This window comes from Melanotaenia boesemani, chromosome 8 (genome assembly GCF_017639745.1).
Source record: "Melanotaenia boesemani isolate fMelBoe1 chromosome 8, fMelBoe1.pri, whole genome shotgun sequence".
NCBI lineage: Eukaryota > Metazoa > Chordata > Actinopteri > Atheriniformes > Melanotaeniidae > Melanotaenia > Melanotaenia boesemani.
In genome coordinates, this window is record NC_055689.1 from 27,119,154 (window position 1) to 27,257,396 (window position 138,243).

At 37.6% G+C, this 138,243-nt stretch overlaps 10 protein-coding genes across 14 annotated transcripts; 7 read left to right on the forward strand and 3 right to left on the reverse strand.

Moving 5' to 3' along the window:
- Positions 1-1,346: 1,346 nt before the first annotated feature.
- On the reverse strand, positions 1,347-4,666 carry LOC121644923 (zinc finger protein 202). Its single transcript, XM_041993181.1, has 2 exons — positions 4,221-4,666; positions 1,347-2,913 (listed from the first exon to the last, which is right to left on the reverse strand). The coding sequence occupies exons 1-2, from the start codon at positions 4,531-4,533 to the stop codon at positions 2,021-2,023; spliced, it is 1,206 nt and encodes a 401-aa protein (XP_041849115.1). The 5' UTR covers positions 4,534-4,666; the 3' UTR covers positions 1,347-2,020.
- Positions 4,667-6,319: 1,653 nt separating this feature from the next.
- Positions 6,320-36,142, forward strand: tesk2 (testis associated actin remodelling kinase 2). The gene is given in 25 exon segments (XM_041993205.1): positions 6,320-6,700; positions 10,338-10,776; positions 11,386-11,505; positions 17,046-17,167; positions 20,224-20,272; positions 24,735-24,781; positions 24,783-24,858; positions 24,860-24,880; positions 26,156-26,238; positions 28,154-28,238; positions 28,508-28,591; positions 29,321-29,407; positions 31,130-31,171; positions 31,173-31,268; position 31,616; positions 32,640-32,672; positions 32,675-32,742; positions 32,744-32,809; positions 32,811-32,957; positions 32,959-33,012; positions 33,014-33,046; positions 33,048-33,077; positions 33,079-33,178; positions 34,185-34,276; positions 34,278-36,142. Coding segments are annotated over 24 exon segments (1,851 nt in total). The 5' UTR covers positions 6,320-6,700; positions 10,338-10,659; the 3' UTR covers positions 34,476-36,142.
- A 956-nt stretch (positions 36,143-37,098) lies between these two features.
- si:ch211-155e24.3 (uncharacterized protein LOC100150696 homolog) lies at positions 37,099-43,074 on the reverse strand. Its single transcript, XM_041993174.1, has 4 exons — positions 42,696-43,074; positions 42,474-42,598; positions 38,741-38,840; positions 37,099-38,344 (listed from the first exon to the last, which is right to left on the reverse strand). Exons 1-4 carry the CDS (start codon positions 42,907-42,909, stop codon positions 37,398-37,400), a joined length of 1,386 nt encoding a protein of 461 aa, XP_041849108.1. The 5' UTR covers positions 42,910-43,074; the 3' UTR covers positions 37,099-37,397.
- Positions 43,075-46,030: 2,956 nt separating this feature from the next.
- On the forward strand, positions 46,031-62,347 carry si:dkeyp-68b7.12 (rho GTPase-activating protein 30). The gene is given in 15 exon segments (XM_041993156.1): positions 46,031-46,058; positions 46,620-46,988; positions 48,422-48,524; positions 48,612-48,756; positions 48,844-48,926; positions 50,291-50,398; positions 51,661-51,779; positions 54,423-54,585; positions 54,818-54,915; positions 55,139-55,210; positions 55,567-56,334; positions 58,068-58,258; positions 58,372-58,979; positions 60,721-61,989; positions 61,991-62,347. Coding segments are annotated over 14 exon segments (3,882 nt in total). The 5' UTR covers positions 46,031-46,058; positions 46,620-46,900; the 3' UTR covers positions 62,058-62,347.
- Positions 62,348-62,733: 386 nt separating this feature from the next.
- On the forward strand, positions 62,734-66,059 carry LOC121644921 (zinc finger protein 189-like). The gene is made up of 2 exons (XM_041993179.1): positions 62,734-63,158; positions 63,757-66,059. The coding sequence occupies exons 1-2, from the start codon at positions 62,894-62,896 to the stop codon at positions 64,734-64,736; spliced, it is 1,245 nt and encodes a 414-aa protein (XP_041849113.1). The 5' UTR covers positions 62,734-62,893; the 3' UTR covers positions 64,737-66,059.
- Positions 66,060-66,717: 658 nt separating this feature from the next.
- On the forward strand, positions 66,718-72,505 carry LOC121644907 (zinc finger protein 492-like). Of its 3 annotated transcripts, none has more exons than XM_041993162.1 (5): positions 66,718-67,113; positions 67,199-67,406; positions 68,419-68,991; positions 69,960-70,685; positions 71,306-72,505. In XM_041993162.1, exons 2-5 carry the CDS (start codon positions 67,289-67,291, stop codon positions 72,022-72,024), a joined length of 2,136 nt encoding a protein of 711 aa, XP_041849096.1. In that variant the 5' UTR covers positions 66,718-67,113; positions 67,199-67,288; the 3' UTR covers positions 72,025-72,505. The 3 variants fall into 3 exon arrangements, with proteins under 3 accessions (XP_041849096.1, XP_041849095.1, XP_041849094.1); XM_041993161.1 differs by having other exon boundaries at positions 67,233-67,406; XM_041993160.1 differs by having other exon boundaries at positions 66,718-67,406.
- Positions 72,506-75,610: 3,105 nt separating this feature from the next.
- LOC121644915 (zinc finger protein 510-like) lies at positions 75,611-79,185 on the forward strand. 2 transcript variants are annotated; one of them, XM_041993173.1, is made up of 5 exons: positions 75,611-75,703; positions 75,994-76,171; positions 76,411-76,475; positions 76,681-76,774; positions 77,513-79,185. In XM_041993173.1, exons 2-5 carry the CDS (start codon positions 76,006-76,008, stop codon positions 78,547-78,549), a joined length of 1,362 nt encoding a protein of 453 aa, XP_041849107.1. In that variant the 5' UTR covers positions 75,611-75,703; positions 75,994-76,005; the 3' UTR covers positions 78,550-79,185. The 2 variants fall into 2 exon arrangements, with proteins under 2 accessions (XP_041849107.1, XP_041849106.1); XM_041993172.1 differs by lacking the exon at positions 75,611-75,703 and having other exon boundaries at positions 75,775-76,171.
- A 4,139-nt stretch (positions 79,186-83,324) lies between these two features.
- Positions 83,325-92,073, reverse strand: LOC121645242 (purine nucleoside phosphorylase-like). The gene is made up of 6 exons (XM_041993632.1): positions 91,930-92,073; positions 90,069-90,238; positions 89,877-89,980; positions 87,493-87,668; positions 86,535-86,725; positions 83,325-84,530 (listed from the first exon to the last, which is right to left on the reverse strand). Exons 1-6 carry the CDS (start codon positions 91,956-91,958, stop codon positions 84,310-84,312), a joined length of 891 nt encoding a protein of 296 aa, XP_041849566.1. The 5' UTR covers positions 91,959-92,073; the 3' UTR covers positions 83,325-84,309.
- Positions 92,074-105,328: 13,255 nt separating this feature from the next.
- On the forward strand, positions 105,329-134,664 carry LOC121644473 (ATP-sensitive inward rectifier potassium channel 10-like). The gene is made up of 7 exons (XM_041992423.1): positions 105,329-105,634; positions 112,323-112,662; positions 116,523-116,734; positions 118,004-118,135; positions 118,560-118,737; positions 120,329-122,156; positions 134,475-134,664. The coding sequence occupies exons 2-6, from the start codon at positions 112,323-112,325 to the stop codon at positions 120,724-120,726; spliced, it is 1,260 nt and encodes a 419-aa protein (XP_041848357.1). The 5' UTR covers positions 105,329-105,634; the 3' UTR covers positions 120,727-122,156; positions 134,475-134,664.
- On the forward strand, positions 123,824-136,745 carry LOC121644474 (SLAM family member 6-like). 2 transcript variants are annotated; one of them, XM_041992426.1, is made up of 7 exons: positions 123,824-123,970; positions 125,908-126,201; positions 126,317-126,604; positions 127,281-127,370; positions 128,586-128,629; positions 129,178-129,302; positions 136,451-136,745. In XM_041992426.1, the coding sequence occupies exons 1-7, from the start codon at positions 123,907-123,909 to the stop codon at positions 136,503-136,505; spliced, it is 960 nt and encodes a 319-aa protein (XP_041848360.1). In that variant the 5' UTR covers positions 123,824-123,906; the 3' UTR covers positions 136,506-136,745. The 2 variants fall into 2 exon arrangements, with proteins under 2 accessions (XP_041848360.1, XP_041848359.1); XM_041992425.1 differs by lacking the exon at positions 136,451-136,745 and having other exon boundaries at positions 129,178-129,942.
- Positions 136,746-138,243: the final 1,498 nt, after the last annotated feature.

Genomic DNA, 138,243 nt, shown 5'->3' on the forward strand with positions numbered 1-138,243 from the left:
CTGATTTACCTTTTGAGGATATTCTGAAGTGGAAGTGATCCTGGTATCAACAGCAAACAAAGATCTTGGCTTGGCCTACATGTCAACAGACATAGAGACAGGTGACTAAAGGGAAACTCTGTACCCTTTACCTGTCTATTTGTCCCCCTTGAGAGTGAATATCCAATAGAAGGTTGGGTACCCCTTTTCTTTTTGTGATCAATGTGTATTGGTCATCTAACCTGCCTTTTATGGCTGTTTGGATGGCTTAATGACCACTACTTCTTGATCCTATAAGAAAAGAAAAAAAAAAAAAAAAGGAGCACCAACGGGGGAACTATGGTTGGCTCTTGCAAAATTATTGTCTAAACATTTTAAAGCTGTTTTGCAAAAGGTGGCAGGGGACCTTACAAAGACAATTTTCCTTTGTCATCCATTTTTTGCCACTGGGAATCCTTGGGAAAGCTGTAGAGATTACAAAAAAGGTCTCAACTTAAAAATATGTTTTCTGATAAGGAAGGCTCCCAACTTTAGGACCTGTCTGTATCTAAGCTGCAGTTAATATGTAGTGATGCAAGACTGAGTTAACAATGCAAAGAAAAACTGCACAATAATAGAAGTGTCACGGTTTAGTGAACAAGGTATATCCAAAAGAAAAAGTTTCAGTGAAAAGGCTACTAAGTCTAGTGTGGTTCAGGTTTATTCTCTGTACACCTGTTAGACCAAGTTAGTTTTTAACTAAACTTAAATTTCTCTGATAGATTTTCATCTGGTTAAGTAAAACTTGCTATCGAGATATGTGTCTGAGCAGCTATTCCGCTTAGATTTTTGCTGATTTCTCTACCTGAAAATGGGAAGATGAGATGTATTAATGCTACAGGCAGCTTTTAGACTTTACATTAATCATACATGTAGTTTCCTTTCCAGCTTTCTCTGTTCCATGCAAGCTGCTTTCACATGCACAGCAATACGACAGTAATCTGACTGAGGCCTCTGATTTGCACATTTTCCCATTTACATGGAACGAAGCATTGTCCAAATGAGTCACCTACGTTGCATCCTCTTTTCCTTTGTGGTGACTCTGCACTTATCCAAAACCTTCATAATATGAATAATCCTCATTTTGCACAGACTAAAATGGTGCTGTGTTTGATGTAACTCAGAAGTATTATGTTGGAACTCAGAATTACATAATTTCTGACAGGCAGCAATGTTTAGAATAGAAACGTGCCTGTTTTTTTTTTGTTTTTTTTTTAGATTTTGAGAGCGAAATGAGCTAAAAATCTCTTTAAAAGTACAGTGTCCGATATTTTATATGGGATAATACATGAAAGATTTGGTGTTTACTTGGTAATCTGCCTTTTTTGAAAATTATCCAAAACATAGAAGCTGGGTTTGATAACTCTTCCCCAAATTGGAAATCTTTTGTTGGTATATTCTTTTTTTCCAGCTCTTACTGCATTAAAAAGCAGTTGGCAGCATCTCTGTCTTGAAGAAAGCTTTAAAAATTCCAGCAGATTGCAGCAGAACATTTCAGATGTATGCATGTTTATAAAAGATCATTTTTACTCTGGATATAACCTTTTTTGGGTAAAGGTGATTAAAGGATGCTGTTTACATGGCCGTATCTTACTTAGAGTAAGGTCTAAAGATTTGTTAGAGTATTGCTTTCCATCAAACATACCCAGAGACTGGCAGAGAAAATGTGCCAAAAGTTTAAAACCAAGGTCTTTTCTTATTTACAATATGTTGAAATCAGTCTTAGTCTGAATAAGTCTTTTGGGTCAATGTTTTAAAACGTTTTTTGTAAATGCCTTGACTTGCTGGATATAGAGATGCAGATGAGATGAAGTACCAATTTTAGTTCCCACAACCCAACCTACTTCAAAATTAAACTTTCTAAAAACAAAAAGGTCAGTGAAATCAGTGTGCTACAGTATTTTTCTGTAATATTGAAATACAACAAGAATTTGTTAGTTAATCTAAACATAAATGATGCTGTGATATTTGTAACATGTTTCAATCTTTAAAGTCTGTTAAATCAAACTGCATTCTGGGTAAGAACCTCTTTATGAGTCCGTTGATGAGTGCGCAGGTTACTTCTCTGAGAAAAGCTCTTGCCGCATGTGTCGCAGGTGTACGGTTTCTCTCCTGTGTGAATTCGCTGGTGAATCTCCAGGTGGCTGATGCGATCGAAGCTTTTGCCGCAGAACGGGCAGATGTACCACTTCTCCTTAATGCGGCGACTCACCATTGTTTTGTGCAGCTCTGGATCATTTAAAAGAAAGAATCTGCTGTCCGGGTTAAAAGCTGAAATGTTTTTAGTTTGTCGTTTTTCTGAAAGGAATCTAACGGACATCTCTCTGTCTGGGTGGTTTATTGCTTCTGTAGGTATACTTGGCGGAGACTGGCTAAATGTCACGGGGGCCCTGGATTTACTTGAGGTGCTTTGCACTGTTCCATCATCCCTCACAAACCTGTCAGAATATGCCGCCTCTGCTGAATTATCCAAAATGTCCAAAGCGTTTTGAATGAGCAAGATTTCTGAGTCCAGATTTTGTGACGACTGCTTTGGTTCAAAGACGCAGTCCGAGTTGTCGGCACTGTCACTGCTTCCCGCTGAAATGGACAACCACTGCTGGCTCTCCTGCTCTTGCACAACTTCATCGGGCTGTTGAATCTGTTCCATTTCGTGATGACCTGCTGCGGTGTTACAGCCATGATCAGAGTCCATTTCCTGCTCCACAATCTGGACGTCATCCTCATCTTCCAGCTTGACTATTAAATCCTCATCATCCTTTTCCTCAGCTTCACAACGGTTAGATTTGACTTGCTCGCTTTGTTTTTCTTCTGTCTGAGCAGGTGGTGGTGTGCCATTATTGGCTGAAGTCTCTGTCTTATCTCTGATGCTCTGGTCTGAATTTGAAGAAGACCCTGGAAGGACAAAGCATGCTTATTTTTTTCCAACCAAATTGCAAACCAAACCCAGATATTTCAATGATTTTTTTAATGACATACAGAAGCTGTTACATAATAGTTAATTAAGTTGAACAACTAATAATGCACATCTACTTTGATAAAGGTCTGCCTGAATGTTACCTTGTGTTTTCTTTTTTGACAACACATAATTTATTAAAAATGTCATGAGCCAATGAATTAGTAATTGTAATAATTGCTAGCTGCAGCACTAGTTTTGTTGACTTAAATAATACTATATAGATAAACTATATATTTACTACTAGACAGATAAACTCAGTAAATCTTCACAATGCACAAGCTGAAACAAGAATATCTTTTTCTTTATAAACATTTATAATTAAGGTAGAAACATTAATTAAATCCACACAGTAACTACACATTATTATTTTCAGTGTTTTTGGACAGTATTTTTCAGCTTTTTTTAATTGTCAGCATTATTTAGCATCTGTTTATAGAACAGTCCCTTATTTATGAGCACCCCAATGTAATAAAGCTAGATAAAGCTGCCAACTTTGACGAACACTTGTCTTACACTTATGACAGCATTATAAATGCATCATTGATTGTTAAAAAATAGTACAGTATTAAATATTTTTACACTGATGTTGCCACCTTGATGCCTCCAACTATTCTGACATATACAACAGGAAATAAACGCAAATGCTGACAGGAGACAAGCCAGAAAAATCTTGTTTCGTCTGGTCACGTCTTGTTTCTTTCAGGAAGAGCTGGAGGACTATGAGGGGGAGACTGTACAGTTCTGCTTAGAGCTGTTGCAACCTGGGATTGGATAAGCTAAATGGAAGGCTGTTAAAAACTTCTAACATTTTAAAGACCCTGTGATTCCTCTAGAAAACTGCAAATTAATCACTTAAGTGGGGGTAATGGCCTACAGCTTTAACTGTTAGCTCTAGCATGCCTCCCCAAAGTTTCATCACCTTAATGTCTCATCTGACAAAAGGTAACACTTTCTGAAAGAGCCTTTAGGATGATAGTTGCAGTGTTCTTGCATGAATTTGTTGACAAGTTAACTCTTCCCGTGGACACCCAGAAATGGAAACTGTTTGAAAAAAAGGGTCAATTTTGATCTAGTTGAGCACAGTTGAAAAAAGTAAAAATGTATTGTCATTAGGAAACTTACTATTACTGACAAGTAATATTAAGTTACCGTGCACTGAAACAGTTAAAATGCTGTAATTTATACTGGTAACTACGGTGTATAATATAGCAGCTATTTTGTATTTTGGATAATCTTATCTTACCATCACCGGCGGGCGACAGCAGCTTATTCTGATGCTCTCTCTTGGAAAAAGATGAGGACTTGTTTGTAGCCTGAGAAAGAGCCGTTAACCGGTCGTTTTCCATCGACATCAACTTTCTGTTCAGTGTTTCAATTTCGCTTTCTCTCCTGCGAAGCTCGACCTGGACTACAGCGAAGCCGTCCTCCCATAGTTTGCTGATTTCCACCACGGCTGCTTTGGCTAGCATCTCCATGATGGAGGTTAACTTGCTCTGGAAAGCCACACAGCTGGCCATGTTGCCCCGAAGCAGAGTTTCTGCTGGCTGTAGCGACATGGCAAACGTTAAACGGACTATTGAATGTGAGGACAAATGACACAACAGCAGCCGTTGTACTTTACATTACAGCTGTTGATTTGGGTGGAAAAACAATACAATAGTAACAGGAAACGGTCATGATCACGTGACAGGGAATACGGAGCCACTGATAGACCAAAATGTCTGAAGTGGAAAATGTGACGTTTTAAGCTTAGAGGTTCGCGTAGGTTAAATTCTTCTAGGTTATCTTGTGGCGTTTGCTTTTAGGTTTGTAAAATTTTTAGGTCCCCGATTAAAAATAATAATAATAATAAGAAATGAACAAAATAACCAAAATTCCTGTTCCAATATATATATATATGTGTATATATGTATATATATATATATTACAGGTTGACGATCTATCCTTATAGCCATATAATAATAATAACAATAATAATAATAAAGAAAATGCAAAGCAAAGCTAGAATTTACACATTTAAACTTTAAACATTTGAACATTACTACAAACTATTTTCTTTTCACATGACTTCTGTTCTACATTCTGTTCTATTTCGCAGATGCTTTGTTTTTTCAAAGCAACTTACATCTAGGAGTAAGAACAACACAAGCAAGAATTCAAGCAGGAGGGGACATCATAAGTTAATTAAGTTAATTAAGTGGAAGTCAGACTGCTGTGAGTCCAGTTGGACTTACCTAAATTAAGCGATAACCTTGGCCCTAGCCAGGTTTACTTTGGCTCTACATATTTTAAGTGACTCAGGATGCACTCTTTGGTTAAGTAGAAAAATAAATGGGTAAAGGCATACCAAAAACAGTATGGCACCCCTCTTTGAAATGGCACATTAAATTATTTGAACATTCATCAATTAAAATTGCCTATAGGGTAAATTAAGTTTGAATTAAGTGGTAAGGACTGCAGTATATAGTTTAAACATCATGCTTTTTAATGTTGACAAATGTCATGTGATGTTACAGTCAGGTCCTGCACTCTTATGGACACACAAAAGGAGTGGTTAAGAGTTCAGTCCATAAACCTGCACAAACACCCAATCAAACCTGTCATTTCTTTACATAAATATAAAATTCTTATGACAAAACCTGTCACTAGAAGTCACTTAAACCAAACCAAACCAGGTATGACTCGTAAAACCCACACAACATATGGATGGCTATTTGATATACAGTAGTAGTGCTACCTTTGTTTGCCCACCAGGTGAGGCTATTTTCATGAGAGTGAAGGGATGCTAGGCATATTGCCTGCCTTTATAGATAATTAATGGAGACCCATATAATTTACTATGTCATTTTGGGCAGTTTGCTTTGTGTGTGTGTGTGTGTGTGTGTGTGTGTGTGTTTCGTATTAGCTAAATATTTTGTATTTCGTTTTAAATATATCTACCCAATATAGATGTAAATATTTAATATTAATGGCCAGTAAGTTTCAAAGCAGTGACGTCTGCAGTTGCATTAGCTTGGGAAACTTGACTATAATAGATATAAGGTCATTTTGAGGAACGTGAAAAAATGTTAACAGAAATTAAATGGAACTTGAAAATTAATGTACAATAAATGTTGAAAATGTTGAAAGTTTAAATTATATTAGGAAGAAAACTTTTAAGGACGGAAATTTTCCCTTGACTGTCATCTAAATAGTTACTTGTAATAGTATTTTTAGTTAATTTAATCAAAACTATTTTCATTCGCACGAGCACGACTGCGCCACGCCCATTGGCTCACAGAAGTGTCAATCAAATGTAGGAGGGGGGGGGGCAATGGGAGTTGCCGTATGAGAGAGCGGAGGGACGACGGAGCTGTCAAACACTAACAATCGTTTGAAATATCATCACGGGCGGTACAGAAAAGAAACACCGCACTTTGTTTATTCGTGGACACAACGAAAAGAGAAGATGTTATTTTCTATTTAAGAATTCATCCAGTAGCGATTTGGACTTTATAGCTGTCTCAGTGACAAACTTGTTGTTTGTGCGTGTTTGTAGTATCTCTGGCTAATGCGTGTTAGCTCTTCGCTTCGCTCGAGTTTTGTTGACAAACTAGCCGTCAGCTAGTCACTTAGCTAGCTGCGCTGTTTTGGCGTTAGCTGTGGATTTCTGGAGATGCCTCTCGGTAGAGACAGAGCCCAGCTTGGACTGTTCTTGTTAAGTCCTCAGTGAAATTAAAGCAGGTGAGTCAGTTAAACTTTTAACTGGAGTGCAGTCTGATACTGACTGTTGCTTCTCTGGTTTGTTTACATTTTTTGCTTTGAAGTGTGTGACACATTCCTGACAAATTACACATAGTTTCTCAGCTATGGGTTCTTTATAAATGTATCTCAAGTTAATATTTATTGTTTTTGTTTTGTTATATTAAGCTGTTTTACAATTGAACATCAATTTGCTGTTTAGAACATCCAGGTAGTGGAATACTTCTAATGTTATTGTTCTTGTTCTTTATTAAATGCTCCATGGATTTGTCACTTAAAAACGTTTCCCTTTTTTTATATGATTGGTTTCCCCAATAGATCGTGGTCACATATGAGGGTGATGTTCACTGTTAATGAACATGACCTTAAATTCTTGGTGTTACCAATTTTGTAGCTTGGAGCTGTGATCTTTAAATGGTCATTGAATGACCTGCCAGATTAGCAAAGCACTGAACTTCATATAAACAGAAATGACCACCGCTATGTGCTTTCAAACAGAATAGGCTTGCTCTTACATATTTATTTACGATGTATGTGTACAGAATACAACATGCCTTTTTAATGTCTTTTGCTTTGCAGTGACATTAAAATCCTTAGCTGCACCCTATTATTATTACATCACTTTTGATCTATTGCTGACATGTTCTATTAGTCTGTAATCCACTGGGACACAGCTGGATGGTGTGCAGGCTACCAAACCACTGTTAAAACACTTCCTTAAGGCTACTTTTAGTGGTACCCCATCTGTTTTGGAGTTGCAGAGGGCTATATTTTACAGTACCCCACCCCTCAAAAAGAAAGAAAAAGAAAGCAACACCCTTTCCCATAGAGTCCGTTTAGTGTGGTGTTTTAAATTGATACCCTCTAAATGAAAAGGCAACAGCGAAACAAACATTGTAATAGACTTTCCTCTAAATTTCTTGTAGATTTTTGTCATATTTATTAAAGTTATATGTCTGTAGCGTTTGATATTATTTTTTCTATAAAATGAAGTATGGATGCCTGAAAGCGGACATTTGCCAATGTTAGGTATATGTGCCAATATTTTTCAACTAGTTTAGGCTTTATTAAATATGCAGTTTTTAACTTTTCCACCCATAACTTTTCATGAACGAATCTATTTGGTGATAAAGATTAAATTAAGATAAAACAATGCTTTATTAAATATAATTAATTTATAAAACAATGCTTTATTATATATATATATATATATATATATATATATACAGAATAGGATAAATTAGTGAAAATGCTAAATGCTAGTTTAGCATTTTCACCGCCTAATTTATCCTATTCTGACAGTAATAGATACTTTTTAAACATTAACCAGTGCATATTTGGTCTCATGTCCTTGTCAATGTCGATTTTTGGTCAGTGTGGACATACAGATGTATAAACTAATTACAGTGATTTGAAGATATTGTTGACCATCCCTAGAGTGATTATTGTATTCTCTTTTTTTCAAGCAGTAGTTCAGTAATTATGGAAATTAAAATTATTAGTGTTATTCTTTAAACTGTAAAGCATCCTGAACTGAGATATGTTTTTAACCTCATACATGATCAATTTTTTAGAAGTATTCTATACCTAAAGAAATGCATATAAATGTGGTGATAACATGTATGGGAAATTTGTGCTTTCTCAACAAGGGCTGACTTTACCACTAATGTGGGTGTGTGAACTCACAACCTCTTTCTAGCTGTTGTTAGTTATTATGAATCAACACTGAGTTTATATTCTTCTGGATGATCTATTCTCGTCTACTCAGATACTACATAGATGTGTCTCTGCTCTTGTTCTTGGATGGAAACCCTTCTGAAAATAGATAGGAAAGCTTAGGCCTGGTACTTGTGGCTTGTGTTTTTCTTGGCACAGGGACTTTTATATCTGCTGTACCATTTCATCAAGGCATAAAATGAGGTGTCATTAGTTAAAGAAAATAAATAATAGTAGAAAAAAAGAAATAGGTGGGTGAAATTCCTTTTAAAGATGTGATTAGATTAGGTTAGGTTAGGCTAGGTTAGAGATGATCTCAGAAGCTATCACTTTGGTCTACAGTAACTCTTACAGTGTTGTGTCATTGCTGTTTGTAGGATCCCATTCTTTTAAAAATTTGCTCCCAAGACTGATATTTAATTTTCTGCTTTCAAAGTTACCTAAAGGGGGAATTCAAAAGTATAGAAACTGTTAAATAAGCTATTTAAAATGACCTTTCCTTGCAGTTTCCAAAACCTCAAGACAACTTCTTTACATCTCTCCTTTTATTCATTCATAGATATAAACTTTAAATGTATAAATAATCAAAGTCTGGAAAAAAATCCTATAGGATTTGTGATTAGCAAAATAGCTCTCATTTCATTTTCAGTGATTTTGCAGTCATTTTACTTTCCCAATTGTTTTGGCTCAGTGTTCCAGCAAATAGTCCTTAAAAGATTATTGACCATAAATAATTCCTGCATCTTCCACAGTATGAACCAAGGTGTGTAATTTTTCTGTGTGAGACATACCTGAGAGGGGCTGCTGTGGGATTTATATAAATGTTACTAAACTTGTGAATCAAGTTAAAATGGTTTGAGGTTAAACATGAGCAATCAGCATCACAGAATTTGCTGCAAATAGGGCTCATTAGTTATAGTCACCTAGTTACCCCCAGACAACCAAAATGAACCAGTGTAAATCCTTTTGTTGGGTTGTTTGTTGACGACCACTGTCCCAGTGTTTGTTGGGTCATTTGTTTGGGTCGAGTGGGAGCTTTTATTTCTCTCTTGCAAAAATTTATTACAGAGAAGAGGAGCACAATTTTGATGAATGTCTTATAATTATGTTATTTTTACATGGTTATGTGTTGTGATGCACCCTAATCCCTAACAAATGATTTGTTCATTCAGTTTAAAAAAGTAAATAAATTATTAATGCTGCTGTTGAACGTGTTGTTTAACTGGCCTTGGGGATTTTAAGAGCTGTACACTTCTAAAGATAATTACTCCTCACTCAGCTTTGTTTTTACTCATGGATTAATCTATTATCTATATGTAAGACCCTCAATTGTTAAATTATAATTAAGATACTAGAATTTACAGATGTCTTAAATACATGATGGCAGATTTTCTGCTCAGTATTATGGGAGAAGGATGTTTTTCAGTCTATTTTGAGTGTTTGTTTAAAAATGGAAAAACTTTCCCTTTGACATGAAGTATTCTTAAAATACCTGTATATGAAAGCCACATTGTTTACAAGATTGAAAAACACTTTTAAGCCACAGACATCCTTTCCTGTTCCCCTTTGTACCCTGCTGACATTGTTTTGGATGGCAGAAAGGTCCAGGACCTGAGCTATTCCTTGGCTAATCTCCCATAATTGGACAATCGGCCCCTATTACAGCCATTTCATTTGAGCCTTTTGAGGAAAAAGTGGCTCGTCTAGTCAATCCTGAGGCCAGACCCAGTTTACAGCTCCAGTTGCTGCTGAATACATATTTTTTTACAGCATAACATGCCTCCTATTTATTGTTGCTGTGTATGGAAAAGTTTATAAACAGTGGCTCCCACCCATACTTTGAACATCAAAATGGAAAACTAACAAAAGGCCCATTCATTCCTTTTCTCCTTATTTTTTCCAGGTCTCCAAGGTCTCATCTTACCTCTGTCAGGCATGTGAAGCTCTTATCATTCTGGGCTCCTCAGTAATATGCAGTGAGGAACTGGAATAGCAAGAAACCACTCGGATATATCCAGGGTTTATCAGCAGGGATGCCCTAAATAATATTCAAAACTAAAGTCTATGTGTGTGATACATTTTCTCCCAGGAGACAAACTTAATACATACTGTTTTGCCGTGAAACTCACGGCATTGTTAAAACAGTCTAGTCCTCTTGTCATGTGGGTACGTCACAGAAAAAGGCCCATACTACCCTCACTGGTATCACCTTTTTTCACATCACCATGGACCGGAATAAACGCAACTCTATTGCTGGGTTCCCTACACGGCCTCAACGTTTCAGTGAGGACAAAGATGGTAGTGGAGGGTTAGGAAACTGTGAGATGGGTCCACCTACGCAGGTCAGTATTAGTTTTTTTTCACTGTCAAATACTGTCAATGTGTTGGTTGCGAAAAAGCTTCTCTTTAAACTTTTTTAGGGTACGGTATGAATAGACTGAATGACTGTAACCATTTGTGTAATGAAAGAAAGGGATCATACCATCACTTCAAAAGTTAGGGAGGGGAGTAAAACACAGACAAGAACATTTCAGTACAAGTGAATTAGTGTCTTTACACCAAACATCATGTTAGTTTGATTACATTTATTATCTGGACACCGAAACCAGACTTAAGGATTTATTTGTTATCATATGAGGGGAAAAAAAAGATAATTTTATTGAAACTGGAGCCAGTCATTAAACATGTTGATTGACCTGGAGAGTTTGTGCTATATGAGTAAATAAGATGTTGAGTAAAGGCCCCTGTGTGTGTCTGTTAGCACTGACAAGATCTGTGTATGCTACTCTTAATTAAACTTCATATCAACTATCTAGTCTTTTAGTCTTTACACCACTTAAAGGTAGCATGATTTATGTGTCTTATCTTATTTTACTACCTAAACAAGTGTTTTTATTAGATTAAGACTGAATTATGTCCTGTTGTTACCAGTTGGTTCTTGTCTTTTCCAGATTGGTAGGGTGTATCCATCCTCCTACAAAGCCCTCATCAGTGCCTTCTCATGTCTCACACGCCTTGATGATTTTACCTGTGAGTGGATTGGCTCTGGTTTCTTCTCTGATGTCTTCAAGGTGGGTGGAGATGAAATGTTACCTTCTTTTTGTTCACAATCTTTTTTCTTCTGTTTCCATAGCTTCTTATTACCTCTGCCTAGTGGAGGTTGTGTTTTTGGCAGGTATGTTTGTCTGTCTGTTTGTTAGCAGCAAACCTCAAAAAATAATGGTTGGATTTTGATGAACCATCTCGACTTTGGGGGTGATCCGGATCACTGCCTGGATCCAGTAATTTTTTTTACAGTAGAATCGCCAGTGTTCCAATACCCCCTAGAACTGCCAGAGGGGGTCATTTTGACACCCTGTCGATGTAGCATAAAAATGACTTCAAGCCCTGTTTGGCTGTGTGCTAATGGATGCAGCAACATGTCAGGCCTGAGGAGTAGAAATAAAGAGAAGACATGGAGAAACTATGTGATTAAAAAGATAAAAGCTGCACTGCCTCCACTCTACTGATGTTCCGAGTAAAGAGACCCAGTAAATCTGATCCATACAAGCAAATCAGCAGTGAACATACTTTCAGTTAGTGGTGAATATGCTAGCTGTTTACAAAGTTATGATGAAGTGATGAAAACACGGCAGTTAAACAGCTGTTTTATTACCTGTTTAACTGGTTGTGTCCACTTGTGGAAACAGCAGATACCTCTTTAATGTCTTTATGAACTAAATCGTCTTAATGAAAGTGAAAACATTTTCTAACCATCATCCATCAACATTAATAGTGAGTCAGCAAATTTCAGATTTTCTTTATCAGCCTATTTGTTATGGGTTGTGGGCTGATAGTCGAATCCTTTTGGGTCAAAATGTGTTACAGGCAGCTTCTGTGTAGGTGTTTATGGACAATACAGAAATAAACACTTTTTTTTAAGATTGTTTATCTATTCAGTCGACACTTAAGTCCAGATGTTAATACTGATGCAGCTGTTTGTCTCTTTACCAGAGAATCCAACAATTCTGGACCTGACTGCTTCATTGGGATAAAAAAAAAACCTCCATTCAATCTTTAGTTAAACCTGGTTGAGATAAGAGAAGAGAAAAGGCAGCAGCAGCCACAGAGACACTGTTTCTAGACTTTAATTAGGAACGGTTTTTATCTGATCCATCATTTCTCATGTCTATTTTTGTTCTCCATCAAACACAAAGTAGGATGAATGCTGCTCTAACATCTATCAATGTGCTGGAGTATAGATTTTTTTTTTAATTAACAAATGACACTTTTTGGGAGTATTTAAAATGTCTACTCACTCATTCCTGCTAACTTGCCGCATATTTTTAATGACTTTAAGGAGTTGCATGGTTTATATTTACATCTAAAGGAGCTCAAAGATTAGTGGTGTTACCATGCATCAACATATATGGGTCAGTCTAGGCCGTTCATTTATTTATTTTTTTTTCTTTTTGTCCCAGTCCACCCCTGCATTCAGTGCAGCGATGTCCAAAATGTTATAAAACACCACAGCAGGCCATCTTCTAGTTGCTGCTCAAAACAAATACTGCCTCAGTAACTTGTCAAGAATGTCTAAACCTGTTCCGATTCTAATAAGAGAAGCTGATCATTTTTCCCCTATCTGAGTCTTCCTCATTCATTTGTTGGAGCATAGCCACAGCTTATTCTACATTCATTCTGCTGCTTCTGTTCATTTTTTTCATTATGTTCTCGGCGGTGTTTGTCTGACTTTCTGTTAGTAACACAACTCCAAAAGTTATGGATAGATTTTGGTTAAATTTTAAGGAAATGTCAGAAGTGGAATAAAGGAACAAGTGATTACATTTGGGGTGTGACCTAAAATAATTTTCCATTTGATTGGATCTTGTCAAGTTGATATGCTTGGGTCAAAGACTTATTATAGTTATCCACTAACTAGTCTTGCTTTGACATTTTTAGGTCGTGTTAAACATCACTTAAGCACCCCCACCCCTCCAGGCATGTGACCAAAGGTCACACAAGCGCATTTGGTATCATTAGTTTAGCTTTAACTTTATTGAAAGACGCTTTTAAAGGAAAGAAATTAAATGATTTTTGCCTGACAGAGCTGGATTTTTTTGTGTGACTTTTGTGTTGGTACACATACATTTTTGGTGTTCATTGAGAAATTTGTGTGTGTATATTTACTGTAAACCATAGTATGCTTGCAAGACTTACCTTTTGTTCTGTGAAGGGTTAACATGCAAACCAAAGTTGACAATAGTCTAAAAGAGTTTAATCTCTTACAGATATGGGGAACTAGTCTGATAAAGTTAGATAAGGGCTTAGATTTGTTTTAGTTTAGCTTTATTTACATATTAATTACAACAGTTTCCATTTTTCTTGTTGGTCTTTGTATTTTTGAATTCCTGGAAGTCCATATGACATGAGCTTTCCAGTAGTTTAATGGATTGGTTTGACTTTCATTTTCTGTTGTGTCTTGATGATGGGCTGATATGATGATGTCCTCTAAAACCTATTGTGTTGCAGTGATGTGCTTATTAGTAGGGAAGGCAAATCAATTGATTGTCTTCATTCTTCTGAATATATTTTCATGTAGTACACCAGCTATCAAAAACACCTTGTTAATAGACCTATGTAAAAACACTGTATGAAAAAGAGAGCACGTCTTGTGAGCCATAGAGTGGCACAATTTAACTCTAACTTATGGTTTTAATGGGTGTTTTTAAATATTCTACATTGATGGCAATTGTGAGTGAGTGAAACAAACGAAGCCTTACTCTGTGCGGGGGTGTAAAATGAAATCTTAATAGGACCATTTACTGTAACCAATGATAAGCACATCTTTAATTGTCTATAATGGAAACGTATTGATGTAAGTTAAGTTATTACGATACTAAAATGGCCATGTATTTTTACAGCAGCGTATTATACCCTGCTTTCTTTCTTGGTCTAAATATTTGATTACATAAATTGGGCTTAGTCCGATTTTAAATTCACAATCTCTAGTTTAAATGATACAATTCTACCTTTAAATGTAGGTGCTTCCTCTTCCTCGTGGGAAATTCCTGTAAGTAATGCATTTATTCCTTGGAGGATGAATCAGCATGTTGACATTGTAGAATATGAAAATAGGGGGAGGACAGTTTACTGTTGAAAAGCTTGAAGTCATTATAGGAATGAAAACTGGTGAAAATAATGGCGATAGAAGCTGAGGCTACAAGGAGGAGGAAATGGGGGGAAACCTCAAAAGGTGGAGTGTTTGGGTGGGAAGACTGTTGAAGGAAATGAAAATGAGGGTTGAGGGGAGGTTTTAGGTGTCCACTGAGTACAAAAGATGGCAAAAACAAGGACTTCAGAGGAGATGAAGAGGAGGTTGTGGAAAAGAGGGTGATTTAGAAATTGGTTCACTTTGGTTTTGGGGTTGGGGAAAAATGGGCTCCATCTGAGAGGGAATTATGCAAAGGTGGGTGAAACATCAGAGAAAGATGCTACTACTATTGCAGGGAATAATTCGTACTGGGCATGACACTTTGAGTCCGCAGCATGGAGGAGAAAGAGGGGGATCAGGAACACATGCAGATGGGGGATGTGAAGAGTGAGGAATTGGGGGTTGAAGGAGGATAGACGGATGTGGGGGAGGAGGCCCTCAGAGGAGTGGCCATCTGTTGTTTCTGCTGTCCTGTGGTGGAGACTGTCGCCTCTTATAGCCAGGCCCCTCCTTTGAACTCAAACAGAGAGATTTTTGTGTCTTTGCATATGAGATGAACAGAGAAGTAGAGACAAAAATCTGATTATCTGAATGTAAATCCATGATCCTTGTGATCATATAGACAATAGTGATGATCCTGCGCCTCATCTCCAAATGCTAAAACTGAATTATAATGGCAGTACTGTCCATTTATAAATTTAAGTGACTCATTTTCAGTGATGCTTCTGCATTCTATTTTGACTTTTTCCCAGCTGTCAATTCAGCTGTAAACGATGCCACCTATCCATTGTTTCTCCGTGGCTGTGTTAAAGGAAGATAATAAGAGCCATTGTTACATGCATGAACCTGGACATTGTTGTCAATATGACAGTCTGTTTAACTCTGTATGTCAGTGCCGTAATTACTATCCACTTAAAGATGCATTTACCTAAGAAAGGAATCCTATTAGTAGCAATAAATCCTCTCATCTTTTCTTATGAGGTATGATACACCCTGTTGTGTTGATTTGCATGTTGAATTTTCATTTGCATAAACAAGAGCTTAGCTGTCAAGCTAATGTGACACTGTGGAGCTTTGTTTTGCATGTATATATGAGACTTTTAATGATTTAACTTCTTATCTGAAGCCTTTTTAATACAAAGGGATCAATTCTGCCCTGCTCAATAAAAATTTGCATTTGGATCTTAATATGTTTCAGCTGGCAGGAAATGAGTTACCACATATTGGTAGAAAGAAGTGTGTCTCTGCAGCAGCTCAGTCATTTGGTGTGCTCCCTTCAGTGGTTTTCAGGTTGATATTTCCTATTTGCTTGCATGCATGGATGTATTTAAAAGAACTAAGATTCTTGGTAATTAACCCCTTCAGACCAAAGGCTTTATTTGAAACAGCTTTCTATGACTTGAGAGGTTTTTCTGGGGAATTTAAAACAAAACAACAAAAAGTTTTTAATTTTTCAGCCACTGAAGAAGCCAGAAACATTCAATTAAACCATTTGAAAGGGTGGACCTTCAGCTGTCATATTGTAAACTACTGACTTGTCCCTCATGTTTATTTTCTGTAAAAATTAAAATCCGGTTTTAAAGTGCAACTTGTTCCTTTATAGGGTAAAAAATGCAGCTCTTGCACCAGGTCATTGTGGGTTAATGTACTGTGTTATGGTTTCTCTGAAACTTGTGGTGAGTTTCCTTACTATTTCAGAGACTTGTGATATGTGTGATAGAGTTTATTAAGTGGCCAAGCAATGTGGCCTCTAACAGTAAGGAAATGAGGAAGATATTTTTATTCACTTTAAAAGTTAGATTAAATGTCCCAAAATGTTTATTATTTATCATCACAGTCTTGTATAAGTTATGACCCATTTGTTTTTCTTTCTTTTTTCGTTGTGCAGATTCATTTGTATGGGAAACCACATACATGTCTACTGTTCTAAGTGTCAGCCAGACTGAGTTGTACAATGCCATGATCTCTCTAAAGCATGTTCGGATAGGATCCAGTCAACCGTAGAGGGATGGGTGGCGATGCCATAGCGATCTAACACTGAGATGGGGCTAAAATCCAAATGCACAATAATACAAAATTGATTTTGAATTCTGAATTGGCTCATGCACTTTGTCATGGCTGGTCAGCAGTGACTGACCTCATTTCACTTCTCTTTATGTGCTACCTTCCTTTTCTGCTTCCTGTGTGTTCTCGCTACATGCGTTGGTTATTTTAATAAGTTCTAATTACAGAAAAGTTTTGCTGTGTTCTTATCAAGACTTCATCCACATACAAAGCAGAAAACAATTCATATGTTTTCATCTGAAGCTTTTTTGCAGCTTTAATTGTGCAGGCCATCAGAATGTAAATATATCCCAGATATTAGTATATTTTTGATTGTGTTTTGCACATTAAATAATCTTATTTTATTTGTTACTACAGGTACGTCATCGAGCTTCAGACCAGGTTATGGCTTTGAAGATGAACAAACTCAGCAGCAACAGAGCTAACATGTTGAGAGAGGTCCAGCTAATGAACAGGCTTTGCCATCCGAACATACTGAGGTTGGTAGCTAAATAACTGACTCGTTTACCGTATCCAAAGTGGTTGGTAAAAAACTTTTCTGCCAATTAATGCAGTTAATTAATGCAGTTTTAAAATGAAAATGGCTCTTAAGGAGATGTACAACAGTGGGCCAACTTGAAAATTGTTAATGCTGCTTATAAAGCAAAATAATGTGATGATTTTTCACGTTGTTGATTTAGCTGATTACTGTATTATGATGTAACATCAGCTGATTTAAAAGTGTAATTATCCACATTGTAAGGAGCTGACTTTTTGTAATGATTTAACAAGTTATATCAAATCTAGAGAATTTTTTCATTGCTTCCACACATGACATTGCACATTGCAACAATGATTTCCCCTACATCTGCCAGTTTGGTCATACATGTGTTTTCTTGTCCTGTCTGCTGCCCCCTTTACTTCTACCTCGAGTTCTTGCAGTTGCTCAGTCTGTGCTTGTGACCTGCTTCCTTTGGAGTCGACTAGAAACTGTGTCAAACACAGAGCCTATTAACAATGGATTTTCTAAACTGCCAGCTCCTGTTAGAGTAATGCCAGATGCCTGGAGGCGAAAAGTAAGGAGGACCTTTTCTGTCATGAGGGAAAAGGCAGAGGCTATGAACAATTATGTCAGCATTTTAGATAATCTGGTCACCAATTGATCTGACAAAACCCTAACCCTAAACCTGGCAAAGTATTGTACCATGAAAGCCCCTTAAAACTTATCAGACATGTTGGTGTGTGTGTGTGGGTGTGTTTCTTCTGTATCACATTTTATAGACTCTGACTTTGGGCTCACATAGTTGACTACCACAACATACTTGATACCTCTGCTTGTCGTCTTGACCAGCTTAAACTTGCTTATATAAGTGCTTAAGCACAGAGCTTGCACAGTTAGTCTCATTAAAGTGCTTCATTTTTACCTGCGCAACTGACCAACTGCCCCATCCAACACAAAAGGCTAATCATATATGCAAGTACCAGACCTGGTTCTGGACTTAACAAAAATGTCTTATATTTCTTCTCTGGTGAGAGGCACCGCAGTTGAGTGGAGGGTCCTAGACTGTATCTCAAGATGTATAATATTTGGCACAACTTTTGGATTAATCATGGATCCGTCCATCCTTTAGTAACCCCTTAAAACGACCAGGTTAGGACAGGATTAGTGTTGTCCAGAATACATGGTAGTATGTACAAGTGTACTGACAACAGTATGGTCACACTGTTGATTAAAAGAACCTTTTTGGATAATTTCTGAACTCTTTTCTTAAAGCCCATGACTGAACTTTGCAGATTTAGTCATTGAGGTGCCCCCTACAATGGCAAATTCAGCATCCGTCTCTTCTCTGAGCTCTCTTCAGCTAGTCCAAAGGTGACTAGTTTTATCTCTTCCTCTATACTTCTTTTTTTATCTTTTTTTTTCTCTCCCTCTAATAATGTTTGGGTTTCTTTGCTGAATCAGCCACAATGCACGTTCAAAGCGATCAGTGGTGTTGACGTACAGTTGCAAGCGTGGTGATGCGTTGCTGTAAAGCAAAAATGCTGCTGGTAGTGATGCACTCAGATGAAAAAAATAGTTGTGAAATGTGGTTTCTCATCCTCAGAGCGTTGCTGGGTAACAAAGGCTCCACAAATGTACATGAGTGTGCTTTCAAAACGCACAAGTCAGAAACAGAATTTTAAAGTCGGAAACATAATGCTACTTTAAGCAACTGTCTGGTTCTAGATGGTTGACTAACATAAACCTGGTAGGTGGCTGAGAAAGCAGCTGGCTATGATTCTGCAAATTTATTGATCTTGAAGGCATCTGCATTCAGCTAAGTTTTGAATCTAAATGAGTAATCCACTTCCTAACTCTGTTCTTTGCTTAATTCATGTTATGCTCGTTTTTAATTCCTTACAGCTTACTTCACTTTTAGTGCACTTTCTGCAATTTTTTTTAAGTTCTGCTCTAGATTTTCTTGTCTTTCATTTTGTCTTATGTTGCTCTAAGGACTTGCTCACTTTATGTAAAGCCGTATGCAAATGAACTTGACCTCAGTTTGATTAAACTTTAAAGCTACGAAAACTAAGATCTGTGCTATTTCAGTTTTACTGACCATGGAGGCCCAGAGTAGGGTTGTTGTTTTGTAGCTAACACTAACCATTGTGCTTAGAGCTTCTGGGTATGTGCATGCTCAGTGTGTACTGAACAGCCACATACATGCATAAATGTCTTTGTGTGTGCCTACACACACATGTGCAAATCTTTTACAATGCTATCTTTGTTGAGCATGCCTTGTGGACTGTGTGTGTCTTTGTGTTAACAAACACCACTGTGGGGTCATTGTTTGCCAAATCCAGCAAGAACCTACAAAGTTGACCTTTCCATTGCCTCAGAATTATGAGGTCAGTTATGAGCCCATGAACAAAGTTTGTCAATATGATGCTTGTGCAGACACACCCTGTCTCACTTGGCTGAAGGATTTTGTTTGCTCTGTGTTAAAGCTGTTTCACATTGTCATAGTCTTAATGTTTTATAAAGATTTATCTCAAAAGTTCAAAGGAAAGATAAATAAAGCATTTTCCCACAACAAAATAGTTTGCTAACTGTGGTTAGGGGATTTACATATTTATTTTAATTTCTTTTTATTTATTTTTAAGCATTATTGTTAGTTGCAGTGTGCTAGAGGACTGAAGAGATAAGTTTTTAATTATGTTTGATTACCAAGATGGAGACGAGGGAGAAGGAGAAATGAAAGGAATGCAGGTGAAACATCCGAGCTGTTATTATCCTCTCGTCAACAGAAAGTCCCCTCAGTAGTGTCCCTCACACTGATACTTGTCTGGTCTGCCCTCTTGAGTGTTAATTCTTTTCCATTTATTCTTCCTGCTTCCTCTGTTTACACACAGCCAGATGTGTGTAAATATATGACCTGAGCACTGCAGAACTGAAAAGCTGTGAGCTTTTCTAGTTGATTAAATTCCAGCCAAATTCTGACAAATTGGCTTTTTACATCTGCTGGTTTAAATTCTGGTTTTCAGTTGCTTAATAATAACTTTTGTCTTTCCTTAGGTTTAAGGGAGTGTGTGTCCATGAGGGGCAACTTCATGCTTTGACAGAGGTATGAGACAATACACACAAACACAAGCTATCACACATTAAAGCTTCAGAACAAGCTAATGGTACCTCAGATCGTCATGTCTCTGCTCATGAAAGCAGAATAGAGGTGTAATAATGTTCTGGCTCTTATGGGTCCTTTACACATCAGTTCTTTATGTTCCTGCTAATTTAAGGAGAACATCATGCAATTTGTGAACACAACACAGTGCATACAAGCCTGTAATTTGTGAAAAACAAAAGAACTGAATGTCCTCAAGTGTGCAAAACACTTAACTGTGTACTTGAGTGTTAGAGAGCAAGCCAGGGAGAATTTGATACATGAGATTTACCAGGGTGCTTAATATCAGGACATTCACCATTAGAGTTACAGGTGGTGATGTTTGAAGCAGCACATTTGCTCCATGTTTTTAAACTGTGTTTTATCATTTCTATATAAGTCATTAATTCATCAAAGGTAAGCAGCTGATATAATAGCTCCTACATAAACGATTAGTTTATACAGAAGATTGCGACTAATTCTTTTGATTTTTAAAGAAAAATTAAAGATTAAAAGTGTAAATGTGACCTTCATCAGAGTAAATTAAACCTGCATGTTAAAGCCAAAATTGTTGCTCCTCTGTCACTTGCCAAGTTTGTATTTTCTTTCTTTTTTTTTTTTTTTCTTGCTTTTTGTTTTTCTTCTTATCTCACACTGGACAGGATTTCCAAACATTTTTAAGCACATTAAAAACAACAAGTTTTATCAAATGTTAGAAACGGCTTCTAATTTATTGTGTATTTCTGGCTGCTTGGACAAAATAAAAACCCAAACAAACAAACAGATAAATAAATATATACACAAAAAATAAAAATAACAAACTTTATGCAGTTTTGACTCTGTCAAGATAACACTTATCATTGGTTCTCTATTCACTTAGTTTCAAAATGACTAAAAATAAATCCACGGATGGTAAAAAACAAAATGGTTGGTTTGCAGCTGTAGTGGGTTTTTTATGTTGCTCTCACCTGCTTGATGGAAATGTTTTTTTTTCTTTTCCTTTGGGCAATAATAAGAATCAATGTTTTAAATAATTATTGAAACAACAGCTAATAATATAGTAAAAATAGGGAAATGGTCAAAGCAGTAAAGGGATAGCAAATACTTACTTTTGCAATTACATATCCAACCAAGTAGTAGAGGTGATTCAGCATTATTTCCACAAATTTTTAATAAGATTCATTTTGGTGACTGAACAGTAGACAGGCGGTTTAAGGGTTGATCCACCAGTTTTGTTTAATGCAAGAATGATAACACTGCAGTAGTTAATGATGATGACCTACAGAAATTGTGTTATTGAAAGGTATAATGCAAGTAACTATAGCAAGATATCTTCATCTCAATCTCAAGGAGGCAAACAATGTTTAAGATTCTCCTAAGATTACACATATGTTCTTAGCTAAGCTGCTGTGCCTCATTTAACTATACAATACTTGGAGCCTCTGCAAAGACGACAGCAGTTTTCTGCCATTTCATACTAGAAAAGACCTTAAGTTTACACTCTATAAAAGTAATATTCTAAAACAACATGAATCTACATACACTGACACTGTGTTAGGTTTTGTTTCCCAGCAGCAGCGTAAACGGATCCTGTTGTGTCAGTATCAAAACTGTACTGAGTGTACTGTGCTGGTAGCAGGCTCAGGGTGTTTTGTTACCTGACCCCTACTATGACACCGCACACATAGGAAACTTGGAATAAAGCTACTGCATGGCCCCAAGTTACCTCCAGAAACTCACTGACGCTCAAAACACACACACACACACTGCAAATTCAGATACTGTAAGACATACAAGTGAAGAATCATGTTTAAATAAAATGTTTTGAATGCTAAGAAAAACCGAGTTAGCATAAGATGTAAAAGATGACAGACTTCATGTCAGACTGCATTGTCCCTGTATCATTAAGTCTTAACAGTTTAGTGCTGCTTGACAAAGCCTCAAACAGGCATATTTCCACACCCCAACACCAGGTTTTTTAGTTAGATGATAGAGTATGTACATGACATGCTGATTAACATTTATACATGAGAAGTATCTTTGGAAGACTCTTGAAAAAGTAGAATTATCTTGAACATCATGCCTTGTTCTGCACCCTATAGCATACACTACTGTAGTAAAAATCAGGACTAATGGTCATGACCCATGCAGGATTATTCTGCTGTTTGAAGCAGCTCTCAGCAGCAAACAAGGAGTCTTTGTTTGATTCCTTTCAGGATTTAAACCTGAAACACAGACAGGGAAGCGACGCAACATCCAGAACATTTATGACCTGGCATTTGTTTCGTATTTTCTCTACCCTCTGGATTGTGCGCAGTCATGATGAGGCTCTTACACAGCTCCAACATGTGCTGAGCCGAAGATTACGGTGGTATATCAGTAACTCCATAAAACAGGATAAAGCCAATTCCAGGAAAAAAAATGCCGTGCCTGACTAAGAGGCTCTTTTGAACATGATTTTATTTCCACTTTTACTAAATACAGGATGTTCAGTCCCCTGCTAAACCTTGTGAATTACAATTTGAATCAGGCACAGTTTTTCTGTCAGCTGTGTATTCTATCAGTGTGACAGTAAAATGTGTTTTATCTGAGTTTTAAATATCTCCGTGTAGTTTTTCTCTGTTGTCTTTCTTTCTCCGTAAACCCCAACCAGGCAGATGCAGATGTTTGAACTCTGTGGCTTCTGAAGAATTTGCAGGACAAATACCGTAATCCTCTGATGTCTTGAATCACATAAACTCACTCTTCTGGGTTAAGGGATCGGAGATTCTAAGATATTTTTTTCTCTTCGCTGTCTAAGACCCCTCTACTTCACAGGTCCTTGGACTGTTCTGAGTCAAGTCAGAACAATAACATGAACTCACACTATGTTTTGACAGATAATGAACTTTTAATTACTCAGCAAAATGTATAATGACTTTTCATGACGGTGCAAACCTTTTAGGAATGAAGTTTACATGAATCAGTTCAATTTGTGACTGGTATAATATTTGTTCTGTGCACCTAATGATATGCAATTTACAGGTCTGGGACATAAGTTGTCCTCCTGCAGAGATGCATAGAAATATTTAGTTGCACTTAAGTAGTCAAGGGTATTGTGATCCACTGTAAGTCACAGAGCTGTGACATGACCCGATTTGCACACCTTGCTAATCTTAAATCTAAGCAGTGGCTGTTGGTTAAACAAAGAGATTGATTAAAATAACTCTTACTCGGGGGGAAGAGCGACGGTTCCTGCATGTTGTACAAACACGTACAAAAGAGAAAGAAGAATGCAAATACTTCTCGGTGACCCTCATATGCATGCTTACCAACTTGTAGTTACATTCTTTGCATTCTGCATGTGACCCTTCCACACTGACTTCCTGATCTTGCTGCATCACTTTGACTTAAACTTGGGTAGCAGTGTGGGTTTTTAAATAACCCAGCTACTTTAAATCTGTTTAGAGTATTTTAGCATCAGTGAGAGACACTTGACATTCAGATGTTCTAGAAAGACTATGATTTGTTTGCTTTCAGCTAGAATAAGAATTATTCAAACATTTGGGGAAAATTATTGAATTTGTTGTTGCTAAGCAGGAATCAGATTGCTTAAAAATGGGCAGTAATCTGACCCCAAGCCCAATTTATTCAAAAACATGAGGAAGTGGAAACCCCTTCCTATCATCAACCCACTCTTTGGTCTAATGCTGTGCTCATCAGTCATACCAGTAACCAGAGCTAAGCCACACTACCTCTTTACCCTGTGTCACCTCTCGGTAGTTAACTACTCTTCTTCATGATATGTGACACGAGATTAGTGTGTCAGTGTGTTTGCATGCCAGTAAGATGTATAGGCAAGGTCTTCAGGATCAGAGGTGCCAGATTAATCGACCGTTGATGCTTTAAAACCCACTGAGTTACCCGGCTGCTTTGTCTTTCCTGCACATATGGTTGCCAGACAATCCTAAATTAATGCATGAGAAAAGTAGCTGCTTCATCATCCTGATGATCATACTGCATCCTGGATTCTTTTTTCCTTTGGTTTGTCAGTACATCAACCCACCAAGCCGACAGGTCAGTCAAAACAGCCAGCCAATCAGTAATCCACTCTGAGTTCATCAGTTGTTACCGTCCTTAGTTTGATCAGGTCTTTGTATTTGCTATTTTTCATAGACCAGTTTACTGAAACCAGCTATTCAATGGTTTTATTAAAATGGAGGTTCTGGCTCAAGCACATAACATAGTCAATGATCAGTTTTTGTTTAACAGATTGTCTTTGAATTTGAGGAATCTGAATCTGAAGCCAGTAAAATTATACGAACTCTCAACTGTTAACTCTTCTATGTTAAGCCTTCTTTGAATATGAACATATCTGCTGCCGTGCTTGTCTGCCAAACTTGTGTAAAATGTTTTGTTTATATTTCTCTCTCTCTCTTTTTTTTAGTACATTAATGGTGGAAACTTGGAGCAGCTTTTAGATGTGACAAACACCTGAGTGGCCCGCCAGAGTAAAATTAGCCTGTGATATCGCCAGCGGCGTGGCCTACTTGCACTCCAAAGGCATATTCCCACCGGGACCTCACCTCCAAGGTTAGCTAAGGCTAATTGGTCATGACGAAGAGCAACTCTCACTAAAAGTAGCTTCACCTGTCTTACACTTTCCTCAGATAGAAGAATGTAGGACTCCTCTTGTAAATTTAATTGAAAAGAAGAAGAAAACCATTTTTGACCTAAGAGGAAATATGTCACCTCTTTGTTTGAATGCATTATGGGTTTCCTCTGTTCTGTCGCAAAGATTTAAAATTTTGACTGATTTAAGTAGCTTATAGTTTATTATTTTGCCGCTTTTTCTATTTATTGGATACTTAAATAATCTTTTCACAAGACTTTACTAGATGTTAACTGTAAGTGTTAGATGAGATAACAAAGTACTGTTAAAATGCTAAGTCTATTTCGGATAATTAACTCAATTACCAAACCTGCTAATCTCCCCTGTAAAGAAACTCTGTCACTTGTTATGTAATAACCTGCACCAAGCAGCATTTAATTCTTCTAAATTGACCCAGCGCTCGTTGTTGGCACTGTGAGGATACAGGGACACTGCTGTGAAATCATTATTCTTTCCTGTAAGCTGAATAAATAAACAAATTCTCTATTTTTTTCTTTTACTGTAAGAGACAGAAAGACAAACAGACCCAAAGACTCTTCTTTTGTAGTTGTCTCTGAGGATTTAGTAATGTATTCTCAGCTCTCGCAGTTCATCACAGATATTTCAGTTCCTAAAATCAATAAAATGTTTATTTTCTTGAACTTCCTGTACGATGAGAATAGGTATGGTGCAGGTGTTAGAGAAATTATACTGCAGTACACAGCTCTTTTTTTTTTTTTTTTGGGCATACACTCATAACTAAGAACTCAAAACTTGGAAAGAAGTAATGATAAGATTCTAGTTATGTGCTGGATTCATGTATCATGAAGCTATATCAGCTGGACTGGCTGTATAATGTATAAATAAACTGTGACTACATGGAACATGAACGTTTAGTTCAGATGAGTGACTATCACCATGGTATGCTGCCGTTAGTTTACAGAGGAATGTGCAGAATATTTCACAGCTGCTTATTCTGCTTTATGGATTACAGTTTCCAGTAAATGGTAAATGAACATCTACAAGCCCTTCTGTTTAGGCTGAAGAGGAAGAGTCTCAACTTGTAATATAATGTACTGTTTTGTAATAGTGAATTTAATAGGAAGTACAGGTTTAGCTGATGATGCAAAGCCACAAAATGCTTTGTAATTTTTAATCCCTCTGTGTTGCAACTTCCTCAAGTAACCACCTGCGTTTATGGTTTTCTGTTTTCACAGAACTGCTTGATCAAATGTGAAGACAACGGCTACACAGCAGTGGTGGGAGACTTCGGCCTGGCAGAAAAGATCCCCACCAATCTGTGAGGAGATTACATTGAACACTGTTTTACATAAAATACCCTGACCTTTCTCTTCATTGGTAATGGAATAACACCCATTGTTTAAAAAGAAACCTTTTGGAGGCTCACTTTTTTGCTCCTGCGGTGTTATTTGAGTCATACTGACTCATATTACCTATGAGGTGTGATATAAGGAGACCAGCTGTACTTTTTAGAATTTGATGAAATTGCCATCCAAAGCTATTCAACTCAGTTCTTTTTGTTATTAATCATGCATTTATTATGTTTGAGTCACGTCTTTTCCTCATCCTCACACTGTGGGCTTTACAGAGAAAAAGCTTTGAAACCCATCAGCCTACATGTATGTAGGCTGAAGAAAAAGAAAGAGTACAAGTCATAAAACCAGTCAGAACAGTTGGCTGAATATCAAACAGGTGACTCTTAACAGAAGGTCAGGGTTCTTATGTTGTCAGTGGCGAGAGAGACAAGAGGGGAGTGGTAGCCTAGTGGTTAAAGAGGAGGGCGTAGATCTGGAGGACCAGGGTTTAAGTCTCTAGGCTGGCAACAGAGATCGACCACTGTGGGTCCCTGAGCAAGGCCCTTAACCTCCCAACTTCTCCCCGGGTGCTGAAATATAAAGCCTAAAATATAGAAATACAGCCTAATAGAGCCTAATTTCCTCTTATTATTATTATTATTAATATAACATTTATATATATATGTTTGTTTTTTTTTTCAATAAAACTATTGATGCTTGTTTAGATGTTTATTCTTCCCCCTTTTTCATACTTTTCCAAAGCAAATTTTCAGACTTCATCAGTAAGACACTGGTGATTTTTGGTGCAGTGAATACAAGTATTTGCCTCTACTTGAGTAATATGCATGACTGTGCCATGTGCTTTGTTTGCAGTGAAACAGATATATTATGATTACCCTCAGAATATGTCAGACAACACAGTTCTTATTTCTCTCTGTGTCTATATCATCTTTCATTATTATTTTTTTTTAAATTTGACTTTTACAGCAAACTCATTTAAGCATATTTTTCTTTTTTCCTTCTCACACCAGGCATGGGGTTATTTATTAACACACAGGTCAAACAAAACATTAACAGCCAACTCTACAGCTCAAAGTCTCTGCTTCAGTGTTGATAACAGCAGGATCTTATCAGCACAGGGTTTAACTTTTTAATTCTGCAGTAGCACAAAGAAGAGAGAGATGTTTTCTGTCTTCTGCAATTTCTACAGAAGTAGAGTTTACAAAATTACATAATAAGCTTCATAATCACGTTGACTTGTGCTTGGCTGTGTGTAAACATTTTGCATATGATTGCAAGACTGCAGCCACTCGGAAATGATAACTGATCAAACTTAACCTACTACACAATCTGAATGGATCAAAAGCTGAAAGCTACTTTTGTTAAGATTCATGATTATTTCAAAGCTTTCGAAAGATTAACATGCTTGGTTAATATTAAAACTGCTGTCTAGTTTTATACAAACGTCCCTACAAAGCAAAAAAAAGGAAAGACAGTTTTCATTCTTACTTGTTGACAACGATGCAAGAGATTCGTTTATTCTGCAGCTTAAAAGCAGACTGAAGATTTTACTTCACACCAATGATCTCAAACTGGGTTTTTCTTTAAATACATACATTATGTGAACCCTGTCAGGAAGCAGATAAAGTTGAATTTTAGATTTATGAATCAGATCTAGTTGGGTTCTTCATCTTTGTACACTAGTGGTTATTTAACACTTTTCAGTTTGAGCCCTTTTTAAAAATATCTATTACATCATTGAAGCTGGAGCACAGAGTTCAGGACTCGACTTGTGGCTGCAAAAAAATGCTGCATTTTCTTGCATGTAATTTCTTCGTTTTGATGACATGTTGGACATAGTCAGGAAATCAGACACTGTGTATTTTTTGTTCTGTTTAGTGCTGAAGGAGACAAGCTTTCAGTGGTGGGTTCTCCTTTCTGGATGGCCCCAGAGGTCCTGAGAGATGAACCCTACAACGAGAAGGTAAAGTCACCAACTGTAACCTCAAGCAAGCAGTGCTGTTAGAGCAGATGGTGCCAGAAATTATACAATAAGTTTGTTTAACATTTTTGTTGTTGCATCTAATGATAATGCAAGCAAACTGCAGAATTACACTGATCATGAATTATTAGAGTATTTTAGGATGCTATAGAAAGTAACAGCATATGAGGTACTTCTTTGGTTTTAGAAACAAAGCAAAACAATCTTTTGCTGTTTGTGTGCATTTTCATGCTAATTCTGCCTATTTTCAGGCTGACGTCTTCTCCTACGGAATAATCCTGTGTGAAATCATTGCAAGGATCCAGGCTGACCCTGACTTCCTTCCACGCACAGAGGTAACCATTTGCCTCCTTCTCGCCTCTTTTCCACCTCGTGGCCTTTTAATTCTCAGCCTCTGTGTTTGCAGTGCTCGCAGGCTGATCCTGCTGGTATCCCTCGTTCTGTTTACATTGTGAAATAGTCTCACACAGAACAGAGAAGGAATGTCAACATATGTTTTCAACCCATTCTCATTTGTTTTAATTTCTAAACTCTCTTGGAAGGCAAATACTTTTCACTCTGTATCTGCAGTTGTGAACTAAAAGTATTCATTTATTCTTCACATATGTGTCAAAGTAAACGTAATACATGTAGATGGTTTCAGTTGTAGTTTGACATTATTGTAAGTGCCAATTAGAGACTGAAATGTAATGCTGTTAAAAGACAGCAAGCTAGTGCAAATTCACTATCAATGACATCTGTTAGAAAGGATCATCTTCTGCCATCCCAGAGGAGATTTTTTGCCTTTAGCCCGGCTTAGAAGTGAGTCCAAGTTCAGAAATAAGTTTGGTGGTTATTGGTCTTTGATACTCTGTGAGCATATTGGAACTGGTGTTCAACAGTACAATGTCAGAGGATTAGTTTAACATGAAACCGGCTTTGGCAGCAGAGTTACACAATGCCAGACATCTGATGAAGCATGTCTGTCTCCTTCTTTATCCCCATGTTAAAATATTAATTTCCTGTTTGTCTTTTAATGTATCATATATCAAACCTTTATCACCCCACCTCACCCTCCTGAGCAGAACTTCGGCCTGGACTATCATACCTTCCAGCACATGGTTGGAGACTGTCCGCCTGACTTCCTCCAGCTAGCCTTCAACTGCTGCAATGTGAGTCCACTGTCTCATTGTACAGTCACTCTATTTGTGTGTTAATTCAGAAATTATATGTATCAGTTAATAATCAGCCGTGAGAGATCTGAGCAGCATGTAAGAATACAGTTTATGCACAATGTTATAGGGCTCACGTTTCATCCTCTATACTGCAGTAGTAATGCATTTATAACAGACATTTGTGTTTTCAGTGTCTTAATGAACGTCTTGTTGGAGTTTCTTTGGATTTATCTTTTAATTTCTTTAATGCAACTTGTATTCCCTTGTTAAGAAATAAAGGAGCAATCTGATTATCTATTTAATCGGATTTATCTTAGTATCCATGGGGTGTCCTGTTCTCTGCAATCTGGATCTAATACATGTCAGATTAGGTTTTTTTCTATTTTGATGCATTGATTTGTTGCGAATTTAACTCATTTTTCTAATTAAGAAGTAAATGCATAAAAAGTCATCAATCATTTTAGTTTGTTTTACTTCACCTAATACTTACTGGAGCTGTGGGTCATCTATTGTTTTATTTTTTATGACGTTAATGAAACCGACAGAAGATCAGGGCATGCAAGATTTAGGAGCATCCTGCTGATTGATCCAGTATAGGCTCCTTCATCCTTTCTCATCCTTGTCTGTTGTCTCGCTTTTATCATCCTTGTCTTCCGTATCTTCTACTTTTAAGTCTTTGTCTTTCTACCAAATTAATTATGCGCCACTTTGCCCTTTTCAGTCTGCTGTATATCTACATCTTATAATCAGATGTTTTTTTTTTCCAAGCAACAATGTCTGACAGGGAAGTGTAAAGCTAGTACACAAGTATGAGCTCTTAAGAGGAGGTATTTGAAGCTGGTTGTTAAACTTTAATGATCTTTTAGGCCCCCAAACCTTATAGAAGGAATTAATAATCTTTAAAAGCCTCATATTAAGAAGTTTTAGTTGTTATTCTTAGTTGTTCTGGTATGAAAACTTTTGCAGGGGAGCATTTTTATACAACATTAATTTCACACTACTTGACAGACTGGCAGATGAGTTATCCAGTGGAGATGCGTGGTGGTCCTCAGTTCTCGCTCCATCATTTCATGTCATTTGCAAAAAACACAAGATGGTGACACGTAAATGCTAGACGTATAGCTTCTAAACAGCAGTCCACAAAACTACTCAGCATCATGGACATATTGTGCATATTTTATGCAGTCTGCCATTTGTGTTCAGTAATAAACACAAACTTAACTCCATCTATCTACCACTGCTTTTCCGTCCAGCTATTGCTTTGTCACTTCATCACTTCATCTACAAATATGAAAACAAAAGTGGTAATTCCCTTCTTTAAAATAAGTTAAAATTAAATTCTTGTTGAAGTAACTCAGCAATACAAAACGTTTAAACTAGTATTTTAATGTTTAATGTCACATGTAGCTTCTATTATACCCATAAACACTATAAGGCTGGTCTTCAAAAAACTGAATTGTCATTTAACCATGAAAACCTTGCTTTCCTAACCCGTGAAAAACTAATAACATAAAATAAAAAAAACATTTAGGGGGTTTCAACTTTGTCTTCTTATAAATGACTCCTTTGCCACATTTTAAAAGGATTAAAACTTGCAATTGTTGCATCCTGTTAAAACAGGAAAGGTTTTCTTGTTCCCTGACAATAATCTGATGATGTAGCCTTTCTCTGGAAGTGTTCTCATGGTCATCCTCCATATTTGTGTTTTCTTCTCCTCAGATGGATCCTAAACTCCGTCCATCCTTCCCAGACATTGTCAGGACACCTGGAGGAGATTTTTGCACACTTAAAGTTGAAGCAATGGAGAACGATGTGTGTTTCGCTCAGCGGGGACAACGACAAGAAACCATACCCAAAGGTAACAACACTGCAGGCTCACATAACGCTTCAGCCTCAGCTTGTGTTTAAAACAAGATGCTTGTAAATTCTTAAAAGGAAAATGGAGGCGAAAATATTTTATGTCCTTCTCATGGCCCACTCTAGCTCTATTTTCTATCACTACATACTAACTCCTCTCCTCTCTCCTGACAACATAACACTTGTTGTTCTGAGGAACACTGTTTACTCTGTCCTCATCCAAACATACAACATACTGTTCAAGCCAGAGTTTCGTTGACTCCAAACAGCTTTTTAGGTGAGCAACATCTGTTCCTCCACTTCTATAAAAGTTCTCTCTGTTAGTGCACCTTAGTGGTCTGTCCAAAGGGTATTTTTTCAGAAGCAAAGTTCAATATGCTCTACCTTCATCTTGACTTGAAGAGGAAATTTGGTCTGGGATCAGCATTCCTATTTTGAGACACTTGATCCGTGCAGGTCAAGGTTTCACTTCTAATTTGGTCCAGTGTACAGCCGCCTGTGTGTCTGACCATGCCTGGGGTCAGCAGGCAGTAATGTTTTTGTTTGGACAAGCCAAGCCTTTTACTTACACAATATGTCAGAGGATGCACTTATGATTGATACATGTGATAAATTTGGCACATCTATTCTACGTGGTGTTTGATTGTAAATCTCAGTGATGCTGACTTGATATATAAAACCAAATCTTAACCTGTTGAAAGAAGAGTTAATGTGAAAGTATTTTTTTTGGAAAACGTGGCTTGGATCTGACATCTCTCAGTTCTTATCAGCTGTTCATTATGTCAGAAACTTCTCATCTTTCCCGCCATGTTCCACCCGCCTTCTGTTTCTCTCTCGCTACTGATACATCAGCATTTCCTGAGACCAAGGATCAACAACGTAGTAGGAAATGTTTCTGTGGCGTAACTAAAACAAGAAAAAAATGTAAATATTACCATTTCCAGGAAAAGTGAAAGGCACAATCGGTCAGAAATGCATCAATGCGATGAGTTTTGGAAGAGGATAAAATATGATTTTAGTCTCTGCTTATTTACTAACAGTCAAAGAGATAGTCTCAGTAATTGCTATTCAGAATTATTGCAGTTTTATTCCTGCCATGAATCAGTCTTTATGAGAGAATAATATTTTTCCTATGCTATCAAAATTCCTTTGTCTTGGAAAACAGTTAAAGCAGGTACTGAAGGAACTTGCAGTTGTCTTTATGGAGTTTAGTTTGTGCTGCCACCTGGTGGTCATAAGTGCACATTTTACCTTCAGTAAGACTGCATGAGGAAAAAATCTGAGAAAACACTTTACAACCTATATCTGTGTATTTCTAACAAGTTATTTCTATGTTAAGCAGTTACTGAAACTCTTGTTTCCTCATGTTAAGGGGAGAAGATCCCGGGCTTCAAGAGGCTGAACCCTCTGGTTTTCAAAATGATAAAATCCCTCCCAAATCCCCACGGCCCAGACGAAACATCTGGCTCAGCCGCAAGCCAATCGGACATCTTCTCCTGCAAGCCAGGAAGAAAAATCAATGTGCAGGACCCTTATTACAACCCCCCCCATCCACCAGAGATCCCCCAAAGTTCGCAAGATCAACCCTTTTACCGCTCGGGAGGACCTGTGCGGGGGAAAGATTAAGTTTTATGATGTACCCAGCAAGTCTGTCTTCTCCCTGGTGTTTGACCTCCACTCGCCTCCAGGAAAGTGTGTTCAGTAACCAGCCGTCTGCTCATCAGCCTGTTGGACCCCAGCAGGAGGGCGTCTTATTACTGGCAGCAGCTGCCATGAAGGACAGTGCCACTCTGTACCAGTGTCCCCACAAACTGCCCCGCTCGGAGATCTTCCACCTCGCCGGCAGCTGTTGGCTCAATAATAATGGTTCTGTTACCTGTAACTCCAGTCAGCTGTCAACGACTCTCCCAGGTGAGCTTAGTGGCCATTTCACGTGTTCAATTGATGCTTTTATGACCGTATGAAACAAACCAGACTGTAAATATGTGATGCTATTTTCTCCGTTCAGCAAAAAGTTTTTTTAGATTTCATTCTCATCATGTTAAGCTTGTGGATTAAATTAATGGGAAGAATAATGTCATTTCCAGTTAGTAGCAGTTAGTACATGAAGCAAAACTCAAGCTTTTTTTTTGTTCACATCATCATTTAAATACAAACCTCCATCACACTTCAGTGTGAACTGAACACAGCCCTGAAATGGCCCACATGCACAGAAGGAAACTAGACCTCACACATGGCACGCTGTGTTAGTGGAGGCAATATGGATTGCTACACTTTTTACCGTGTGTGGGTCAGTTTTACAGCTGTTGTGCAGTCAGATCAGAGGAGTCAAGGACAGACACAATATGAGAGGCAATTAACGAAATGAGACATCCTCGCTTCAGTGTCATTTTACATCCATGTCAACTAAACATGGTGCACCGGCCTCACTTATACCATGGATAGTTACAAATCAGTACTTTACTTAATGCCAGGATGACCATTAAATCTGTTTGTGATAATGTAGAAATTTACTTTTAATTCATTGTCAAATCTAGTATTATATACCGCATCCCCTCTGCTACAAGTACCAAAAAAAAAAAAGCCTCGAAACATCATTCAAAATATTTTGACTGAATAATTTCCAGATCACAATCAGGAAGACGAAGGAGCAAAGAAATCAGACAGCGGAAAGTAGAGAAATGAGATGAGACTTTTGACTTTGCTTCATTACATTTTAAGCTAATATAACTGTTTCCCGATCTTTGTAAACCTTTGTGTCTCTGTTAGTAATTTACAAGAGAAATAAAAATATGTAGCATAAGGAAATAGAATGAAATTGTTCATTTTGACCATCAGTAATACAATAAATTAAAACCTAAACACAAATCAGTATGTATTGTAAAGATTTTTGTTTATTCTCTCTGATTTATTTTAGCTGCTAACTCCAGGTCAGACATGGGTCTGATGTCCAGTGATGTTCGACAGAAGGCCGTGCTGAGCGGCTGGGCGAAGAAGTACGTCGTGGTTTGAGATCCCACCTTACTGCAGGCAGAGGGGAGGGGTCGACGACAGAGAGGTAGGAGGGAGAAAGGAGAAAAACAAGGAGGATACGAGCGCAGAGAGATGGTCTCCGATGCTCGCCAGCAATGAGACAGATGGTGGCGAGGCGATGGACTGCTCCAGCAGCAGAGGGGAAGAGGGGGAAGGAGAAAGTGGGACGATGTAAAGCTCACAGAGGTGGTGGATGAAAGGATGTGGTTGTTTTTTACTTGAGAGGAGGATTCGGAGAAAGATGTGGAGGCAGGGAAGACTAAAAAGCTACAACATAAAAATAAAAAGCACTTGATTTATTTTATTTTTTACTTACAAGCGAATGTATCACATTTTGAATAAACCACTTTAGATAAACAACTATTTTTCAAAGCTGTCACCCCAGTGTGAGTTTCCAATTAGCACAAAAAGCTTTGATCCACACACTCTGCATAAAGTTTATTTTTCTGAAAAGGATGTTCATATTTAATATTGTGAGGTGTAGATTTTCTTTCTTTAAAGTCGTCCTGTTCTTGTTGGTGACGGGGGATATTGAAGATCCCTTGTGCTGTGTGTGAATTTAAACATTTTTGACATTTTGTGTTCATTCATAGATAAATGCTCATATGTAATCAAAATACAAATCCCACATCTTTCTGATGTAACTGCACCGATATTCCTATGAAATATGTAATAACTGTACCTGAAACAACACTTTATAAAGCCAAGCCAAGATGTACTGGTTAAATATCTTTCATTTAGTTTAAAATTTATCTTGTTTAGTGGCATCTGTCCAGTTGTTTGGGCTCTTTGGGTGCGTTTGGTTCACCAGTAAAAACAGGGAGGTCAAACTAAGGCCAAATGGAGTTCTCACTTCAAGCTGCTTCTTAAAAGCAAACTGAGAAATTTAATGTCTCAGAATGAAAAGTATCCACATCCACAACGCTGACAAAATAACCAACACTCCAGTTTACTGTCTCATATTAGCAAATGATAAACTTCAAATTTCTAGATTAACAAACCATTAGTGTTGATACAAAGAAAAAGGTGTAAACTAAACTGTTTTATGAACAAAACATAAACTGATGATGAAACTTCCCACAGACGGTTTCCTCAGACGTGTAAATATGCTGGTGCTAACATGATTCCAGGGTTTTCTGGTCTGATTTTGGCGTGTTATGCATTTAATGTATCAAAATAAGCGATTAGCACCATTTGATTTAATTAAAGCTTAAAAAAGGTTCTAAAATTTAAAGTGAAAATAAAAATACTCGGAGATTGAGCTCCTGGAATCCTTATTACACATGAGAACATGCTTTAGATCATTTATTTTAATCAGAGGGAAGCAGCACAACCTGGCGGTTCAACACTGTGCTCTGTAAGAAATATTGTCACAAATACTCAGTGTTTAAGTAATCCAGTTCTTTTAGGACATGTATAAATTTATGGCATGTTTTCGTTAAGAAATGCTTCCACATTTGATTCCTGTGACATTGTAATTTTTGTGGTTCTAAGTATTAAGTTTATCAGAATAGTTTTCACTGTATAAACATTTTTATGAGTGAGTGGTGTTTGCCTCAGCTCCTACACTTCTTTTATGCAGCTTCTGCAGATCTCAGTCAGATCATGCCAGTAGGAACTCAAATGCACTTGTACAGTGATATATATGGAGCTCTTATCACTACTTTTCTATGCAACTTTTTTCTCATGCTTTGACAGGATAAAGGATCTAATTTGATATTTATGAAAAACATTTAATGTCTTACCCTTTGTGTATATTTATGTAAAAAGTTTGTGTTACCTGCCTTGTTGAATACAGACGGTCTTTTTTCTGATCAAATAACAAAGATTTAATTTCTTTTCTTGTTTCTTGTTTTTCTTCCTTTACAGCAGGAAGGCTTGAACTGTCACATCATTAATATCTCCTCATTTCTACCACGTGAAAGCATGGGTCCAGTCTTACTGAGTAAAATGACCCAGAGCTCTTGAAGTACTGGTCATAATAAAAACTGGTCAAATTCTGCATTTACTTCAGTGCACCTTTATCCATATCATACTATATTTCCTGAACCTCATGATATTTTCCAAAGAGGTCAAAGGAAAGTACAAAAGAAAATTTTTGACCATTAGATAAATTTGTTTGGCTTCAAATGTTTAGGCCAAGACTACCATGATGAATGTACAGTCCTGACACTGAAGCATAGAAGAGAGTGTGATGATATGGGGTTGCATTGATGTTGGGGTAATGTAATTTATAGCACTTTGAATGCTTGTGAATATAAAACATAAAACCAAAAAGCATGCTCCCAAAATCCAAAAGTTTCTAAAGCAAAAAAAAAAAAAAAAAAAAAAAGTGAAAACTTTGTGTATATTAAGATAGAATCAAACCAAAAGTTTTTTTTCTTGTTAATTTGATTTTTTTTAAAAGAAAAGTGGAACAACAGAACCCTGATAGTAAAGAGCAGCTGACGAAAAGGTTTGGGGGTAAAAAGGGACAATTGTCTGATCTCAACTACACAATATTAATTCTCAGCCTTGTCTCTTGCATACAGAGATTTCTTCATTTTTTTTTTAACAAAACACTTAAGTCATGGTACAAGATGATAACACCTTAAAGCATACTCCCAAAATCATACATGAATTTCTAAAGCAATAAAAATGGAAAACTGACTTCTGTGGCCATGGGTAGAATCCAACAAAACAGATAAAGATGTTTTTTTTTTGTTTGTTTTATTTATTTATTTTTATTATTTAAAAAAGTGGAGCAACACAGTCCTTCCAGTAAGGATTGGCTAAACAAATGGATTATTTGGGGGGGGGGGGGGGTATAAAGGGCCTGCCATGTAATGATCCTGACCATACAGTATTCTTTTTCAGCGTTGTCTGGTGCGTACAGAGATTTCTCCAGGTTCTCTGAATTTTTAAGGATATAAAGAATGACGAAACCCCCTACATCACAATATATTCTCTTAGCTCCATATTAGCCCATCTAATCACACTGATACAACAATAATAAATAGGCCTATGGAAACTAAATGCTTACAGGATTTTACAAAAATAGCTGCAGCTGAAGACTATAACAAAGGTAAACCTAGTGCTACCTAGGAGCTTCAACATCTTAGTGTAATGTTTTCTGATGGGACTTGAGGCTGGATCGTTGGGTGAAGCACTTCCCACACAGTGAGCACTCGTAGGGCTTCTCCCCGCTATGGACCACTGCGTGTCTGATGAGATTACACTGTTTGGTGAAGCTGCGGCCGCACTGCATGCAGCTGAACGGCTTCTCGCCTGTGTGACTCCTCAGGTGCTCTTTGAGCTGACTGAACCTCATGAAGCTTTTGTTGCAGTACACGCAGCTGAATCTCTTCTCACCGAGACCGGATCTCCAGGGTGTCCTCATCCTCCTCGCCAGGACAAAACTGCTGCTGAGATAGACACTTGAGTTTGACTGTGTCAGATCTTCATCTGGGTTCCTTAAATGAGGGACAGCGTCACTGTACTGATGCTGCGGTTGTTGAGGAGCAAAGCTTGAATCTATGGGGTTAATCTGGGAAGGAGGATTGTGCTCTTCATCTGTTTGCTGTCTTTTAAATGCAAAGGTTCTGGCTCGTCTTTTCACCCTAGCTGCGCTCAGCAGTGCAGAATTACATTTTCCCGCTGTGTGCATTCTAGGCGCCATGTCCTCCAATCGCAAGCTGGTTTGAGAGCTATACACTGCTGGAATCTGCTCAACTTGTGTCTCAGCATATGAAACATTTAGATCACCGGCATCTCTGCACAGATTGGTCGACCACAGCTGCGCCTCAGCTTCCTCCGTCACAAGTGTGTGGACTGAAACAAGTGGTGATGCTTTCTCGTCAGGCTCTTCCTCCTTCTCGTTTTTCACTACAAGTTTGGCCTCATTTTGGTTTCTGTGTAGCTGCTCTGGGAAAACGTGGCCGTCTGCTGGGGAAACCAGAGATTCAGGGATGGCTGGGTTTTCAGCTGAGCTGTAGCTCTCCAGAAAGCCGTCAGTCTGGGCGGTTTGTGTGGCACTGAAACATGCTGGCTCCTCAGCTCCAGACACTAAAGAGAGAACAGCCTCTTGTCATTTTAAAGTAGAGGTTAATCTCTGTTTGTAATGATTTGCTGAACAAATTCCATTGTAGTTCTTAAATATTAGCTGAAACTTTTAAAAATACACCTAATGTGTTTACTATGCAGGTAGCACATCAAGCTTGTAGTTGGTTGTATAGATAAAAATACAGCAGGAACTATCATGCATGTAACTTGCAGAAAACAATGGGCATTGGCAATGATAATGCCAATTTTTAAAAGAAAATTAACCTTTTTTTTGTAGCTTTTGGAAGTGGAAACAGAGTCTGAAAATCTGGATAATCTAAAACTAATCAGCAAATGGAGGAAACTGAGTTTGGTACAGATTTTTTTTTTTTTTTTAAGAATGTGAGTGTTTGAACTCACTGTCCTTGTCCTCTGGGGCATCCCTCCACATATCCTCCTCTGAACACTCCTCTTTGATGTGTATGTGTTCAGCTTCATTAGCAGGCTCCATGTCTGCACCCTGTAACAATAGGTACAAACTCTACAGTCAAATAAATACATAAATATGTGCACACAAGTTGGGGAATTTACACCCAATTTACATTAAAGGACCACAGTTATAGAGATGATAATTAAACAGATATAAACCTCATGAGGTCAAAATAAGGTTAGCATACAGATTTAAATATGTCATACTCAAACTTGCTGGTTTGAGCTTTTTACTGGGGCTGAGAGAATTGAAAAGTGGAAGTTAGTGTGAGGTTACTGGGAGCATCTGTAGTAACTGAACCGTAAAGTAACCACAACCTAGGTGGAGAAGGCAGTCTTTAATGTAGGTTAATGCACATCAGTACAAGAAACCATGATGTAAACATGGCAGATCCCAGCAAAGAGATTTCTTTTCCATTTGTAGAAGTAAAAAAAGGCCGAACAAGAAGCCACATCTGATCCAAAGGCTGCAGCATCTGGGCCTCAACTGAACTGGAAGAGCCAGGAACCCAAGACAGTGGGTATTTAATATTGTACAAGTAAATACATCACAATTCTAAATGCCCTTGTATGCAATTTTAAGTTTACTGTCCTTAAGAATCAATGGCATCTGAATTAGCCTCTAGTGTTATAAAGTATTTTCATTTAATTTTATTTTATTAGGACTTTAAAATGTACAATTTTGAGTAACAGTTAAGTTTCAGGGGGTTAATAACTTCTAGATTGGGATTTTAACTCATCTAAACAACTAATGGCTCAGTATCAGTATAATCTCATGATATAAATAGTGTTGGACAGTACAGGCACTCTGTAGACGTAAAGTTGAGCATGGTGAATCTACGACAGGCATTGTCCATGTAGAAAAACATCAAAGCATGCATCAGAAAAGACTTCATATGCTTTAGTCCAGTTTATGTTTAGTCTCTTTGCAGAAAGATGGAAGCACTGAGGGACAGCCCATGGGTCAAAATGACTTTAGATAGTTAACTGTGTCAGAAATGCCAGCTGCCTTGTCTTTCTCACATACTGTCTGAAACTATGGTAACCAAGGTTTTGCTTCAGCATAAAACTAAGTGCCCTTATCATTTGCAGCCTTCCCTCCTTGCCGAGCCTTGATGAGGTTGTAGATGCTCTCCTACAAGGTCTAGCCTGAATAAAGGCACAAAATGACAAGTGTTTGGTTTTTAGTCTCACAATTCATCTCCTTTGAAGAGTGTGCTTCAATTCCCACAATGGTCCTCTAATCACTTCTATTTCTGTTTCTATTTCACATTCATCTCTCTGTCAAGGCAGACTTGACTTAATTATTTAACTAAATCTTTTGGGGGTTTGAATATATCAGTTGTTTGCACATTGTTCAAATCTTATACTATTTTAAAACAATCCTGCATCTAAACTGCAAGTGACAGGGTTTTTTTTACGAGTGATGAATCACTTAAAAATAATTACTGTATATTATACACAAGATCCATGTTTAGCCTTTTATTTGATCAGTTGAAAAACTATGTGGATGCTGCTTTTTAACACACGACGTGCAAATAGCAAGTAAATAATGAGACACTTCTCTAATTGTTTCTTGGGCTATGTGCAAGTTTAGCCCCCAGGATGGCGAGGACAGGCTCTACAGGGAGGAGGTGAGAATGGACTGGTGCGGTAACAACAACCTGATATCCTGAATGTGGAAATAAATAAATAAATAAAGAACTAGTGATTGACTTCAGGAGAAAATGGCCAGTGCACACCCCAGTTTACATTAGGGGTGCTGCCGTGGAAATCGTCCCACACGTTAAGTTCCAGGGAGCTCACCTAGCCGACAACCTCACCTGGTCCCTGCACACCTCCTCCACTGCGCTTGCACTTCCTGCGGAGGTTAAATAGAGTAACCTTGGGGTCACACTGCCCCCCCTACTTGAGGACCTGGCAAAACAGCACTGCCTGTCCAGGGCAGTGCAAATCATCAAGGACGACATTTACTCGTGGTACAGAGCGTTTTCTCTTCTGCCATCGTACAGAAGATACCGCAGTCTGACATCCAGAACACGCATGTAATGTTTTATCAAATGGTCATCAGACTGCTCAACAGTTTAAGAACAGCAGTACATGCAATACTGGCACTATAAACTATTATTATTTTTATTTTTTAAACAATGATTTTATCTACGGTGGCTTGATGCAACATAATTTCATTGTGCAGTGCATCTCTGGTGTAATGATCTTGAATGACAAAGTAATTTGTCTATCTGTTAAGTTTAAGATTTTCACTTTGCTTTTCCCCTCATATAAACATGTATGTTTATTACTTCTATGTGACCATATAACAGATGAAACACATGTTTAGTGGCAGATTTGGCAAACCTAAAACAAAGAATTAGAAGCTGCTTTGCATAAAGAAACCAATAGCAACACAAATATGTCACAAATATCAACATGTCAATCTGATAGAAATGAAAGAAGAGACAAACTAGGAAGCGTTTAACAGCCAAAGCTGCACATACGGATTTAAATGATGAATTTGATGCAGGTAGAAGCAGCAGGATCAATGTTAACATACAGGAGCAGAGTCTCAGCCAAATGCACCAGATATAACCAGAGGACATTTGATTGAATGCAAGATTTTTCAGGGCTGAAAGGCAGAATAAACTCAAACTGGTTCTATTACCCAGATTCAGCCTGACTGATCAACACTGCATTTGCAGGAGAGCAGATATAAAGGGGGAGAAGCTTGTTTCAAAGAAAGCTATAAGCATCTCCTTATATCGTTATCTATCATGATCTATTACAGGGGTGCCAACGTCGGTCCTCGAGAGCCACAATCCTGCAGGTTTTCCAAATTTCTCTGCTCCAGCACACCTGACTCAAATTAAATGGATCCAACAGCCTATAAGGATCTCCACAATGACTCATTAGTTTAAGTCAGGTGTGTTGAAGTAGGGAAATTTGGAAAACCTGCAGGATTGTGGCTCTCGAGGACCAACGTTTTGGCACAGTGTTGCAGGCTATAGGGTGAATAAGGTTAATCTCATTTGTCTAATTTGAGCCTCTTGTCTCCTCTGTCTTCCTTTCTCCTGTCAGTTACCTAAAAAATCAATCTCAACTAATATTTAGCCGAGTGTGTCAATTCCCAAAATGCACTTGGAGAAAAGGAGAGGCTCTGGAAGAGCTATGAATGAGGATTCACTCTTTTTAGAAGTCTTGTTTCAGCTTTCATGAAATCTGAGGAAAGTGTAACACATTAGTCTCACTTTGCAAATTGAGTTAAAGTAAACACATAGGCCTACAATGCTTTACTTTTAATGCTTGGCAGCCATGTGCAACAACAAAACCAAATGAGCTGCATCACTCATCACTGATGTGGTTCAAAATTATGTGTCTAACTCAGACATGTCATTTTTTAGGTGCCTGTCGACTTGCATCCTCATAGCTTGTGTCTATTCTCCCCTCCTTTGCTCCATTCTGTGATGGAAGAAGCTAAGACACAAGACAAGGACTTAAGGATGTAAATAAAGATGTAAAAATTAGGAAATGGGATAAAGGGCAAGTGATAGCCTGGGCGCAAGGTCTTTTCCCCTGATGCATAGTTATTTTTTGTGCACATGTAGTGTCTGCTAAAATATACGTTAAATAAAAGCAGTGAACAGCACTAAATGTGGATTGGCATTCTTACCTCGTGGGGTTGGTTTAGAGACTGATGTCCATTCGGTCTGCCCCAGTCTGTCCTCTGGCTGTCTTTATAAATAATTCTTTTGACTAAAGTAGAAAATGGCTCGTTTGCTGGAGTGTTAATGCACACTAAGGAAGAAGATCACACAACACAAAATCAGCCTCTTACAGACACGAGTTGTTAGCTTCCATTCATGGTCTGAAATTCTTCCATCATGGTTCCCACCTTTACTCCTGGCTCTCATCCTGCTCCTCCTCAGTTCTGCTTCCAGGACCTCACACTTGCTCTTCAGCAGGTCGATGTCCCGTCGGCTCTGGCTCACCTCCATCCGGAGCACCGCGCAGCTGTCATCCACACGCCGGTTTATCTCCGCCACAGCTGCCTTGGCCAGGACCTCCATGACGGACAGCAGCTGGTTCTGGAAGCTGCAGCTCTCCATGATGCTCCTGTCCGTTTTGTTACAACACAAATAAATAAATTTATTCAGCTGCACGCGCCTGTGTGAGCTCTATGTCTCGCACTCTTCGGAGGGATGTTTTCAATTTACTGCTGGGAGAGACGTGTTCATGTTGGAGAGAAGTGTATGTGAGCTAACGTGTGTGCTGGTGACTATTTCCTCCGCGGACGGCAGGGAGGAAACGCTTGATTTTAGTACTTCTGCAGTTCCTACAGGCGGGTCGATATATTTTACTTTGCTCGCTTTAAGAGATTATTGACCTTTTTATAATATTTTTAGCTAACTTTCCATACAAATTAAATTTGATTGGGAGATTTTATATCTGCATTTTATTAAGTGTTACTTTAGATTATCCCCGCCACTACATAAAGTCCTGGAACATGAAACGAGGTTTCCACCACTGATGACGTTTCACCATTACCGTAAATATGTGCTTACATGCGCACCGTGACACAAAGTTGCTGATTCAAGGTAATTCTTCTGATAACTAATTTTGCATCTCGAAGCGTTGTAAATATAATATAATATAATATAATATATATATATATATATATATATATATATATATATATATATATATATATATATATATATATATATATATATATATATATTTAAGGTTTTAATCCGACAGAGATTTGCAATAATCAGACGTTTTATTAAATTGATCAACTCAAAGTTATTTGCATTCACAACTGCAAAAGTTTCAAATGTCAGTACAGCTACATTTATGTTTGATAGAAAGATTAGCAGTAAACATGAAAACAGTTTTAATTATTTTTGCTCTTATAATAAACCCGTTTTTGTCATACTAAAATATGAGATATTTTCAGAGAAAATTCTGAATATATTAACACATCCTACATCTTGAAATACAGCCTTAATTAAAAAAAATCGGGCAGCTCAAATGCAAATATAACCAAAATGCAATCATTTGCAAATCTAATAAGCCCATATTTAATTCCCAGTAGAATGTCAAAAACATATCAGATGTAAAAAATAAGACATTTTACCATTTCATGGAAATATCAGTTCGTTTTTAATTACAAGCAAGAGCAGCTTGTTTCAAGCTAATTAGCACAAATCAAAAACAACAGAAGGAGCATATGACAACTCATTAGGTTAATTGGCAGAATGACTGTGAATAAAATGAGTATTTTAGATGAAAAGATGAACAGAAGTTCTACAATCTGTGACAAAATTTGTCTAAAAATTGTTGAACAATTTCTGAAAAAATATTCTACAACATAAAACTGTGGAAACTTTGGAAAGCTCTGTATTTACAGTGTATAATATCATCACACGTTTCAGAGAATCCAGAGAAATCTCTGTTTGCATGGATCAAGGCTGAAGGTCCCAAACTGGATGCTCATAATTTTCAAGCCTTCAGCAGCATTAAAAAGATGAAATACTCAAAATTACTGCACAGGCTCAGGAACACTTTTCTTTTTGTCACAATCTCCAATAGCACTACAGGGATACCTCCACTCTAGAAACCCCTGGTGGGACATCATCAGAATTGATATAAAGTGTCAGGGAATGCAGCGGTTCTACTTTGAGACCCTTCTCATGACAGAAAGTTGACCCAGACATCTTTTGGATGCCACTTTGACTGCTCAGTCACTACGTTTATAGCTCAGTGGTTCCTGAACTCTTTCTGCAAAGCTCCCTTTTCATCAACAATAACAACCGTCCCCCCATCACACTACCATGTGCACCTCACCACTTGCAATGAAGCGTATGAAGAAATGTGCTGTGAAATACTCTTTAGTTGACTGGCTGCTACTTCATTAATTAAAGTCAAAACCATGTCCACAGTGGAAGGAAATATCAGTTCCTCCACTGTAGCGTGTTGCTTTTTATACTGGAAAGCTGCATGCTTTTTTTATATGAGGTGAGTTGAGCAAGACAAGACAGATGATGGTTAAGTTTAACAACTTTGCTAATAAATTAATTAATGGGTTTTTTCTTTGTGTTTAGGATGAGAAGTCCCCAACTGACCTGACTTATTTGACTTCATCATGTCAGACGCTAATATTTTGAAACATACAGCCCACTGGTCTCTCTTCATTACCCATCATTCACCATTACCATTACTTGATCATTACCTGATCAAGATCAGGGCAAGGTATGTCTCGTTATATGTTCTTGTCTCTTTCTTCAAATATTGGCGTTTACCAAATAAAATGATTCTAAGATACTTTGATTGCTAGAACAAAGCAAATGTAAACAATTTAGCATCTTTCTTAAGCATGTCTATTGGCTTGTTGATCAGTGAATCACTGCATCAGTGTAGATCAATGTGTTGTTTAACCACTGAAAAATAGTCTAGAGGTTATATTTTCAAAGTACAAAATGTTGCAAAAGCATGTTAAACAGGTCATCAGGACTCTTATTACATTAGTGCACCTATCTTCCGTGTACATAAATGCCTCAGTAATATCAAGATATTGTTAGCTTATTGATTAATGCAAAATAATACTAAACTGTTGGTGTTTGTTATATGAAAATCTTTGTTGTGCCATTGAATAGAAGTCCATAATGGCACCTCGTGATACACTCATGTGGTTGACATATTTGTAGCCTTTCCCAGTGATCGTGAAATGTTTAGTAAAATGTTATTTCTGAATTTATGGTTTGTGATAACATTAACTCCTGGTATTATTTCAGCCATTTATAGGTCTTCTGGATGTTTTGTGGTCAGATTTATCTTCACATGGGAATTATGCTGCCTTTTTCTGAACATTTTTAGAAACTGTTTGGCTTATTGTGGTATTTTTGGGATATACTGTGGCTCTGTGTACTATTAATGACTGACACTGATACAGCATTTAACACTGCAAAGACTAAAATATAAAAGAGTAATATTATTGTGTCTACTTCTGCCTATTAAGGTAAGTAAATCACATAGAGCTTGGATTACAGAGACAAACATAAAGGGAAATAGATGAGTGGTTTAGATAAAATGAACTGATTTCCCTACTAAGTCAGCAGAGGCGGAGAAACTATGGGCCACATGCATAGCGAAAGCACAAGAGAAGGATAGGCACTCAGGAAGTTAACAGGGGAAGTTTAGTGGTTTTTTGCGTCATCATTTTATGCTGCTACTTGTGTGCCGATGCAGAGTGAAGGTAGGAACGCTGGTTCGTGACACACTGTTCTAACTTCTTTGTTCGCGCACGTTTTAACAGTTAAAGTTTTTCCTAAAACTGGACAGATAGAGAAGGATGGGTGGATAACGGGAGAAGAGTGGCAGGTGTGAGGAAGATGGAGAAGGTGGGGGTGAGAGTTTGAATTTCTGCATGAGTCTGTATGTTGAAGCTCAACTTCCGCTGTACAGTGAGAACAGGGCAGCAATGGCTGTGACATGCGGGCTGGAAGGCCCAACTGGGCCTGTATTGAAAAAAGATTTTCAAACAGGAGCTGAGATTGGGTGCTTCAGTGGGTCCACCAGCTCGGTGACTCGATTTAGTGTGACTGGAGAGATCATTTAGGGGCTTGTTTCTCTGAATAGGAGAAGTACGTGGGCAAGGGTGTGGCCTTTCATTCGAAAATAAATTGAGTTCATCAGGGGGAAGTAGAAAGACATTCAAGCTAAGGAGTACAGTTAGATTCTTTTGAGAAGATGATGTTGTTTGCAGCTTGAAGCTGTAGTCCACACTAAGAAACCTTTGTTGTTTTTGCTTTTGCAGGGAAGATAAACCAAAATATGTCCTAAGTCTCAAGCTTTACGATGCAACGCAGCCTGCAGAGGAAACAACTTGCACCCAACAACATGCGCTGAAAGGAAACAGAACTAGCAGCAGCAGCTCAGTCAAATCTCTGAAATGTGCGGCACTTCCATAAAGTCGCCGTCACATTAACCCAGTTAACAACACTTCCATTGCAGACAGTCAGTGAACCTGACAGTCACAAATAAGCAGAGCAGCACAGGCCCATCTGAATGTGAGGTGGAAACAGCAGACAGGAAGAGATGCGGAGAGTTCGAAGAAAAGGGGGCAACAAAGAGAAGGTGTTTGGATGTGATCTGCTGGAGCATCTGACTGCCTCCTCTCAGGGGAGTAAGTGAATCCTCACTCTAAAAAAATATTCCTTTACTGTATCGTACTCGCTCTGTTCCTGAGATGTTGTAGTTTTCACCATTTCAGACATGGCAACACACATTAAACACAAACCCACACAGATTTTTATATGATTTATGGAAATCTAAGCTCAGTGGAAACATAAGTTTCTCTGTGTAAAGCAGTACATGACATATTAGTAGAACTAGCATGAATAACATTTGGATAGTAGAATAGAAATTCTTTATTAATCCCTTCAGAGAGCCCTCAAGGAAATTTGGGTGAGTCACCTTACTGTTGGTTAAATAACTTTTCAGCAAGGATACAGACATCAAGTCTGTATTCTGCATATGTAGTTATGTAGTTATACTTTTGTGCAGCTCCGAAACCATGACACGGCTTGCCTTTTTTTAAAGTCATGGTAATTAAATAACATTCAAACCACATAATTTTAACCACATCTGGTGGGTATCCATGCCAACAGAGCCCCAATCCTGCTGAGACACAGCAGTGCTTTGAGTTACATGCTATCATGCCTCTAAAGAAAGTGTTAACATGATGCTAACCAGGCAAAATCAAGCAGGTTTTTAACTTATATTTAAGCAGAAAATAGAAACTCCTGAGATTTATTATCTCTGTGCCACTAATGTCCTGGTCAAGATCCACAGCAGCTCAGAAATAACACAATGAAAACATACTGTATACAGAATGACAGAATAAATCATGTAGTCCATAATAAAAAAAGAACTATATAATAATATTGTTAAGAAACTAAAAACCTCAGAATGTTTAATCACTACAAACTAAACATGAGACAGAATGGCCATAAAGCAAGTATTATAACTGTCTTTACCTTGTAAAGGATTTGTTTTGTAGACAGGTGGGAATAAGATAATGTTCAATGGTGTTTCAAGGTATGGTATAAAAACAAAACAAAAAACAAATAAACAAATAAACAAAAAAACAAAAAAAAAAACAAACAAAACAAACAACAACAACAAAAAAAAAAAAACATGGGATGAGCCAGAAAGTCAGGAAGATGACTCCTCTGTGGAACTTGAGGGGAAAATTATTATATTTCAAATTTATGAGCTCAGATCAGCAATGAAGTTTATTTGTTTATACAAAGACATTTACGAAAAGAAAACACATAAATCACAAACAAGATAATATATGCATATATAATGTTTCCCCTGTTTCACATATGGCCATATTTTAAGATTTGTTTGTCTAATATATACATATATATTTTTACATATTTGGCTAAAACTAAGAAAAAACCGCTTAGAGTGAATGCATTTTTCTCATATAACATACTGAATTTGCGTTATTAGACAAAATGACACATACAGACTGAATAAATTCATCACAACCAGCAGACAGGAAACAATTCTGTTGTTATTCAGGTTAATAATTTGAATTACATCCTGCAGTTCCACTGGTGTTACGGTGCTGTAGTGAGTTTGTGGAGCAACATGGAGTCGTGGATGGTATCTACAGGTTATCAGGGGTATCGTCCAACATCCAGAAATTGAGGTAAGTCTGTTTTTTTTTGTTTGATTGTTTGTTTTTTAAATCAGGTTTAAAATACTCTAAAATGAATCTGTGTTTGTGTGAAACCAGGGGTGAGTTTGAGAGTGAGGGGAGTCCAGATCTGAACAAGGATTTATACCTGCAGGACATCCACTGCGTCAGTTCTTTGTGTAAAGCTTATTTCAGAGAGCTGCCCAACCCTTTGCTCACATACCAGCTATATGACAAGTTTGCTGTGAGTATTTCAGACCTACAAACAATTTGTGCAATCAAAGTTTTTCTAATTAAGAAAGAAGGATGTTGATGAGATATATCCCTGCAGGAGGCTGTGGCCATCCAGCTGGAGGAGGAGAGACTGGTAAAGATCAATGATGTTCTAAAAGAGCTGCCAGCACCACATTACAGGTATCGTACTCTGCCGCACACTGGGCTAGGGTTGGGGTTAGCTTCAGGTTATTTTGCTGTAGTTTCACCGTCCCATGTCTTCTTAAAAGTTCACACTTTAGAGGTGAAAGACCTCATCCACAGCTTGCCTGGAGGCCTCATTGTTTACAAGGTTTTAGTGTGCCAACAGAGGCACATAGTTTTAAGATTTTCAATCATGTTATGAAGCAATTTTAGAGGCTATATATAGATGTACTTTAACATTCTGCTTTTGTAAACAGATGCATACTTGATTCTTAATCTTCTGCCAGATTTAAAATGCAGGGAGAAAAAGACGTAGATCAAAATGCCATGCTAATACTCATTCCCTAACAAAACTGTACAAAGTCTATGCAGCTTCTGGTCTTAGGCTGTTTTAGATATTATAAACTGGTCCACAATGATGACAAGGTTAATTTAATTTGAATTCTATATGACAAACAATTTCATTACTCAGTGGCATATGTTCAATATTTTATCCAAACGATCTGCTTAATAAGGGCTGGATTCCTTATTAATACATTTCAATAATCACATTTCACTTGAAAATGAGCCCTTTACATAAATGTTGTTAAGTTAGAAAATATGAAAGTAAAATTATTTGTCTTGTAGTAAGACATAATAGATTAACAAATAATGTAAACCTCCATTAACAAATTTCCTGTGTCAAAGTTTTATGAAATTTGACTTCTGAATAATAAAAAAAAACACATTATGTTAATTATGCACTTTGTTTTATGAATGTTTACAACATAGTTAAAAACCAAACAAATAAAAATAAAGGATGTTTTTAAATAAAGAATTTTTAGAAAACTTCCCATTATATTTAAAGTTTGTGAATGATGTAAAAAGTTGCCGTTATTCTCTCTAAACCTTTATGTAGTTATTTAAACACGAGCAAAGGGTTGAAATACTTAGGAAACTGTAAATCTGATCAGTGGCTGTAACTCGATCTATAGCTCCCTCAGTGAGAATCTTGAGTTATTTATTCATTTATTTTTACTCTGCATTCATTTATCAGAATTTTTCTTTATATAAATCAGTTCACAAGCGAGAAACACTTTTGAATATATGGGCTTCAGTGAACGAGTGAAGCGGACTAAACCAGCAATCTTCTAATTAAAGGATGACCACTATAGAGTCATCTTCTATTACAAAGATAAAAATGCTATAGTGGTAGTTTTAAAGATGTTCAATTAAGCTGTCATGGTCAATATGCCCAACTTAGTAGACACATAAAAGTCTCATTCATTGAATGAGCCTCTTAGTGACTACTGGATAAACAGATTAGCAGCTGTTTGTTTACAAGCTGTTCTCTTTAAAAGTTAATGACATGTCTGTTTCAGGACTCTGGAGTTTCTGATGCGTCATCTGGTCAAAATGGCCTCGTATTCTTCAGAAACCAACATGCATGCCAGGAACCTGGCCATCGTCTGGGCCCCCAATCTCCTCAGGTGTGCTAATATCAGACTGAGTCTGTGTTGTGTTCATGTGTATCTTGTTTCAGGTACAGTCCCATTAAACAGTTGTTAGGCAGTGTTGTAGGAAATGAGGGAGATTCTGGAAAGACATCATATGTTCAAGATCTTCTTTGGATGCATTTGCATCACAGATAAGAACATTGAAGCAACTTCTTGACCAGTTTGTGAAATAAACATAGAAATCACTTCATAATTAGTCACCACCATACAGCTGCTTCAATGACAGCTCTCATCTTGCTAAGAAAGCTTCAACTCTGAGATACAGTTCCCAAGGAGCCAGACTTTCTTCTTTTTTAAAAGGGAGTCTCAAGCAGTAATTTATCAGCTTTCTGAAAAGTCTTTCAAAGTTTTCTTGCAACATTAGATGCTTTCTCCACTAGTTTTCAGTCCCATCCTTGTACCTGATCATTTTTAAAGGAATGTTTGTTGAGTCACTGATCACTGACTCACAATTGATCTGAATGTAAAAGTGCTCCTAACCAGTGTTGAGTTGAAAGACACAAAGACACATTTTGTTACCATTTCTTTAGTCATACAATAAAAAATACCAAAAATAACAGTTCGACCAACATTAAACTGTTTTGTTGCACCAACATCGTGATTCCCAAAGACCTAGAGGCTGGAAACTTAACATTTATCAGGATGTGCAATGTGTCCTTAAAATCGAGGCTAAGTGAAGAAACAAAGAAGTAGGATGTCTTGAAAAATAACACCTACAGCAGATGAACATGTTTTTAAGAATTGGGGTAAAAATCCAGTAAAGACCTGACACGGGACCTGAGAGATGCACCTGGATCTTCAATTAATCCATTTATTGTTCACTTATGTCTCATTTGAAATGGTTTATATGGAAAGATGGCTGTCAAGAAGTCATTCTTAGAGAAGGGATTGGGGGGGAGTGGTATTCCAAATGGCACAATGAAATCTGGACTGCAACAATATTAAAGCAGGTTGGGACCATCTTTCCAGAGAACAGAGCAAAGGCAACTCAGTAACCATAAATATCATAAATTTAAATTCTTATCATATAATCAGTGGGGCAATTTTTGACGGATATAGTTATTTAGATTTTATATTTATTTTTTTTCTGCCTTCATTCATTGTTTTCTTGATTTCCTAGTCCCTTCTTTGCTTCCTTTTTAACGTTTTTCATTCATCACTATTATTTCTCATTCTTCTCTTTTTTATCTTCTAACAACTGATCAATAAAAAAACTGCATATTTTCTATATTAAGGTCAAAAGACATTGAGGCGTCTGGATTCAATGGTACAGCAGCCTTCATGGAGGTCAGGGTCCAGTCCATCGTGGTGGAGTTCATCCTCACACACGTCCCTCAGCTGTTTCCTGAACAAGGTCAATCTACACAAACATATTGTAACAGTTGTAATTGTGGAATGGCCACAATTTTAGGGAGCTCGGCTCTTTTCCTATGGCGAGTGAAAGCTGACACTGATTCCCAGCCTAAGGAGACTGACGTGTCACATCCTACCCTCACGTCGCCACCTGGACGTCTGAAATTTCAATGGGTTTTTGCTAGATTGCTAACGCCAAATGGGCGGTGACGTAGCGGCGACGTCAAAAAATGGACGTCTGGTGGCGGCGACGTAGCGGCGGAATACCTCAAAAATACGTGTCAAATTCTGTTTGCACACACCAACGCCTGGATAACGTCGCCCCCCCCATGAACGCCTGGATAACGTCGCCCCCCATGAACGCCTGGATAACGTCGCCCCCCCATGAACGCCTGGATAACGTCGCCCCCCATGAACGCCTGGATAACGTCGCCCCCCATGAACGCCTGGATAACGTCGCCTCCCCATGAACGCCTGGATAACGTCGCCCCCCATGAACGCCTGGATAACGTCGCCTCCCCATGAACGCCTGGATAACGTCGCCTCCCCATGAACGCCTGGAAGTATAAATAAAGTTGTTGTTTCTTCAAGTTTAATAATCGATTTATGAAAACAAAAGAGTGACGTTTTAATCGTTACTCTGCTCAGGCAAATGCTGGACGCTCCTACGCGTTGAACCAATCAGAATCCCCCCAAGTATGTTCCCGGCAGAGTCCAACTTTGTCTTGGCATGGCAATTTTTAGCTGCTGAAATTATCTGTAGAAGGGATCCGAGGATTCATCATTATCTTATACAGACATTATTAATTACCTGATTATTCCACACTTCTAATGAAGATGTTATTACATTTCTTATCAGTAAGAGAGATTCCATCAATCATAGGAGGGCCAACCGGTACAGTAACAAAGAGATCAGAGTGAATACTATGTGCTAAGGAGGCGATGTTAGGGGGGATCGATCTAAGCACCATATTAAATTCCTCTTCGGGTGTTTCAAACCCATATTTATCTGTGAAGGTTCTATATGATACAAATTCTCCTGATGTGTTCATAAGTTTGTTCACCGTATTAATACCTTTTAAGAACCAGCTTTTTAGAAAAAATGTTTTGTTTTTGTGTGTGATAAATTCATTATTCCATAAAATGCAGTTGTGGGGGGAAAAGTTATGTTTGAAGATCATGTTCCAATGTAATAAGGCCTGTTTGTGAAAGTTAGCTAATTTTATAGGTAGTCTTCCTATTGAAAAAGGGCATATCATTAAAAAGTTCAGACCACCTACAGAGTTGAAGAGATAGTTTGGGATTATATTCCACATGCTATTTGGACATTTAAGAACTCTTTTAATCCAGTTAATTTTAATTGTTTGATTGAAAGAGGTGAAATTAATTGCATTTAGTCCCCCCTCGGCTAGTGAGTTAGATAAAATCATTCTTTTCACCTTGTTTGGTTTATTTTTCCAGAGAAATTTAAAAAGAATTTTATCAAGTTGGGAGCAGGTGGAAGCAGGAATACCTAACCATGCGAATATATAAGCTGCTCTCGACATACCTTCAGCTTTGCTTAATAAAATTCTACCATGGATAGTTAGATCCCGCCCATGAATTGAACTTACGTTTAGTGGCTTCGATCAAAGGAGATATATTTAGGTTGAGTGTGTCTTTTGGATTCTTAGATATTTTTTATGCCTAGGTAAGTTATAACATTTTTAATTGGGATATTTTGAATTTCTGATTCTATGTTATTCCCTAAAGAGAGAATTTCACATTTCTTTAGATTCAACTTTAACCCAGATGTTTTGGAAAATCGCGATATGGTGGCTAAAGCTTGGGGTATTTGTTCTTTATTTTGTAAAAATAAGGTTGTATCATCTGCTAACTGGGAAATTTTAATATCTTTTTCAAATAATTGAATTCCTTTGAAAGGTGTTTGTAAAATTAAATAATCAAGTATTTGGGCTGCTAGTAGGAAAACATAAGGTGAAGCTGGGCATCCTTGACGTACTCCCCTTTCTACATTAAATCTTCTGGATGTTCCGTGTATTAGTCTTATAGAACTGTTGTTGTTTTTGTAAAGAGTTTTAATTGCCCTTATAAAAAAATCTCCAAAGTTCAAGAACGCTAAAGTGTCAAAGATGAATTTATGACTAATGGTGTCAAACTCTTTTTGGAAATCTAGAAAAAGAATAATAGGTTTTCCAGGAAGGAGGTGTCTGTAGTATCCAGGCGTTGGTGGGTGTAACCTTGCTAATCACACGCACACGTAACACGTCAGTCTCCTTAGGCAGGGAATCAGTGTCAGCTTTCACTCGCCATACTTTTCCTTTCTTTTTCCCATTTGTTGTGACGGACGTGTTGTCTGGCGCTGTTTTATTTATGTATGATGAGACAGTAGCCGTCCAACCGGGCTTTATATGGTTGACGAATGTCCTTTTATTAAAGAGCACGCACTGTGGAATCTTCAGTACCAGTGTCGCTGTGAGTTTGTCAACTTTGTGGCAGCTTTATCCGGCTAACTGAGCTAATTCCCCGTACCACAACACGCTCTCCCCGTTACAATATACACACACAGATATGTACTGAGGCACACAAACACACTTACCTCTGCTTCATTTTGTTCTAACTTTGTTCTTTCCACCATGTTCAGGTGTATCAAGTGAGAGAAGGAAGTCCCTTCCCTCCCCGTCAGCGATGTCCAGTCAGGAAGATGTATTTTTCAGGTGTGCTCAGCCGAACTTTGGGAACATCAGTCCAGGAGACGGTCCTCTACCCATAAGACCCTACCATGCTATCATTGAGGGCACAGACAAGTGAGAAGATGATTTATCTGTACTCTCACACAAACATAGTCTACTCTGTAACTGTGTCATGTATTATTTGTTAAACACATGTCAGGCCAGTTGCAAGTGTATTTGCTGTATAAATGTTTCAAACTGTGACTGTAAAAATGATGTCTTAAGGAACCTCTGGCAGTATGTCCTTAGTGGGATTCAGATTACATCATTTCTTTAAACTGTGTTCATTTCAACACCTGTGTTTCAGGAGAAAAGGATCTCTAAAAGGGAGAAAGTGGATGTCCATTTTTAATATCGGAGGAAGAATCCAAGATCAACGACGGAGGCACAAACACTCAACTAAAGGTACACAGTTATTCATTTTGTATTCAACATGAGGACGATTTTCAGCTGGAAGTTTAAGGAAAATAAGCTGTAGGACTTTAGAGATTACAAACTGAGGATTCTGAAATTTGTGGGTCATAATCAAACATGTATAAAGTCAAACATGTTGTTTAGAGACAATCCTCTTTATGATCAGTTTTGCAGCTTCCCTCATTTCTTATGTTTATATAACTTGTAATTTCAGAGAAAGAGAGGACTTCTTTGAGACCTGCAAGAAGCATGGACTCCCTCAGCACCCCACCCTTTCCAAATGAAGGTGCTGTCTTCTCACTGTTTCATAATAATACATTTAAATTTTCTTTCTATGAAGAAACATAAATCTCTGTTTAATGTACTTGATTTGACTGGACAGCGTGGAGCTGACTGCGGCTGCTTTGTGCTGCTGAAACCACTGAAAAACAGGATTTGAAAAACTGAAAACAGCACGTCTTACAAAAATATTACTGCTATCATCAGCAGTTACTTTTGTTAGTGGTTCCATGAAATTGTCTATATAGTGAAGCTTGTGAATAATTATTAACAACGTAATCTCACTTTTCAGCCAGAATCAGACACAACAATGGAAAAAACAGCATACAACCAAATAACATCCTCCTGTCTTGTTATGTTCAGGTACCCGACGTTCTGGCCAGCATCCTCCATCCATCAACATGTCTCCCCTCGTCACCCCCCCAGTCCAGGCAGGCTCTGATACTGCAGCACCTTCAGGTGGACTAGGTAGCAGTGAATATGCTGTGACCTATCGTAGGGGAACAGGTTTAGTAAGTGGGAGTACAGGGACCCCGGGTACCTACACAGCTCTTGACCCAGAGGGTTTAGGGTTACCAGTCAATGAGGGTGTCCAGACCAGATCCCCGGGGCTGTCCAGTAAAGCGAGTCGAAGAGCAGCCATGCACATCACCGGCCCCACCCTGGTTACTGTGCCGTTACATATCACCTCTAACCTTGCTTTAGGGGTGCTGCAAGGGGGCGGGAGTGACAGGATCATCCTCCGTGGAAGAGATAAGGATGGAGGGGAAAAGGTGGAAGGTAAGGAAAGAGGAGAGAAGATTGAGAGGAAGGAATGCAGCGCAATGGAATGGAATGTGGAAGAAAGCAGAAAGGTGGAGGAAGAAGAGAAACATCAGGGGGAAAAAGAAGTCGTAAACGTGGGAGGGAATAAAGAGGTAGCAGGTGGTCTTAGTGGGGAAAAAGGTGAAGGAGCAGAAGAGAAGCGATTGGAAGAGGTGAATGATGACAGGGTGAAGCAGGAGCCTGTGTTGGGAGTCCAAGATGTGTCCAGAGAGCAACAAGCCACAAGCATCAACTCCGCAGCAGAAGAAGATAGGGATGAAGATGCTGCAGAGGATGATGAAGAGTCTGACAGCGGTGAATATATGGGTAAAAATCTCTCTCATAACAATGATCACTTGCATTGACTGTTTTATTACTTGTATTATCAGTCTTGTATATGTTTTGATTGATGTTGCTTTATTTCGAACAAAAAATAACACAAATTAATCAGATTAAAGAAAAAAATAACAGTTGCTAAAGAGTCCGAAAAGGAGCAGGATGAAGTAAAAACTATTTAATCCTTCATCTCCTTTATAATCATATTTTTCTTCCTTACAGTTGTCACATTAATCCCTTAATTGTCAGTTTTCAGTTTTTTTTATTTTAGAAGAAAATAAATAAATATAGAAAAAAAAATTATATAGATATGTACGCATATACTCATGTACACATCTGCATATATACGTTCACATGTACACACACTTACACATGCATACCCACATACATTCACAGAGACAGATCAATTACCTATTTACCTCTCTATGTAGTCATATACCTATCTAACTGTTTATACTCACATACCTGCATATGCACATATATTTTTACCACATACATGCACCATGCATGTACCCATAAACATTCGCCTACATATACTTCTGCATACTCTGCATAAAACCACACATACCTACACATTCATATTTATTTCCAAGTTTAACTTTATGTACATATTTAATTGTACTGGTTTACCTACATTTTTTTTTCTTTATACTTTTTGAATAACATATCTTTGATTTTTAAACTGGATAATGCTTGGACATTGTTTGAGTTCTTCCTGAATAGTATTCCACAATTTTACACCATATACTATAAGGCCCATGCTTTTCATAGCTGTTCTGACACTTAAAATCTTTAAAATGTGCCTCTCAGAGTGTATCCCCTACATGGTTAAAAACATTTTATGTATGTGGTTGGGTAATAAATTATCTTTAGCTTTATACATTATTATTGCTGTGAACTCCACCAAATCACTGAAGTTTAGTGTTTTTAACTTCCATAATAATAGATTTGTATGTTCCCTATAACCAACTTTGCAGACAACCCTTATTGCTTTTTTTGTATATAAATGTATATATATATATATGTATATATATATATATACATATATATATATAAAACGGTGGCAGAGATCGCTTGTAAGTGTTTCCCCAAAGCTCAACACAATAATTCAAATACGGCACAATCAGTGGACAGTACAGAATATAAAGTGATTTCTTTGTCAAAAAAACATGTTTAGATTTAGTCAACACTGCAATATTTCTGGGCATTTTTGTCTGAACAAACTTAATATGTGACTTTCAGCATATTGTGTAGTTGGTAATTACACATATAATGTACTTTTATTATGTATATTATTGGCCTAAACATAAATTTTCAATCATGCTGTTGGGCAGCTTCTGACTGTATCTAAGGAAGGATGAAATCAGTCATTTAGAGCAACAAGCATCAGTCAGTGTTAAAAAAAAGGTTTTAGATAACTTAATCTTTTGACTCAAAAAGTGGAGCACATGTTCAGCATCACAAATGACCTGTTAAAGACTGACCAGCAATAATTCCTGGCCCAAAATAACATTTAAAACCTTTAAGAAAGAGTTTAAATTTGTCATTGTGCGACAGTGTCCTGCAACATAAATCAGCTTAAATACACTAGAAAAGTGGCAGAAAGTACCAGCAGACAGGTAAAAGAAGCCTTAAGTTGTTTTTCAATAACCACATATGATTTCATAGAGTTGGTCCACCATTTGAAACAAACAACTCTGACCCAGACTTTACTTCATACACAGATATGAAAGGAGACAAGCATCGTTCAGCCACTCAACATGGAAATGATGGCGTATTTGATGCTTCTCACATCCTCAACTCAACTGAGGTGGAGGAAGATGATCACGAGCTGTCCGGCTACGTTCAAGACAACTTTGATTTCTTGGACCAAATGGATGTCATGGAGCACATAGACATCAGTGTCCCCTGTCAGGTGTGTGTTTTGTCTGTTGTGATAAAGTTTAAAATATTTCTTAATTGAAGGACAATGAAAACACTAACATTACTTTATGAAAGTGTCTACTTTCTCTCTGCTTTAACGTTCAGGTGAACGAGTTCTCTGTTGAGCCTCCTGGTCACTCTGATGATGAGTATGAAATCATGAAGCAAGTTCAGCCTTCTCATCAACCCTCTCAGCTGAGTCCTGATATGTACACCCAGAGTCAGACAGAGCTGAATCCACACAGACCGCTCAGCCTCGACCTCCCAAGTCGACACACTAAATCCCTCAGCCTGCCCTATATGACCTCACCTGTCGACGGACCGGAGGAGTCTTTCTCTGAGGGGGAGAGTTCAGGGGATGACATTGATGATAATATTTATGACAGCGAGGAGGATGAGAGCATGTTTATTCAAAGTCTTCCAACAGATTTCTTTCTAAACAATTTGTCTGAATTAAAACCAGACACTGATACCCAAGACTGTTCCCGTGACAGAAGTCCTGTACATGAGTTACAGAGCTCTGAGGCAAAGGAGTGCCCATCTCTTAACCTCGAACTTTCTGCCTGTAAAATTACGATGAGTGGAGATCAGGGGCAGATAGAAGTGGACGGTGGAGCGGATGAAGATGAATCAGAAGAAAAGCAGACAATAAAAAAGAAAGAAGACGATGAAGCTCATCATGGAAGAAATCAGCTGGAAAACGATGTGCAAAGGTGAAAACTGATTTCCCATTTCACATATGAATATATCTCTCAAATTTAGTTCCCAACTTTAACTCAGTTGTCATGCAGATGCTCTTTTTATGTCATGGGCTTTAACGATGAAGTGATTATGAAACACCCCCCCTTTAGAGCTGTTTTAACTATTATTTTGTTTTACTTGTAGGCCAAGCAGTTACACATACTGTAATGGGTCTCGATTATAGTGATGAACCCAAAGATAATAACACCAGACTGCAGTTTGTCTTAGTGTTTAAGCATTTCGGGCTAATTTGTTTGGTTTTTCAGGTTGCAATTTTGTTGTTCAGGTTCCTCTTGTTTTTTAAACCAACTCCTACATGCATACAACACAGGACTTAAACACACACACACACACAGTTAACAGTCCAGGTGACAGAAACAGTAAAACAACTAGTAGCTCAAGACAGAAAAATGTAGATAACCAGATATTTCCCTCGAGAGTTAGTGGAGTCTTAGACTTAAAAGATTTCCAGACATGAACCTCCTTGAGAGATGGGAAGCTTTTGGAGGTATGTTGTGAGTTTTAGAAGCAGTGATCAAAGTTTGAATCAATCCCCAGGAAAACAACTATAATCAGTGCTTAAGACAAGCATTTTGGATCCACTTTGCTTACACTGCTCATGTGCTTCTTTAGCAATAAGCAACTTTTTAAAGCAGCTAATCACAATTAGAGGCATGACTTCACTCTTCTCCATGCTTGCTGTTGTTCCAGTGTAGCCGAATACTTGCCACCATCTCTGCAAGTCTTTAGACCACTGATACTGTTAGTTTCCCTGGTTCTGTAGTTCTAACTATTTTGGATGGAAACGTGGCTTTAAATATTTTAACACATGAAAATACCTTAAGTATGTGCTGCATGTGTAACTAGCTAATAGTGTCTGCCTATTTACGATCAATGTAAAAGGTAAAATCAGTGTTGTGTTTGTTCTCGTGTAGTAAGTGTTTAAAGGAAGACTATACAGTTATTTATCTTACAACACAAAATGTGTTGATTTCATTACATTTCATTTAATTTAGCTTTATTTTGTTTAAACAGTACTGAAGCTAATTTCTAGCTAATATTAGCAATTCAGCTAACGTCACTTTCTATCTGTAGACTTAAAGACTTTTCTTTCATTGCTGCTGTTGCTAACCATGTTTCCATGTAGGCTAATAGTCAAGTAGCTATGAGGCTAATTTGATAGCATACTGGGAAAATGGCAGCATAGGCTACATTACATGCGGTTGTAATAAACAAAGAAAGTGTGGAAATGATTATCTAGAAACAAAACTTATGTAACAAGAAATAAACAAATCTAGTTGATTCATACAGGTATAGAGAAATGAGAATTTTTTTGATTGTGCTGAAACAGCTAATCATTTATGTAAAGTATGCATAATTATGAAGGACCTTTCCAGATAAAATACTTAGTTAAAACACAGCTACAGTACCTGGTTCTGTAACGTACCTTTGACCATTGTGATCAATGCTTGGCAGAAGTTAACTTTCCCTTTCTTTTAAGCCAAATTAAGTAATATTTCAAAATGACAATGAAAAAAATAATACACTATTGCAGATGCCAGATCTTCACTGATACTTTGGTGGAAAGATTTAAATCAACAGGCTGAAACACAAAAAGTCCATTTTTAATGACCTTCAAAAGCAAGCCTTTTCAAGTCTGTGTTGCATTCTTCCGTGGTAGATGTCTTAACCTTTTCTTCTTTGTCGTTGAAGCAGAGCAACACAGGAACACCTGAGCATCATGAAAGATGCTCAAAGTGAAAAGTCTCTGACTTCAGATGCATCAAAAACCTGCTGTGAGGAGTTTCCACTGCAGAGAAATGAGAACAATAATGAATTAAACACTGTGACTGGAAATAATTTTGAAGATGTGAATGAAATGGATGAAATTCCTCTTGGTGATTCTCCACCTCAAGTAGCTTCTTATGACACACTGAAAGAAAGTGCTGATGCTCCATCAGAAGAATCCAACGACGCCTCTGTGATTCCAGCACAACATCCGAGAGGCTGTGTTAGAGAGGATACAGCAGAGAGAGAGGACAGAAGCCAACAATCTGTTGTGGAAATAGAAGAAAGTGATGAAAACATGAGGGAGGAACTCACAAAGACAGAATGTGAAAGAATAGCTGACAAAAAACATGAAGGGTGGACAGAACAGGCTAGTTTATTCTGTTCTAATAGTGACATTTGGGATGAGCTGGAGGATATTGTATGTGAAGTGATAGAGGATGAAGAAAGTAAGAAGTGTGAGGAGGAGGATGTTGCTGCACAGGTACATTTGGTAGAAGATGAGGAGGAAAAAGATGATGAAGGCGAGCCAAACAAGACAGATATTAGAGTAGAGGAGGAGGAATTAGTGGATAAAACTATAGGGAAACTTGGAGATCCAGTAATGCAGCAAGAAAAATTAGATCAGAAGAAACATGCCTTCAGTGAAGAAGTACAGCATCACAGCAGAGGAGAAGTGGTTTCAAGAGAAAAAGAAGAAAATAAACAGAAAGCAGATCTACAAAGTAGAGCACAGCCAAGTGTAGATAAACTAAAGGAACTGAAAGGGAACCAGATGCGTGATAACAGTGATGGCAGCTTAGGAGGGTTCGGGAGGAAACTGGTCACATCTAAACATCCAAAAGTTTATCAAATCAAAGCGGTGCCAGTTGTGCCTCCAAAGCCTCAGCACTGCAAAATCACTGCTCTAACCCTCCGTCAGCAGCAGCAGCAAAGAGAGAGAAGAGACGCTGACAGAGGGAGGGAAACCATACCGAGGGCCCTGACAGAGCAGGACAGGGTTTCTTCTGCGGAGCAGCTGAGAGACAGAGACGACGAAACCGCCGACAGGAAGGAGAGGCTGGTGCTCCTCAGGGAGAGGGAGAGAAGGAGGGATGGTGCAGAAGGTGCCGCTAGGGACACAAGCAGAAACAGTCCCCTCAGCATGTGTTTTGATGAGGCCGTTGCCATAGCAACCATGAGGAGAGAAAAAGAGCGAGTGCGAGAAGCAGACGCTGAGGCAGAGGGATCGGGGAAGTGAAACCCGTAGTTTGTTGATTTGAGCTGATGTATATTTTAGCTAAATGTACGAACTTTTCTTTTGAAATACGAGCACCTTGTACAAGATTGATGAACAGAAACAACTTGACTCATTTTTTTCAAAGATTGCCTTAGTTTTCATTTCTTAGACAGAGCACTGGAAGAGAATAAATACATCTTAATACACCACAGTGCACAAACTCAGTCTGGTGATATTGCTTTTTGTTAATATTTTACATTTTTTTAATGTGAAAATGTATTGTATAATGAATCAGTTTGTCTTTTCAAATCAGAATATTTCACATAATGTGAATAAAAAACATTGTTTCAAAAATAGTGCCTGTTCCTTTTCATGTTTTTTTTTTTTTTTTATTATTTTATTTTGTTTATTTGTACTTTTTATTGAGTCTGTTTTATTGAATCTGTTTAGTAAGATTCTCTTTCCATCATTCTGTTAGCTTTGCTGAACAGGACAAGATTTTTTAAAAAATGAAAAAACAACTAAAAACTGAACTTAAACTGAATGTCTGCCCTACACTCAAAAACAATACACAAAGGTTAAATGTATTTGTAGTAGTTAAATAAATTTAAATGTACATATACTTCTCATACTTACCTACAACTGAAGGAAAATAAATGTTTCCGACTAAAATTTGAGAAAATTGTGGTACACGTTTATTAGACCTTTTACGCCTATTGACGTTACGTCACATCCGCTTTAATGTTTTCCCGGAAGTAAGCCAAAATAAAAACAGTTTGTAGGACTCTCTCTCCGCGAAAGCTTCGGCTGTTCGTAACCTCCAAATACTCTCCTCTGTGGAGTTTTTATTTATTCATCCATTTGAACTCGTTGGGAAAGATGCCTTCTGCTTTCGGTACGCAGGTCGCCGCCATCATGGACGCGCTCTCGAAAGCTGCGGTGGCAGATATAACGAAGCTGGTTGAGGAGGAGAGTGTTGTTCTGCACATGGAGATTCGCCGGAGGGACAGTGAGATCCAGGAGTTGCAGAGGAGTCTGGAGATGATGGAGGCTGAACTCTACAAAGCTCAAGAGGCTGCCGTAAAACGAGTTACAGAGGAGGAGCAGGAGCAAACAACTGCAGGGAGTAAGGTCCAGCAGAGAAGTAAGAACCTCCACATCTGGACGTGGAGATCTGTCACACCAAACTTCATTCAAAATTTTGATGTTCAAAGTTTGCTTGCTGATTAACAAGCCTTCGTTCTTACGAGAATATTAGTTAACCCTCTAAATGACTAATGGTGGTCTCATTGTAAATTCGTCCTATGTATAAATAGATAGTTTTGCATAATTTAATGATATTCACACTAATCACAGGACACTTCATATTTTTTGTTGTTGCTGATGTTGCCCCACTGAAGTGTTTTGGTCAAATCTACAGCATTACAGTTTTGATAATAATGTAAGGGGTAAACTTTGAATCAACCTCTCATTTAAGGTCTATATTTTAACAATACATTAGAAAAATATTGAATTCACCATAACTTCTAAAACCAGAAAATGCACTCTAATACACAAATGGAACTCCTAAGCTCAGTATAGCTCATACCATCAAGCTGATATCATTAAGTTCTTTCACAGACGGAAATCTTTCAGCAAACAGTTATTGTTGAGGGTTTGTGTTGTTTCAGTTAATATCTGTGTTCTTGCATTTGTAAAATGTTGGCATCCATGTCACTGGCTTTTCTTTTTTTTTCTTGCAGATAAAAAAGAGGATCAGGAAGAAGGTGGAATTTATTCTGAATTTAATGCTCAGTATTCACCTTGTGAGCCTCAGAATGTGATGGAGGAAAGCCATAACATCAAGGCAATGGTAAAACAAGAGCCTGCATGTGAACTTTCCACCACTGCAATAACAGGCAACACAGCACGAGCTGATGTTGGCTCTGTGGAAGGAGAGCAACATGAGTCCATCTGGCATGCTCCTGCTTGTGATATGTATGGGAAAAACTGTGCTGAAATGCAACAGTTTGTAGACATTTTTCCCTTTCATGCTGAAGAGTATTCTGCCTGCAAAGACACTGAAAGTTCATTTAATTCATTATCAACTTCAAAAGAAACAACATCAGACGATTGTTTAAGTGTGCCAATAAAAGTGGAGGTAACAATGCCATCGATGTGTATGGGAAGTTCTCCTTCAAAGTCTGTCCGTAATGACCAATTTAGACATGATTCCCTCCATGATGAGTGCATGCAGTCTGCTTTACAACAAGAAGAGTCATCAACAGCTCTTCCTCGTGCACTGAGGTCCACAGTAGGCACATCAGGATCCATAAGTGAAGATATAAGCAAGAACAGCTTTAGAGCAAAAAGACAAACAAATGTGTGGAGAACAAATCCAAAAATCTTCTTCTGCTCTGTGTGCAACAAGGGTTTCCCTCGATTGTCTCAGCTGGAGGAGCACAAGACCAGTCATCAAACCTTCAAGCCTTTCAGGTGCCTCGAATGCGGGAAATCTTTTACCCAAAAGACTCGACTGAAAACACACCAGAGTGTGCACACGGGAGAAAGGCCCTTCAGCTGCAAAATCTGCGGCAAGATGTTTTCGAGGCAGGGCAACTGCCTGAGACATGAGCGGTTCCACAGTGGGCTGAAGCCGTACAGCTGTAGGCAGTGCGGTAAAAGCTTCACCGTGCTGGGAAATCTCAAAATACATCAAGAGATTCACCTGCAGGGAAGATAGCACTCAGATACTTTTACTCTCTATGATGCACTAAAAGAGTTTGAACATTTGCAAAAACCTTTATCCAGCCAGAGTTGATTATAGTTCATTGGATGCAGCCATTAAATGTGCTTTAATTTGTGTTCATGTCAAACCCATGCTGAGAAAAGCTGTTACCACGTAGGATGCAGGAAAACTGACTTTACTGTTATATAATGATGTGATCATTTATCTACAACACTTTACTCAAAAAGGATGAGAACTTTCCAATGCAATTACAGGTTTCATGACATGTTTGCACTCAGTTTTGAAAATACACTTTTCACAAAAGTTATGGATAGTTAACTTTTAGGTAAAAAATTTTAAAAAATGTAAGAAATTCATGCAAAACTGAAAAAAGTCAGGAATGAGGGCATTTAGGTAGAATTGTACAATAATAATTCCTTAATCTCAAACAAGTTATTGATACAAACTAAAAGATAACTGGAGTGGTGGGTAAACTAAAACATAAAATGCCCAATGCCCATGTTTCAGTAACTTGTGTTAAGTGTCATCTTGGTCTTATGATGTCAAAATGTGAATGTGTATGATGAAGAGGACTATTTAAAAATTCAAGTCATTGCACCAGAACATTTAGTGGTTGATTCATAGTTAAGACACTTACTTTGGTTCTTTTTGTAGTTATCATCTTGTTAGTGCATGTTGTGCCATAAGTGCTTAAACATTAAACAGTTGTACCTGTACAAAATTTAGAAAAAGTCCAAGTAAGGTCACCTGTAAAGGTTATAGTTAGTTTTGGGGGCATTCTGACGTCATACAAAAAGCTGAATAACCCTAACTTTTTGTGGGTCATGTATGTATAAATCTCTCATTTGTCTTTTGCACATTTTGTCCTGAAAGCTCTTACTTAAATTTAATTTCATACCTCCAGGATTTCTGTAGACTTGCTTACGTGTGTGGTTATACAAATTACATAATTGTTGTTGGGCTGAAATGAGCTTAACCTCTTCAGTGTCACAGGTTGGCCGATAACGTGTCCTGGAGAGACCATTGGATTACTGGCAGTGATGGTGGTATTGAAGGAAGGAAGGAAGAAAGAAAGAAAGAAATGTGATTGGTAAATAAATGGTTGCCAAGTTGCACTTGCGATGGTTCTTTTAATGTGCTTGACACATGCCAGTTCACAGCACAATTTGTTGTACTATTCACTGGATATAAGGAAAGTTCTCCAAACCAAACTACAATATTTAATGCTGTGATATGTTAAATTTGTGAAAGTGACATATTTAGTAAATAAGATGTACATTTGGGAATTTCCACATGAATAAAAAAATCTTCACTGTTTGTTGTAGCTACTTCCTTCAGTAAAAAAAAAAAAATAAAAGAAAAATGTGAGTGTTCATACAAAAAGTGATGGTTGCTGGCTGGCCAGTCTTCTTGATCAGTTTGTTCATCTCTTGCAGTCTCTGGCTCCAATGCTGCTGCCCCAGCATATGGCTGCAAAGCTGACTGCACTTTCCACAACAGACTTCAAGAAGATATGCAACATTTCAATGCAGACCTTGAATGATCTTCGCTGTCTTAAGAAGTAGAGTCTGCTGTGACCATTATTGTAGATGCCTCTGTGTTGCATTTCCAGTCTAATCTTGTCTAATTTAATGGTTCCCAACCCGGCACACTATCCTGCAGTTCTTAATGAAATCCATTTAATTTGAATCGGGTGTGTTGCAGCAGGGAGACATCTTAGACCTGCAGGATAGTGTGCCTTGAGGACCAGGGTTGGGAATCACTGGTCTAGTTGAGCTCCAAGGTCCTTGTATTCCTCCACCACCTCCATCTCTTCTCCCAGGAAGTAGACATTGTTTTGTTTACTTTTTCTTTCTGAAGTCAACAATCATCTCTATATAAGGCTATAATAAAAATAAATAATAAATGCCTTGTAATTCTCTATCTAGACCACATTGGCTTTTAGTAGCTACAAAAATAAAACAAATAAAAGGTACACCTTTGATTGGATCAACGACTAGGATAAAGTGGGAGGGCCGCTTTCTCTGATTGGTTGTTGAGATTCGACGACGTTTAGGGATTGGCTGTTATAAAAAACGGTAGATTCGGTCTGTCCCTAATGAAGCTGAAACACTGTAGGTGAAGGGAAAGGCTAGCCCAGCCCAACCGCTAAAATTGCGCTTTCTTCGGGTTCTTACGGTATTTTTCTCACCACTTCCGTAAAACTGGAGCTTATGTTGTTTATTATTTTGTGTAGTCAGTTAGCTGCTATTAGCTGACAGCAGCATTCATAAAAACAAACACGGAGCAAACGACAAAGCTGCAGTCTGTAAACAGTCGGAGGCACCTGCCTAGGTCTACTTTCCGCGTGCTTGCGGCCTTGCACCAAGCGGTTCATCCACTTTTGTCTCTTTAAAGTTCAGTTCTTCTGAACTGGGTTTACGATCATGTTGAACGGCGTGGCTCTGCGCGCTCAGATCGCCTCTGTGATTGATGCCTTATCCAAAGCAGCTGTGGCAGAAATCTCCAAAGTTGTGGAGGATGGCCTGGTGGTGCTGCGGCTGGAAATGTGTCAGCGTGAAGATGAGATCAAGAACCTGAAGAGCAGCGTCGAGGTTCTGCATAACGAGCTGAAAGCAGCGCGGCATGCGGAGACCCTGCTCCCCGACCACCACGGCAGAGATGGTAAGCTGGAGCTTATCTGAAATACACCTGGGTACTTCTCATTGTGGAAGCACCTTAAAGTTTTCATTTCTCTGACAAGGTGATTTTTGCATTACTTAAAAAGTGCAGTCCTTCATTTCTCAAATGTGTACCCTAAGTGAATAACTTTGATCACCTTGTTACACTATTATCTTTTGTTGGGGAACTTTTGGTCCTTGCATGCCACTTGACTTCTTGGTCTAGTTGCCTTCTATTTAAGGCTTTTTTTTTTTTTTTTTTTTTTTTTTTTTAAATACCACTTTGGATTACCATGATCTGGACCTCTGCCAATCTGCACACACATGACCTTCACACAAACCACCAACCTAAACTCCCTCATCACAACAATACATCCCATTACAATGTGAAAACATTTTAATAAAGACTCAATAAATCCACCAAAGTTTCTCTGATCCCAATCTGGTCGACCATCTGTGGGGTGAATGAGCTCAATCCACAGAGGACCCAGCTCACAATCCTGGAACACACAAGATCTGCTGCCAATATCCAGACGGCAGACACTAACCCAGGGGTCGTCTGCCTTTTTGGTGTGATTGGTCAGACCTGTTTAGGCATTATGAAGAAATCACAGAATACTATGCTGTTTTTTTTTTAATGTTATGGATGATTAGCGTATATTAACTTATTTACTAAGATCAGTGCAAGCCTAAATGATTTTGTTACAAACAGAACATTTAGAAAGAAACAGGCCAAACATTAACTGCAAACCACAAGAAAAATGATGATGTTAAGATGTTGTTATGGGGTCAAATGGAGGAAGAAGACTAGAGACTCAAAGAACCTCCTAGGAATTCCCAATGTGTGAGCTATAGATCATTCATTTATAAAAAAAATGTATTTGTCTGGGTGTCAGTTCATTGTTTTGGGATAATGGGGAAAACATTAAGATTTCCTCCTGCTCCCACAGAGCTGGGATTAAGTTATTGGTCAGTTTTCATACAAAGATTAAAAGTCAATCATTCTCTTTCCACAGAAAGCCAGACTGGTGTTGGGGATGAGAGGAATTTCCTTGAAAAGGTGCACACTGATAAGAGCCACAGCACCTTAGCAGTACCTGAAGGGCTGGTGAAATGTGAACCTGTGGAGGGGGGAAGTGAGCAGACCAGAATACAACCTGACCAACCAAGGGAAGAGGTGTCTTCGTACCAAGGAGGACAGTGGAGATCAACAACGCAAACCCTGACTGGGTGCTGCAACAGGGATTATTTAACGTTAGCGCAGAACTCCCTGCCGTGTCTCTCTGAGCCATCCATGGATGGTGGACTCGCGTCCTGCAGCAGCTCTGGTGGGTTTCAGCAGAGCCCGTTGAGTCGTGGGCTGCTGGGTTACAGTCAGTACAGAAACACAGTGCGAAGGACTGTGAAGAGGTTGATGTTTAAGAAAAGCTTCGTTTGCCCATACTGTGGCAAATGCTTTGAATCAGCTGGACATCTCGAACGACATAAAAGGATTCATACGGGTGAGAAACCATATCGCTGTGAAGTATGTGGGCGGCGGTTCAATCAGAAATGCAGCCTCAAGGAGCACATGAAGATTCACAGGAGAAGTAAGTGAAAGACTTTATTGTCTAAACTTATTTGATTCCAGAAGCTGCAAACATATGCAAACAATTTATACAAGCAGTTCCTTAATAAATAATTCAATTACAACTTCCTTGTATCTTAGCTGGCTAATTGTTGAGTTTACATTCCATTAAATTTCCACATAAACAGCTGCAGGAGTCTGCATGCAGGTAGCATAAACTAGATATCAGGAAAAGAATATTTGAGATGAATACTTAAAATTTCTCATGTTTTCTGGCTGAAGGACATTGGGATAGCTGGTTGTTGAGCTGCCTGGAGGTGTGTGTGTTGGGGGTGGGGGGTCATAAAGAAGGTTCACAGATTTATGGGTGACTGATCCTGGATGCCTGGAGTCACTATTATGTATCTTTAACAGGAAGACTTTCCTCTGATGCTGACATGAATTTAAGATAAACCAGATGAATGACTACTACAGACACACTGCTGTCTATCTGTTTTTGCCATCTGGCTCAGTTCAGTTTTCAGTAGGAAATCTCTGGCTGTGATCGGTGTCACAGTAGGCAGAGAAAATCAATACGATATGGAGTGTTTTGAGATTAAATGGGAGAATGGTGGCTTTGAATTGTCCTGATGACAGCTCAGTTTGCTTAGTTGACTTGTAAGAAGATCAGCCTTTTATAAACTCTCTGCTTCCAAGAGTCAGAGTTTCCTTCCACTGAAGAGCCATTGTCTCTACTGAAGTCAAAACTATTACTATTACAAATGCACTGGATATAGAGTTAAAAGCAGAAATGGGAGTAAAGACTAGTTATTGATTTTTGGGAAAACATACTGAAATAGTGACAAGCACTGGTAAGTGTGCTATTAAAATAATTATTCATTTATTAACTGATATAAATTTCAAAGTAATGTTATGGTTTGAATGTTAAACAGTGTGAAACATTCAGGCTTCATTTATGGAAATGAAATATTTATAATTTTACTTTAACAGGTATTCCATGCGGGCCGGGTGACACCCCAGTAGGCAGAAAAAAACCGAATCCTCAGGTAACTCCATGTGCTGATACGTGTCACCCCGATGAAGTGAGCCAGGTGAAGGGTGAGGACAGCTTAACAAAGAATGAAGAGGTTCTGGCAACAGCTGTGCAGATAAAATCTGAGCCTGCAGAGGAGAATATAACACAACCACTGCTTCATGGGGGAAACGAGCAAACCACGGACAGAGCTGACAATCTCAGTGAGAACTTCTCAGTGCTGGACAGAGACAACCAGCTGTGGATGTCCAGTTTACAGAACAACCCACAGAACATGACTTCCTTCCCTGTTATAACACAGTTACTCCAACCACCAGTCGAAGCTTCTTGTAGCAACTTTTCTTTCCAAGGAAAACCCTACGGGGAGCTGAAATCCAGCTCAATTTCCCAAACACCCTATGGGTCCTCGGACACACTTATCATATCAAACGAAGCCAGCCTATCCGGTATGATAGAGGCGTCAATGGACTGCTACAGACAGAGGAGAAGCAGGTCGTTTAAGGTGATCAGGCCGAAGAAATGCTTCATCTGCTCGTATTGTGGAAAGGTCTTCGAGCGAGCTGGACACCTGGAAAGACATCTACGAATTCACACCGGAGAGAAGCCGTATGGCTGCCACATCTGTGGGAGGTGCTTCAATCAGAAGAGCAGCCTCAAAGGCCACATGAAGACGCACAGAAACGGTAAGAGTTCAGCACCTTCAGCTGGTGGCTGTAGGTGATTATTTCATCACACTGCGCTCCATGGCATCGTTTTGTTTTCTGCCTTAGAGGCATGTTAAAATCTCTGAGAAAGCAGAACAAAGGCTGCTCGTGCCAATTACAGTCCAGGGCGGAGGAGTTCCCTCACCAGAGAGGCAGCTGAGTGAAACTGAGGGCCACCACAGAGCGACCTGGTTAGCTTTGTGTAGGGAAAGTCAGGACAAGATTGGCTTGTTCCAGCTGATTGGCAGCAGGTGAAGTTTGAAAATAAATGAAGCCTATTCATGGAAAACACATTCAGGGACAGTGTCTTTCTCCAAGGCAGAAAAAAAATCGCTAAGATATTTCTCCAGATGTTGGCGTACCCATGTAAAGTCCATTTTCCCCACAAAGCTATTTTATGAAACCTCTATTTTTTTTTCCAAACAACCAATGTACCTGTGTTTTTCAGGCACTTAATTCTCACACTGACTTTTCATAATACAGTAAATTTGATATTATTTTGTATATTCAATTCCACATTTCCATTTAAGCAGCACTGGTGGCATAGAAGTTCATATTTGAACACATTTTGGTTATTAAATCATGATGTTTGTTTCTAGAAACAGCGGAGAGCACAGACATGCTGGAAGCTCATCACCTGATGTTGTCGATGCCCGATAATCAGCTGATGGAGAGCTTTGCTGAACCCAATAACAGACCAGCAGTTACAGAGGAACACGTTCCTTGCCCTGCGTATGGTGAGACACTAAGGGAAGAAGCAGTATTGGTAAAATTGGAACCCAGTGGAAATGGTTTCCCCACTTTAAGTCAGATCAAGACTGATAATGGCACAGAAGCACTAGACCAAAGTCAGCTGTGGCCATCAGGAATGGAGAAGAGAATCGGCAGCCACGACCAGACTGTCTGCGTTCTCCTGCAAGATGTCAAATATCAACAGGACAACAAAGCAAAGGGAGATTATTCAGCGACTGAGATGCAACCAACAAGCTCTGATGCTCCGGAATCACACGACCAGCTTATTACACATGAAATGGCTGTTGATGATTACAGCACACTGAGTGACAGGACTCACAATGGTGGCATGTTTGAGTTAAACATGGCCGCCTCCGGCACTCATGAGGACATCTGTGGTGATATCGCCGCTGGACAAAGCGGTTACATTTGCTCAAACTGTGGTCAAAGCTTTGATAATTTCAGTATGTTTCAGGAGCACCAGTGTGAGAAAACCCCACAGCAGGCCTTCAGCTGTGAGATTTGTGGTAAGACGTTTAACCAGATGAGCATCCTCAAACTGCACATTAAACTGCATGTGAGATGAAATATTTGGTGATGTACACAAGAAAGAAATGACATCATTTTCCACCAGCTGCTATAGTCAAATGTAACAGATGTGACAGACAAGACTTTTTATGTAAGATCTAAAATAAATACTTAACACTACCACAACCTTTTAAGGCTTGAGACTAAAAATCAGAAAGCAACAGTATCATTCTTCCTCTTTAACCTATTTTTTATTTTATTTTAAAGAACAGAGCACTAATAGCTGGGACAGTGAACATAGTGCTTTACCTAATCTGTGTTGTGCTCTAAATGACAACTACTCAGACTGATCACTAGTTTCACTTGTTTCTTCATCAAAACTGTGTTGTCACTTTCTATGTCAGCAGGATTAAGCAAAAGTCCAAGTTGAATCTCATAAAACTGGTGAGTGGACAATCAGAGACCCTCAGAAATTTAGGTGGGGATCTGGACAATATGTCTCATTTACCAGTATCTTCTTAAATTGGTTCTTACACACACACACAAAAAAAACCCCCATCAGATTCATGGATGTGTACGTTGACAGTGAAAGTGTTAGTAGCTTTACTCTTAGATTGGTGAATACCAGTCTCTCTGTTAGGTGAAAGAACACACCCTCTGGCCCTAATTTGTGTAGATTCATGCCTGAAAAATGCTCACAAAAGGTCAAGACTGATGGGCCGGCAGGCGAGACAGGGACAAGAAAAATCAACAAAATGCCAAAAGAATGAATGAAAATAAATTCTGATAATAAAGATGTGCACTGAAACCTGTTTGTCCTCATATTTAAAGTGATAAACTTAGTTATAAATGATCACACTTGACTCATCTTGCCTCCAGTGTCACCATCGTTGGTCAAAGGGCGAATTGTGCGGATTGTCGGCCATGTTTCTGTCAGTCTGCCTCAGGGCAGCAGATCAGGCTACACGTGTAGTTTACTATCACCAAGTCTGAATGTGGAGTGAATGAATAATGGATTCACTGTAAAGCGCTTTGCCTTGAAAAGAATAATGAATCTAATTAATTATTATTATTATTATTGTTATTTTAGATTCAGATAATATAAAAGCAGCTTTATGAACAAAAGGGTAATTAATAATTCCTGAATTTGGACAAGTGCCATGACTCAGCATGAACATCCTCGTGGTTTAGTGGCTAAATACATATTTTACCTTCCACAGTTTGTAAAGTACATTACCACTCTGTTCACACACATCCAGCATCCTTTTAAGATGCGGTGCGCTGATGGAATAAGCGGTGGTGTAGATAAAATAAAACCTCCTCGTGAGTCTGAAGGTTGGTCAGTTGTGTTTTTAACCAGGAGTTCAGGGCATACCCTCTATCTCCAATAAAGTAATAAGTACAATATGGATTTCACGCGGTTAAGGGAAATGGATCTGGTGTGTGTGCAGTCTATTGCAGCTCTGGTTTTAGTTAGCCTTGCTGTAGTATTAAATCCCTTCTTGACTGCAACTTCTTGAATGAATGAAATGAATGAAAAATAGTTTAAATGTCCCCTGAGGGGAATTATAATGTATGGACACAACTGCAATATATTTGTTTGTTTTAAAATAATAAAATGCTTTGTAAATTAGTTATTTAAAAATCTGACAAAAAACATTCCTGTAATTTTATTACTGAATTTAAATGAACTGAACAATAGAAGACGGTTGGTGAATGAGGCCCATTATTCTTTATATTGAGAGTCAGGGTTTTGGCCTTTGTGGAAAATGAACAACTTGTGTTCATCTAGTTTAAAATGATTGTTTTTGTCTTTTTTTTTTTAGAATAGCAAAGGCTGAATAACACGAGGGCCATTATGGCCCATTTTTAAGTAATATTTCAGTGAAAAATGAGGGAAATATAAACCAGTCCAATATGTTTCAGTCTGTGCCAAGATGATTTTATTTCACTATTTTGTGCACTTAAAGTTTTTTTTTGTGTGTGTGTAATTTTATGTTGTTAAAATGATTTTCCAAATTGTCCCTGTTGAGGGTGAAAGTATGGGACACAATGACATCCTGTCACTCGACATATTGACATGTCTACATGAGAACATGTCTCATGTAGACATGGCCAATTACTTCATGAGATCTGTTCACAGTACATGGTGCACAGTGACAAAAATGCAAAAACGATAGACATGTTAACATGAGGCCAAAATAGTATATTTTAAGCCCTTTTTAAGTATAATTTTTTTTAATAGCCAAAGTATGAAATCAGTAATAATTAACAGATATGAAATTTTGGGTTTAATTTGTACATTTAGAAAAAATAAGGTCTAAACTTCATATCATTTATTATTTTAAGAAAAATATTGTATTGACTGTTATGGATTTTTTCCAGAAAATTTCTAAATGGAAACACAATGTTTTGTGGTGTTCTTAGGTTCACAGATTTGACTGTTTATAGACTACAGGCTTATTGGCTAAGAACAAGGCTCAGTAATGTGCTGTACCTCACATTTCCCATTATATTTTAAGCTACATGTAAATATATATTAATATTGTTAAAATAGCAAGTTTTATCTTTCAAAACGCAAAATAAAACAAGATGGGATTATTATTAATATTTTTTTTCTTGGGTGGTGGTGGTGAGGGTTGATTTCTGATATGTCTTTTCCCCTACCAAAACCACCTAATGACAACGTGGCAATGCGTTCTACCTCAACTATGCCAAGGATTTTTAAACATCCAGAGATATTAAGGACTCTGAGGCATCTCTTTGGTTGTGTAACCTTTCACATTATTTTTACGGGATGTATTCTGATAGATTGCAGCAGGTGTGTGAATTTTAAAATGCTGTAAAACAAACCAGAAAATGGTTCGTGAGTACCTACACTTTTCACGTAGGAGTAAAATCCCTGTCCTGCCAGTGCACTGTACTTGTCTTTTAGTACAGTGAGAATTTTTTTCTTTCTTAATTTATATTTTCTGTAATTATAAAACACAGCTGTAGCAGGGGACACTACTACATGGTCCTTGACATATTAATCACTTTGTATGGAAGAGGAATTGTGTTATGGAGATAAACATATTTATTTTGTATTTTCTAATAAATTGAAAATGTATTGTGAAGTGTGTCATGTCATTTCAGGTAAACAACAGCTTTTTTTTTTTTTTTTTTTTGTAGTTTCTGACTTTTTTCTTTAATTTTCTGTTGGTATCAAGTCATGTTTTGAGAGTTAAATGCTGCCAGATGTGTGCCAGTCACAGATGTACTACTGACACCTGATTGGCACCTAATTGATAAACACATCGGAATGACTTTCTGGAGTCATCTCCAGAATCTGGGACTTCATCCTTTAGGATGATACACTCTCCCCCACAGAACCAGGATCATCACAGGGTACCACATCTGTACATCCATAATGCAGGCCTACTTTAAAAATTTTACATTGTATGGAAAGCTTTTCAAGAAGGTGGCTAAGTCCACCCATGATTATTCTCATATTACCTCAAATAATATATGAATAGGCCAGAATTCACGGTATGAAAACCTGACGCCAGAACTGACTTGAGTAAGAGCTGAAAGTTATTATAGCTCCAAATCAGGCCAAGCCCATTCTCAGGCCTAAATACAGAAACTCACAATTAAACCAAACCTGGCAACCTTAACTGGTCCACAGAAAAAGAGATGCTGTTGCTGACGGAACAAAGTATATTTCATAATCGTTTGCTTTCACGCTGGAAGTAAAGGTTAGTCACTTTTTCCCCCTAAGTCTTGCTTGTTTCTTCCTTCGCACCTGTAATTTCACTGCGCTTCTATTCTTGTACTTACGGTAGCGTCCACCGCCACACGGAAGAAAGCTTCCAGCTAGCTACCAGAAACACAAGGATGTAAAAAATACATATATGTATTGCGTCGTTTCTTTTTGCGCTTTTTATAAAAATATATTTTGGGAAAGATTACTCAAACTTGTATATTTTTCTTTGCACATTACTTTATATCTATGAACATGGCGACCTGCGTCCCCTTCCAAACACAGTTATCTTCAATAATGGAGGTTCTGGTGAAGGCAGCAGTAGCAGAAATCTCCAAACTGGTCGATGACAAATGTGCGTATTTGCATCTTGAAATATCACGAAAGCAAAGCGAGAACGAGATGCTGAAAAGGAAACTGCGGATGATGGAGAACAAAACTGCCCAGCTACATCGAGGATATGGTGAGACGTTGCATTTATTCTGTCAAATTATTCAAATCCTCAATGAATGTGCGGCTAATTGTAATGTAGGATTCTGATCATTATTTTATGGAAAAACAGCAAGAAAATTAGTAAAATCTGGCTCCTTTTAGAATGCTGTTTATCTTAAAGAAATCAGTGCAAATAAATAAATAATGAAACAGACATTTCAGCCTTTTCCTGGTCCAGCTTTTTAAAATCGATTATCTGTCTGCTTCCAGAAAACTACACGGATCGAGGAGCTGACTTAGGGAATAACTGTTCACATTCAGCAGGAGATATTAAGGTGTGTTACGTTTCCTTTATTTAAGAAACGTGTATTTTTGTGAGTGATTTGGTTTTGTAACCAGTGCATAATTGTGTCTGGATGAAGGATGGACTAACCAACAAGGAAAAGAGAGCAACTTTTCCAGAGTTGTGATATGAAGAAACAGACTTAGTTAATCCTCTAAAATGGCCAAAATAATGAATTTATCATTTATTCTGTGTAGTTTCCTGAGATTGAAGGTGCTACTGCTTCCTTCACAATCAAAGAAGAGAGTCCAGATGAGGCGCTGTGGCTGAGCGATTCCACTGGATCCACCGGTGAGTTCAAAAGTTGAATGTCATGCAAGAAATTAATTTTCCAAACATTATTTCTTCATTAAAACTGACTGTTATAGGCTTTGTATTAATCACATCTTGGGGTGGCATAACGTGGCATCTTTGGTAGTACCAAAGATCTTTGTGCACGCTATGAAGAAGCAATCCTAACGTGCACCATATCAACAATGGGGAGACCCTCAGCTGGAAGACTCTGCCTAGTTTTGGCATCCAATGTTCAAATCCCAAGCAATTCTATAGTAATGTAACAAAAACCTGAGACCAGCGCTGTCCACTAGAGCGTCTGCCAATTTCTCCACTTCAAACAAACAAGATGATGGACACCTCTACCATTGCTAGAGGTGTCCATCATTAACATAAGCTGATGGCTTCCTGAGATATTTATCTGCATAAAACCTTTATTTAAACATTTGTCAAACTGCTTAGGCTAAATTATTTTTAGCTTCTATTTTCACACAGTTCCTCATCAGACATTACTTTACTAATTCTCAGATTAATAAGGCTGCTGTCATTTTCTACTGTGTTCCAGGTGAATTTATTCTGACACAGTAACACATATCGGGATTCTGACACTTAGTACTATAGTAATCTCACGTGTCTCAGCTTTCTTTTGAGACCAGGATTGTGAAGATATACTTTGGGATATATATTTTGGGTAGATTATTTTGGAAGACTACAGGAAGAAGAGGTCATAAAGTCTTGCTACACTTGTCGTTGCAGGTCCTGTTGTACAATACCCAAATGCTCCTGAGAACCAGCAGTTAACCCATTCAGAGGCTGCCAGACAGAAATCTTCAGAGTTCAGTGACTCGTTTGACTGTGGTCAGCATGTAGCCGACATCAATGGCCTTCAGTTTACAGTAAAAACGGAGAAAGAGGAGGACCACCTGGCATTCAGTCAGGATGGATGTCAGCACATTATTGGAAAACAAACTCCAGTTGCTTCAGACGTTTGCCTTGAAGAAAGAGAGAACCAGCTCTGGTCGTCCATAATCGAAGGTAACGACATTGACACTGGTTTTCCTGATTTCTCAAGTGTAGTAGAGGAGTATTCCAGCACATTCTCTGACCATTCAGAAGCAAACGTAGTTTCTAACACTGGCAAGTCGTCCAGCGTCCAGCAGCTGTCCTCTCAGAGGCTGTGCAATGGGATTTACAGCGCTGAGTATCAGAAGGATGTTCCACAGCTGTCGAGTTTTCAGCCAAGACTAAACGCTGCTCTGTCGCATCAAGAAAAGCAGAAGGAGCAGATTTACCAGCAGAGGAACACCTCACATGTTGTTCAGCTGAGGCAACCAGAGAAAGAATCGGAGAGGGACCCTGTCGGTGGGGATAGGTCTTTAACTCACTCGCACAACAGTTTCACGCAGAGCGGCTTCTACCCTCACACCCACAACAAGCCCTTACCCGGCATGGCTCGGGGCTACACTTGCTCCCAGTGTGGAAAGGCCTTCAACCGTTTGCACCAGTTCAAGCTGCACCAGCAAAGCCACAAGAGAAAGCGAGCGTTCTGGTGCTCGGTGTGTGGGAAGAGCTTCCAGTGCTCGTCCCACCTCAGCATACACCACCGGACGCACACGGGAGAGAAGCCGTTCGGTTGCGGACAGTGCGGGAAGAGGTTCACGCAGCAGAGCAGTCTGAGGGTCCACCAGCGCACACACAGCGGGGAGCGGCCCTACAGCTGCTCGCAGTGCGGAAAAACCTTCATCCTGATGCACCATTTGAAGCGACACAGGATCATTCACACGTACAGCTGAGGTGGACACGTACGGCTCAGGTGATGGGAATCAGAGGAAACCAAATCAAAACGCCAACAAACGGCAGCTTTTCGTTTTTAACCATGTGACTGACTTTGTACATTAATGCATATTTTACTATGCAAAATCCATTTGGATGGATTTGAACTTTAGTTGCTTTTTTTTTTTTAATTATTGTCTTAAGATGTTTCATCCAAGTGAAACTGAACTGTACCTTCATTTACACAAAGTTAGTATTTGTGAGACTTTTCCAAAGCTAGAAATCCCCAAAAAAGAGTTAAAAAAAAAAAAAAAAAGATCTAAAATGTCAGATCTTCAAACAAAAACCTTCAGCTTCTTTCTTACAGTTGCCTGCTTACACTCTAATCTTCTCATAAACTGTTTTAGAAGATACAGGAATGAGCTCTGCTTCACTCGAGTACTGAAACTGACACTTGTTAATCGCGTCCACTCAACCATCAACAGTTACAAGTGGGTTATCTTGTCAGATCCATTAAAGCTCCTCTCAGGTTCATGTTTTCATGTCAACATAATGGTAACAATCTGCCCAGATATCGCTCTGTGTCACAGTTTCTATAAGAATTCTCCTCCAAATCCCTTTGTTATGTTTTACATTAAAAACATGTTTTTAAACCACCAGAAGAGCATTTTTACTGTGTTGACTCTCTCATGGAGGGGCTGTGTCGTTCTCAGAAGGGTTTCTTGTTATTGCCATCACTTTAAGTGAAAATGGATATTTTACTTACAAGCTTCATCTGAGGTTACACTTACTGTCTCGATCTTTAAAAAAAAACATTTTCTTCTCAAAGAAACTTGAAGAATAGAGTTTTAGATTTATTTAGTTGATTTATGTTAATTTTTGTGTTGACTTTTCTTATTTAAATCAATGCTAGAGTTTTCTTCAGGAAATGAAACGTCAACTTCCAGCAAAAAATGTGGACCCAGACTCTTTTGAGGATTTTAAATCAGCTGGAAAAGACATGAAATCTGTGATGCAACAGATAAGCATCCAGACTGTGTAAAATATGTCTAAAAAATCCACAAAATTGCAGTAATTATTGGCAAATTATTGCAGTTTAGTAGGTATCAGTATTGAATAAAATCAATCAAATCATAAGAATATAAAATAAAGTCATATGATTTTTATTATTTTTTTTCTACCATATAAATGTCTAATGATAGACTGATAATACCATATTTTTTTTCTCTCTCCAAAATTATCAGGGGAAATTTTATTATCAGTCAAATGTCTTCCTTTATGTAACCAAAATAAGACTCAACAATTTGCCATGAAATACAACAGCACCAAAACCACCAGAAACTATAAACACGACAAAGGACGTCCCAACAGTCCTGCATCTGTTTTAAAAGTGGTATGAATTCATTAAATGAAGCCAGCTCTTCAAGATTTAGTTTGTATTACAGCTAAGAGATTTAAAGTTTGCTATAAACCACCAAAGTTTATCCCAAACGTAGTAAAGAAGCAGACGTGTAAATGACATTAATCCAGCACAGATCTGACAGCAGAGGTGACAAGTCTCATGATCTCTAGATCAAGAATCTCTATTTAAACTTTATCCTTACTTGATTTATTCATTTTTCTTTATTAAATATTGGGTGTGAGGATTCAAAGACAGACAAATTTCCATGTATTTGTAGCGAGATTCCACAATCAAGTCTTTCAGTCCATCAGCTTCTCATTCAAGCTTGTAGTTGAGATGAACAGACAGCAGAGGGCAGCATAACGCATCTTTTCTGTTAAAATAGAGAGAAAAAAAAACTTCCCACAGTGAGGTTCCCGTTTATTACAGGAAATAATAGTTATCACTTTCATGTAAATTTTAGTGGTTTGACAGCCTTTCTCACAAGAGCAGGCCTCTACAATGGTAACTTCTAGTACACAACAATACGTTGTTTAGAAACCATGTTAAATGGGTTTTTGTTTCCTCAGGCTTTACTGCTTCCTGTAGTTTTCCCTGTTATCTCTACTTGGTGGATTTCTCTGTGGGAGTTTCAGCTTGTTATTTGTTCCCGACAGAGATATCTACAATTTTTAAAAAAGATTCCCGAAACAGTTTCCTGATGACTTTTGCCAAGCCCCCCTTCCCAACAACTGTCCTGAGATTTATAACATAAACTTGTTCCTGCTGTGACTCAAGGTATCCCAGTTTAAACTGTTAATGTTGTACAACATAAAGTAAAATTTATGTGAATGTACTGTCATAAATTGAACATGCAGAGCTAAAGGATGAAGCTTTCTGCTCGCTTACATTCATTTAGCTGTCGTTTTTCTCTAAAGCAACATGTGAGAGTAGGCAGTGGCGTTATGGACCCAACTAGAAGGTGTTAACATTCACCCCATTGTAACATGTCCTCTGTGGGGTTCAACAGCTCCGACAGCTGGATCTTCTCTTTTTGCAACAGACAACTCTTAGAAATTCTAATGGCCTTGTATGGTGATAAATAGGAGACCCTCATCGTCATGGAAATGTTTTTGTGTAGGAGGAACAGAACAAGTAGCAGCAGATATCTTTTCAGAGGGAAAGTGGAAACAGCCAGACTGGTGAGAGTGAGGGAGAAATTCTTAGTAACAGCAGAGGAGGATAAACAAAGCCGATGCTTAATTATTTATTTTTTTAACAACTGTAGGCAGATCTATGTTTACGTTAACATTTTTTTGGCATTTTCACTCTGGAAATCTATCTCAAAATGAGCTGTTTGCGTTCAGATGACTAGATCCTCTTATAAAGCCACAGGTCTTTGGTGACAGACTTTAGTGTAAATAGAGGACAAAACATTTATCATACAGTATGAGGAGCCTAATATAGATTACAGTGGTCAAAACATAGGAGGGGTTATATTTGGCTAAATTTCAGTACATAATCTTGTACACAGATATCCACACAAGCTTATTAATTAACTAAAAAAATATTAGCTGAAAATTTGCAGTCATTTGCTGTTTAATACCCCAAATACAGTGTGTGCAGAATTATTAGGCAAATGAGTATTTTGATCACATCATCCTCTTTTTGCATGTTGTTCTACTCCAACCGGTACAGGCTTGAAAGGCTACTACCAATTTAGCATATCAGGTGATGTGCATCTCTGTAATGAGAAGGGGTGTGGTCTAATGACATCAACACCTTATATCAGGTGTGCATAATTATTAGGCAACTTCCATTCATTTGGCAAAATGGGTCAGAAGAGAGATTTGATGGACTCTGAAAAGTCAAAAATAGTGAGATGTCTTGCAGAGGGATGCAGCACTCTTAAAATTGCCAAACTTTTGAGGCGTGATCATCGAACAATCAAGCGTTTCATTCAAAATAGTCAACAGGGTCGCAAGAAGCGTGTTGAAAAAACAAGGCGCAAAATAACTGCCCATGAACTGAGGAAAATCAAGCGTGAAGCTGCCAAGATGCCATTGGCCACCAGTTTTGCCATATTTCAGAGATGCAACATCACTGGAGGGCCAAGAAGCACAAGGTGTGCAATATTCAGGGACATGGCCAAGGTAAGGAAGGCTGAAAAACGACCACCACTGAACAAGACACACAAGATAAAACGTCGAGACTGGGCCAAGAAATATCTTAAGACTGATTTTTCTAAGGTTTTATGGACTGATGAAATGAGAGTGAGTCTTGATGGGCCAGATGGATGGGCCCGTGGCTGGATCAGTACAGGGCAGAGAGCTCCACTCCGACTCAGATGCCAGCAAGGTGGAGGTGGGATACTGGTATGGGCTGGTGTCATCAAAGATGAGCTTGTGGGACCTTTTCGGGTTGAGGATGGAGTCAAGCTCAACTCCCAGTCCCACTGCCAGTTTCTGGAAGACACCTTCTTCAAGCAGTGGTACAGGAAGAAGTCAGCATCGTTCAAGAAAAACATGATTTTCATGCAGGACAATGCTCCATCACACGCATCCAAGTACTCCACTGCGTGGCTGGCCAGAAAAGGTCTAAAAGGAGAAAAATAATGACATGGCCTCCTTGTTCACCTGATCTTAACCCCATAGAGAACCTGTGGTCCCTCATCAAATGTGAGGTCTACAGGGAGGGAAACAGTACACCTCTCTGAACAGGGTCTGGGAGGCTGGGGTTGCTGCTGCACGCAATGTTGATCGTGAACAGATCAAGACACTGACAGAAGCTATGGATGGCAGGCTTTTGAGTGTCCTTGCAAAGAAAGGTGGTTATATTGGTCCCTGATTTGTTTTTGTTTTGTTTTTGAATGCCAGAAATGTATATTTGTAAATTTTGAGTTGTTATATTGGTTTCCCTGGTGAAAATAAATAAGTGAAATGGGTATATATTTGGTTTTTGTTAAGTTGCCTAATAATTATGCACAGTAATAGTCACCTGCACACACAGAAATCCTCCTAAGATACTAAAACTAAAAAAGCCCCACTCCAACTTCCAAAAATATTCAGCTTTGATATTTATGAGTCTTTTGTGTTCATTGCGAACATAGTTGTTGTTCTATAATAAAATGAATCCTCAAAAATACAACTTGCCTAATAATTCTGCACACCCTGTATTTAGTATTCAAGTTTTCTAATTATGTATTTTTGAAATTCTAAACGTGTCCAATAATTCTAGTAAAAATGACAAATCTAACAAAACCTTTGTAATAAAACCTTTTTAATGTAAATGAATATTTGGGTTTTGTCACAGAGATATTTAAGCTTCCACCAGAAAAAGAAAATTAATAAAATAAAAGATTTTGGCGGGGAAACTTTTTTAAAATTGGTCAAATTAATGCAAATTAGCCAAAAGTGACTGTGATGTTCTTTATTCAGCCTATATTTGACTTACAGGCACATTTCACCAGGCAAGAAAATAAAAATAAAATTTAAAAAGTTTCAAATAAGACATTACCAATAAAAAATACAATGAAGTTTAGAATTTTGAATCTGTGGACATCAAACATTGCATATCACAACCCAATTTTTTATGAGGAAAACATCTGTAACTGAAAGATGGAAAGCTTTAAATTAATCACACATTAGTTCAGAAATTCAGCCCTTTAGTGTTAATTTGGTTAAAAAAAACACCCAACTTTGACTCCAGGTTGTGTTATTTATTGTAAAATTAAATCCACTGTTTGTTTCTATAAAAATGCATAAAAGCAAAGATGACCCCGTACCCAACCTGTCAGGTAACACAGCAAGAAGACATTTCGATCATTAATGTGCTTTGGTAAGTAACCTATAAAGGATTTTCCCTTCTTCAAAAACAAATCAATAACAATACTTAAATACATAATTTAAATATTTTAGAATATTTTACACCTCATCTGTCAACATCTCATACAGACATGCACCAAGAGTTGGTCCATAAAAAAATTCTATTTACCGTTGTGTAGGGAATATTAAAGAAATTAAACAATAAATATTTTTACAGTTAAAAATCAACTACGATGCTGTTTCACTGAAACCAGCTGGATGCAGCAGCACAGCAGGATTTTATGACTTAAAATAGTTAAAACAGCTCAGTGAGTAGGAAAAACATGTAAACAGTTCAAATAAAAGGATATAAAAAGTGGATCAGTTTTAAGACTCCTTTTAAGGTAACAGTTAAAATATTATTTTCAACTTTGGTTATAAACATCAAAGCTACTTCATCAAGTCTAAGCTCCAGCATGGCGTTTCAAGATTCTGCAACTTTATTGTTCCATTCAAACAAGCGTTATAAAAATGCCCCTGCTGCGCTGCAGAGAGGAAGCAGCTCAGCTGGCCTGGGATCAGGTACAGTGGCGTTTTCAGAAGGAGTTGTTGTTGTCGTTGTCTAGCCGAGCCACCATGGTGGACACCAGCTTTTCCAGTTGCTTGGCCCTCAGCCTTCCTGTCTCCAGGACTTCTTCGTGGTTGGCCCTCTCCGGGCTGTCGTAGTCCATCACAGCCCGGTTGCTGATCAGCGACAGGGCGAAGCAACGAATCCCAGCATGACGAGCAACGATCACCTCGTGTACTGTACTCATCCCTGCATTGGAAGAATCAGATAAAGTAAGTTAGATATCTCACCTTACTGCTCATAAAGTGTTAACCCACTTTGGGCTTTGTTACACAGCATCTTTATTAGTTTGTAGTAGTTAATATGTATTTAATTCACTTGATTTTTAACAGCTCTGTTCCACATTCCCTCCATTAGCTGCTGTATTTTCCTCCTGCTCACTTCTGAGTGAAATGACTCAGAAGTGCTATGATAAGTTGGTACAACAGGCTAATAAAAAAGAAGCTTTTCTTATCCGTTTTAGCTAAAAATACATGGATCATTCTTTATGAAGGGAGATGACATATTGCTGTCTCATTCTTTTCTGCAGCAACATTCAAAGCTGTCAGTCAAAAGCCTCCAGACAAACTAAGGAGCAGCATTTTTAGAATAACCCTGTAGATCTACATGCCTGACCGATATGAACTCTGTCAAACCCGTAAATCAAGTAAAGTTGAACTGCTTCTCTTTGTCTGCCTGCTGGTGTGTCATGCCAAATCCATTAAAACATACATGATTTCTCAGTACCTGACAGAAAGTTACACAGGATCTCTGTGCTTCGGTCATTTTGTAAGTGAGTTAGTGTAGACATGGTGTAGAAGGCACGCTGTGCCAGCTCTGTAATTTGGTATTATTTACCTAGATGTCTTTCTGTGATGCTTGGAGTCTTTCAACGTGTGATTATCCAGTGATCTTGCTAAATGCTGTAATTTACAGTCATATTCCTACAACTAAGACCCACCTTCTCATGTACGTGCTAGAATTCATGCTGAAAGCTGGTAAATTTGTCTGTTTCGTAAACATTATTTTGCACAGGTTACATAACAAACACTGAAGGTTTGTTTATAGACTGGTCCTTAATATTCCTCTGACTCACTTCCTCTAATGCGTTGCTCACTGTGACTACTTTGAATGTCATGTTTATGTTGTTTATTCTGCTTGTGTTGCAACCTGGATAGGTTGGTGCTTGATTCTAAGGTTAGACTTTGCTCTTGTTTCTGGTCTTCCTAAAAAGACTATAACACCACTGCAGCTCATATTACTCTGAATTTAAAACCTTTGCATTGGCTTCCTGTGTGCTTCTGAACTGATTTTAAAATACTTTTATTAGTTTTTAAACCTCTTAAGAGTTTTAGTCCTGAGTATCTATCTTGCTTATGGTTTATGATCCTCCCAGAGCCCTCAGGTTGTTGGATGCTGGTCTCTTATAGAGTGGAGACAGAAACATATGAAGAGGCATCTTTCAGTTTTTAGGTCCTCACCTGTGGAACAGCCTCCCAGACAACCTGAGAGCAGCTGGTAATGTTGATATTTTTAATAGTTAACTTAAGATTAACTTTTTTAGTAAAGCATTTAATTGAATATAATTTTGCTATTCATATTTTTTTTACTTACATTTATTTCTCTCAAAATCTCTTATGTTAAATCTAGTTTTTTTCTTTAATCACTCTGATTGTTTTTATTTTTTTTACCAGTTTACTTAGTTTTTACATTTGCAAAACAGTCAGACTTTTCACTTTTTTAATGAATTAGTTTTGATTTAATGTTTTTTTATACCAAATTTCCTTTTTATTCTTCTGGTGTCTTATTTTATTTCACCTATTTTATATTTTCATCTTTATTTAATTTTTATCTATTTTATTTTATTTCAATGTTTTGGTCAGTTTACCATCTATTATTTATATTCCAGTATTTTATTTACCCAGTGCGATTGGTAAGGGTTAGGACAACACTGGTCAAGGACATTACTTTATGTTTATTAATATTTATATGTGTGTTGGTGTATGTCGTGTATGGGTGTGACTTTTTTTGTGGTCTGGGGAACTCTTAGGGATAAGATCTTGCTTTTGTTTTTAATGTAAAGCACTTTGTAAGGCGACTTTTTGTACAAAAGTGCTTTATAAATAAAGTTTGATTAATTAAGGTAAAGTATGTTCTCTGAAGTCATGGTTACACCAGCATGTGTGTTTGTGTGTGTTTTACAGTGAGACTTACCAACAGCATCAGCACCTAAGCTGTGCAGCATGCGACACTCGGCGATGGTTTCAAAAGACGGGCCGCCAAGAACGCAGTACACGCCCTCCCGCAGGAAGTGGCTGTAGCCCAGCTCTGCGGCGACATCGTGCCCCAGCTGCCGCAGCTCGCGGTCGTAGGCGTCAGACATGCAGGGAAAGCGGACGCCAAATCTGAAGTCAGGAGAAAAGCTTTTAGCACATGATAGGAACAGATTTAAAAAGTGAAGGAATCTCCCTATGACTGGTTCCTCTATGCTGACAGCTCCTTCTGTTAACAAGCCTTAATGCTGGGTGAATCCTGAAATCCTGTGACCACTGTGTGGTGGGTCAGTTGTATCATCCCAGCCTAAGAATAATTTAGCAGGTGACTTTGCTTGTAAGAACACAAAAAGTTATTTGAACCTGTACTCAGAAATTACACTTAGTTCTGCTCCAAGGCTTGCAGAAGTAACGTGCTGCGTAAAGCTTCTGGAAACAAAAACATTTTTGTTTGCCTGCGAGTTCAGATGCTCATTGTTGCCCCAGAGCTGGGAAGCAGCACGTCTGTGTGGGAAGCTGCATAACTGTATACTTTACAGAAGGAAATATGCTGGAGGAGAAAACTTGGAAGAGCAGAGTCATTTGGTCATTAATAATTAAGTCATAAAATCCTTGGAATATCTGTAAGATATCTGTCTATTCTCCGTGGTAACACCAGTGCTCCAGTTTTACCATGAAGTATTGGGGTGAGGAATTTACTGAGGATGTGTGAATGATTTTAGTGTGGGCGCTGTGGCTGAACAAGATTACAAAACATCTTAATGTCAGAGACAAAGTTTCAACATCACCTTTTCTTCCCCACACTGCACCATGTAATAGAAATCCTTTAACTGTATAAATCCCACACCGACACTGGACTGATCAGCATCTGCTTCTGTTCTTCCGTCACCTCCACCTACCTGTCATCATTGGGTCCAGCCAGCGGGTTGATGCCACCAAATCCAGGCATGTTGATGTGGTCTTTAATGATCATGACGTCCCCCACTTTGTAGTCCTGGTTGAGGCCTCCTGCTGCGTTGGTCAGGATCATTGTCTCCACGCCCATCAGTTTGAAGACACGCATAGGCAACGTGATCTGGAATACACAAGTAAACAAAGATGCAGTAACAGCGTTTGTTAATATTCTGTCACAACACTTTTTATCTGAGCTGTGAAAAGACCACTTAATACTTGCCGCTTGCACAAACCTGTAATGAATCGGTTCACATAAGACTACTGAAAAGGAGAATTTAATTTCTTAAAATGTGTTTTCAGTTATTTTTCTTCATCTGCTTATCAACTGACTAACACACTGAGCTAAACCTAATGTGTCCACTGATCTGATGTCGGGACAGGACACCCAGAAACTTTGCTGAAGTTATTTTATTACAGTTAACACATGACTTCTCATAAGAAGCAAATGGTGACATTAAGTGTCCACACATAAAAGGTCAACATATTTTCAACAAGTCAAACAAGGAACACGTTGTAAGAGCTCCCTATCTCTCCAGTGCTTAGAAATCTGACAAAAACACTGATAGCACTCAGCAGCTGTGTGCGACCCTTTAAAGTTCTCAGATGAGTTTTGTGGGAAAGACTCTTGTGTTTTTATTTTGAGGTAAAGTCATCCTTGACTGGGGAAAGAGGGACTCTTTTAAAGCTTTGCTTAGAGCCCTTCTGGTTTCCAGTTGTTTCTAATGATTGATGTTGCTTTAACCTTGTGGGTGTGCTTTGCTGGGCTGTGTTGTGTGTTATCATAGCAGGACGTACTCATGTTGACATCTACTGTAACAGGAACAAATACTTTGGGAGGTTATAACACAGGTGCATCATACGTGCACAAGACACACTCACAAAACTTCCCAGTTATATAATGTTCAAAGATACTGAAGGTGTGGTTGGTGTGCTGAACAAAGGCTGCTGGAGGTAAAAATCTGCTCAGCTATAACCCCAGTTACAAAATATTTAGGATTCTTATACATAAAGAGAATAAAATGTGTAGCATTTTAATTATAATAGAACAAAAGGAACACACTGAATGTTACTAGGGAGACATTTTATTATTTAAATGGCAGCAACATGTCTCAAAAAAAAGTTGGGAGAAAATTAAGCAGCGCTAAAGTAAAACATCTGGAGGAACATCTTGGAACCTGTTAGATTAATTAGCAGCAGATCAGTAACATGACTGGTTATAAAAAGAGCACCTTAAAGAGGCAGGGTCTCTCAGAAGCAAAATGAGCAAAGGTCCAGCAATCTGCAGAAAACTGCACAAATTGTGGGGATGTAGAAGAGATGCTACATGGTGGAAAACATGGACATTTCCAACTTTTCTTTAGATGTGTTGCTACCATTAAATTTGAGATGAGTTAATGTTTTCCTAAAACAGTAAAATATCATTTTAAGTTTCAGCATTTGACACATTTGAATGTTTTTTTTCTGGATAAAATGTTGGTTTATGAGATTTACTAAATACTCTATTCTGTTTTGTTTTCTTAGGGGCTGTATGTGCCCTGTACTACAGTGCTTTTTAATTACAGGTGGAAAGTATTTTTACTATTACTCCCTGTATAAAGTCCCTTTTTCAGATCCATTAACATTACAGAGTGAATAGGAAAAATGCGAGGCACCTCCCAGATCTAAAATATTAAAACTAAATCTAAAGTTCTTTTAGAAATTCAATTGTAATGGAGTTTATGAGGAATTCATCCTACTGCTCTTTTGATTTACTAATTCATACATTTTCTTCATGACTTTATGGGTTTAATCCCCAGGATAAAGTTTACTTTAATACAATACAATATTCATATTGTATTGTTCATAGTTCATATCATACAGTGTGGGTTAATTTTAAGTCAAAAATAAAATAAAGAAAGGTATGCTGTAGCGCAAGGCTGCCTTGTGACCGAATAACTGCTACACAATAGATGTACATAGTTCTTATTTAAATCCATTCTTGTGATATCTGCTCCCTAAAGACCAACTTTAGAAGTCTGATTTTAAAGCTTCAAACCAGCAGTCCACCTGGTTTGATATATGTAAGCTGAGTTTGCTCTGAGAGCTGAGTGGTGTTGTAGTGGGTGTGATCCCACCTGGTGATGGGCATGTGCTTGGTTATCATCAGCCGTATTTTGGGCGTCTCAAGATACATCTCAGAATTTCAAAACAAAAAGCAGCTGCACCGGAAAGACTTTAAGATTGTAATTTCAGTTCTTCAAACATTTTTGATAACATGCAAACTAAGGTCATGCAGTCTGTGTTAAGTCTTCAACCAAACCAAACACTGTGGGTTTTAATCTGTGCTCACCTTTTGGATTGGGTAGCCTTCGTACAGATGGAACCTGCCTTGCATGCACACACACGGCTTCCCTTTTAACGTTCCAAACACCAGCCGGCCTGCATGACCATGCACTGCAACACAAACACACATTGTTAGAAACTCAGTGTGTTTCATTCATGCACGCAAACATTAACAGCTGTTTTTCCAGGCTGAGCATACCTGTGCTGCGGGGGAAGTTGGGAATGTCGCCGTATTTGAAAACCTGTGGGTCCTTGAGCATGTCAGCCAGCCCCCCCAGGCCTGAACCGCACACGATTCCCACAGTTGGTCGCATCTGTGTGTTGGACAGCAGCCAATCCGCTGTGGCCTTGCACTCGTCATAGCTGACACTAAAAGAGAGAAAGACAATCATTTGTTATACATATATTCAAACTATATGAACTCTTCTAAAAGCATGAAATGGCGTTTGTTCTTGCTCTTGTTTTGCATTCCACCTAACTTTATTATCAGATAAACTAAAACATTAATACTTCTTTAGGGGTTTACTAAATTCCTAAACCAAGAGAATGTTGCTTGTTCTTTACTTTTTACCCAGGTTCCTCCACACTTTCCCACGTTGCCAAAAACAAGAAGTACTTTAGATGTGGGTTTGGCTAATGATAATCTAAGAACAGTGCGCTGTATAAGCGTCCCCTCAGGCTAAAACAGCAGAAAATTAGCAAGAACCACTTCAATTTCTGACCGTTCAGTCACCACAAAATACACGTCACAGCAGCAGGCTGAAGATTTTTAGGTCTCTGAGGGTTATTTCAGCCTCATTAAACCCCAAAATCAAAATTTAATCCTAAAACTGATCCTGGTTGACAATGCTAATACATTCCCCCACTTTAATACAGAGAACAAGTTTTTAATGCAGTTGATTTAACATTACAATGTCAGTTTTCTGGTTGCAGGCCTGCTTTAGATCACATTTCACCACACAAAATAAGAAAGCTGCTTAAACTGACATTTAAAACATGCCATTTGGAATATGTTCAAACAAAACTTTACAATAGAAAGTCATGATATTGGATTTTTTTGTCTCACCCTAGCTGCAATTATTTTCTTTTAAAACCACTTTTGGACTATATTGAGAGCCTGTGGATAAAGTGTGACTTTCAATTGTAACAGTATAATAAAATAAAAATCCACTATAATTTCCCTCAGTACTCAACAATATAAAGGAAATGTCGTTTTTTGTGGTTCTAATTATCTGCTTTAATTTTGGCAGTGTTGATAGCCCCCCCCCCCCCCCACCCCCCATTACTCTTTTCCTTTTCACAAAAGCACTACGTGCAGTCAGTCACCAAGTCTGCATTTTAATGTGGATGGACTCACACACATATACACGCGCTCGAAAGAAGAAAGAAAGAAAGAAAGTGGTGGGGGTGAGAAAAAAACCCCCCAAAACTGGTGGATCTGTCAGCTGTGCTTGATCCACGTAGCTACTCCTCAATTGAGCCACATGTACGTAGCACAATCAAACCTACAGCGGATGTAGAGAAATACCAGTGGCCTTGTTGAAGCAGAGTTTGCACTGACGTCACGGTGAACGCGTACGGATTTTTCCGCTCCATCAAACTGGAGCTGTTCCTTTCATTGATGTGCTGGGAGCGTTGGGAGAGGAAGGGGACATTGTTCCGGGGGATGCATGAAAATTTCCTAAAGCGGGCAGACGTCTTTTCTAAGCTAAATAAGTAAATGAATAAATATAAAAATAAAAAATAAAATAAAAATGGTCGAGCCTCGACTCAACGCCGGCTTAGGATGCCGCCAGAAGAGCATGGCATCCTAACCGGCAACCGCGCGCTTCTTTCGTAGTTAGGAGTAGAACCTCTTCAAAAAGCCCGAGTTTAACCAATAATGAAGTTCCAGATAGACACTAATGGCCTTTAATCCGTGATATTAAACCCTGGTGATAATTTTAACACCCGGTGTCAACACAGGCTACATGTGACGTAGATAAGTGTTATTACATTACACGTTATAATTTTAAAATAGTAATAATCGTAGACAGTAGGCTTTAAATTCGGCTACTCACCCAGCAACAAATTCGGACATAGACAGCATGATGAAATGTGATGCCAGTCAGCAGGTTGTTCCTTGTTCTACACCTCCACTAGCGTTGGCTGGGTTTCCTGATGAGTGACCGGTTTTACGTTTAGATTCCGCCCCCCAAACGCAACACTGCTGCCGTCTAGTAGAGCGTCACGAAAGAACGAAAGCTCTGATTGGTCGTAAAGAAGAGGTGCGCCAGAGTGTGTGAGTTCGTTTTGGGGTTTCCCAGCCAAAGGCATTATACGTTTTTGTATAATGGTACAATGCTGCATTCAGGAGCTTCAGTCTGCATCAGTAACACTAATAGCCATCCTCCACCATGAGCCATAAGGTCGCCGCAACAAAGTCCCACTACCCCGGATATATATATATATATATATATATATATATATATATATATATATATATATATATATATACAACTTTAATTCCCATTACCATCGTACATAGTTTAAAATATTTTTTCTTTTTCTTTTTTTTAAAGATGTTTTTATGGTTTTTTTATCTGGAATCTGTCAAAGGGAAGTTTCTGTCACCTGTTACAGTCAATAAAGTTTATCTTATCTTTAAATGGAAAGATGGAAAGTATAAGTAAAATAAATACGAAACCGTTTTTGAAGGTTAGTCGCATACCGACGCTTATAGAAATTACATAAAAATTACTTTGAGGGGAACACATGGAAACGAAGACATCTTATAAGCTATATAGCTAGGCTTCATGTTTTAAAACATTTTTGATCAAGTACAAGTGTACCTACAAACCTAGTATGCTGTATTTTCCTCCGCATTAATAGATTTTTAAAAACGTATTTTACTAAAATAAAACTAAATACAGAAAGTTATCTGGGCATTTTACGTATTTCAGCCCAAATAAAATGTTTGTAAGAGTGCTCCCAACAGGACTTGAATGCAACACAGACCTCATAATTTTCACGTGGTCTCGCTTTTGGTGCTGATGCAATCGCCCAGATCTGAGATTAAAAGCTTGTATTAGAAGTGTCTGCTGCACATGTGTTTCTTTTAATTTACTAAGTATGAATTATTAGTTTTTCTTTGTTATTAGGTATATTTTATGTGTGTACAAACATTTACAAATTTAAGCATTTCTGCTTGAGAGAGTGCATCATATATCAACGTTGTATCTGTCTGTGTTAATATAGCTGTATGTTTAGTCTAATGTTGGTCCTGCAATGGTAACACAGAGCCGCCACTGTTTTGGCTTACTGGCTGTTACATAACAGCTGACTTGCATGCTTCAAGGTCCTCTTCCTGACTTTCCAACCAAATTCTGCTGTTCTCACGCTGCTCACTTTAGAAAGTGTCAACAGAGAAAAAACTTCGCTCTGATTACCCACATATTTTTTCTCTGTAGATTAAATGCAATGTTTGCATCACATCACAGCTTGTTTTGTCTTTAAAAACAGAATGCCAGAAGTTTTCACATTATGTTATCACTGTCATTGTCAGTGGACCGGAGAACACTTGAAACCAGAATTAAATTCAAAATAAAAACTTATTTAACGGCAAATTTTTTTAGTGTGATTGCAATTAGTCTTTTGTGGTATCTCTAATTAACTCCTTCAGCTACAGCTGATGCATAGAATTTCAAACAACTCACTCCATAAAGAATTTATTACACATGTATTACTTCCTGCCATTTATAAGCCTCAAATTGGCAAAGGTTTAATTTCCTCTCTCACTGCAGATGTCTTTGTTGGTGTGTATACATCCTTGGGTAAAAAGCACGTTGTGTGCAGCAGCTTCTTAACAATGAAACAAACTGGGTCATTTTTTGTGTTTAACTACCTAAAACAACTGTGAGGCTGTCCAACAGTGTTTCAATTAAATTTAAAGGTCGTGGCTGTTAATGATAGTATTATTTATTTATTTTTAACTTCTCTTTGGTTTTTTTAAATCATAAAGCATCACACATTTTATGGTGCTGCTGTACTTCTTTGGCATTCAATGTCCTGCTAGGGATCATGAAGGAGTTAAAGTTATTCTGAAGTTTTTCCAGTGGTTACTTCAGGATATTATTATAGTATATTAGTATATATAGTATATATTGTTGTTACAGTATATTTTTAAATAGAGGCTATTTGAAAACAACACAGGAGGTCCCATCTGTTTTCCAGTGGATTTTGAGAATGAACAAAGGGTTAAGTCATATTTCTGTGGTTCTGATGTAATGCATATGATATCCTCGCTATCCTCAGCCACTTTGAACTCTGATGTTATCTAACAGGCCTTAAATCGTAACAGAATCGGAATGTAATGCAGTCCAAACCATCTTTTAAGGTCTACTTTATAATTTTTCTCTATTTATTTCTATCATTTATTTAGCCAGCTATTCCTTTTAAGGCAGATGTGATCAGAGTAGGAACACGAACAGTCTAGAATAATTTCATTTTAGAACACTTTAAAATGCATAACTGTAACACAAGGAAGATAGGAAAAGCTGGAAGTCATTGAGGCCAAGCAGTAACCTTGCTACATTCCAGCTGTCAAAGATTATGTAATACTTTTCCTACTGAGCTGTTGAAGACCTTTTAAAGGTATTTCCTGCTCATGCTTGAAAAAAAAGAGCCAGTCTACTAACCTCTGAATGTATTTGGGGAGGTTCAAGAACAAGATGTAGGACTTGAGTAGTTACATAAGTGGTGGAAATGATTGTTGTTTTAAAAAAAATCATTTCAGTGATCACAGCGTTGTTTTACAAAGTCATGTTTTTTGTAATTTTAAGCTGTTTTTGTTTGAGTAAGAACCAGTCTAAGTCCTATGATTGTGAATGAAGTTATATGTGTTGGCTCTGCCTGTTTCTGTGGCTCTCAGTAATGCTTTAGTCACATACTGTAAATCATAGCAGAGCTAATGAATGGTGAGGGGAGCTGAAATCAAACAAGGAGCTGATTCTCACAGACTGATGGTTCACTAGTTAAAAGTATCTTGGTGTTCTTAGAGAAATATGATTTATTGGAATTATATGTGACTTTTTCCATTTTGCAGAGCTGCACAAACATCAAACAGGATTTAAACCTCTACTTGTCCTATTCAGCCAAACTATCTTATTTGGATGACACTCAGGCCACCTGTAGGAAACCTTGAGAAATGTTGGAAAGATGCTATACTGTCAGTTCGACTTTTTAAAGTTTGGTCATTATATAGTTTATACTTCCACATTTATTCCTGGTCTGTATGGAAATTTCATAAATCTTCATTTGAAACGTGCATGTACAGGAATTCTGACAAAACACGTCTATAAAGTTGACATAAAACCTTTGTGAATTTTTTAACTGTTGTCATTGACTACCATCGGGTTGGTTATGTTATTTTTAATGCGATGTCCACACTCTGTGGCAACTTGAAACAAACCAAGAGAGCGTAACGTCTTATAAACATCACATAGCAGACCAAATGATAAAACTTAAGTTTATGTATAAATATTACATTAAACTGTCCTGTTGGGAGACTTCTATAACTTTGTCTTGAGCATTTTCCTTTAATTCAAATACAACAAATGAATACAGTAAAATGGACTTTCCGGTAAAATGCTGTTACACCCAAGCTTACTTTTTTGCATATTTTTATTTATTTTTTAATAATGCTTGAAAAGAGTAAGAGCATAAGTATATAAATAAATTTTATCTTGGTACAAGAAGTCATTTCTGAGAAAATAAACGTCCTTATATGTGGACACCGGGTCAATGTTTATAGATGGAAGTAGAAAGTCACCAGTGAAAAACAAAGTATGAAGCACCTGTTTATTTCCACACAAAGACAAACACTAAGTGTAAAATGCAATACAGTTAAGTTTTAGTTGTAGATTAAGTAAAATATTATTTTACATGCTGCATATGAGACTTTACATTTCACATTAGACAAAACCTTCTTTAGACGCTCTGATGCATGTGACCTTAGTTTTACATTTTTTACATGTTACTTTATTTTATTTCCATTTTTACAATTATTGTTGGATTTTTGGGTTTGGCACTTCACTAGGATTTCACAATTCAATTTCAACTGAATTTGAATTTGAATTTCAACTCAAGCACAACTTCTTACTTTTAATTTAGGTTTTTACAACCTCAGGGTTTTTTTTTTTTTTTTTTTTTTTTTTTTTTGCAAATATTGTGCACACTATGACATGAGAAACATTTTTAAATATATTTTTTTACTGGTCCATTTCCTTTTCTTAAGCATGATCATCACTTTTACACTTAAAATTACCTGAGACACCATCATGCAGAACTCATGGACATGCCTGACAGTCCTGCCTGGTGAACAGCTATTGTTGTACTATCACACAACATGTGGTTGTGTGATACCCGCATGTTGTTTGTCTCTGGACAACTGCTGGCAGATGTCTTGAGATTGTCCAGTAGAAAGCTTCAAATTTGGTAAAACCAGTTTTCTATGCCCACCTCTCCATTACCTCTGATGAATGATGCTGATGTACCTCTTCCACACAGTTTCATGATTTTGCCACTATAGGCGGCTTTGGAGGGCCTTGGTGACCCAATATGTCTTTATTGAATGTAATTAACATCCAATGTTATGTAAAAAATTTAGAATTTATATTTATAACCAGACAGGCTGTCCTAAATATTCCACTAAGTTTATTTACTTTTACTCTGCCTGTGTGGTAATGTGTATTATAAAGTGCCCTTATACAACTACATCTTATATGTGCACACAGGGTCTCAGGAGGCTAAAAAAGCTTCAGAAATCCCAAGAGTTTCTTTCATTTACACAACAAATGTTTCATATGAATATAGATAGACAGACAGACAGACAGATAGATAGATAACTTTATTCATCTCCAAGGGGAAATTAAGTTGTCATAGCAGTCCAAAATAGTACACAAAATACAACGTCAAATAACCACTGATTACAACCCAAGTATGCAGAACGCTATATTTAAACATAACACAACCAACCTTACAGCAGCAGCAGATTACCACTCTGGGTGTCACTGCTGTCTGCTAAGAACAGGAAACTCAGGCAAAACACACACACACACACACACACACACACACACACACACACACACACACACACACACACACACACACACACACACACACACACACACACACACACACACACACACAAACAAACCCTACAATAAGATGAAATATTGAGAGTAGAAAAATAGGATAGATACACTTAAGGGCACTTGTGTGATGATAATATAATAATAGTTAAAGTACCAATGTAATAATAACAGTATATAATGGTAGCAGCAATGATATATGCTAATAATAATAATAATAATAATAATAACAATAGCAATAACAATAACAACAGTGATAGTAATGGTAATGGTACATATTTATATACATATATTAAGCATGTGCAACGAATGCAAAGATACATAACTGCAATGTGATTGGTGTGTGCAAAAGGTGACAGATAGAGTTAGACCAGGTGTGTAATTATGGCTCTGACAGAGGTAGAGGAGTTATAAAGTCTGATTGCAACTTTTTTGGGCACTGGGACCAGGCACAATGTTTTCCAGAGAACTGGCACTCCCTGATGTTGTTGCTTGGAGAAGCAGTAGAAGGGCCGCTAAGGCTGGAGGGGTTGATGTTGAACCTATTTAAAAAACATGTTCAACTCGTTGGCACGTTGTTCATCCCCCCAGCTGCAGCCCCACCTCCCCTAATCTCTCTCATCCCACTGCATGTAATATGTAATAATCATTATATGTAATATACATTACACATATGGTAAAACACACACACACACACACACACACACACACACACACACACACACACACACACACACACATATATATATATATATATATATATATATATATATATAAACATGTTATAGTCTAAACTCAGATAAAACACCTGAATGTCTTTAAACATATCACTTTAATATAAATGATTTTTAAATAGTGATTCCTTTCTTTTCTTGAATGCTGGTGAATATTTGGTAAATTAGGCTCAGGATATAACTTTGTTGCTTCAATGCAACCAAATTATTATATATGAACTTACTAGGAAAAAAAAGACGAGATGAAGAAAAAACTTATCTTGATATATAAATATTGACGTAGCAGCACTGAACTTCGGCATATTTTCATACATTTGGCCACCCCCAATGAAGGCTTTTCCATCTGTCTTGCATCCTGTGTTTCTGAGGTCTTTCCAGTTATTAAAGGCAGTTAATCTCTTGCTCTGTCACTTCCTCTCTTTCTCATGTCAAAGAAGCACAGAGTTTTAAGGCTGGAAACTTATGTATTGTTCCTGTAGTGTAGATTTTGGTTGGCTACATGCTGTCAAATCTAGTTGGGAAATTGAAGAGTTGGAGAAAGAAGATGGACCTCACTGACTGAACTTTTAAATGCAAGACCAGCAAATTAACAAGTGTGTGTTGAGCCAAAATCCAATCCAATGCAAAATATGACCCCCATGTTTTTGCTATTTGTATAAAAATAAACAAATAATAATAATTCCAAATATATTCAGTAATGAATTTATTTTATTCGGTCATTTGGAGTAGATTTAACTGTATTTAAAGGTGTTTTTATAATGAAACCCATTAAAATGTTTTTCTTAACATGCAGTGGATAAATATGTTTGAAATTGGCTGAGATATGATTTGAGAGGCAGAACCTACAGTCTGACCATGAAACAAATGGAGATTCTGGGTCTGTGTGTGCATAACATAGTTTCAGTGCAAGAGGAAATACAGTATGGCATCTTAATAACAAAACTCCCCATTAAGCCATCAGTGTAAATGCCATGCAGTTAGCTGCTAATCTTACATGTTTTATTGTATTTTACGAGGCCTCACATACAGTAAAACAAAAGCAAGTGTATTTCTTCTGTGCAATGAATAACTGTTTGTTGTAGACATATTTGATTTGATGTGGCACTGGGATCAAACTGGTTGCAGTCAAGAGAGGTTCTATATTTAGCTGCATTAGCTGGAAGTGGTTTCAGTGGTGACATCGCTTTGACCTGAAATTTTAGTCACAGAACTTTGGATCTATAATTTCTGTTGGTCAGCTGTTCTAACAGGGATGTGGTATATTTTATTTCCTTCTTTTTGGGTCTTTTTTTGATGCACATGGTTAGGAAATTTATCAAATCAGACAAGTTTAGAAGGTTTTGTGCTGTTGATGGAAAAGAAGTAAAATTAATATGTGTAATATTTTGTCCCCTTCAGATTTATTTTCAGCAAAACAATATGACATCATTTACTGCATATATTCAATTCTATTTAGGTAAATAACTATCAATATTCTCTAGTGGGCAAGTTCTTTGACTAAAATTAATTAAAAAATTCACTCTGGACATTTTGTGTTTAAGTGCAAAAAGAACCTCACTCATAATTTTAGGCAAAGTTTTGTTGTTTTCTCTGGTGAGTGTCTGAGCCTGTTGGATATTCTTTGTCAAAATGGACGTAGGTCGCCTTGAAATCAGTTGCACTACAATTTGTGACTTGTGAAACCTTTTATTCTGTTTGTGAAAATCCAGATAAGGGGTCATTTTATGAGATCTTCTTTTGGCATCCAGCACATTAGACCAGGTTCTGTTGAAAAACTGCATGATGTGGGATGTTCATATCTGGACTGAATTATACTACAGGGCTTGTAGGTTCATTGAAACGTTTCTGATTTATGAAACCTTAATTTTATTCATCATTTATTTATTTATGTGTTGTTTGTGTCTAAGCTACAATAGGCCTGGAGTCAGATCCAGAAAACAGGGACTTGTGGATCCGTCTTTACTGTCTCCACCCAACCAATTGAAGCAGATGGGCGGCCTCCCTGAGCCAGGCTCTGCCATAGGTTTTTCTTTTCCACTGTTTCACGCTTCCCTGTGTATGCTGAGGATAGGGGATTAAAAAAAATATCTTATAATAAAACAATACTGATAATAATAATACTCAGTACATACATCAATATCTTCTTAAAAAATACATGTTTGTCATTGCGTTATATAGTAATAACAATTGTACTACAACTAACAGTAAAAATGCTAGTAATACCAAAATAGTAATATTAATATTATCATTATGATGTTTGTATAATCTATAAGCTCACAATAATTAATGGTGGAATTTTTAAAAACAACCTTCCCATTGATGCCAGTGTACACTCAGATTTTATTTTACAGAAATTCTGCTTTACTGTAACACAAGGAGATACTAAACACGGCACTCAGTAGAACAGCTGTATAACTTTAAAAGTCACTCTTACTTAAAATATCATGCATCCTTTCATTTCTGCCTAGTTTATTGTTTGCTGCACTGATGTCAGAGTCTTCAGTTTGTTAGTGGTGTTTGTCTTTGAAGAATTTTACTAACATCTAAATCAGTTCCTCAGTCCAAACACTAGATGGCAGCATGATCAATACAGAAGAAGAAGAGGACCCTAAATGTTTAAATAGAACAGCCTCATATCTAATTTCACTTCATATTAACTTGCTGGTCTGTTCATCTATCCATTTTCTATACCTGTTTTATCCTGTTTGGGGTCATTCAAGCTCACTCTGAGGGTCAAAATACAGGTGAACAATAAAAAAATAGATTATTGCATAAAAGTTAATTTATTTCAGTAATTCAACTTAAAAGGGGAAACTAATAGACTCATTACATGCAAACTGAGATATTTAAAGCATTTATTCATTATAGTTTTGGTGATTATGGCTTACAGCTTATGAAAACCCAGAAATCCAAATCTCAGAAAATTAGAATATTACATGAAAAAAAAAAAAAAAAAAAAAAAAAAAGAAAAATCTAGACCTAAAAAAGGTCTCATCCCCCCCCCCCTTTTCCTGGTCAGTGTTGGCCTGGCAACCCATCAGAACTTTTCTAGACCTGCCGATACAGTACTGTAAAAACGGGTAAATTTCACACATAGTCACGAATGGTGATTAATCATGATTAATTAATTTGTAAGCTGTGATTAATCTAATTAAAAAAAATTTTTTTTTGCCAGCCCTTATTATATTACTGTAAACCCATAATACTCTTAAACATGAACTTGTGGTTGTTTTTCTATAGATGTTAAAAGTACCATAAAATGGTTTGTTAAAGTACTAATAACAAATGTCTGTGGTTTTTGTGAAGTTCTCATTGTTTCTTGTTAGTAGCTCCTTCACAATGTGACGATGGATAGGCATAAAAGCATTCATTCAGTCCTTCTAGCTTCACCTAATACCTTTTTCTAGCCTTGACATTGAGGGTATCAATATAACTGTATGTCATTATGGATCATTTTCAATGAAAAACCGATGGAGAAAACTTAAAAATATGAAAACAAGTTGCACACTTCAACACAGACGCTGGTATGATGCAGGGTTTGTTTTCACTGGCAAGCTGTTCATGGTCCCATGACCATCAGGTTGTAACGATACTTTGTGCCTGCCCACTGAGAGATGGGGATAATTTTGCTATTACAACATCTAAGTCTTTTTTTTTTTTTTTTTTTTTTTTTTTTTTAAGTCATCTAAGTCTTGGTGGAGGTCTGTGCTCTGAATGCTTCTAGTTTTATTCATATTTTTTATTATTCCCATGGATGGATGATTAACATAATGAAAAATCAAGTGAAAAACTAAACAAAGATCAATTCCTAAGCAAATGCCAACTTCATGAGGCTGGGATTGATGGAAAGTCACAGCATGCCTCCAAACTCTATGACCTGGTGTCAGTGTTTTCACCTCAACTGGCAGGCCAAAGCAGCACAGGAAGGAAGTGAATCAACAAGCAAGACGAAAGATAAATATGCAGGATGCAGAACAGAGAGTGCTGGATGAAGGGCTAGAAGGGGGGGGGGCTAAGGATGAATAAAAATTGAGGTAAGTCCAGCAACACCACCACTTTAAATGAGCCAAAAGCACTGACTGACCCCTACACGCTCACATGCACCCACACTCTCACCATCCTGCTGAATGGATGTGGTGAACATCTTACTCTTTTTTCCAGCCTCAGGTTTCTACCAAGCAGATCACATGTTCATGTAAAAACATGGTGTGTAGTGACAAATCAGCTGCAGTGAGAGGAACACGTTGGCTCTTTTAACATGACCAACTTCTCCATTAACCCATGATAATATCACGCCTAAGTCATCCCTAACACATAATGACTTCACGTCATTTCTCACTGAAAGTCCTTTCACACAAACTGAAATGATCTGCATGTGAAGGAAACAGATGTTTAATTGTTTTCTTATTGAGCTGTTAGATGTAACTTCCCCCAAAACCTCAACCACACTGCATACCTCTCAGTTACGGGAAAGAGCTGTGACCTAGTCTACACTAAAAATGTACAACTTCCTACTCAAGGCACAATTAGAAGATAGAGTAATGATAATACTTAGAACAGTTCTGCTGTATTTCGATAGCATCTGACATGATGGTGGTTTAATTCTTGTTATTATGTGAGAAAACTAAAATCGTATGGGTGAACTGAAAGCTGATATTTAAGAGAAACTTAATTCTGCAGACATGTAGCGCATGACAGTCAAACGTTAATGTGGTGATGACTTGACTCATCTGAAACAAAACTGTTGCTCTGAAAAGAAGTTGTTTCTTTAGCTCTGGCTAATCAAGCTGACCACAGATCAACTCCTCAGAATAACTTAGTCATACACAAGTTATTTTTTAAAGTGCATTGGGTTTAACACCTCACCCTAATTGAAGGGTTTTGCAGTTATTTTGCAACAACATGCATATAGCTGCAGATACTAGGTAGTGCTGTTTTTGTTTTACCCAACTTCTTTTAGTTTCTATGGCACCTGGACTTAAGAGCAACTGGAGTTCATACTTGTTATCACCTGATACAGTTACAATATAGAAATCAACCAACATTAAACCTGCATGAAGCTCTTCTGGATGAGCTACATGATCTTGGATCGCTGTGAAACCAGGCGGCCCGTTCTTAACGTCACCTGATGCCTGTTGTTGAGTAGGTGGAACATCAAGCAGGGAGTGACAAACGGTTTCTAACAAACCCTGAATGTGGTGAGAGAGGCAAGAGGAAAAAAAAAAAAGACAAAAAATGAAGCATCTAACCGCAACTGGTAGGCTCCCCCATTAAAGGAAAATATCAGCATATTTTACAAGGCCTAAATTTACCTGTTTATTTAGGTGAAAATCACTGATACAGCATTTTTTTGTGTGTGTGAGTTTTAATGTCTTCAAATAGACTAAATTAACATCTTTTACACAGGACAAAACCAATAATTGATATGACTGAATAAGACAAGACATTAACATCTGCACTAAGAAGAAAATCTTAAAATGAAAATAAAGGAGAAAAACATAATTAAATATATAAATGAATTGATTAATCTCTGCAGGCTGACTAATAGTGACCGGAGAACTCATGATCAGCAAGTGTTGCAATGTAAAAACATGGCTCATTTCTATTTGGCAAAGTTAAATGACCTTAATTTAGAACTGACAAGCTCAGATTGTGTAGAAGTACCAGACATTATGGTAAATATCTTATAAAATTTTTTGGTTTTAAGGAAAGGGGAATCTAAAGAGTAATTTTAGAAGCATCTTTAGTCTGTTTACAGCAAATGTAGTTGCCAGTTTAAGACTTATTTTGGGTTATGTGAAGACTGTGGAGACAAAAGGGGAAATTAGCTACTGAGACTAAATTTAAAATATGCCATTTATACAAGGTTATTAAACTTTAGTAACTTTGGGAAGTGATTTGCTTTTCAAGCATTCCTTGAATTATAATTTTAGAAACTACTGAGAACGAGGTAGTTATTAAGACGCTTATTTCAGCAGACAGCTCACAAAAAAGTGCATAGATAATGTTAACTAAAATCTAAACTGCCAACTCTTCACATTTTATAACTGATAAAAACCGATGACTCACATGTGCGAGTTGCAATATTGACTTGAAGGTGTTCATACAAATAAGAGCATGAACACGAAGTCAGAGGCAACCACAGCGGCGGACAGTTTTGAAGACCGTCTCTCGAACCTTGTCTGCAACTACCGCCATCTGTATGATAAGTCACACAGAACATGGATGAAGTCTACTAAGTATTTTTTTTTTTAATTTGCATGGATATATGTTCTAAAATATTGTATAGCAAATTGTGACAACTCCCATTTACTCAATTTGGAACCTGGTTTCAAAAGTTAGTGTTTTCAGGCTCCCAAAACCCAGGTTCCATGTGAAAGAAATGCCCAAATGATAATATGGTTGGATATATAGTGTCTAAACTCATCTCCATGTGGACATGACCATTTTTAACAATTATGCGGGCTTGGTTCAGACAAAACCTTATGGATCTCCTGTGGGGTCAATAGCCCCAAGTTGGGAACCGTTGGTCTCTGTGACTCTGTCTTGTAATTTTTCTGTCATGCACCAGGCTAAATAAGGACAGCCACGAGCTATTTTCTTGTCATGCAGCGTGTGAACTATATTTGACTGAAGAGGAAATGAGGCTCATGGTGAGGTGTCAACCTCTCCTCCTCGCCTCTCATGTATGGTGACAGGCAGATATATGACTATTTGACTGAAGTGCTCTTGAGCAGTAAAATGAATACCTAGTGAATCATGAGAGGCTTGTGGCTTGTAGAGCAGAAAAAATATTGTAACATGGTAAAGTGAAGGTGCACGATGATTTATTGAGAACAACAAAAAAAAGGCCTCTTCTGCATCTTGAACCAAGCACTGTGACAAGGACTCTTCACCACATTTGACCAATGGTCCTCAATGATTCAATTAAATAATGCTTCGTCACTCTTTCCTGGGGTAGAGTTAGGGGCTGTATTCACCTCACGGACGTCCCTCTTTATGTGTTTGAGCTTAACAGGACACTCCGTACAGATGCTCTTGGACACAGCAAACGCTGGCCACAGAAACTGTGAATAGGGGGCTCTGTGGTTTCTTCTAAAAAGAGGTTTTGTGTGTTTATATGTGTGCATGAGTGAGTGTGTGTGTGTGCCTTCTGCAGGGGGTGGTTTGTTAGAGCCATGTGTTGGCATGCCTGCATGAGCCTGAGTGGAGAATGCATAGATCCACGTGAAGCCCCAAACACGTGGATCAGTACTAGTTTGTGTGAAGTTACATGCACACTTTTGCACATGAAGCATCTTAAATAAAGATAATTGTAATTGACGTGCAATTTATGTACTGAAACTTATTCCTTTAGGATATTTTTAAGATGCAATGATGTTGCACTGTACCATTCAAAAGTTTAGACGCCCCTACACATTTAAAGTGATAGCTGTGTTTCAACTTTTGACAGGCACTGGTACTGTAAATATGGTCTTTTTGTGATATCTTCAAACCAAACTGAGACTGTATAAATTACTGCAACAATTACACAGACATGAGCTGGATACAACAGGAGTTCAGGAGCAAGGGAGAGAGGGACACAGAGGGAGAACTGAGAGAGGGAGGCCTTTTATAAAGCCAAGTCCTGCCACTTTGGGAAGAATTTGCGGGCATTGAGATTGGGCTTTGGTTCTGAAACGGGAGCCTGATGAGCCAATGACTGTCCCATAATTCTTCCCAGTGGTGTACTGTCTCGTAGGACGCAGGCAGATGAAGTAAATCTTGCAGAATTACAGTCCCAAATGTGTCCTGTGAGCATGTGTATGACAACAAAGAAGACATGTGGACCAAAGACTGAGGCTCCAGGCTCCTAAATCCTCTCTGCACCAGTCAATTAGATTGAAGTCCACCCTGAAAAGGTAAGCAAATTAATTTCTCAACAGAGTGCAGTGCAAATACAGAAATAAAGCAATCAAATTGATTTGTTTCTTAATTAACAAATGAAAAATTCTGTACTTTCTTCCAGCAAATAAATAGGATCTAATTTGCATATTTTTGTGTAGATATATTTAACCTCCGTTTCCTTTTTATACTTTTTAAGAGAACAAATATTGTGCAGTTTTAAGCACATTAATATACTTTTTACTTGTGTAAAGTTAATTCATTTTGCTGGTTTAATACATTAAATTAGAAAGATTTTTATTCTTTAAAATTAGAAACGAATGTTAAAAATATACATTTCCTTGTACATTTATTTTTTATTTTTATATTATTTTATTTTATTTTATTTTTCTGTATTGAGAAGGAATTTGATTCAAACCCATGAGACTATGTGGCAAAGTAAAAAATATTTAGGGAAATTGATTAATAAATAGAAGATAATGGTTATTTCCCACATAATAGCTTATATTGTTTAAGTTCATGGCTCAGAGTTGACCTGATATATCACTACCACGATATAATCCATGGCAAATTTAAATGTTTACTATTATACCCTGAATTTGAAATATCTGTGGATTTCATTGGTGAAATTTAGATGAGATTCAGAAGATTATTTTCCTCATCCAGCACAGGACCATCAGACATCAGTCAACTGGATTAATGGATTTAAGGAAAACTAAAAAATCTGCAGAGCTTTTAAAAAATCTAAAATAGCTATTGCAGATGTTATTTATGCTTTAATTGATTTTAGTTGCTGCTTTCTTCTCAGCACCCCCATCACTAGCACAGTATAGTGGTATATTGTTCATTTTGCTTAGATCTTACAGTTTTAGATCTGCAACCTGGAAGAAAAGCTGTTTAAGAAATTTCTGAAAGTAAAGGGGCAGTCAATTAAAAATAAAAGAAACAAGTTAAAAACTAAAGTTTATTTATATCTAAGAAATCTGGTTGTCTTTGGGTGTCGTAAAATTGTGGTAATGCAGATGAAGTCAAACTATTTGAAGTTATGGACAGAAAGGTGCTGTAGGCAGGAGCAAAACAATCTGAGGGGGTCAATAGAAAACTTTGTGTTTCTTTTCGTGTGTTCGAGAGGGGAGGAGGGTTGGATGGAGGAGGATTACTCGTCTCTCCAGAATACTAATGAGGCCTGTTGTCAGAGATCTTTTTCTCCATCTCTTCCTCTCTCACATTCCCTCGTTCTTCCTTTCACTAACCTCTCCCCTCTTTCACACATGCACACGCACAGTGACATTACATAACTCATACTGACTGTTATCTTTAGTTTCTGACTTCAGAGAAAAAGTAGAGTTCTCACTTTGTCAATCCCAACAGATTTATGTCCTCACAACATGACCTAAAACACAAAGAGACACATTTGCTGAACTATTTTTGGAAAGAAAAAACTTGCATGCCTGCAGAAACAAATAAAAAAAACAAAAAAACAAAAAACGTATGTAATTGCAATCCTACTCTCACATAATCACACGTCCACACACACTGATGGGCACTGAGTCGTTTTTGTCAATGGCATCTTTTGTTTCTTTTATCTCAGGACCCAACAAAGCATTCCTGTGTACACAGAGGAGAGAGGGAAGGAGGGAGAGAGAAAGACGAGAGTAGAAAGAGGGAGGAAGAGGGAGGGAGATCAGGGGAAACATCCAACACTGCTTTGTTTAGCAAAAGAAAAAAAAGTTTTGATTCTGTTTTTGGATTTTGGCTCACTGAAGCTGCAGGGCAGTACAGTAAAGTTGTGGCGTTGCCATGGAGATGGAATACATCCTACTGGACAGGTTGGTCCAAATATTTCTCTCATTTCACTCTAATATACTCCCATTTAGTCCATTAGTTATCTGATATTTGCATCCGGTGGACACGTGAGTGTAACTGCATGTGTGTGTGTTTATGTGTGGGTACAGTTGTGTGTGTGTCAGTGACAAATGAAAACTAGGTGAGGGTGATACAGAGTTGAAAGAGTGAAGTTTACAATGGTTTCATTGTAATAATGAAGCTCAGTCTTGCATAATAACAAAAGATTTGATGTAATTAGATCTGATTGGTTATATAAGTCATGATCAAACAGCAAAGGACCTATTTTGATTTTTATAGTCAAAAGTAGATGGACACACCCGTTCTGGATCTTTTCTCCGGTACACATATTGTTTGGGCAACTCTTTAATGTCCAACTGTGGGAACACTAATCTCAGCCTCATCTTTTGGGTATAAACAAATGCTGACGACAAGCCAAGCCTGATGTCAGAAAGTAATTAAATTCTTTCACTAAGGTGCCGTGCGGTTTACAGTAGACTGACTTGAGCATTTTTGCTCCTAATTAATTGCTTTTTCCACTCTATTGAAGATTTAACTTGTTAACATATTTTAAAACAATCAGCGGAGTCGGGGGCCACTTGTCACGCTTCAGATATGAATGAAATGAATTAAATGTAAACCTTTGTCCAAAAGAGATGTTTCCTCCTTAAACTGCTGATTTAATTTCAGTATCTGTTTGAAGGCCATTGGTTAATAAAATGTCAAAAACTGCAAAATCATAAAAATGAAATGCTGATGTGCCGTTGTTTTCATTGAATTTTGTCTACATCTTTTTATCAACAACCCCACAGATGCATCTTGTTATATTATTTATAACATATATATAATATTATATTATATCTAGATATTCAACAGACCTATATTTGACTACTACCTGGAGTACTTTAATTAATTTAATTTGCACATCATTTACAGTTTTAGTTTATTTTTTCACTCACTGTTGAAAGTTTATATATAAAAAAAAACACTTGTTGAAAGTTAATCCTTTAAGCTCTGCACCCATTTTTTTGCTCTGCTTAAAAATTGCATACCCATAATGAAATGAATATATCTCTGCAACCACAAGGTCAATTTTGATTATATATTTTAATATACTTTAGGAGTTGTAGTAAAAAGAACACATGAGATTTGTTGAGATGTGTAAATATCGATATGTGTAAAGATGGCACATATCACAAATGAAAAAAAGATAAAAAAAAAAAAGACCTACACATCATATGTGTTTGGATTGACACAGCTGTAGCTTTAAAACTCTATCAAATCATAGTACAGTATGTGAGTATTATCTCTGTAAAGGCCAACTTTGATAAGGGAAGCTGAGCAAAAGTAGAGAGGTTTAGTTTAGACAGTTGGTGAGTAGGTGAGATCTCCAAAATGGCCAGTCCCCCAGTCAAAGGATCTCAGATTTTAAAAGGTTTAGAAGCCATTGTGTCTTGCCCTATAATAAATCAGCTCACATAAAATTAAAAAATTAAATACACATTAAAAACATCCTTTTCTGACTCACTGAGCAATGAATTTCTCCTTATCTGTAAAATTAGGCGTTGTCATGAAGTAAACCTCCCACTGACATACTGCTGAGTTTCACAACAAATACACATCCCTCTTAAGTTATTTAAAATGATTTCATTTGTGCTTTGTGTATAACTTTGTTATAATGGGACTTAGTAAATGAATGAATGAGGTTAAATCCTTGTAGCCAAGTATCTAAAACTGATACTTCTTAGAACATTGTGTTCTGCTGTGATGCGAGAGAGTCTCACAGAGAGGCCTTGTGAGGAGGCAGTGTTTGGTTGCTTGTTTTATTTGATCCGCATTAGCTGCTGACCTTTGACAGCAGCTAATCTTCCTGGGGTCTTGCCAAAATCACCTGAATTACAATATTATCATTAATTAAAATACATGCACATTCACACTCACAACAACTAAATTACAAACTAAGGAATTACATATTCTCTTTACACTCAAAGTAATGTTAGGAAAAATCTCATTTCTAACCAGTCAATGTTACTCAGAAACAGTTTTATCTTCTTCTTAAAGATTATAATCTAAAACCAAAAAGTCCAGAGTTCAAACTAAAAAAAAAAAACACAAACAAAACAAAACAAAACAAAGAACGTGAGAAAAAGACCTGAAAGAGCTGAGCACAGCACACAGAAAGCAAAGCTGGCTTTTTATTTAGTCTAATGTCTCCAGTTTCCACTTAAAAGTTCACTCTTTGTCCACCAAAGGCTCTCTCCTTTGGATTAACAGAAACCTCTTTTTTAAAAATCAGCCTTATCTAGATAGATGTCTGAGTTTTAAACAAAGATTAGTACTTTAATTGACTCATTCAGGTTTCTCTTCTCTTCTCTGACTAACAAATGAGTCTCTGTGTGGATGTATTGCTGCGTTAATGCACCGCATCGTCATCCTAATTCTACTCTTCTCTCTTTTCTCTTTCTTCCCCCTTATCTTCCTCCTCTGTGGCCTATCCTCTCCTTTGGCCCGCATGGTCTGTTGGACGTAAGTGAGCATGTAAAATTGTGTGGGAGATACAGTTACTGTGTGTCTCTGTGTTACAGTACATGCAAAAACCCACCATACAAAACTCAAAACAGAGAAAGTACTGTGACATTTTAGAGCCTGGGAGGATTTTTTTTTTCATTTATATTTGCTATATTTAAAAGTGCTTAATTAAAGATAAAGGGTAGGATCCAAGTTCGTGCTAACAGATTTGACTGAGTTTGCAGACATGTACATTTCTTATGAAGTAATTAATGCTCTTGGGTTGGGATGGGAATGTATCAGCTTGAAAGCAGGTGAGTGAAGACAGCACATCTCCAAACCTCTAAACAACAAAATAGATGCATTAACAGTGATTTTCAAAATAACAAAGTATTGGAGGTACAAATGAGGAGGATGTATTTATTTATTTAAAAGAGACAATGCATATTAATGGACAAAACCATGTAAATATGCCAGTGGCTACTTTCCATCTGTAGTCCTTGGTTACATGTCTGGTTCCTCTTTAGCTGAAATTTGAGTTTTGTTTTTAAATACTTGGAATGTTGCACCAATGTTGTCTTCAATATCACCTGGGATGCTTTTCCAAATTTCAGTTCCTTTCACTGATAGCAGCTACAGGATACTTTACCACTTAGACTGGATTTGAGCTTGATGAATACATCCAAAAATAGTGAAGAGAGTTCATAAAAAACCTTATAAATCAAAGACAGCAGTTTAAATTTAGTAAAATTTTAAAAATTTAGAATATTGTATTTCTGAAGTATAGCACTGATGAAAGAAAAACAGTTTTCTATCAAATATTTTTGTATAAAGATTTTATTGGTTTTAAAGTCTCCATGTTTGTCAATGACCAGTTAGTAATACAATATTCAATATGCAAAAATACAATGAAGAAACATTTTAGCAACGTTTACTGGCAGTGATGATCTAATTTCTTTCAAGTTACAGAGATTAAAATGTACAATTTTATAAATTTATTTATTGTGATTGTTTCTTATTTAAAGTCAGGGTAGTCCTAGTTACCTATTGTTGATTGCTGGGTTAAGCTAATAAGCTATTTGACATCTTAACTTGGTCGATTAAGATAGTTTAGCAAATGTCTATACTATCTTAATCGATAGTTTAAATTTCTTTTTAAATAATCTTTAACCTAACAATTCAAGTTATGAGTTGAAATGGTCTGTGCATGAAGTATCCTGTGTCTACATGTCTGTGTATTTTAATGACCCCCAGATTCACATGTTTCTATATACGGATTATTTCTGTATCTACATTAGCAAAGCATGATCAAATTATACCAAATTTTTTTTTATATGTTGAATATTATTTATTTAATTTGCTTTATTTAGCTAGGTTTTCTAGGCCACCATATTATGAGGAAAAATAACAGATTTTCATAAACTTTAAATTTATTAACTCAGTAAAACTCAGAGTTTTTCTGTTGTTAGTCATATCATTGAGCTGTTACAGAAAAGTCTTGTGGTTTCACATAAACATTAGTATACTTAGTAGTGTATGTTAAGCTTGCCCCTTTTCTTTTCATTTTGACATCCTGTTTGGTTTTGATTTATTTTCCAGTGGTTCTCAAAAGGGGGTTTGTAAATTCTAATAAACAAAAGACAGAGAAAATGAGTCACACATTTTTGTAGTTACACTTTCTGACTTTCCTCTCTGACTACTTCAGACATAGTAATAGATCATAGTATTCCACATTTTGTGCAAAACATGTGGTTATATAGTTGATTTTTTTTTATTTAACGCAGCAAGAAAACACTGCGATGATGAAATGATGAAAGAAAAATGGAGCAACTTTTACATAGTATGTCAGTTTTTCAACTATATTGTGATAAACAAATCAAACCCCCAAAACTGCGTGAATTTCCAAAACCAATCAGCTGTTTTGTCCAACAATAAGCAATGTTGTGTGTGAATGTGTGTGTTTTTAGGCTGTCGATCATCCGTATTGCATAGAATCTAATAATATAGGATGGGAAGACTATAAACAGCATGGTGTTTTTAGTGCCTTATTTAGCTTATCTTAGTTGTAACTGCCTTTATTTAATTTTAGAACAAGATAGCGACAATGCCTCTTTGATGTTGATTCGACTATTTCCCCCTCACAGAGCAGTTGGGTGCATGGGAGTTACCAAAACTCACTGAGTCATTGTGGAAACTCTGTGGCTTTTCTCTTAAATTTCACAGAAAGTCAACATTCTTATCAGAAAGCTGGTTTTTTTTTGTTGATGGTAAAGCTGTATTTATGAAATTTTAAGATGCTTGCCTGAGAATATGAGTATGATTAAGTTTTAATGTTTTGTTTTTATTCACCAGATGACATCTGCTACGCCTCCCTCCTCTCGTAGCTCCTCCCCTCATAAAGTGTGCCATTCTCAGACGCAGACAGATGTTTTAAAACCCTTACTGGGTGGCGGCACGTGTGGTGTGGCCTTAAGGAAAAGGAGGCGTGTCCTATCCAAAGATGGCCGCAGCAATGTACGCATCGAGCATGTTACTGGAAGGAGTGCTCTCTACATGCGTGACCTTTGGACAACATTTCTGGAAATGCAGTGGCGCTACAAGTTCTTCCTGTTTACTGCCACATTTGCGGGGACCTGGTTCCTGTTTGGGGTGCTGTGGTACCTGGTGGCTCTGGTGCACGGAGACCTGCTGGGTGAGAAAGGGGATGTTGAAAAAAAGAAAAAGGGAGGAACTAATGATAAGTTGCAGTATAATGTGATGGCTGACATTTTCAGTATCAGTCTCAGTCTACATCGGGGATCACCAACTCTGGACTTTTTGAGCCTGTCCTGCAGGTTTTCCATGTTTCCCTGCTGCAACACACATGGTTCAAATGAAATGATCCTCCAACCACTTGCTGTCAAGTTCTGCACAAGCCTCTGAATGACCCATTATTTGAGTCAGGCGTATTGCAGAAGAAAAACATTGACAACCTGCAGAACCTTGAGAAGTCCAGAGTTTATTGTTTTATTTGAATCCCCATTAGCTTCAGCAAAACTGCAGTTATTCTTCCTGGAGTCCGATACATAATATGTAGAAAATTACAACAAAAATAAAAGCAAACATAAAGAGGTATCATTGAAAAATAAAAATAAAATAAATAAAAACAAAATAAAATAAAATAAAAGTCATCCAGTTAGACATTTAACATTAAATCATAACAATACATATTCATATATTGTATAATTAGCATAAAAAATTCTAAAAGTGTATAATTTTAACTTGAGCCAATGACCAATTTCAAGAAATATTTATTAGATGTTTCTTTGCTAACAATTTGAATTCTTTTATTCTAATGTTTTGCTCAAAGCTTTTGGAAAGTAAGCCATGCAGACATGGCTCTTACATCACCATTTTGTTTTTTTTTTACAATAGTTTGTCTTTAACTTTGGTCATGAAAAATGACCTTTGACAGCACGTCTTGTGCTATAGCTATAATTTTCTAAACTGTACCCTAGTTTTTTGTATAGAACTTGTGGGGTTTTGATATGGATACATATCTTATAAATATTAGTAATGAATAAATGAATCTTTCTCTTACCATTAACCAATTGAGATTTCTATGTATTTTAAATACATTTGTTCTGAAATCACAACCAAGGACAAGGCTCTATTTTGCACTCCTTGAAGTTTATTGATCATGTGGCTTTAGACCAGACCACTGGGCAGCAGTCAAGATTCAGCAAGAATAAAGCTTGCATTATTAATTCTGATTTTAGTGACAGATGTATCCTGAATCTTCTAATGACAGAGATGCTTCTTCTTATTTTATTAACAATTTCATTTATATATGTTTTCCATAAAGGTTTGTAGTCTATAACAACTCCCAGCAGATTGGTCTCTTTTACTTGGTTGATAAATAACTTGTCAATTTTCAGATTTAACTGAAGGTTTTTACTGACGTTGTGATGAGAGCCAATTACCATCCAGTTGGTTTTAGATACACTCAAAACAAGTTTGTGGTTTTTTACCCAGTTCACAACTGCTTTTAAATCTTCTTTAAAAACCAAATTTAACTCATTGGTTGTGAGTGCAGAAGCATATAAGGTTGAGTCATCAGCATACACTCCTATGTTTGTGTTTTTCAGAAAAAATGGTAAGTGATTAGTAAAAAAGTAAAAAATAACGGCCCCAAACAACTACTCCACAAGACACAGTACCTTAAAACAACCATTAAAGAAAACAATTAGTCTTCTCTAAGTTAGCTAACTCTAAAAAAAAGGACAATGCAGACACCTCACACCCATTACATTCAAGTTTTTAGTCATCCATCATTTGAGTTAGAGCTGATGTTGAACATCTCTTATGAAAGTATTCAGAGACAAGTAGTTTGTGATTTGTTCAAATATTACACATTCAATAATTCCACTTAGTACAGGTAAGAGGCTAAATGGAGCAGTTTGCTCCTGAAAATGTAATTTTCTTGTTTTTCGGTAGTGGAATTATCTTGGCATGCTTCCATTGTAGTGGATATAAACATTTTTAACATGTCAGATGGGAGGTGGAACTTCCTCTGCAAAATTGGTGATTCCTGGTATAAAAGATTCACGTGTCTTACTTTAAACAGTTTCCATTTCAGTTTTAATTAAAGCCGACATCACGGTTTATCCCAAAACTCCAGAACTTTGTTTCTGGAGTTTTTCTTTAAGCTTCTAACACTGTTTTCAAATCCAAATCACATTATGTTTGAGTCAGAATGTATGACATTAAAAATGAAACAATATTCAAAATCAAGGTAGGAATGGAAAAAAAGGTGGTTTTGGATTAACAGAAACTTGACACACATCCCTTTACAAACTTTCATTTTGCACTAGATTTCATGAGTCAACTGCAGCCGCTGACTCAAAACAAAAATGTGCCAGAGCACACTGAAAGCTAAAATAATCATTTAAAATCTATAAATATTGTAGAAGCCTGTGATGTGAATTATACATATGCACATAATTTATCTGATTTGTGAGACTTTTGAACTTTTCTTGGACCAGTCACAGTCCTACTGAAAATGTTGCCATGGGTAGAAAAATAGAGCTTCTTAAGGAGGCCAAAAAACAAATAAAAGAAATAAACCAAAAAACCAAAAAAAAAAAAAAAAAAAAAAACAAACAAACAAACACACAAAACAAAAACTAACATGAGTAACTAGATCTGAAATATAAAACTGAATTGAGGATGACCATCAAGTTGTAAGAATAATAATTTTAAAAAAAATGTTTCCATCTTTTACAACAAGCAAAGATAAACTTGTAATTCTTCTGCAGCAAACTGCGTTGAATGAAGTCTGTACAGCCTTCAAAAACTGGTTGGTGCCCCAAACCAGCTTCCACAAGTTAGCCTTTCATAAGAAGAGGGCGGTCAGGGATGGGGGGCCTGATAGAAACAGGCACTAAAACTGACTGATGGGGCTGCATGAATCACAAATATAAGATGGAAACGGATTTTTCTTTTATTTAGACTATGAATAATTTAAAGCTATCCTTGCAGGCTCCCAGTAAAAAAAAATAAAATAACATAAAATAAAAAATAAAGCTGGAAATTGACATTTCAGATCCTGTTCTACAGTCATTTAGCAGATGCTTTTCTCCAAAGCGACTTACATCTGAGAGTAAGCAGAACCTCTTTAAAGTCTAACGTGTAGCCCAGTAATGCTTTTTGGGATCTTTAAGACATTTTATCTGAAACAAAAAAGCAAAAAATGAAAAAAGTATTAATGTAAAATTCAACGCTTCCTTATGTGAAAATGGTTTCTTTTAACATTAATCATTGTTTTAATTAATTTATTTTAGAATTTAGTGTTATAACTAATCATTATCTTTCTGATCAAACTACCTCTAAGCCATGTTAACATTATCCAAAAAGGTATTTGAAAGAGTTTCATTAATATAATAAATGTGCAATTTTCAAAGAAGTTTAAAGCTTTAGATGTCAGTCCTTTTTCAAAATTAATCATATAATAGAAGAAGTCTCAAGGGCAGGGTAGACGGATGGGATACCTTTAGAAAAACCAGAAGTGAGAAGCAGCACAGTGGAGGGTGTGATGTCTGGTAGTGGGTGATGTCTCACCAGTTCAGTTATCATGAGCCATTAGCAGCTAGTGCTGAGTGAATGTGTTAATTTGAGCAATGCAGATGCAAATCAAAACACATGGTGTTATGGGCCTGGGCTACTTGTCTTTGCAGCTCTAGGTCTTCTCATTCTCTGTGGGTTGATCAGTGCTGTATGAGGTAGCTGTTGGTATTTCATAAATCTGAATTTGAGCATAACCAAAACTGGAGAAGGCCTTAGCAAGAATTTATTTAACATTTTCAAAAAACCACCAGCCTCCTCCCCCACCTTGCAACCTCCACACTTCCTTTATGACTCAGGTTTCCAGTGTTTGCTCAGTTACAAAAAAGACTTGCACCCCATGATAAAAGTCTAAATAAAAGGTAGAAAACAAACAACACACAGTTTGTCATCTGTTTGCCACTTTAGAATAACCGATGGCTTTTCCTCTTTTCAAACATGTTCCTCCAGAGTTTGACCCTCCATCGAACCACACACCCTGTGTGATGCAGATGCAAAGCCTGACAGGAGCTTTCCTCTTCTCTTTGGAGACTCAGACCACCATTGGTTATGGTTTTCGCTGCATCACTGAAGAATGTCCAGCTGCCATAATCCTCCTCATAGTCCAGTTGGTCATCACCATGCTCATGGAAATTTTCATCACTGGTACTTTTCTGGCCAAGGTAGCTAAACATAAAGATTCAAGTGTAAAGTTAAAAATAATTGGATTGCTTCAGTCATGGAGATTGATGTATATACTCACCAGTCACTTTATTAGGTACAGCTGTTCAGTTGCTTGTTAACTGTTACAACCAGCCGTACGGTTATAACAAAACAACGCCGAACAACCAAGAAAACCAATTATAATTATTTATTAAACCAAAACTTAAGACAAAATAATATAATCATGAAGTGTGATTGTCTGCAATATCAGTAATGTCAGGGCGTGCTTGGTTGTGTGTACAAATATAATGCAGGCAGTGTTGTATGATGTAGAACTAAACCAAACACAAACGCGAGGTGCAACGGCGCAGGTCCGGCCTGGGAGCGGAGCAAAGAAAGAAGAGAGCAGGCCGATTGTAGGCGGGTCTTATATACGCCCCGCCGAATACTCCAGCTGCACCTGCACACAAACATAATTAACAAAGCCACAAAAGAAGAAGGGGTCGTAACATTAACACAAATAGCTAATCACTCTGGCAGCAGCTCAATGCATTTAGTTTTGTAGACATGGTCAAGATGACTTGGCAAAGTTCAAACTGAGCATCTTAATGAGAAAGAAATGGGATTTAAATGACTTTAAATGTGGCAAATTTGTTTGAATATATCAAAGTGCTGATCTACTAGGATTTTCACACACACACAATCATCTTCAGGGTAAAAAAAGAGAAAATATTCAGTGAACAGCAGTTTTCTAAGAGTAAATAACTTATTGATGACAGAGGTTAGAGGAGAATGGACAGATTGGTTGGAACCCAACAGAACGTCAAATAACCACTGATGACAACTCAAGTATGCAGAACGCTATATTTGAACATAACACAACCAACCTTAAAGCAGCAGCAGATTACCACACTGGGTGTCACCTCTCTCTGCTAAGAACAGGAAACTCAGACAAAATACACACACGCACACGCACGCACGCACGCACGCACGCACACACACACAAATTGGGCAATAAAAGGTTGTAAAAATGCAGCACAACCAGCGGAAATGCACTCTGATAAGTCTGCATTTCAGCTGCTATATTCAGATGGCTGCATTCAAAGGGTCCAACCTGATACTAGCAAGACATACCTAATAAAGGGATTTATGAGTGTATATGAACAAAAGCATTTGTGCCTTACAGTGCATTCCCTAGTTTTTTCTGTTACCAATATTGAGTAATATCCACAAATGTCATCAAAGTTTACCTGCTGAAACCCAGAACTGATTGAGTTTTTCCTAATCAGCTCGCACGCCCGAAGAAGCGAGGCGAGACGGTGAAGTTTAGTCAACATGCCGTGGTGTCGACCCATGAGGGCCAACCATGCTTGATGATCAGGGTGGCCAACATGCGCAAGAGTCTTCTGCTCGGGTGTCAGGTGAGTGCATATGGAGATGCAGATATTGGTTCTTCTCTGTTTGGAATTTTAAAACATCAAAGTACAAGTTTTATGTATGTGGGGTGATAAATTCATAGAGAGAGAAACCATGCAGTATTAGTGTGGAACGCTGCAGTTATGCTGAAACAGGGAGGGACTCAACAAGTTAAAGGAAACTGAAAAAAAGGAAATGGAAAAAATACTTTCATATTTGCTCCCCTAGTGACTCAAGACTAAAGATTGCTTGATTGTTTACAAAAAAACTGGGCATTTTTTATAGGTGTCTAATATGGTCATGTTGCCTCATTTTGTGATGGAAGCTCTGGAAAACAAAACAAAACAAAAACTGGGACCAGGTTGGATAAATTTGTAAAGCAGTTAACCCATTAATCGAAAATAAAGTGTACACATTGCATCTTCTTAGGTGACTGGAAAACTGCTACAGACATCTCTGACAAAGGAAGGAGAGACGGTTCGTCTGGATCAGAGAAATGTACCCTTTCAGGTGGACACTTCCAGTGACAGTCCCTTCCTCATCCTGCCCCTTACCTTTTATCATATCATTGATGAAAACAGCCCTCTGCAAGCCTGGGCAGCCAAAGGTGGGTTTGGCTGACCAAGTGGAAATTTGTTGATTTTGTCACTTGGTAACTGAAGAAGGAAGGAATTTTTCTGGTGCATGTGCAGAAGGGTTGGCAATCTTTCAATTGCTTCAAACAAACTGCTTATGGCATGGTCAAACAGCATCTGGAAAATTATTTATTTTATTTTTCATATTCTCTTTTACAGTCATTTAGCAGACGCTTTTATTCAAAGCGACTTACATTTGAGAGTATTATAGCTGAAAGTGATCTCAAAACCTCCTCATTACAGCCAGCCTGGGTTTGGGTCCTTGCTTGTGGTTCTTTACTACATATTCAACCATCTCGTTCTGACCTTCAGACCACTAATGCATACATGACATCATGACAGAGAAAACAGGTTAGGCAGGAAGACTACACACTAGGAAACCTGTTACTATTTCTGCTACTTAGGTTGTATTTGCCCAAAGGAACCCAAAGTGCCCCTCTGCACATCTAACAGAAAAATAGCATCTTCAGTTACCATGTTTTTTTTTTTTCTTAACCATGTTTATGTTCTCATGAGTCCTATTTCCCGCTTGCTGCCTGTTAGGGAAGTGGTTCATTACATAAGGTGGCCTGGAAGTGCAAAACAATCTTACATCCACTGCAACGCTTTTACCTTGTCGTGATGCACATTTACATCATAGAAACCATGTTTACATTTACAAAACATTTATGATGCCTAAATTCTATTAGAAATTGTGATCTATGCCACCCTCCCTCCTTTCTGAATGCATGTAATAAGGTCACACATTCTGACAGCCATCAGAATGTGTGACTTTATTGTTCCTAGATTACAATGAACTCAGACTTGAATAGTCTGAGTGCTTTCAGGACTTTAATTGTCTTCTAAGACGTTCATGCAGAGAAATATACGCTATCGCCCCCCCTATGGTCACTGATTCTGATGGGTCACAGATTTTGTTGTAAGTTTTCCAGAACTTGTAAAAATGTTTCAGTAAACTTGTAAAAGTGTTTTGCAAGACGTAAAACTGTTACAAAGATTTTAAAAAATGTTTTGTGTCAATGTAAAGTTGCTTTGTCATTGCTAAAAGTGTTTAAGCAATGCATTCAGAATTTCATAAAAGGGTTTTGCAATTTTGTAAGGTTGCATCAGAGATTTTAAAAGTGTTTCACACTGTGTGCGGCTGTCTTTTCCTGAAATGTAAAGTTGTTTAGCCCTTGGTAAAAGTGCTTTGTAATTGTAAACATGTTATTTATTATGTAAAAGTGCATTGGTTGTAAATGTGTGTCACAAAAATGTAAGCGTTTCACTTGATTTTTATTGATATTATTTTGCACTTCCCGGTCACCATAACTACAGAATGCAGGAAGAAACAGCCCATATATAATTTTACTTTAAGTTCTTTGCTCCATAATTACACTTAATGTGCTTGTTTTTCATCTGTTCAGTTCCAGTTTCAGTTTGCATCTTATGTAAAAATTTTGTACCTATGACATATGTGGACAACACTTTTTAAGAGTTCTATATGCCTTAAAATCAGTGCAGCACGTTCTCTGCTTCTTTCTTAAAATGTAATTTTCTGTCCATATCATTTACCTTCACCAGGTGGTGGCTGGACAGACCCAGAACAGGCTGACTTTGAGTTGCTGGTGATCATGAGCGCTACAGTGGAGCCAACATCCGCCACCTGCCAGGTTCGCACCTCCTACCTGTCAGACGAGATCCTGTGGGGCTACGAATTTCCCCCTGTAGTCTCCCTCTCCCCGTCCGGCAAATATGTCGCAAACTTCGCCTTCTTCGACAAAGTGGCCAAGACCAAGACCACCCCCCTCTTCAAACCATCCAGCTCTGAGCACAGGTACCAGAGCAATGGAGGTGGGCCTGTGGCTGAAGTGTTGGACCCGGAGAAGATTCGTCTGGAGCAGAGCTACAGGGACCAGCGAGGCGAAGACCGTGGCCGGGTCAGGGACGCTCCTCTTAGTGTTCGGATCAGCAATGTCTGAACAAGTGAACTGGTTAAGAAGGGAGAATTTCATAGAAAGCTACACAAAAGATTGCCAAGTCAGTAGAAAATCATTGAAACATATCAAAACAGACTGGAAGACTTTCTGTTTAGACTGTAATGAACTTTAATCATGAGGATTTAAGGAAAAGAACCGTGGAAAACTGGGTATTGTACGCTTTTATGGGATAATACATGCTTTACACTGGTTTGACTGTATTCGTATGGTAATGACAGACAGTCCAACTGCCTCAGCTACTGTATTTACGTCTGTATAAACTTCTGTTTTAAGTGGAAAAACAACATGTAAGGTAATTTATTCACTGAAACGCAGACACACACATGATAAATCAAGCAGATGAGACAGAGGAAATCTTGAGGGGCTTTTTTGCGGTACTTTTCAGTCTACTAAATATAAAATTATACTGAGAAAAGTAAGTGTGGGATAGTCTGAGTTCATATTTTCCAAAATTTCATGGGTAGGGGAGTACACAATGCTTAGGGGAGATGAGGTGAGCAGAAAACACCCACTTATTTCACCCACACAAAACAACAGAAGAAACTTTTAATTTGTTTTTTCTTTTTTTTTAAACTAATGTAAGATTCAGAGCCATTGTTAATAACCCAGTAGGGAAATAGTTTAATACACACATGTATGAACAGTTTTTCAAGCAGGTAGGTATTTTTAAATAGAACACAACTTTGAGTTTCATCTTCCTTTATGGTGAAAACACCAGTGAGCAAAGCTGCAGCAGTTTAACTTTAACTCAGAAATGTCACCCCCAACTTCCTCTTACATGGTATTTCCTATTGAAACACTGAAATGAAGCACATTAGGAAATTCTGTTGATAATGTAGCACCACAAGTGGAATGTAGAACAAAACTTATGTTTTAACAATTTCCTTAAGATGTTTCTTTTCATGTTGTTTTATTTCCAGTGACATATGATGTACGCTGATTATGGCTGTTTCTAAGTTTTAGCACTTTATGAATGTATGCGGTGTATGTTTGCACCTTCAGGAGCTTAGCTGATTATATGTGAAACTTTACCTGAGTAGCATAATGTTTTAATACCACTGTAACATAATAAAATCACTGAGTTTGAAGCATTTCAGGTAAACTTCAAAGCAGATGATTGTAATAGCTGGTTTAAGTGTCTCAATGGATTTGAATGAATTGACAAACTTTTTCTTGTAGATAATCACTAGCATTTGTTGCACATGCATAGATGTTATTGCCTATCTGGTAGCTGCAGATTGTTCTTTAAACACTGAAGAAACTCTTGCCTCTGGGTGACAGAGGCGCAGCTATTAACACTGTCAGATTACCAACAGAAGACATTTATTAAAAGCGTGTTTTCTTTTTCTGTCCAGAAATGTCACAAACATGGAGTTGACAAAACAGAAGTGCTGAGATATGAGAGGGTGAAGGTTAGAGCACGAAACGACAGATGAAGCAAGCTGTTAGTGGAGTGATATAAAATGGAGTGTAATATTTTCTTAATGAATATAAAATCCTGGCGTCTGTGTTTCTGTGTACAAAGTCCAGATGGAAAGGTCAAATGAGGTGATTCTTTTAAAACTGACTCAATAAAACTGTTTATTAAAGATAATGTTTTTGCTGTGTTCTACTTAAATTTCATGGATGAGAAAAGTGGAGCTTCCAGTTTGTTACGAATCGACTCAAAGTCAATTTAGACAAGCAAGTGAATTGAATTGAATAAAAATGATGTGTTGTAGCTTGACATAAACAAGCTTTCCAAGTTGTCAGTACAATAATTTGTGCCAAAAACTAAACAGCAAGAAAAAAAGAAATGAGTAAGTGCTCTATGATGTTTCTTTTATGTTTGTATGTTGAATTTCTCATCCTATTCAACGCAGATTCATCAAATCTGGGGTGTCTTTAAATTACCTTTAAGCTGATGCTAATTATCCAGGTTTAATTACTCTGGATATTTGCATGTTCATGTAAAATGGATGATACCAGATCACCAATTACAATCCCACATTCCTGACAGGCTGAAAAGCAACATGGCTGCTGCAGCCAAAGCAAAACGGAGAGGTGACAATAACTGCAGACTTTGTGAATTAATGAATTAATTAGACAATAAGTATCACTGCAACACCATTAAAACAATTTTAATTTTAGATCTTTTAGATGTAACACTGGTTGGAAGATTTTGGCATCTAATGAACACAAAGTGATTTAAACCAAGTTCATGTCTGAGTGTGTATAAACTGTATTACTCCAGACGTTGTGCTGCAGGCTTTGTCAGCATATAAATGTGTCAACATATAGATTTTTCTAAAGATTTGAAAAGCTGACTTTCTAATGAGGTCTTAAAGAATGTAAAACTGGCATATTGTGTTAATTTTTGGATTTATTTATCTACCGTATTGTTAGGATCCTGCCACCTGGAAATGGAAGTTGTTTGTACACCCTGCACATAAACCTTCAGGATCCTGTTTTATACATATACTATAAGTTTAGCCTCTATAATCCTGTTTGTCTGTATTACTACTTGACATAAAAAAAAGTAGAACATCAGGGTCTAAAATCTTGTTTGCCTTGATCCCTGGCAAATTCAGTTTATCATTTTCTGTTTTGACCAAGTTTTTAACCAAACTAAACCGAAACTTGTAGAATAAAGAAACAGGCACAGATAACAGGAGAACAATTCTCACAAGTTGCTGCTCCATCCCGAGTGATGTAACTTTAATTAAAGCTTCTGTAGCCACAGATCTAAGAAGATTGTAGATTCATATATGACATTCAAGGAATATTTTTTTTCTGCTTAAAAAATAGATAATGTATGATTATAAACCCCTGGGTGGATAATGACAATAAATTACAAATTCATTTTTTTCTTTTTAAATTAGCTTTTGTTTTCCTCCTTTGAAGTGAAAAACTTTATTAGGTATCAAATGCTTCATGCAAATCTACTGTTGCTCAACCAACCAAGACTTTACTTAAATTAGGTCATCTTGTTAATCTAATGTTTCAAACACTTTACTTTTCTTTTACTTTATTTATAGGTCAATTAACTGAAAAAAATTAGTCTTCCTTACGCTGTCACAACTATGTATAGAGATTCATCATAGAAATGACTGTTTGACGCAATGACAGAAGGAGGAAATGAACTGAACGGAAGAAGGTTTTCTACTTTACTTCTTCATTCACATGATGGCTGCGGGTCCTGTTGTTCTTCTGGTTGCCTTTCTGCTGAATCCACTTCAAGCACAAGGTAAAAACTTACATTTATCTGCCAGAATTAGTTTTGTTGTTCCTCTGTATTATGTCAAAATCATCTTAAATCAGGAGGGGATTAAACTCCACTGAAAGAACTCTGTGATGTGTCAGTATCTTAAATAGTTCACAAAAAGTTACGTGTTCAGATCAATAGAAGATAAGCTAATATATGACTGTATCAGAAATGATGTGAAAAATAATAATAAAAAAAGAATAAAGATAAAGCAGTTTACTGGAAATTTTGTGAAAAGCAAACTGCCCCCCACATTTTCCCCTCAGAAGGTTTGATCCAGTTGTAAATTATTAGACTTATGTTGAAGTCAGCACATTAAAATACACTGTCCCTGTTCACTAATGCAGAACAGAATGAAATGTTTGAAATGACGGTAAAAGTTTTTGGACCATCAGTATTCAGATCTAAGAATTTCTTTTGATTAATTTTCTAAGTGGATATTTTATGAGCAACATATACATTAATATTTTACATCTATGTGAATTTACAGTGGTTTAGCAAAAGTATTTATTTCTGTAATTTTTTGTAATTGTAACATATAGTTGTTCTTTGTAACCATGAAATACAAATAAATGTAATTATTGTTACTTTTTCCATTTCACACATAATAATATATACAGTATGTGGGGTGAAACTATTTTCTAACAAACAGAACACACCCTATATTTGTCACTGATGTCTTGAGTGTTGCTGATTGATTGATGGTGGCAGAAATATAAAAAAAAGAAAAAAAAAAAGAAAAAATAAATAAAAATAAAACAAGAAAACAATCTAGTCTATGACAACAAATTTATCAAAATACTGGTTTAAACCAGGAGTAATGTTATTGCATGAAGTTCTTTAATAATAAAAATGTGTTTCCTGGTTTAAACCATGACTGGGTTTGAGTATGCAGAGTCTGCATGTTGTCCCCATGAGTTTACAGCCCAAAATCATCCTTGTTCGGTTAACTGCTGATTTTCCCTGAAAGGTTGGAGCTTAAAGAAAAAAACGTCCATTAACTCAAACTAACTTACATGCAAATTGGTTTTGGTTCAATAAACTGCTTCCTCTCACAAATTTAGTAGAGTTTTAACTTTTATTTAATTTTCTTAAGACTCTTTTTGAAATATGCTGCCCCAGTCACTGTGAAACTAATCAGGGTCACTTAGACATTTAGAGAAATAGTCATATATAACCATCACGTCAAATCAGTTGATGTCTACATGTTCACAAAACTTCATTTAGATCCAGCCACAATGCACATTAAGTCTTGACAAAGACCTAACTTGGATACTAGATGTCATAGTTTTTATATATTTCTAGTCTAAAACGTACCCACAGTGAAACAGGGGTGTAGCAGTGTGCATACTACACAATTCGCACACATCTACACAGATTTAAGCAAACATAGGAATTCATGTCGTGTGCACAGAATTAATTTTTGTTTTCTCAGATTAATTTATTTTTTGTGCAAAAATATTTTTAGCTCAAAATGTCAAATCAATGTTTTATTAACAGCAGAACATAAAAACATATAATCTGTTGACAGTGAAACATTTTACTAAATACTGGTTCAGGTCTGAGAGAAGTTGGGACAGGTCCATGTTCACCACTGTGGAGTATCTCATCTTCCTCATAAACATCTTGGAATTAAGACCAGCTGCTGGGCCTTTGGGAGAGGACTGTTGTCCAACAGATTATCATTCCCACTTTGTTACACACTGATTTTTGTTCTGTTTTTAAAGTTTTTAATTCCACTGTAACATTATGGATGATATACATCCATCCATTTTTCTTAAATCTAACTGAGGGGGTTGGGGCAAATCCCAGCTGCTATCATGGAATTAAAAAAAATGCAATTGTAAATTGTATTGTAATTACTATGAATCAGATTGATATGACCCTAATGTTAGTGTGTTTTCATTATTTGTCCTCAGATTCTGAACTGTTTGTGCTGCGTGGAAGTAACCTACATCTGGATGTAAAGAAACCTGTTAAACTAACAGACGAAACTTATTTTGTATGGAAATTTAATGACAGTAGAGTAGTTAGATTTACTCATAACAAACAAACAACAATTTTTCCCTCATATAAAGAAAACGTTGACTTTAGTGAAGGAAATTACTCTCTGCAACTAAAAAATCTACAACACAGCAACAGTGGAATTTATAAGGCAGTAGTGAGTGGGGAGAAAGACGTAATAGTAACTGAATACAGACTCACAATCCAAGGTAAGTCTCTTTTGCTTATGTTTCTTTTTTGTTTTACTTTTCTTTTTTAATTTTCATATTCAACATATCATAGCAATGTGCTTCCAAACTATTCACACCTAATGCTATTCCTCAGATAAAGTGTCTTCAGTAAAACTGACCGTGACCCCCAACAACTCCTCCTCTTCCTCCTCCTGTAACCTGACTGTGACCTGCAGCACAGAGGACTCTAGCATCAGCACAGCTGTCCACTGTGACAACCAGACCTGCTCTCTGGTGAAAAAACCAAACTTGAAACCTCCAGTCCAAACTTCTTCTATCATTGTCTACTTGCAGCAAGACTACATCATTTGTAACCATAGCAACCAAGTGAGCTGGAAACATAATAACAAGGAGCTCAAATCCTACTGCAAGACAGAACAAGGTAAATGTAAAATTATAACATCATACAAGCAGTAAACCGAGAGCTTTTGAAAAAAAGTTTTTATCTGCTTTTTTAACTTAATGTTGGATGTCACATAAACTCTCAATACCAGTTGCTGAAAACAAATGAAAAGTTTGGTTGGGAATAGCAGTTTTCTCCAAATAAATTCCTACTGAACTTTTGAAGGACTTGTGAACACCAGCTGCTATCATGGAATTAAAAAAGAATTACAATTGTAAATTGTATTGTAATTAGGCAAGGCAGTTTATTTGTATAGCACATTTCATGTACAGGACAATTCAAAGTGCTTTACATAAAACAAAGGCATTACAGATATTTAGAAATAGTAAAAGGCATCAACACAAAATCACAATAAAATAATAAATTACATTAAAATGATTAAAAGCAAGATAAGTTAAAAAGTTAACATGCAGATTTCATGCATAGGCGCATGAGAAAAGAAATGTTTTTAACCTGGATTTAAAAATGTCTACATTTTTTAACTGAATGTTGGATGTCACATAAACTCTCAATACCAGTTGCTGAAAACAAATAAAAAGTTTGGTTGGGAATTGCAGTTTTCTTCAAATAAATTTCATACTGGCGTTTTGAAGGACTTGCAAACATTTTTTGTTGACTGTTTTTTGATGATTTAACCATTTTATTGTTTTTACAGATGCCATCGTTTCTGCAGCCATTAGAATTACAGCTGGAGTATTAACAGCGATACTGGCTGTGGCCTGTACTGTCATTGTCTACATAAAATGTAAGTCTATCTATCTATCTATCTATCTATCTATCTATCTATCTATCTATCTATCTATCTATCTATCTATCTATCTATCTATCTATCTATCTATCTATCTATCTATCTATCTATCTATCTATCTATCTATCTATCTATCTATCTATCTATCTGTCTGTCTGTCTGTCTGTCTGTCTGTCTGTCTGTCTGTCTATCTATCTATCTATCTATCTATCTATCTATCTATCTATCTAACCATCCATCCATCCATCCATCCATCTATCCATCTATTGGCTCCTTTTGCTTCCCCCAGAAATAATCTTTGTTGTCTGAATGATTCAAATTAAACTGACTTTAGATGCAAGTTGTGAAATGAATTGTTCCAAAAGAAGAAGGAAATAAAAATTGTGATTTGGCCCCTCCATCATGTGCTGTGTGCTGCTACTGAAACCCTAAAATCTAAATATTGTGAATTTTCTTTCTCCAGTGAAAAGATCTTTGGGTTGTGCTTTTTAATCAGAGTTGAGTCGGTTTATTTCTGCTGCAGCTCACCATGCTGATGGGTTTTTTATCTATTGCATCCCCCTATTTTAACTAATGTTACCCTGTCCATTCAAGTGCAAACCTTACTTAAAAGCCTGTGTACAGTCTGGACACTGTTTTGCAGCCTGTCAGCAGCACTTTGTAGCACCTGATGTTTGAATTTAATGACTTTTGGCAATATCATAACCAGCAAAAGAAAGGAAAGGAAAAGTTTTTGAAGTTTATGTTCATTTTGGTCAAAAATCTGCTAAATGTTTTTGGAAAAATACATTTTAGACCATCATTTGGAGCAGTTTTTACTTCTTTTTAAATGATAATTAGTGTGATAATAGTTTAGATATTGCGTTTCTTCTCACTTCTGTATACAGAGAAAACAAAAACCTTTAAAATTAGCCAAAAAAATAAAAGAAAAACAAAATGATTGCAAAAAGAGGGAGTTTTACACAATTTACTGCCCATCACCGCTCTGACAGCCTGCTCAGTTTGTTGTATGCTGACAAATTGGGTTGAAACTAAAACGTTTTTACCTAAATAGATTTTATTAACCAACATCTGTAGTCCATGTTAAACTTTAAACATTTTCTACTGCTTCTCTGTGTATGTAGGTGCAGCTCAATATATTTTTTTCTCTTTAAACAACAAGTTCAATCAACTTTAGGCATAAAACCTTTATTTTCTATGACTGACCCACAGGTAAAAGAAAAAGCAATGAAAATACAGGGAATGACATTTCTCAGGTAAGCAGTTATTTCATAAGTTATTTAATTGAATAATAATAAAAAAAAAAAAACTCCCAATTTGCCAGTCAAACGGAAGATCTTCACTGTGAGAAGCTGAAACTGAGAACAGGCTGCAGTAAATCTGTTTATATTTAAAAATATAAAAGAACAGAAAACACACTTCTTAATTAATTGTCCATCCAACTATGCAGCTTAAATATATATCATTTTATCTCTTGGCTGTCTTTCTAAATGGCATTAATCTCTTTCCGACATCAGCTGCTCCACTAATCCTGCTCCTGTTGCTCCTCATATTTTATTTGTGGTGTTTTGTTTTGTCCAAATGTCTTGCTGTGAACTAAAAGAACTAAACAATTTGTTGCATCTGAGTTCCAGGTCAGCAGCTCCAGTTCTTGAAGGCTACCATCTTGCAAGGTTGTAGCAGGGAAACACTAAAACCTGCAGGATGGTAGCCCTCCAGGACTGGAGTTGGTGACCCATGGTGCAGGGTAACTTAATGATAACAAATGTTTTCCCTAAAGAAAACCTTTCTGATTTATTTTTAGGAAATGGAAATGAGTCAAAATGTATATCAGAGACCTGATGATGCTTCAGATCTTCATCCTACAACCACTTATTCCATGATACAGTTTCCAGCTCAACCTGTGAACTCTGCTGAGACCAAACACACCCCGTCAGATCCAAGCACATGCCTGCCAGAGACAGTGTACGCACAGGTTCAAAGACACGACAACGCCAAAAGATAAAAACCACAAACATGATGTATTTACAAGACTCAACATGCACAAATAGAACCATTTTAGCACAGCCAAAGTGGTCCTCCACGCTGAAAGCTTTGCCTGCCTGCTTAGTCTGCAGGGTGGTTGCAGACAACCCTGTTGGTGGTTGTAGTTGCTCGGAAGGTTGGAGAATCCTGCACCACAGTCTAACTGTAACAATGTGGACCTCTGTCTGCCCTCATCCTAGTTTTTACTGTGATAATGCCCTCTGTGTTTGTGGAGTGGGCTGTGGACAAATGCCTAAGATAAGAAAGTTTCCTCACCCAGTTCAGCTGTTGTATAAAGCCATTATATGTATTTCTATTCATTTTTAATTTTTATTTTTATTAAAGATTAAAACCGGACATGAGGGTGTGCATATGTGTGTGTGTGTGTTTATGTGTAAATATGATTGGGAGTATTTCTATATTTGATAGTTTAACACTTGTGACTTGAAAGCTTTTGTTTTTAACATGTAAAAATGTTACTTTTTAAGAGACAAAGATGTAATGCATGTTGTGCTGCTTTTGGCTATAAAGAGAATTTGGTGATGAAATAATATGTGGTACTGAGTAGTTTATTTTTCACATCTTGTTGTCAACTCTTGTTTGTTATTACTGCAGTCTTGTAGTGTATACTGTATGTTTGTGTAAACAACATGAGTACGTGTCGTCACACCATCCATCCATCCATCCATCCATCCATCCATCCATCCATCCATCCATCCATCCATCCATCCATCCATCCATCCATCCATCCTAGGCGAGAGGCAGGGTACATCCTGGGCAGGTCATCAGTTCATCACAGGGCCAACACAGACACTCACTCCTAGGGAAGAATTTAGATACGCCAATAACTAACTTGCATGTTGACTGTGGCAGGAAGCCAGAGTACTGTGTAAGAACCCATGCATACAAAGAGATAACATGCAAACTCCACACAGAAAAGCCAGATTCAACCCCTATATCAGCCGATGCTTGAACCAGAAAAACCTTCTTGCTGTGAGGCGACAGTGTTAAACACATGGAGGAGCCATACAGTTTACTGTTAACGTTGTTTTAGTTTTATGATGTAGTATCCTTATTTATTGTACATTATCCTGTCTCGTTTCAGCCTTTTTAATGATTCTTTGAGACATATTGCCATTTTGCCAGCAAAAAAACAATAACAAAACATTGTGAAAAAATGTCCATTGTCTTTGTTTAAAAATGCAAACTGCTGTGATGCCTAAAGGCGAGGTTTGTTCAGATGTTTGAAAATCTGTGAGAGCTTTTGAATAATCTTAGGAGCTCTGAGGATGGAACATTACAGAGCACAGAGAAAAGTTTAAAGGTATCTGTCATGATCTGTGAGTCTTTGGTTTTGGTGTGTGTTTCTCCCTTCTGTATTTTTGGTTGCTTTACTTCCTGTTCGTCAGCACATCTGGTTTAATTTGCTCATTTGCATCACCTGCTCCCTGTTAATTCACCTCTGTGTATATATACCCCTTGGTGTCATTTATCACCAACCAGATCCTTGTTGTGTTTCCCTAGTTTCGTCTTTGTATGTCCTTTTTTTTTTTCTTTCATTAAAACCTTATTTCTGCATCCATCTATTTCTTGCCTCTTTATCCAACAACTGGGTCCTCATATTCTTGCACTGTGACAGTATGTTCTTGCCACCATTGACCCTGCGGATGAAAGGATAACTGTTTGAATCTCTTTGCCAAGAGGCAGCAAAGAGCTTCCTGACTGTTGTAGAACCTGACCCCGTGATGACCAAGTGACCTCCCATAAGATCCACAACAGAGAGACCCTCCAGGTGTCATATGCTGAAGGATCCAGAGAGCATGACGTCCGGTGAACTGGTGGGAATGCTCTTTGGGCTGGATGCAGAGGCAGAGCTGGTGGAGTATCCTGAGCAGTCACCTTTACAGGGAACCAGAGTGGCTTACAGAACGCCTCCTCATGGATGGCCTGGCTCTTGTGTCTCTGTATGCTCTGATGTGGCAGTCACCAAGGAGGTTCAGTTTGATGCCTCTTATAAAAGCCTCCGAGTGTCACGGCTGAACCGGCAGCCGTCGGAGGGAGGAAAGCAGGACCCAAATAGCAGACGTGAGAATCGTTAATGGCAGAACAGGTTTATTAAACACGAGGGATCTGGGTGGTCTGAGCTGGAGAGGGTCCGGGGTTCAGGTTCTCTGGGGGAAGAGGAAAATGGTGAGTGGAGTTCTATTCAACAAAGTCCTGTGATTCCAAGCTGGTGAGCGGCTTACTATATCCAAATGCAACTCCGGAATGAAGGAGGAGGTAGGCTGTCACGGCTGATCCTGAGCTGAAGGGTGAAGGGCGGGCAGGCAGGTGGCGAGGTATACAGCTGGTGGTTGGAGGAGGAAGACTGGAGGTCAGATCACTGGAATGCTGGAGTGTATCGATGCTGGAGAAGAGGTGAGGAAGCAAAGGTAAGTATACTAGACAGGAACAATAGAATTACTAGTATCGGCCTGGTCTAATCTGGCGAGGTCTGGTTGCTCCTGCAGTCCTCATAAAGGAAGGCTTGATGAGGGTTGATGGAACGCAGCTGCGGAGAAAAGAGCAGACCGGACTCCGCCCCAAGCTCACTGAAACCTGCACAGCCCCACCTAAAGCTCAGGTAGAGAAGGACATGCAGCAGAACCGTGACACCGAGGGGGACAATCGGTGCCAAAACAGAGGAGACACTTGAGAAGGGGTTGGCAGGGTTCGCAGAAACCCTCCCGGTCTCCAGCTCAGGTGACCTAGCAGGCGTCTCCTGGTTGTTTTCGCCGTCTCGGCCTGAGTGCCCTCTGTTGTTTCCAGAGTCCCGACCTCAGTGTCCTGTGTAGTCTCCAGCATTATGGCCTGTGTCTCCAGTATCATCTCCAGCACTTCAGCATCCCACACCGGTGCCCAGGTCCTGTTCAGTGCTTCAGCATCCCACGGTACCTATGTCCTAGCCTTGCTCCATGCTGCCAACACCACCCCTGCCAAGCCTTGCTCCTGTTCCTGTTCCTGCATGGGGTCCTGTGGACAACACCATGCCACTTTTTCAAGTTCCTATTTTTAAGGGGGTCCCGGTATGGGATGCTTCCCCGTCTGCTGTAGTTCCTGTTTCCAATAAGGTCCCTTGATGGGGTCACAGGCTGGGCTCGCTTGTTTTGTTTCCAGCTTGCATGTCTGAGGGGTTTGCAGCTCTCTGGGCATCCTGTGATTTTCAGATGTCATGCCGTGCTGATCCTTAGTGGTGCAATTTTGCTGTCGCCTAGTTTCTGTCTTGTTTCCAATTTTTTGGTTTTTAGTTCCCCCCCTTTGTGTTTTTGTTTGCTTTACTTCCTGTTCTTTGGCACACCTTGTTTAATTTGCTCATTTGCATCACTTGTTCCCTGTTGGCTCACCTTTGTGTATATAGCCTTTGGTTTTATTTATCACCTGCCAGATCATCGTCATTTTTTGTAAGTCTTCTGGTTCTTTATCATTAAAACCTTATTTCTGCACCCATCTGCCTCATGCGTCTTCGTCCTACATTTAGGTCCTCGTATTTTTAAACCATGACAGTATCTTTATCAAAGAGTAATCATAATTATGTCAGGCAAAATCCCAACAATTGTATTTGCAAAAAACTAAAATCAGAATAGAAATGTTTTTATTTACTAAAACGAATATGATCCTCTGGATAAATGCACATCATGGTAGAGAAGATGGAGAAGAGACAAAAAAATAAATAAATAAAGAAGAAAAACAAGGAGTGGCAGGAATGGGCTTCCATGCAGAAATGTAGGAGAAACAGAAATTTAAAAAAGCAAATTGAGACACAGAGAGAACAGACACAGGGTGACCTCTGGTGGGAAAAAGGGGCAGACAAATAGAGAGAGAGAGAAAGAGAGAGAAAAAAACCCCAAAACAAAACAAACAAAAAAATAAACGCAAGCAAGTCCAAAACTAAATGATTAAAACCAGCTTACTGTGATCCAAAGACCATGAAAGCCTTTATACAAGACATGATTAAATCAATTTAGTGCTGTTTTCTGCTAAAGTTTTCTGAGAAACAAACATATTTTTGTTTTTTTAAACACATAATTTTTCTCCCCCAAACAATTTCTTCAGCACACTTTTGTTGCATCATTGATAGAACTTTCTCTTCTTAACAGCAGTTTTCTTTAACAGTGTTGTATTTAAAGCAGATGTTGGCTGCACTTCTAACAGCAAAACTTTGATCTCATCAGTTAAAAACAACATTTCCTTACATCAATCTATCATTTATTGTTGTTCCTCACAGACTAAGAATGAAAAGAATCTCACTTTTATGGTCTATTTAATTAATTTATTTACTTGTGCTTATATCAAAATTAAGTTAAAAACTAATTAATTTTAAAATTTTAAAATTTTGTGAACACTTTCTCTTTTTTTTGCAATCCTGTTTTACAGTATCACAAAAATATATTCGTCACAGAAAATAAGTTCAAGGGTGGAAGTCAGGTGAATTTGATGTTTGTTGTAATATGGTATAATATAGTTTTATTTGAGATGTTTTACAAAAGTATTTTAATGAAAATGCTATTAAAAACCTGGCATCTTTAAGCACTGATATAGTTCCTTTCACTCTGATAATGTTGAAGGAATCAGCCAGTGCATGACAGTTTTTTCTTTCAGGCAGCTGCTCTCTGTGGAGAGGCTAGCGTTGGGGTCTATACAAAAAGATGTTTTTTCTGTTGAATATGTCCAAATGGCTCCTTGTAATAATGTCACTTTTGCCAGCCACTTGAGAAATGATCCAAGTGTAAACCCAGTGCCTTACAGAGATGTCAAGTAACAAAGTATAAATACTTTGGTCCTTGCTTTCTCATCATCATAGGGGTGATTTGAGACACACAACACACATGTATGAACAGTTTTTCAAGCAGGTAGGTATTTTTAAATAAAACACAACTTTGAGTTTCATCTTCCTTTATGGTGAAAACACCAGTGAGCAAAGCTGCAGTAGTTTAACTTTAACTCAGAAATGTCACCCCAAATTCCTCTTGCATAGTATTTCCTATTGAAATACATGGAGGTGACAAAACAGAAGTGCTGAGATGCGAGAGGGTGAAGGTTAGAGCACGATGGTGTGAAACGACAGATGAAGCAAGCTGTTAGTGGAGTGATATAAAATGGAGTGTAATATTTTCTTAATTAATATAAAATCCTGGCATCTGTGTTTCTGTGTACAAAGTCCAGATGGAAAGGTCAAATGAGGTGATTCTTTTAAAACTGACTCAATAACACTGTTTATTAAAGATAATGTTTCTGCTGTGTTCTACTTAAATTTCATGGATGAGAAAAGTGGAGTTTCCAGTTTGTTACGAATCGACTCAAAGTCAGTTTAGACAAGCAAGTGAATTGAATCGAATAAAAATGATGTGTTGTAGCTTGACATAAACAAGCTTTCCAAGTTGTCAGTACAATAATTTGTGCCAAAAACTAAACAGCAAGAAAAAAAGAAATGAGTAAGAGCTCTATGATGTTTCTTTTATGTTTGTATGTTGAATTTCTCATCCTATTCAACGCAGATTCATCAAATCTGGGGTGTCTTTAAATTACCTTTAAGCTGATGCTAATTATCCAGGTTTAATTACTCTGGATATTTGCATGTTCATGTAAAATGGATGATACCAGATCACCAATCACAATCCCACATTCCTGACAGGCTGAAAAGCAACATGGCTGCTGCAGCCAAAGCAAAACGGAGAGGTGACAATAACTACAGACTTTGTGGATTAATGAATTAATAAGACAATAAGTATCACTGCAACACCATTAAAACAACAATTTACAATTGTGTATTTTATTAATTCAAAGCTATTATTAAGGTACATGAGAAAGATTTTAGTTTTAGATCTTTTAGATGTAACACTGGTTGGAAGATTTTGGCATCTAATGAACACAAAGTGATTTAAACCAAGTTCATGTCTGAGTGTGTATAAACTGTATTACTCCAGACGTTGTGCTGCAGGCTTTGTCAGCATATAAATGTGTCAACAGATAGATTTTTCTAAAGTTTTGAAAATGCTGACTTTCTAATGAGGTCTTAAAGAATGTAAAATTGGCATGTTGTGCTAATTTTTGGATTTTTGTTTTTAACCATATTGTCAGGATCCGGTCACCTGGAGATTGAAGTTGTTTGTACATCCTGCACATAAACCTTCAGGATCCTGTTTTATACATATATTATAAGTTTAGCCTCTATAATCCTGTTTGTCTGTATTACTACTTGACATAAAAAAGTAGAACATCAGGGTCTAAAATCTTGTTTGCCTTGATCCCTGGCAAATTCGGTTTATCATTTTCTGTTTTGTCCAAGTTTTTAACCAAACTAAACCGAAACTTGTAGAATAAAGAAACAGGCACAGATAACAGGAGAACAATTCTCACAAGTTGCTGCTCCATCCCAAGTGATGTACCTTTAATTTAAGCTTCTGTAGCCACAGATCTAAGAAGATTGTAGATTCATATATGACATTCAAGTTTTTTTCTGCTTAAAAAATAGATAATGTATGATTATAAACCCCTGGGTGGATAATGACAATAAATTACAAATTTATTTATTTATTTTTTTAAATTAGCTTTTGTTTTCTCCTTTGAAGTGAAAAATTTTATTAGGTTTCAAACACATCATGCAAATCTACTGTAGCTCAACCAACCAAGACTTGACTTAAATGAGGTCATCTTGTTAATCTAATGTTTCAAACACTTTACTTTTCTTTTACTTTATTTATAGGTCAGTTAACTGAAAAAAAAATCAGTCAAATACAGGGAATGCCATTTCTCAGGTAAGCAGTTATTTAATAAGTTATTTAATTTAATAATAATAATGAAGGCTACCATCCTGCAAGGTTGTAGCAGGGAAACACTAAAACCTGCAGGATGGTAGCCCTCCAGGACTGGAGTTGGTGACCCATGGTGCAGGGTAACTTTATGATGACAAATGTTTTCCCTAAAGAAAACCTTTCTGATTCATTTTTAGGAAATGACCCACGACCTGTGAACCCTGCTGAGACCAAACACACCCCGTCAGATCCAAGTACACGCCTGTCAGAGACAGTGTACGCACAGGTTCAAAGACATGACAACGCCAAAAGATAAAAACCGCAAACATGATGTATTTACAAGACTCAACATGCACAAATAGAACCATTTTAGCACAGTCAAAGTGGTTCTCCATGCTGGAAGCTTTGCCTGCCTGCTTAGTCTGCAGGGTGGTTGCAGACAACCCTGTTGGTGGTTGTAGTTGTTTGGAAGGTTTGGGAATCCTGCACCACAGTCTAACTGTAACAATGTGGACCTCTGTCTGCCCTCATCCTAGTTTTTACTGCGATAATGCCGTCTGTGTTTGTGGAGAGGGCTGTGGACAAATGCCTAAGATAAGAACGTTTCCTCACCCAGTTCAGCTGTTGTATAAAGCCATTATATGTATTTCTATTATTTTTTATTTATTTTTTTTATTAAAGATTAAAACCGGACATGAGGGTGAGCATGTGTGGGTGTGTGTACATTTATGTGTGAATATGATTGGGTGTATTTCTATATTTGATAAGTTTAACACTTGTAGCTTTTGTTTTTAACATGTAAAAATGTCACTTTTTAAGAGACAAATATGTAATGCATGTTATGCTGCTTTTGGCTATAAAGAGAATTTGGTGATGAAATAATATGTGGTACTGAGTAGTTTATTTTTCACATCTTGTTGTCAACTCTTGTTTGTTATTACTGCAGTCTTGTTGTGTATACTGTATGTTTGTGTAAACAACATGAGTACATGTCGTTACACTATCCATCCATCCATCCATCCATCCATCCATCCATCCATCCAGCCATCCATCCATCCATCCATCCATCCATCTAAGCAGTTACTAAGCGAGAGGCAGGGTACATCCTGGGCAGGTCATCAGTTCATCACAGGGCCAACACAGACACTCACTCCTAGGGAAGAATTTAGATACGCCAATAACTAACTTGCATGTCTTTGGACTGTGGCAGGAAGCCAGAGTACTGTGTAAGAACCCATGCATACAAAGAGATAACATGCAAACTCCACACAGAAAAGCCAGATTCAACCCCTATATCAGCCGATGCTTGAACCAGAAAAACCTTCTTGCTGTGAGGCGACAGTGTTAAACACATGGAGGAGCCATACAGTTTACTGTTAAAGTTGTTTTAGTTTTATGATGTAGTATCCTTATTTATTGTACATTATCCTGTCTCGTTTCAGTCTTTTTAATGATTCTTTGAGACATATTGCCATTTTACCAGCAAAAAAACAATAACAAAACATTGTGAAAAAATGTCCATTGTCTTTGTAACTGCCACATTTTCATTTTCTATTTTCTGTGTATTTAGTCTTTTAGTATGGTTGAGCACCACTAGGTGGCACTGTGGCGAAACTAAAAAGCTTTGTGTGCAGAGTTAATTAGGTCAGAAGAAGCGACATCTAGAAGAGAAGACATATGTGAAAAGGTGTAAAAATAAGGAGAAATAAGTTCCCTAAGAAGAGACAAGAAGACCAATGCTAATTCTTCTCACGGTACTCAGCCAATGAGGTATTGTTTGTCTGTTTATTTTGTGGCAATAGTTTTATTTGTCAGTCGTATTTATTTTCTTTAAGCTAATTATCGTTTTGTCTGTGTCCTTTAGTTTTCACGGTGTGTTTATGAGTCAACCAAGATGGCTTCAATAAATTCATCAGTTGAGGAAACGATTTGTGTCCGTCTGTACCTGGAAGAATTATAGTGAAAACTCGGACTGATCTGCGCGGGTGGAGCACATGGCGAAGCGGCAAGATCAAAGAAGCAGCGGTCTCCTCTAAGAGTGATCAGCACATGCA

Bases quoted from the DNA above. Each gene is read 5' to 3' on its own strand.
- LOC121644915 (XM_041993172.1), top strand. From the start codon at position 75,958: ATGAACATGGCGACCTGCGTCCCCTTCCAAACACAGTTATCTTCAATA. The intron at 76,172-76,410 runs GTGAGACGTTGC...GTCTGCTTCCAG, and splicing joins CCAGCTACATCGAGGATATG to AAAACTACACGGATCGAGGA. The intron at 76,476-76,680 runs GTGTGTTACGTT...TATTCTGTGTAG, and splicing joins ATTCAGCAGGAGATATTAAG to TTTCCTGAGATTGAAGGTGC.
- si:ch211-155e24.3 (XM_041993174.1), bottom strand. From the start codon at position 42,909: ATGGAGAGCTGCAGCTTCCAGAACCAGCTGCTGTCCGTCATGGAGGTC. The intron at 42,599-42,695 runs GTGGGAACCATG...CTTCTTCCTTAG, and splicing joins GATGAGAGCCAGGAGTAAAG to TGTGCATTAACACTCCAGCA. The intron at 38,345-38,740 runs GTGAGTTCAAAC...TTCTCTCTTTAG, and splicing joins TGCCCCAGAGGACAAGGACA to TGTCTGGAGCTGAGGAGCCA.
- LOC121644907 (XM_041993160.1), top strand. From the start codon at position 67,169: ATGTTGAACGGCGTGGCTCTGCGCGCTCAGATCGCCTCTGTGATTGAT. The intron at 67,407-68,418 runs GTAAGCTGGAGC...CTCTTTCCACAG, and splicing joins CGACCACCACGGCAGAGATG to AAAGCCAGACTGGTGTTGGG. The intron at 68,992-69,959 runs GTAAGTGAAAGA...TTACTTTAACAG, and splicing joins CATGAAGATTCACAGGAGAA to GTATTCCATGCGGGCCGGGT.
- LOC121644473 (XM_041992423.1), top strand. From the start codon at position 112,323: ATGACATCTGCTACGCCTCCCTCCTCTCGTAGCTCCTCCCCTCATAAA. The intron at 116,735-118,003 runs GTAGCTAAACAT...TTTCCTAATCAG, and splicing joins CTGGTACTTTTCTGGCCAAG to CTCGCACGCCCGAAGAAGCG. The intron at 118,738-120,328 runs GTGGGTTTGGCT...TACCTTCACCAG, and splicing joins GCAAGCCTGGGCAGCCAAAG to GTGGTGGCTGGACAGACCCA.
- LOC121644474 (XM_041992425.1), top strand. From the start codon at position 123,907: ATGATGGCTGCGGGTCCTGTTGTTCTTCTGGTTGCCTTTCTGCTGAAT. The intron at 123,971-125,907 runs GTAAAAACTTAC...ATTTGTCCTCAG, and splicing joins GAATCCACTTCAAGCACAAG to ATTCTGAACTGTTTGTGCTG. The intron at 126,202-126,316 runs GTAAGTCTCTTT...GCTATTCCTCAG, and splicing joins ATACAGACTCACAATCCAAG to ATAAAGTGTCTTCAGTAAAA.
- LOC121644923 (XM_041993181.1), bottom strand. From the start codon at position 4,533: ATGTCGCTACAGCCAGCAGAAACTCTGCTTCGGGGCAACATGGCCAGC. The intron at 2,914-4,220 runs GTAAGATAAGAT...TTGTCCTTCCAG, and splicing joins GCTGTCGCCCGCCGGTGATG to GGTCTTCTTCAAATTCAGAC.
- LOC121644921 (XM_041993179.1), top strand. From the start codon at position 62,894: ATGCCTTCTGCTTTCGGTACGCAGGTCGCCGCCATCATGGACGCGCTC. The intron at 63,159-63,756 runs GTAAGAACCTCC...TTTTTCTTGCAG, and splicing joins GAGTAAGGTCCAGCAGAGAA to ATAAAAAAGAGGATCAGGAA.
- LOC121645242 (XM_041993632.1), bottom strand. From the start codon at position 91,958: ATGCTGTCTATGTCCGAATTTGTTGCTGG. The intron at 86,726-87,492 runs GTAGGTGGAGGT...TCCTGACTTCAG, and splicing joins GCTGGACCCAATGATGACAG to ATTTGGCGTCCGCTTTCCCT. The intron at 84,531-86,534 runs GTAAGTCTCACT...CTTCCAATGCAG, and splicing joins CTTAGGTGCTGATGCTGTTG to GGATGAGTACAGTACACGAG.